The following is a 144,179-nucleotide window of genomic DNA, read 5'->3' as shown; positions in this document are numbered from 1 at the left end:
CGGAGAATTCCCTCCCTCGGTGCAGGGACACTGGCTGTTTGGAGGATCCCCTTCCTCTGTGCAGGGATGAGGCCTGATGCTCGGCGAATCTCCTCCCTCTCAGCAGGGACACTAGCCCTTGGGACAATCCCCTCCCTGTGCACAGGGACGTTGGCCATTGGGACAATTTCCTCCCTCTGCGCAGTGACAATGGCTGTTTGGAGGATCCCCTCCCTCCGTGCAGGGATGAGGCCTGATGATCGTAGGATCTCCTCCCTCTGTGCATTGATGCTGGCGGCTGAGAGAATCCCCTCCCTCTGTGCAGGGACACTGGCTGTTTGTAGGATACCCTTCCTCTGTGACGGGATGAGGCCTGATGATCGGAGGAGCTTCTCCCTCTGTGCATAGATGCTGGCGGCTGAGAGTATCCCCTTCCTCTGCACAGCAACTTCGGCTGGTGTGATGATCTGAAGGTATAATATAGAGCATATTGTCATTCCCTAAAAAATAAACTCAATAGGAAGGTGTTCTTAATGTTTTGTTCACTCAGGGTAGATCAATCCCTAGCATATACTTTCATTTGTATGTGTACTGATACTGCAAATACACAAATTATATTAATGTTATCTACAATATATTATAATACCATAAGCCTCCCTGCTGCAGGGGCATTTCCTACTACAATTTTAAACAGATTTTCTTCACTTTAGCAATATTTTGTATCTTTGTTAATTTTCACATTTATTGTGTTTGGAATGGCACTGTTACTACAGCATTTGATGTAAGTATGTAGGACAATTACCCATAATGCTCACTGACTGAACATTCAAAATTACCATGGCAATTATTGACGCATTCACATGCCATCAGAAGCTTGGAACCTCAGAGTTAAAGTGAATGTAAGTTATTAGCGTAGAGCTTCCTACTGGTTGATTCTGATACTTCACAAGTGGGAAACTTGAAATCATCATTCCATAATGAGTTAGCGAGTCAGAAATGTCAGAATTTCCTAGTTCCAACTCTAAGGGCCTTCTATGATGTAGGACAGGTCAGTACCCAAATTATTTTACTGTGCCCAGTGCCCACACAGACGTTTATGGTCACACAAGTTGACACCGGTGGATTCAAAATGAGTAGCCTAACAATTATTTATGTGGCCCCAGTTACATTTACAACCAAGATAACCATAGACGGGAAGTTGACAATAGCTTATTATTAGTGTAAATAAATTGTATTTCTATGGTTGCAGTCCTCAAAGATTGAATTGCATTGAATTGAATTAATCAGATCCAATTATTTACTGCCCGTAGGGTGGGGTAAAGCTAGTCATCATTATTATAATCACCATCTCAATCATTATCATCATACCATCATAGACTTATTCTTCTATATCTGAGACTCATCTGACACTACCTTAGATATGGCAGTCTGCAACTCAATACACTGCCCCTGCATGGTGTTCAGCGTCCCCTGCATGTGGTTAATCGACTGCTTAACATCGTTCAGCAGGATCTGAATCTCAAGCCTGCAGGAAATCAGGTGGTTCAACATACTGAGATGACGAGAGGCTTCAGACCATGCCCATTGGACCATCTTTAGGATTCTTTCTCACTTAACACCAATCTTATTAGGAATGTAACTTTGTGCAGAAGATGTTACTATAGTGTTATTTAGAAGAAAAAAAGTGTACTTTGTCAGGTGCCAAAAGGATGACGGGATGTCTCCCTGCTCCAGTGAGCTCTGCTGGCAGGTCTTGCTCACTGTTGGGAGGAACGGGAGCCAAATTAGAGAAAAAATATCTATGGTTGTTCAGCAATGAAACATTCATGGCATAATGGGGATTGTCCTTTCCTGTGAAAAGAATAACAATAGCTGGGGTTTACTTTCTCACTTTTAGATAATGTAATACAATCTTTAAACCCATCAGAAGTGTAGTGCTTACCTCCATGAAAATATTCAGCCCTGTTATTTTGGGCTGTATTGTCCCAATGTTGACCACTAGTTCCAACTTGTGATGAGTTCTTGATGAAATTATCAAGTCAACATTTTGTTAGACATTTCAGAGATAGCATTAACAATTGTACATGAGACAGTGCTTCCAGATATTGAGGTATCTTCCTTCTGAGGTATGTAAAAAAAATCTGGTGTGTGAGTACTCACATGAAAGGTATCCATGATTCTTGATTAAGCCAATCGTGTATGTGATTACCATCCTATGGGTCAGGAGCAGGAATTATTGCTACACAGCTTTCAGGCAACTTTATGTCTTGGGCCTAGATGAATCATTGAAATACAAGAAATATTGTGAATTTGTGATGCATAATTGCATTGTAATTTGGAATATTCCATCAAAGTTGTTTGTTTTGACAGTCAAAACAACTAACTAACTCTTACGATAAATCACTTGACGTGAGTAACTTGAATTGCCGGAAATAGCTATTATATATTCTGACCTAGACACTGACTTGTGCAATGCCTAATGCATAATCTATGCATGTTATTGGCTCATCATAGTATATAGCAGAGGGTCTCATAGTCCAAAAACAGCATTGGCCATTGGATTGCTCAGTCAAAACAACAAACTTTTACGATTAATCACTTGACTGGAGTAACTTGAGTTCGGAACTAAAACATTAAAAGTAGGCTATAGCTTTACTCATATCCTTACCTTGGACAAGCGTATCTAAAAGGCCTATCCAGTCGTGCGTGAAGATACCTTTAGGCAGATGAATGCGCGGGACGGTTTGAGACACTATCGGTATTGTGAATCTGTCACACTGATATAAAAGCACGTTTTCATTTATAATTTACACTGTAGAATGACCTACAAGCCAATCAGAATCGAGTTTTGAACAATACGGTGTGTTCCATGTAACGTCACAAACATATTCGGCCACTTGCGTCACAGATTACAGTCACTGAACGTGGGTTTAATAGCTATATTGGCTATATGTACATTATATGCACATCGTATTGTATTGAGATTACATTTACTGCCCCACTGAAACTATTTAGCCGAATCCTATGATGATCATGTGTCAAATGTCAGAATCATGGCACATGAAAACATAATGAAATTGACTGCAGATTATAAAATTCACTGTGACACAATAAACCCACTGGGCATCAATGTTGGTTCAATGGAATTACGTTGAACCAACGTGGAATAAAAATTGAATTGATGTATGTGCCCATTGGGAAGTGATCGATTTGAAATGATTGAATGCATACAGTATTACAAAGAAAGAGGGAAAAAATTGCTTCTAAAAACTTTTGAAAAAGTCTAATTTCCCTGGGCCACCCATACGTAAAATGTATGTACGCATTACTTTAAATCGTTTTGGATGAAAGAGCATGCTTTCAAATCTCTGACTCTCACACATATTTACAATCTCACGATGTTTATTTCTGGCACTTTCACGTTTGCGGGATTTTGTTTAGTAAATGGTGCGCTGGAGAGCTCCATGAAATCAGCGACATTAACGGTTCCAAATCGAGCAAAACGCTTCAAATTAAAAGTCCATCGTTTACTTGAACACATCACAAATTGTAGTACATTTCCCTGTTTCAAGATGGGTTATGTTTCGTTTCTCTGACCTCTGAAAGGTAATTTAGGTTTTCAATGTTCTTTATTAAATAATATCTGGAATAATAGTTTAATTTCCTTTCCACTTGATGGCACTATCCCCTATGGTACTCCCTGTCAGGGGTCTGAGGATTCTGAAACAAAATAGTTTAGGCTCTTGAAACGTATCGGTGCGTTGGTAGATGTGCTGTACATTGTTATAAACACTTATTACACTGCTATAGACATTTATTATCAATGTCATTCACTGTTATAAACACATATTACATTATAAATGATGATCCTGTGAAGAGCATGTAGATCCCAACACCAGGGTTGTGGGTTCGATTCCCGGGACAACCCATACGTAAAATGTATGTGCAAATGACTAAGTTGCTTTGGATGAAAGCATCTGCTAAATGGCATATATTATGATTACATTGTTTAAACAACAGGCCTACAATGTGAAAGTCTATTGCTTTTTCAAATGAATATTTGTGTTGGAACTTGACATCAGTTGGAAAGGCAGCACATGTATCTGTTTATGTTTCCCTTCCAATGAGCTTATCATATAAACTACAACGCGAAAAATACGTAATCATGTCAGCACAGGTAACAGCTGTTTACAGTCTTTCTTTAGTTTTTCATTCTTACTCTTCCCAATTCACATAAACTATATGTCTTTATTTCCCATGGGCTTCACCAGAGTACCCCCTAGTGGCTGGAATACAAGTGTATTAAACCTCTTACAACACCCCCCGTCATTAACTAAGTGTTGTTCCAAACATTTCACTGGCCTCAAAACAAACAGAAGATGTAAGTACTGGTCATGAGAACAACAGAGAAGTCTGGCCTAACAGCCATATAACTATCCAGACTGTCCAGTCTGCCTTTATGGGCAAAGACGAAACCCCCACTAAGCATCATCACACTGTGATTAGTAAAGGTAAACGAGAAAATATATACACATCAGAACATCTCTAGTTGGTATCCTGATAAGAGCTTGGCAGCCCTAAAGTGTTATAGGTTAGAATGTCTCTGGGCCTCCTCTTTTTTTGTTTTTTTATTTCACCTTTATTTAACCAGGTAAGCAAGTTGAGAACAAGTTCTCATTTACAATTGCGACCTGGCCAAGATAAAGCAAAGCAGTTCGACACATACAACGACACAGAGTTACACATGGAGTAAAACAAACATACAGTCAATAATACAGTATAAACAAGTCTATATACGATGTGAGCAAATGAGGTAAGATAAGGGAGGTAAAGGCAAAAAAAGGCCATGGTGGCAAAGTAAATACAATATAGCAAGTGAAACACTGGAATGGTAGATTTGCAGTGGAAGAATGTGCATAGTAGAAATAAAAAATAATGGGGTGCAAAGTAGCAAAATAAATAAAACAAATAGAATAAATACAGTAGGGAAAGAGGTAGTTGTTTGGGCTAAATTATAGGTGGGCTATGTACAGGTGCAGTAATCTGTGAGCTGCTCTGACAGCTGGTGCTTAAAGCTAGTGAGGGAGATAAGTGTTTCCAGTTTCAGAGATTTTTGTAGTTCGTTCCAGTCATTGGCAGCAGAGAACTGGAAGGAGAGGCGGCCAAAGAAAGAATTGGTTCTGGGGGTGACCAGAGAGATATACCTGCTGGAGCGCGTGCTACAGGTGGGTGATGCTATGTTGACCAGCGAGCTGAGATAAGGGGGGACTTTACCTAGCAGGATCTTGTAGATGACATGGAGCCAGTGGGTTTGCCGACGAGTATGAAGCGAGGGCCAGCCAACGAGAGCGTACACGTCGCAATGGTGGGTAGTATATGGGGCTTTGGTGACAAAACGGATGGCACTGTGATAGACTGCATCCAATTTGTTGAATAGGGTATTGGAGGCTATTTTGTAAATTACATCGCCGAAGTCGAGGATTGGTAGGATGGTCAGTTTTACAAGGGTATGTTTGGCAGCATGAGTGAAGGATGCTTTGTTGCGAAATAAGAAGCCAATTCTAGATTTATCTTTGGATTGGAGATGTTTGATGTGGGTCTGGAAGGAGAGTTTACAGTCTAATCAGACACCTAGGTATTTGTAGTTGTCCACTGTTTGACCGCTGACCCATTACAGATGCAGGCAATGAGGCAGTGATCACTGAGATCAGAGCCGTCCAGAGTAGTGATGTTGACAGGCGGGCAGGTGCAGGCAGCGATCGGTTGAAGAGCATGCATTTAGTTTTACTTGTATTTAAGAGCAATTGGAGGCCACGGAAGGAGAGTTGTATGGCATTGAAGCTTGCCTGGAGGGTTGTTAACACAGTGTCCAAAGAAGGGCCAGAAGTATACAGAATGGTGTCGTCTGTGTGGAGGTGGATCAGAGACTCACCAGCAGCAAGAGCAACATCATTGACGTATACAGAGAAGAGAGTCGTTCCAAGAATTGAACCCTGTGGCACCCCCATAGAGACTGCCAGAGGTCCAGACAACAGACCCTCCGATTTGACACACTGAACTCTATCAGAGAAGTAGTTGGTGAACCAGGCGAAGCAATCATTTGAGAAACCAAGGCTGTCGAGTCTGCCGTTGAGGATGTGGTGATTGACAGAGTCGAAAGCCTTGGCCAGATCAATGAATACGGCTGCACAGTAATGTTTCTTTTCAATGGCGGTTAAGATATCGTTTAAGACCTTGAGCGTGGCTGAGGTGCACCCATGACCAGCTCTGAAACCAGATTGCAAAGAAGAGAGGGTATGGTGATATTCGAAATGGTCGGTAATCTGTTTGTTGACTTGGCTTTCGAAGACCTTAGAAAGGCAGGGTAGGATAGATATAGGTCTCTAGCAGTTTGGGTCAAGAGTGTGTCCCCCTTTGAAGAGGGGGATGGCCGCAGCTGCTTTCCATTCTTTGGGAATCTCAGATGACACGAGAGGTTGAACAGGCTAGTAATAGGGGTGGCAACAATTTCGGCAGATAATTTTAGAAAGAAAGGGTCCAGATTGTCTAGCCCGGCTGATTTGTAGGGGTCCAGATTTTGCCGCTCTTTCAGAACATCAGCTGACTGGATTTGGGAGAAGGAGAAATGGGGAAGGCTTGGGCGAGTTGCTGTGGGGGGTGCAGTGCTGTTGTCCGGGGTAGGGGTAGCCAGGTGGAAAGCATGGCCAGCCGTAGAAAAATGCTTATTGAAATTCTCAATTATTGTGGATTTACCAGTGGTGACAGTGTTTCCTATCTTCAGTGCAGTGGGCAGCTGGGAGGAGGTGTTCTTATTCTCCATGGACTTTACAGTGTCCCAGAACTTTTTTGAGTTAGTGTTGCAGGAAGCAAATTTCTGCTTGAAAAAGCTAGCCTTGGTTTTTCTAACTGCCTGTGTATAATGGTTTCTAGCTTCCCTGAAAAGCTGCATATCACGGGGGCTGTTCGATGCTAATAAAGAACGCCATAGGATGTTTTTGTGTTGGTTAAGGGCAGTCAAGTCTGGGGAGAACCAAGGGCTATATCTGTTCATGGTTCTACATTTCTTGAATGGGGCATGCGTATTTAAGATGGTTAGGAAGGCATTAAAAAAAATAACCAGGCATCCTCTACTGACGGGATGAGATTAATATGCTTCCAGGATACACCGGGCAGGTCGATTAGAAAGGCCTGCTCGCTGAAGTGTTTCAGGGAGCGTTTGACAGTGATGAGTGGAAGTCGTTTGACCGCTGACCCATTACGGATGCAGGCAATGAGGCAGTGATCACTGAGATCTTGGTTGAAGACAGCAGAGGTGTATTTAGAGGGCAAGTTGGTTAGGATGATATCTATGAGGGTGCCCGAGTTTAAGGCTTTGGGGAGGTACCTGGTAGGTTCATTGATAATTTGTGTGAGAGTGAGGGCATCAAGCTTAGATTGTAGGATGGCTGGGGTGTTAAGCATGTTCCAGTTTAGGTCACCTAGCAGCACAAGCTCTGAAGATAGATGGGGGGCAATCAGTTCACATATGGTGTCCAGAGCACAGCTGGGGGCAGAGGGTGGTCTATAGCAGGCGGTAACGGTGAGAGACTTGTTTTTAGAGAGGTGGATTATTAAAAGTAGAAGTTCAAATTGTTTGGGTACAGACCTGGATAGTAGGACAGAACTCTGCAGGCTATCTTTGCAGTAGATTGCAACACCGCCCCCTTTGGCAGTTCCATCTTGTCTGAAAATGTTGTTAGGGATGAAAATGTCAGAATTTTTGGTGGTCTTCCTAATCCTGGATTCAGACACAGCTAGAACATCCGGGTTGGCAGAGTGTGCTAAAGCAGTGAATAAAACAAACTTATGGAGGAGGCTTCTAACGTTAACATGCATGAAACCAAGGATGTTACGGTTACAGAAGTCATCAAAAGAGAGCACCTGGGGAATAGGTGTGGAGCTAGGCACTGCAGGGCCTGGATTCACCTCTACATCACCAGAGGAACAGAGGAGGAGTAGGATAAGGGTACGGCTAAAAGTAATGAGAATTGGTCGTCTAGAACGTCTGGAACACAGAGTAAAAGGAGGTTTCTGGGGGCGATAAAATAGCTTCAAGGTATAATGTACAGACAAAGGTATGGTAGGATGTGAATACAGTGGAGGTAAACCTAGGTATTGAGTGATGATGAGAGAGATATTGTCTCTAGAAACATCATTGAAACCAGGAGATGTCATCGCATGTGTGGGTGGTGGAACTGAAAGGTTGGATAAGGTATAGTGAGCAGGACTAGAGGCTCTACAGTGAAATAAGCCAATAAACACTAACCATAACAGCAATGGACAAGGCATATTGACATTAAGGAGAGGCATGCTTAGTCGAGTGATCAAAAGGTTCCAGTGAGTAGTGAGGTTGGTTGGGGCCACGGCGATTCAGACAGCCAGCCGGGCCATCGGCAGCAAGCCAGCACAGGACGGAGGTCTGCTTCTAGCCACCTCGTGCACCTCCGTCGGTAGGATTAGTGGGGCTCCGTGTGGTAGAGGGGATCAATCCAATTCGCAAAAAAAATAGATACAGTTATAGAGGCCCAAGAAAAAATAAAAAATTTGTCCGATAGATCTATTCAGATAGCAGCCGATAAGTCAGCTAACGATTAGCGGACCGAAGATGGGCGTTCAGGTAACGTCGCGACGGAGGAGCCAGCTGGACAACTCCCTCGGGCAGATAACGTCGGTAGTCCAGTTGTGAAGGCCTGGTGGGGCTCCACTTTGGCAGTAAAACGGGTCCTGGTAGGTGATTGTAGCCCAGGAGTGGCTGATGGAGCTCTTCAGCTGGCTTGCTCCGGAATAATTGATGTTTGCTCAGGGATCGACGTAAGCCTCTAGTCACACGGAAAGCAGCTAGCTAGCTGCGAGATCAAGGTATAAATGTCCAGAGCTTGCGGCTAGAATCCGGGGACATGGAAAGAAAAATAGGTCCGGCACGCTCTGGTCCGAGCCGCGCCGTACAAAACTGGCAATAGATTCCAGAGCCAAAGGATAGCTGATGACTACAAACAGTGGCTAGCCAAACACTAACGATTAGCCAGCAAATAAGCTGGTTAGCTTCTGGCTAGCCTCTGGCCAGCTTCTGGTTAGCTTCTGGCTAGCTTCTGGCTAGCTTCTGGTTAGCTTCTGTGGAGGATTACAGATTTGAGGTAAATAATACTTCCTTTTTTTAAATAAATTGGTGAGGTTGCAGGAGAGTGTTTTTAAATTGAGTTTATGGAAAAAATATATATATATAAAAAGACATGCGAAGAAAGTTGAACATATATATATATATACGGGACACGACAAGACGAGGACAAAAGACTGCTATGCCATCTTGGTGACAAAAAAAACACACAAAAAAAGCCGGGCTAAAAGGCGGGGCAAGGTCATGGGTGACCCCAATGAATCCGTGTCCACTTCATCATGAGATGATTGAGACTCTGAGCCCTTAGCTGTTTCCATATTTACCCCAGTCCTCTCCGGGCTCTCTTTGAGGACTGGCTGGCACTCCTTCACAGTGAAGTTTCTATCAGTCTGACCCCGTTCCTCACTATTATCTGATACAAGTTGTGTGCTACTCTGTCTGCTCTCTTCATCCCTACGTGGCCTATTGATGAATACTGGATAAGAATCCTCATCTGAGCTCTCAGACTCAACTCTCTCCCAATTTTGCTGCTTTTGCTGGGGTGGTTCCCTTCTCCACAGACATCTACCCGGGCCCTGCCTGTACCCCTCTCATGTTTGACCTTATAGACAGGGCTGTCATCACATTTCCTGGTTACCACCACATGTATTTGGTCCTCCTAGTGTGATCTTAGCTTTTCCGGCCCCCCACGTTCTGACATGTTCCTCACCGGTACACAATCCCCTGAGACCAGAACCCAACTCATTTTCTTCCGATCGTAGTAGGCTTTTCCCTTTGCTGTTGATTTCTCCATGTTTCTACTGGCGATGTCATAGGCTTCAATCATCTGTTGCTGCCACTTCTTAGCATAATCCTGGTATGATTTCTCCTGTTCCTTTATCTGTAACCCAAAGACAAGGTCAACAGGTAGCAGTGGAGCCCTTCCAAATAGCAGGAAATACGGTGAGAACACAGTAGCATCACTGGTGGTACAATTATATGCATGAATGACCTTGTTCAGATAATCACCCCAGTTGGCCATTTTCTCTTCATCTAGTGTGTGCAACATTGACAACAGTGTACGGTTAAATCTCGGAATTGGCAATTCCCGTACAGTTCTGCAAGGCTCTTTGCTGCAATTTTTCCTGACTTATTTCTGGTGGGGTAGGCTTGTGCAAATTGTGCAAATTTTGTAAAGTTATCTAAAATAACTCAAATGTACTCGTAGCCCCCTCTGCTTTTCTCCAAATGCACATAGTCAATTGGAATCATCTGGAAAGGAGCTGTAGCTCGTACATGTTGCATTGAGGCCCTAGTTATTACACTGGGTTTCTTTTGTTTGATACACTTACACACTTTGGTGATAAAGTGTTCAATGTCATGTTGCATGTGCGGCCAATAAAAGCATCCTCGTCAAATCAAATCAAATGTATTTGTCACATACACATGGTTAGCAGATGTTAATGCAAGTGTAGCGAAATGCTTGTGCTTCTAGTTCTGACCATGCAGTAATATCTAACAAGTAATATAACCTAACAATTTCACAACAACTACCTTATACACACAAGTGTAAAGGAATGAATACGAATATGTACATAAAAATATATAAATGAGTGATGGCCGAACGGCTTAGGCAAGATGCAGTAGATGGTATAGAGTACAGTATATACATATGAGATGAGTAATGTAGGGTGTGAAAACATTATATGAAGTGGCATTGTTTTAAATGGCTAGCGCTAAGTTCAACACTCTTTCTGTTCCTAGATGGGCCATTTTAGTGTGTAAGTACTTGGAAATCAGTGTTCTATACTGACTTGGTACCACACCTTGTGTCCTTTTTGCTGTTTTCCTTTGTAAAAATCCATCTGGTGAAGCATGGAGCCTGTTCCACTCTTGCAGTAACTGTTTGACTTTGTATGACTCTTGTTGACATTCTGTTGGTTTAGGCTTAGTCCTTTGACTTTTCAGTTCCAAGATTCTCGATACAGCCTCATCCTTTAACTGAGCCTGCATGATATCGTGTGGAGACGGTCGGTCTGTAACTGTTCCCCCCCACCATGACAGCTCATCTTGCACTGATGGCCTTAGTGTGACCGTGGATATCCGCGTTACACGGTCATTCTGTTGTATCTGAACATCATTGAGTGTTGCTTTTACCATTTCAAGTGAGTGTTTCTCTATTGTGGAAGGACCACCAGAGGGCAGGCTGGGCTCATGGATAGTAGCCCAACAAGGCATGGGAGACAAAGTAACCAGAGGCAATTAAGCACAGCTGACGGTACTAATGACATACTCTCCTTCCCCTATAAGAGAGAGAATGGAACCAGCAGAGAGGGGGGAAAACTATCTCTGGAAGATGGCCACCGAGAGAGAGGAGCTATCCAGGAAGAACCACTAAGACGGTGACAATCCCGTGACTTTTTGTTGTAGTTTAAAGATAATCCTATTATGTTCTGGTTTCATCTGGAGAAGAAGATGTATGTTTTTCCTTGGAAGATTTTCATTGATTATGTTGGAGTGTTTGTGTTGACCCAATGCCCTCAATAGAGAACTGTGTTCAATCAAGAAAACTTACTCCTGACTCGTTTATTCCACCTTCCCGCTTTAGAGTGACGCCCAATTACTTGGTCCGCTCACACTATGTATTCTTCCATGTAATGTTCAGCATGCAAAGGAGAGTGTGACAGAAAGTCTTTGTAAGTGTTTATCTTTCCAGGACAATACTTCTGTGTGAGATTAAAGTCAGACAGCTCTGCCACCCAGCGATGACCGATGGCATTCAGTCTTGCTGTAGTTAGTACATATGTCAAGGGGTTATTATCACTGTACACTGTCACAGAGGGAGCATAAAATAGGACATCTCGGAATCGCTCAGTCACTGCCCATTTGGGGGCCAAGAATTCCAGTTTCCCTGAGTGAAGGTGATTGTTTCTCTTTGGTTGAGTCAGGGTGCGGGAGCCATATCCAATGACTCTCAGTTTGCCAATTTGTCATTGGAATAACACCCCTCACAATCCCTCTTCGGAGGCATGAACATGCAGGATAAAAGGCTCCTTGAAATCTGGGTAAGCATGCACAGGTGGATTAGTCAACACACTCACCAAGTGTTCTAATGCTCTCTGGTGAGCATCCTCCCATATAACTTTCTGGTGGGGGCAGAGCCTGTACCGACTGCACAGCTACCTTGGTCCTTCGCTTCCCAGAAGCTGGGGTCTCCGACTTCACTGCTAGTAAGTCATAGAGACATTTAGCATGTTGTGAACAGTTCTGTACAAAACCCCTATAGTACCCTAGAAACCCCAGTAGTTTCCTCAACTCTCTCACGTTTGTTGGTGGCCTGTTTACCAGTTCTTGCACTGCTACAATTTCTTTAACATCCATTCTGTAACCCTCAGCAGAAATTATTTTTCCTAAATAACGGACCTCATTCTTGAATAGGTCACACTTATCAGCCCTGATGTAATGGGTGCGTGCTGGTGGCAGGGAAGTCAGGCGCAGGAGAGTGAACTTGGTATAAACGGAGAGATTTAATAAATGCTAAAAAAAACTCAGAACCAAAATATACACAAATAATAATAAAGGGTACAAAACCCGTTGCACACCAGACACATGACTTGCACTAACATACAACAAACAATCACCAACAATGACATGAGGGGAAAACAGAGGGTTAAATACACACCATGTAATTGATGGGATTGAAAGCAGGTGTGATGTAAGACCAGACAAAACCAATGGAAAATGAAAAATGGATCAGCGATGGCTAGAAGGTCGGTGACATCGACCACCGAACACCGCCCGAACAAGGAGAGGGACCAACATCAGCGGAAGTCATGACAGTACCACCCCCAGCTGCGCGTCGACACCGACCTCGGGGACAACCCGGAGGGCGAGGCGCAGGGCGATCCGGATGGAGACGGTGGAACTCTCGCAGCATAGAAGGATCCAACACGTCCTCCACCGGAACCCAGCATCTCTTCTCCGGACCATACCCCTCCCAGTCCACGAGGTACTGAAGGCCCCTCACCCGACGTCTCCAATCCAGTATGGAACGAACAGAGTACGCCGGGGCCCCATCGATGTTCAGAGAGGGTGGAGGAACTTCCCGTACCTCAGACTCCTGGAGCAGGCCAGCCACCACCGGCCTGAGGAGAGACACATGGAACGAGGGGTTAATGCGGTAATCGGGGGGAAGCTGTAACCTGTAACATACCAAGTTCACTCTCCTCAGGACTTTAAATGGCCCTACAAACCGCAGACCCAGCATCCGACAGTGCAGGCGGAGGGGCAGGTTTTGAGTCGAGAGCCAGACCCGGTCCCCCAGTGCGAACACCGGGGCCTCACTGCGGTGACGGTCTGCGACCAACTTTCTGGTGCAGCACGGCCTGCTGAATGTGGACATGAGCGGCGTCCTATGTTTCCTCCGTGCTTCGGAACCAGTCATCCACCTCTGGAGCCTCGGTCTGACTCTGATTCCAAGGAGCCAGAACCGGCTGATAGCCCAATACACACTGGAAGGGAGAGAGGTTAGTGGAGGAGTGGCGGAGCGAGTTCTGGGCCATCTCTGCCCAGGTACGAACGCTGCCCACTCCCCTGGCCGGTCCTGGCAATAAGACCTCAGAAACCACCCACATCCTGGTTAACTCTCTCCACCTGCCCGTTACTCTCGGGGTAAAACCTGAGGTAAGGCTGACCGAGAACCCCAGACATTCCATGAACGCCCTCCAGACCCTCGACGTGAACTGGGGACCCTGGTCAGACACTCTATCGTCAGGCATCCCGTAGTGCCAGAAGACGTGAGTAAACAGGGCCTCCGCAGTCTGTAGGGCCGTAGAGAGACCGGGCAAAGGGAGGAGACGACAGGACTTAGAAAAAAGTACCACAACGACCAGGATCATGGTGTTACCCTGTGAAGGTCGGTTGTGAAATCCACCAACAGGGCAGGTGCCTAGGAGCCTTACACTGGGTGCACACCGAACAGGAGGAAACATAAACCCTCACATCCTTAGCCAAAGTGGGGCACCAGTACTTCCCACTAAGACAGCGCACCGTCCGGCCGATCCCAGGATGAACAAAGGAGGGTGACGTGTGGGCCCAATAGATCAGCCGGTTGCGGACAGCAGGCAGAACGTACAGACGCCCAGTTGGACACTGGAGGGGAGCGGGCTCTGCACGTGACGCCCGCTCAATGTCCGCTTCCAGCTCCCACACTACCGGCGCCACCAAGCAAGAGGCAGGGAGTATGGGAGTGGGATCCATGGGCCGCTCCTCTGTGTCATACAGACGGGACAATGTGTCTGCCTTAACGTTCTGGGAGCCTGGTCTGTAGGACAAGGTAAACACAATACGGGTAAAGAACATGGCCCACCTTGCCTGACGAGGATTCAGTCTCCTAGCTGCCTGGATGTACTCCAGGTTGCGGTGGTCAGTCAAGATGAGGAGAGGGTGTTTAGCCCCCTCAAGCCAATGCCTCCACGCCTTCAAAGCCTTAACCACAGCCAACAGCTCCCGGTCCCCCACATTGTTATTCCGCTCCGCCGGCTGAGCTTCTTCGAGAAGAAAGCACAGGGGCGGAGCTTCGGTGGCATGCCCGAGTGCTGAGAGAGCACGGCTCCGATCCCAGACCTCTTACGCGATCCCAGCCACCTCCACTATGAATACCAAAGAAGGATCCGGATGGGCCAGCACGGGAGCCGAGGTAAACAGAGCTCTCAGCTGCCCAGAAGCCCTGTCTGCCTCAACAGACCACTGCAGACGTACAGGACCACTCTTCAGGAGTGAGGTAATGGGAGCAGCCACCTGGCCAAAACCCCGGATAAATCTCCGGTATTAATTGGCAAACCCTAAAAATCGCTGCACCTCCTTTACAGTGGTGGGAGTCAGCCAATTACGGACAGCTGCTATGCGGTGACTCTCCATCTCCAACCCTGATGTGGAAATGCGATACCCTAGGAAGGACATGGACTGTTGAAAAAACAGGCATTTCTCAGCCTTGACGTACAGGTCATGTTCAAACAGTCGTCCAAGTACCTTGCGCACCAAGGACACATTCTTGGCGCGTGTAGCGGAGTATATCAGAATGTCATCGATATACACCACCACACCCTGCCCGTGCAGGTCCCTGAAAATCTCGTCTACAAAGGATTGGAAGACTGAGGGAGCATTCATCAACCCGTACGGCATGACGAGGTACTCATAATGCTCTGAGGTGGTACTCAACGCAGTCTTCCACTCATCTCCCTCTCGGATACGATCCAGATTGTACGCACTCCTGAGATCCAGTTTAGTGAAGCAGCGCGCCCCGTGAGAAAGAGACTGATTTTCTCATTGTGAACCCACTGCGTCTCCATGGCCAGGGAGATGGTGGCCTCTCTGATTAGCCCGGACCCTAATGGTCGACTTTCCAGAGCGTGAACCGGAAAAGGTCTATCCATGGGAATAATGGGGATTCCTAAACTATGTGCTAACTCTCTGTCAATAAAATTCCCAGCTGTGCCTGAATCGACGAACGCCTTATGCTGGGAATGCGGGGAGAACTCAGGGAAACAAACAGGTACAAACAGGTGAACAACAGAGGACTCTGGATGAGAGTGGTGCATACTCACCTGAGGTGTCGCCAGAGTGCCCTGCCTGCTGCCTCGACTCCCAGAGGAACCAACCCGGCACCGACCGGCAGTGTGCCCTCTGCAGCCACAGATGGTGCACGTGAATGCCTCTCCTCCAGCCTCCCTACTCGCAGCCCCTTCCAACTCCATGGCACCGGAGCGGGAGCGCTGGGAGATGGCACCGGAGCGGGAGCGCTGGGAGATGGAAGCGATAGAGCCCCCTCAGGATGTCCACAGATGACCAGCAGGTTATCCAACCGGATGGACATATCCGCCAGTTGGTCAAAGGTGGTGGTGGCATCCCTGCAAGCCAACTCCCGTCGGACGTCCTCACGAAAGCTGCATCGATAGTGGACGATGAGGGCCCTGTCGTTCCATCCGTCTCTGGCGGCCAAGGTCCGGAACTCCAGCGCAAAATCCTGTGCGCTCCTCATCCCCTGCCTCAGATGGAAAAGTCATTCACCCGCTGCTCTACTTTCGGGCGGATGGTCAAAGACAGCCCGGAAACGGCGGGTAAACTCCTCAAAGTGGTCCAATGCCGCGTCTTCCTCTCCCCACACGGCGTTTGCCCACTCCAGAGCTCTCCCTGAGAGGCAGGAGACGAGGGCGGAGACTCTCTCCCTTCCTGAGGGAGCTGGGTGAACAGTGGCCAGGTAAACTTCCAGTTGCAAAAGGAACCCCTGGCACTGTGCGGCCGTCCCATCATACTCCCTGGGAAGGGAGAGACGAATTCAACTGGAGCTGGATCCGGACGGGACCGGTAGAGATAACCCTGGTTGAGCTGGTCGAGGCGCTAGAGAGACAGGTCCATGGTCTGGACAAAGCGATCCATCATGGCACCGAGATGATGTAGCATAGCCACGTGTTCCTGGACGAGTTCCTGGACTCCTCTGACCAGGGTACCTGCTCCTGCTGACTCGATGGTAGGTGTCGGATACTGTTATGAGTGTGTATCGGAGGCGAAGTCAGGTGCAGGAGAGCAGAGTGTAGTGAACAGGCTCAATTTATTCTGGTTTAGAAAACAGCACAAAACTAACAACAAATGTGCCTAAAAACACGGAACATAGACAAAAATAAATGCCTGTAAAAAAATCCACAATATCCAAATACACGTAACACGAAACTATCCTACACAAAGACATGATGGGGAATAGAGGAATAAATACATATGAATTGATTGGGGAATGAAAACCAGGTGTGCAGGGAAAACGACAAAACAAATGGATACAACAAGGAGACAAGGAGAGGAGCTGACTTCGGCGGAAGTCGTGACAGTGTCCCTCTGCCCTCCAGTTTGACATGCTGCGCTCACTATCCACCACGCAACCCACAGTTAACATGGAGGTCTTGTTCAAGGTCAGGAAGTTCACAGAGGACTTAGAGCAGGAGGGTTGAGAGGTCCTGATTGGCAGGGGCTTTACTACTTATTCAGTCTTTCCTATCAAGACCCAACTCCAGTCAAATAGTAGCTACAGTATTACAACAGTATTACAACACTATGATCCTGCATTGGCAAGAATGATGGAGCATTTTAACCTACACACAGTTGTGCAATGGAATTGTGGGATTTTTGCATATCCCAACTCCCCCTGAGACACCCACAAGTGCCTTGCTCAAGAGCACAGCGACATCATTATGTGTTTTCCTACTTTGTCGGCTCTGGTATTTGAGCCAGCAAACTTTCGGTAACTGACCCAATAACAGGCTCAAACCTTGAGGCTACGTGCCGCTCCTTTGAATGTAGGATGACTCCCATAGTGGGTCCTGAATCCAGGTCAGCAGCACTACATTGCTGTGTGTCTGTATAGTTGAGGGTATATTAGGTTAGTAAAACATCAATTCAGTTCTGGTCCCCGAAGGGATCTCGATGTTGTTACACTTAGCCATGATCACCAAGCTACCCTGACTTAATAAAACCTGAATTCAAAAAGAAAAAGATGTGCTTGTCATTATTTTTATTTTAACTTATTACGTATTATAGTATGCCCACATCTCTGTCCACAACTTTTGTGTAAGGGGCAGACTCTACAGTTCCAGCCAATAGGGGGTACTCTGGTGAAGCCCATGGTAAATAAAGTTAATTGGGAAGCGTAAGAATGAAAGACTAAAAATACTGTAAACGGCTGTTACCTGTGCTGACAGGATTAAAAGTGAAGTAAACCGTACTTTTCGCGTTGTAGTTTATATGATAAGCTCATTGGAAGGGTAACAAATTTGGAGGCACCGCTGAGATTTATTTTCATGTGAGCACCGGCCCATATTCCTGGAACGGACAACGAGTGAGAGACATTGGGAGAGTAGCTAGCTAGCTAACGTTAGCAGACTAACCACCTAACGGAGTGTAGCTATCTTGCCATTGCCTGCATTGTCGTTGTTGATACGTGAACAGGACAATATGAGTCGAGAGAGGGAAACGTTGTTGGATGAAATCTAAAAGAGTTTATGGACTTTAACTGAGGACAATTTACAGCACTTGTGTGTAGTTGTGGAATAGGAGGTGTAGATGACTGAAGTAAAAGGAAAGATTGATGGAAGATTACTGTGAAAAGGAGGATTTAATGGAATCAGAGGATGAGGGAATGTCTTGGCTGCTTCAACTGAAAGACGAAATCAAAGGAATATCGGACTCGACGCCAACGAGGCAAGTGGACAGCAATATGGAACGCCGATTGAGTCTTTGGTGCCAAAAAGATACACGTAAATAACACTATTTGAAGCGTCAAATAACACTCTTTGACACTTCAAATGAGCTTCTTTACCAATCAGGACCTGAATATGTCTTCACGTCACATCATAATTTAACAAGTTCATTAATTTTGTACGTGGTTATTACACATTGATTACACTCTCACTCGTATTTCATGTCACAACGATTCACCGGTACGTATGCTATGAGTGATAGATTTTGTCACTGATGATCACATTTGTTTAAAGGTCGTTTGGACTCCGCCCAAGTCTCATGTACTGATGAAAGAGGTTCACTCAACTTCTGTTCTTCCGATGTAAAATGAGCTAGCTTGTTAACAATAGCAGCCCAATTTCTCGAAAACTGTAAATCTACCATCTCTGATTGCACCAGACTGCTGCTCACGGACAGAAGAGATGGACTTCAACTACCAATAGCCAGGTAACGTTAACTTAATGTTAGCTAACGTGAGCTATCTAACGTAGGTGTTGAGAGTGAGTGGTGTAACGGCTGCAAAAAAAGTAACTACATAATATAACACTGACGTTACCAAACTACCAACGGCGTTAGCTACCTAACGTTGGATCTGCCTACCATTGATATTGAACTGTACTCAAGATAGCTAGCCAAAGTTAATAGTTCATAATCTAACGTTAATTATGGAATCTATAAAACGTTAACTAGTTACTGCTGTACAGTAACGTTAGCTAGCTAGCGATGTTGAAAGAATATACTTTTTTTTAGCTAGTTTGTAGCTAAAGTACGTTCGTTAAAACTGCATCGCCTGTCAATGAACGGTTGTCTTCATGGGTCGGAGGCTCAGAGTTGGCACAGCTCGTGCCCAATCAAGACTGAAATATGGCACAGTTAGTCAAGAGTCAATGCCTGCAGGCCATTGTTACAGGATTAACAAATGATAATGTCATGGCAGAGATGAGAGTGCATCTCCAGAATATTAACACCAGTGATGAACTGTTACTTGAGAAAATGCAAATTGCCCAGGGCAATGAAAGCGAACGCATGCAAAAGGCCAGGATTTCCCGTAAGTTCACACCCACACGAGTGAACGCAGTACAGAGTGAGGATAACGGGGATAGCAGAGAGGAATGTGCACAGGCAGAGCCCTCACAGACCACAGTCTGAAAACAAAATAAGTATAATCCTCTCCTGAGTAAAATTGATGCGAGCCATGAAGCAACCAAAGAACTGACCTGTCAGGTTGCAGCATTAGTACAGTCAGTGCAGGGCCAGGGTGACCGTTCAGTTAGGAATCACTCCAACAGAAAACCAAGTCCAAACAACAGGGAGAAAATAAAATACAAAAGTTGTTATGAGACTGGTCAACAGACTGCCATCATTGCTACAAATGTGGCAGTGATAGCCATTGGGCAGTAGGATGTAGAATCAGGGGCAACGCACATCCATCGGGAAACGCCTGGGGGTCACAACCATGGAACAGGGAGTGACCTCAGATACATCTAGTTCCATCCAGTGTTGCAGTGGCTGCACTTCAAAGGTAGAGAGAATGTCAGAGTTGAAGTTGTGTTCATTGTGTCATAAAGCTGCCTATTGTTCCAAAGTGTGCCAACAGGATCATTGGAAACACCACCAACCTACATGTAAGATTGCCCGCAAGACTAACCACAACTCCCCTTGTCCCATGACACAGAGAGAGTGGGGGCCAACTACCCCAGCTACCACAGGACATTGTAATATAGCATAGCTCATTCGTGAAAAAGTGTTGAGTGTGGTGTTATATGGAGGGTGTAAAGACACATGGGCTCAGGTATCCATCATTACTGAGGAATGGAGAAAACATAATTTATTTGAACCGGACGTGAGAGTGATCTGGGGCCTGGACCTACAAAGTCAGGTTGTGAAAACATCAAAACGGCCATCTTGAAAAGTTAACATTACAGTAGTGAATACTACCAACATGACATCACCTTACAATGACAAACAGTGATAGGGACTTTACAGAGATTAGTAGCGTGTCACCTGGTTCCTGTGCCCAGTGGAGAAAAGGTTACTGTAGCACAGGTTCAGGACAGATCCCCACCGGAACCTGGCCCTGACAACTGCCAAATAGAGTGGTGGGACCCACCGGTAGAGGTTCAGCACTTGAGCCAAGACCAACAAGAATTAGTCAAACGGATGCTCAGAGAGGAATCAGCTGTTTTTGCCAAAGATGACAATGACATAGGGTGTATTGAAAATCTCAGAATGGAGATGTGCCACGCCCCTTGTATGCTGAGGTGAAAAGCCACCTTCAGGGGCTGCTGAACCAAAACTTCATCAGGAAGTCAACTTCCTCATACGTATCACCTTTGGTCTGCGTACAGAGAAATGATGGGATTTTAAGACTTTGTGTTGATTACAGAGGATTGAACAAGACGACTGTTCCGGACAGGCATACCCCGTATACAGGAAATAGTTGATGGTTTGGGAGAAAACTCATGGTTTACAGTTTTAGATCAAGGAAAGGCATACCACCAAGGCTTTGTGGGAGAGGAGTCCAGAAAATACACTGCCTTCAGCACCCCTTGGGCCTTATATGAAATGAATTTAATTCCCTTTGGCTTATCAAACAGTCCCTCTGCCTTCCAACGAAGCATGGAGGAAAGTTTAGAGGTAGAATCTGTGTATCATATTTGGATGACGTTCTTATTTTTAGTCAGTCATTAGAACAACATGGGGAAGATGTCCGTCAGGTACTAAGGCAGCAAAATAAATGGGGCATTAAACTCAGGGCTGATAAGTGTGACCTATTCAAGAATGAGGTCCGTTATTTAGGAAAAATAATTTCTGCTGAGGGTTACAGAATGGATGTTAAAGAAATTGTAGCAGTGCAAGAACTGGTAAACAGGCCACCAACAAACGGGAGAGAGTTGAAGAAACTACTGGGGTTTCTAGGGTACTATCGGGGTTTTGTACAGAACTTTTCACAACATGCTAATTGTCTCTATGACTTACTAGCAGTGAAGTCGGAGACCCCAGCTTCTGGGAAGCGAAGGACCAAGGTAGCTATGCAGTCGGGACAGGCTCTCCCCCATCAGAAAGTTATATGGGAGGATGCTCACCAGAGAGCATTAGAACACTTGGTGAGTGTGTTGACTAATCCACCTGTGCATGCTTACCCAGATTTCAAGAACCCTTTGATCCTGCATGTTGATGCCTCCGAAGAGGGATTGGGAGGGTGTTATACCAACGACAAAGTGGCAAACTGAGAGTCATTGGATATGGCTCCCGCACCCTAACTCAAACAGAGAGAAACTATCACCTTCACTCAGGGAAACGGAATTCTTGGCCCCCAAATGGGCAGTGACTGAGCGGTTCCGAGATGACCTATTTTATGCTCCCTCTATGACAGTGTACAGTGATAATACCCCCTTGACATATGTACTAACTACAGCAAGACTGAATGCCACCGGTCATCGCTGGGTGGCAGAGCTGTCTGACTTTAATCTCACACTGAAGTATCGTCCTGGAAAGATAAACACTGACTCAGACTTTCTGTCAAGCTCTCCTTTGCATGCTGAACATTACATGGAAGAATGCACAGAGAAACACTCACTTGGAATAGTAAAAGCAACACTCAATAATGTTCAGATACAACAGAATGACTGTAACGTGGATATCCACGGTCACACTAAGGCCATCAGTGCAAGATGAGCTGTCATGGTGGGGGCGAACAGTTACACACCGACACGGATACATTGGGGTCACCCATGACCTTGCCCCGCCGTTCAGCCCGGCAGAGGAGGCCCAGAGACATTCTAACCTATAACACTTTAGGGCTGCCAAGCTCTTATCAGGATACCAACTAGAGATGTTCTGATGTGTATATATTTTCTCATTTACCTTTACTAATCACAGAGTGATAATGTTTAGTGGGGGTTTCGTCTTTGCCCATAAAGGCAGACTGGACATGTCTAGATAGTTATATGGCTGTTAGGCCAGTTTTCTCTGTTGTTCTCGTGACCAGTACTTACATCTTCTGTTTGTTTTGAGGCCAGTGAAATGTTTGGAACACTTAGTTAATGCAGGGGGGGGGTGTTGTAAGAGGTTTAATACACTTGTATTCCAGCCACTAGGGGGTACTCTGGTGAAGCCCATGGGAAATAAAGAAATATAGTTTAAGTGAATTGGGAAGAGTAAGAATGAAAAACTAAAGAAAGACTGTAAACGGCTGTTACCTTTGCTGACATGATTAAAAGTGCAGTAAACCGTACTTTTCGCGTTGTAGTTTATATGATAAGCTCATTGGAAGAGTAACGTAAACAGGATGTACATAAATGGGCATAAACACGTGACACAGAAAATAAAAAAAGGACATTGAGGAATTCAAAATGAATCTAAATATATTTTGTTCTGTCTATGGAATACATTACATTTTTATATATATATATATATGTGTATAAAATATACTTGTCTGTACAGTAAGCAAATGTAGGAAATCCAAAATTCACAAAAATGTGTTTTTGTAATGTCTAAAATAAAATATATGTGTATAATATATACTTGTCAGTAAAGTAAAGCATTGCAGAAGCAATAAGCATTGTAAATGATGATAGAACACATGAAAGTAATGTAAACATGAGGACACTAAGGAGAGATTTAATTAAAATATCATATTTTAATAGATTCCAACTCTGGGCAATTGGCCTGTTGGACAAAACAAAAAAATGTTAACATTCTTGCTACTTCAGCCATTTGCTATGTTCAAGTAAAATCTCAGTTAATGATGAATGGATACAATTTGGAAGGATTTTCCAGAGTCATACCTCAGTAGGGTAGAGTGTCAGGTGGCACAACCATTGGTGCCATGAGGTCAAAGTGTGAAGGAGGGAGCAAGCCAGAGAGCTGTCTAGGAAGCAGTCCAGGCCCATGGCTTGGAGGCTTTGAGTTGGTCCCATCATTGTAATGCATTGTAGGGTATCTGCTGCCCCATAGACCTGCTGGTAGTGGGAAAGGTGTTAGCAGATCACCAGGGACATCTATGATTGGCTGACACAGTCTTGGTTAAACCACATGTATTCTAAAGCAATATTCACCTGCTTTCATAGAGTAAGGATTCACTCCTTTGGGGACACTGCCAGTATTCCCCTGATATCCATATGTCCCCATCGGTGGAGGTGGTGGTACACACTTGTTCTGTAAAACACATCAACAATTTTTCCAAATTGTTGGTAATATTATCACAGTTGAAATACAATGGTTGTTCACTGTTTTTAATTTAATTGAATTTAAGTATGTACCTCAGCCTTGGGCTCAGTTTTGTTAACCCATCTGTGCAGAGTTGGATCCCAGACAATCTGAGGAAGAAGATATTAGCAATGTGAAGCAAGCCACAATTATTTTGAAACAAAATCCACTCAATTGTCTCTACACAGAATATAGTGTTAAGAACCAGTTCCTAACAGATCTGTCTTTGTCCTCAGGTAGATGAACCTCCTTCTTATTAGCTCTTCCACTCCCAAAGACCCAGCTGAGCCAGCCTCCACTGTTATTGTGAACAGCAGGGGTCTCGGGCTCAGCCACCGGCCGGGTGCCAGTCTGGAACTGAGGGTTGGCATCGGAGTGTTCCGGCTTGGTGATGGACATCATAGCAGGATGCTCAACATATCTAAGTCGGACATCTGTAATAAGTGGGAGAAGTCAGGCCACTCTGCTCATGTCACCATACAGAACAATTACTGGCTGACAGATAGGAACGTCTTGCTCTGATACTCTGTTACAACCCAATCTTAACCTACACGCAGTCACAGGGATTACTGGGAGGTTACTCCAGGACACTGCCATCGCATTGTTTTGGTTGCAAAATCAACAATTCCTTGCATATTATGTGAGGGCTTACAAATTTGACCAATCGCCAAACTATTTCTGCATAAAATAGTCACAATATTATCATTGCATAGAACTGACCCATTAACCGAGTACAAAAAGAGGGCTCGCAATTTCAACCAATCACCGCACATTTACTGCATAATATGGTTTAATCAAGCCACACGTCAACACAGTTTTTTCCCTTGTCAGCGCATTTTTGCAACAAATGGACAAAACAATTGCACATTGCTATGCAAAATGTCATAATTGTCGCTGCAAAATCTAGCATATTTATCTGCAAATATTTTTAAAATCCATGCGAATCCTGGAGAGATTTAGGGAGTATGAAAATGTATACACTCACTACTGTAAGTCGCTCTGGATAAGAGCATTAGCTAAATGACTCAAATGTAAAAGTAAAATGTAGCTAAACCTGTTTTATGTAGAAAATGCATGAAAGTATTACAGATATACACTCACATGAGCCGTACATTTAACCTATCACAACTTATTCTCACGCTATCACAATGGTCATTTCTTTACTAATTAGGTAAGGTTAAGTGACCTCTTCTCTTGGAATAGAAATCCACAGGTGGAATACACGCTCCACCATCCCATTTCCACAGTGGTGCCACCATGGGGATGATGGGAGGTGGTTGTGGATGATTGTTTTCATTCTTCACAGGGACACTGGCTGTGAGGAGGATCTCCTCCCTCTCTGCAGGGACACTAGCCTTTGGGACGATCCACTCCCTGTGCGCAGGGACGCTGGCCTTTGGGAAGATTCCCTTTCTCTGCGCAGTGACACTGGTCATCAGGAGGATCAACTCCCTTTGTGCAGGGGTGAGTTGTGATGCTCTGAGCATCTTATTCTTCTGCGCAGTGATAGAAGCTGCTGGAAGAATCCCCTCCCTCTTTGTAGGGATGAGGCCTGATGCTCGGAGGATCCCCTCCCTATGTACAGGGATGAGGCCTGATGCTCTGAGGATCTCCTCCCTCTGCGCAGTGACACTGGCTGTTTGGAGGATCCCCTTCCTCCGTGCAGGGACACTGGCTGTTTGGAGGATCCCCTTCCCCTGTGCAGGGATGAGGCCTGATGCTCGGAGGATCTCCTCCCTCTCAGCAGGGACACTAGCCTTTGGGACAATCCCCTCCCTGTGCGCAGGGGCGTTCGCCATTGGGACGATTTCCTCCTTCTGCGCAGTGACACTGGCTGTTTGGAGGATCCCCTCCCTCCGTGCAGGGATGAGGCCTGATGATCGGAGGATCTCCTCCCTCTGTGCATTGATGCTGGCGGCTGAGAGAATCCCCTCCCTCTGTGAAGGGACACTGGCTGTTTGGAGGATACCCTTCCTCTGTGACGGGCTGAGGCTTGATGCTCGGACGATCTCCTCCCTCTGCACAGCAACTTCGGTTGCTGTGATGATCTGAAGGTATAATATAGAGCATATTGTCATTCCCTAAAAAATCAACTCAATAGGAAGGTGTTATTAATGTTTTGTTCACTCAGGGTAGATTAATCCCTAGCATATACTTTCATTTGTATGTGTACTGATACTGCAAATACACAAAGTATATTAATGTTATCTACAATATATTATAATACCATAAGCCTCTCTGCTGCAGGGGCATTTCCTACTACAATTTTAAACTGATTTTCTTCACTTTTACTTTTTTGCATCTTTGTTAATTTTCACATTTATTGTGTTTGGAATGGCACTGTTACTACAGCATTTGATGTAAGTATGTAGGACAATTACCCACAATGCTCAGTGACTGAATATTCAAAATGACCATGGCAATTATTGACGCATTCACATGCCATCGGAAAATTGGAACCTCAGAGTTAAAATGAATGTAAGTTATTAGCGTAGAGCTTCCTACTGGTTGATTCTGAGTTAGCGAGTCAGAAATGTCAGAATTTCCTAGTTCTGACTTGAAGGGCCTTCTATGATGTAGGACAGGTCAGTAACCAAATTATTTTACTGTGCCCAGTGCCCACACAGACTTTTATGGTCACACAAGTTGCCACCGGTGGATTCAAAATGAGTAGACTAACAATTATTTATGTGGCCCCAGTTACATTTACAACCAAGATAACCATAGACGGGAAGTTGACAATAGCTTATTATTAGTGTAAATAAATTGTATTTCTATGGTTGCAGTCCTCAAAGATTGAATTGCATTGAATTGAATTAATCAGATCCAATTATTTACTGCCCGTAGGGTGGGGTAAAGCTAGTCATCATTATTATAATCACCATCTCAATCATTATCACCATACCATCATATACTTATTCTTCTGTATCTGAGACTCATCTGACACTACCTTAGATATGGCAGTCTGCAACTCAATACACTGCCCCTGCATGGTGTTCAGCGTCCCCTGCATGTGGATAATCGACTGCTTAACATCGTTCAGCAGGATCTGAATCTCAAGCCTGCAGGAAATCAGGTGGTTCAACATACTGAGATGACGAGAGGCTTCAGACCATGCCCATTGGACCATCTTTAGGATTCTTTCCCACTTAACACCAATCTTATTAGGAATGTAACTTTGTGCAGAAGATGTTACTATAGTGTTATTTAGAAGGAAAAAAGTGTACTTTGTCAGGCGCCAAAAGGATGACGGGATGTCTCCCTGCTCCAGTGAGCTCTGCTGGCAGGTCTTGCTCACTGTTGGGAGGAACGGGAGCCAAATTAGAGGAAAAATATCTATGGTTGTTCAGCAATGAAACATTCATGGCATAATGGGGATTGTCCTTCCCTGTGAAAAGAATAACAGCAGCTGGGATTTACTTTCTCACTTTTAGATAATGTAATACAATCTTTAAACCCATCAGAAGTGTAGTGCTTACCTCCATGAAAATATTCAGCCCTGTTATTTTGGGCTGTATTGTCCCAATGTTGACCACTAGTTCCAACTTGTGATGAGTTCTTGATGAAATGATCAAGTCAACATTTTGTTAGACATTTCAGAGATAGCATTAACAATTGTACATGAGACAGTGCTTCCAGATATTGAGGTATCTTCCTTCTAAGGTATGTAAAAAAAATCTGGTGTGTGAGTACTCACATGAAAGGTATCCATGATTCTTGATTAAGCCAATCATGTATGTGATTACCATCCTATGGGTCAGGAGCAGGAATTATTGCTACACAGCTTTCAGGCAACTTTATGTCTTGGGCCTAGATTAATCATTGAAATACAAGAAATATTGTGAATTTGTGATGCATAATTGCATTGTAATTTGGAATATTCCATCAAAGTTGTTTGTTTTGACAGTCAAAACAACTAACTAACTCTTACGATTAATCACTTGACGTGAGTAACTTGAATTGCCGGAAATAGCTATTATATATTCTGACCTAGACACTGATTTGTGCAATGCCTAATGCATAATCTATGCATGTTATTGGCTCATCATAGTATATAGCAGAGGGTCTCATAGTCCAAAAACAGCATTGGCCGTTGGACTGCTCAGTCAAAACAACAAACTTTTACGATTAATCACTTGACTGGAGTAACTTGAGTTCGGAACTAAAACATTAAAAGTAGGCTATAGTTTAACTCATATCCTTACCTTGGACAAGCGTATCTAAAAGGCCTATCCAGTCGTGCGTGAAGATACCTTTAGGCAGATGAATACGCGGGACGGTTTGAGACACTATCGGTATTGTGAATCTGTCACACTGATATAAAAGCACGTTTTCATTTATAATTTACACTGTAGAATGACCTGCAAGCCAATCAGAATCGAGTTTTGAACAATACGGTGGGTTCCATGAAACGTCACAAACATATTCGGCCACTTGCGTCACAAATTACATTCACTGAACATGGGTTTAATAGCTATATTGGCTATATGTACATTATATGCACATCGTATTGTATTGAGATTACATTTACTGCCCCACTGAAACTATTTAGCCTAATCCTATGAGGATCATATGTCAAATGTCAGAATCATGGCACATGAAAACATAATGAAATTGACTGCAGATTATAAAATTCACTGTGACACAATAAACCCATTGGGCATCAATGTTGGTTCAATGAAATTACGTTGAACCAACGTGGAATAAAAATTGAATTGATGTATGTGCCCATTGGGAAGTGATCGATTTGAAATGATTGAATGCATACAGTATTACAAAGAAAGAGGGAAAAAAATGCTTCTAAAAACTTTTGAAAAAGTCTAATTTCCCTGGGCCACCCATACATAAAATGTATGTACGCATTACTTTAAATCGTTTTGGATGAAAGAGCATGCTTTCAAATCTCTGACTCTCACACATATTTACAATCTCACGATGTTTATTTCTGGCGCTTTCACGTTTGCGGGATTTTGTTTAGTAAATGGTGCGCTGGAGAGCTCCATGAAATCAGCGACATTAACGGTTCCAAATCGAGCAAAAAGCTTCAAATTAAAAGTCCATCGTTTACTTGAACACATCACAAATTGTAGTACATTTCCCTGTTTCAAGAAGGGTTATGTTTCGTTTCTCTGACCTCTGAAAGGTCATTTAGGTTTTCAATATTCTTTATTAAATAATATCTGGAATAATAGTTTAATTTCCATTCCACTAGAAGGCACTATCCCCTATGGTACTCCCTGTCAGGGGTCTGAGGATTCTGAAACAAAATAGTTTAGGCTCTTGAAACGCATCGGTGCGTTGGTAGATGTGCTGTACATTGTTATAAACACTTATTACACTGCTATAGACATTTATTATCAATGTCATTCACTGTTATAAACACATTACATTATAAATGATGATCTGTGAAGAGCATGCCGATCCCACCACCAGGGTTGTGGGTTCGATTCCCGGGGAAACCCATACGTAAAATGTATGTGCAAATGACTAAGTCGCTTTGAATGAAAGCATCTGCTAAATGGCACATATTATGATTACATAGTTTAAACAACAGGCCTACAATGTGAAAGTCTATTGCTTTTTCAAATGAATATTTGTGTTGGAACTTGACATCAGTTGGAAAGGCAGCACATGTATCTGTTTATGTTTCCCTTCCAATGAGCTTATCATATAAACTACAATGTGAAAAGTACGGTTTACTGCACTTTTAATCATGTCAGCACAGGTAACAGCCGTTTACAGTCTTTCTTTAGTTTTTCATTCTTACTCTTCCCAATTCACATAAACTATATGTCTTTATTTCCCATGGGCTTCACCAGAGTGGCTGGAATACAAGTGTATTAAACCTCTTACAACACCCCCCTGCATTAACTATGTGTTGTTCCAAACATTTCACTGGCCTAAAAACAAACAGAAGATGTAAGTACTGGTCATGAGAACAATAGAGAAAACTGGCCTGACAGCCATATAACTATCCAGACTGTCCAGTCTGCCTTTATGGGCAAAGACGAAACCCCCACTAAACATTATCACACTGTGATTAGTAAAGGTAAACGAGAAAATATATACACATCAGAACATCTCTAGTTGGTATCCTGATAAGAGCTTGGCAGCCCTAAAGTTTTATAGGTTAGAATATCTCTGGGCCTCCTCTATTTTATTTTTATTTTGTTTTTTATTTCACCATTATTTAACCAGGTAGGCAAGTTGAGAACAAGTTCTCATTTACAATTGCGACCTGGCCAAGATAAAGCAAAGCAGTTCGACACATACAACGACACAGAGTTACACATGGAGTAAAACAAACATACAGTCAATAATACAGTACAAACAAGTCTATATACGATGTGAGCAAATGAGGTGAGATAAGGGAGGTAAAGGCAAAAAAAGGCCATGGTGGCAAAGTAAATACAATATAGCAAGTAAAACACTGGAATGGTAGATTTGCAGTGGAAGAATGTGCATAGTAGAAATTAAAATAATGGGGTGCAAAGGAGCAAAATAAATAAATAAATTAAATACAGTAGGGAAAGAGGTAGTTGTTTGGGCTAAATTATAGGTGGGCTATGTACAGGTGCAGTAATCTGTGAGCTGCTCTGACAGCTGGTGCTTAAAACTAGTGAGGGAGATAAGTGTTTCCAGTTTCAGAGATTTTTGTAGTTCGTTCCAGTCATTGGCAGCAGAGAACTGGAAGGAGAGGCGGCCAAAGAAAGAATTGGTTCTGGGGGTGACCAGAGAGATATACCTGCTGGAGCGCGTGCTACAGGTGGGAGATGCTATGTTGACCAGCGAGCTGAGATAAGGGGGGACTTTACCTAGCAGGATCTTGTAGATGACATGGAGCCAGTGGGTTTGCCGACGAGTATGAAGCTAGGGCCAGCCAACGAGAGCGTACACGTCGCAATGGTGGGTTTTGGTGACAAAACGGATGGCACTGTGATAGACTGTATCCAATTTGTTGAATAGGGTATTGGAGGCTATTTTGTAAATTACATCGCCGAAGTCGAGGAATGGTAGGATGGTCAGTTTTACAAGGGTATGTTTGGCAGCATGAGTGAAGGATGCTTTGTTGCGAAATAGGAAGCCAATTCTAGATTTATCTTTGGATTGGAGATGTTTGATGTGGGTCTGGAAGGAGAGTTTACAGTCTAATCAGACACCTAGGTATTTGTAGTTGTCCACTGTTTGACCGCTGACCCATTACGGATGCAGGCAATGAGGCAGTGATCACTGAGATCAGAGCCGTCCAGAGTAGTGATGTTGACAGGCGGGCAGGTGCAGGCAGCGATCGGTTGAAGAGCATGCATTTAGTTTTACTTGTATTTAAGAGCAATTGGAGGCCACGAGAGTTGTATGGCATTGAAGCTTGCCTGGAGGGTTGTTAACACAGTGTCCAAAGAAGGGCCAGAAGTATACAGAATGGTGTCGCCTGGATGTGTATTGTTTTTTTTTTTTTTTTTTTAATTTTTACCCCTTTTTCTCCCCAATTTCGTACTATCCAATTCTGTAGTAGCTACTATCTTGTCTCATCGCTACAACTCCCGTACGGGCTCGGGAGAGACGAAGGTTGAAAGTCATGCGTCCTCCAAACACCGTGCACCTGGCCACCTTGGCTAGCGTACACTGCGCCCAGCCCGCCACAGGAGTCGCTGGTGCGCGATGAGACAAGGACACCCCTACCGACCAAGCCCTCCCTAACCCGGGCGACGCTAGGCCAATTGTGCATCGCCCCACGGACCTCCCGGTCGCAGCCGGTTACGACAGAGCCTGGGCGCGAACCCAGGACTCTGATGGCACAGCTGGCGCTGCAGTACAGCGCCCTTAACCACTGCGCCACCCGGGAGGCCCTAACAGTGTACTTTTTGACCTTTTCTTTAAGAAAAGCTAGGCCTATGGCATACCCTCTCATACGAACTTAACTTCAAGTCTTAACAGACACAGAGGTGGGCTATTTAAAGAGTGCATGGCGGGTGGAGGAATTGACTAGCATACCTATGGATATAGCAGCCTATAGCCTAATTTCATCTGTCTTATTTCTTAAATAGGAAGAAATAGGCTCCAACACATATCCCTAATTAAAATGAAGACGTTTAAAATGAATAATGTTTACTCCAATTTGCATACTTTCAGCACCATGAGCTGTCTATTTCCGATTGATTGTGCTGTGGCTGCTGCTTCAAGTTTCAGCACCACAATGTAAGTTACTCGAATCTGACTTCTTGTGAGGTCAATAACTCTGATAAACCTTTTTTGATATCCTCAGAGGACCGTTATTAGCATGTTTTAACCACTCCTTCATTATTACTGAAACACGATTCAAAGTGGTAAATATAAAGATCCAGTCCATAAAAAAATTGGAGGCCCCTTACACTTCAGTGTTGTGATGCAAAAATGCTAGCAAAATGTATAGCGCATAGAATTAAAAAGGTATTGTCGGACATTATTAATTCTAATCAGACAGGCTTTTTACATGGACAATATATTGGAGATAATTTTTGAGGCCCATGTTGACAAGATATGTTGACAAGATGTTGGGGAATCACTGGAGGGGAATATTGACCAACTGAGCATCTCTGTGTACATCTCAATAAACACAATATGCAAACTCAACAATGAATACATTTAAACTACACTGCTCAAAAAAATAAAGGGAACACTTAAACAACACAATGTAACTCCAAGTCAATCACACTTCTGTGAAATCAAACTGTCCACTTAGGAAGCAACACTGATTGACAATAAATTTCACATGCTGTTGTGCAAATGGAATAGACAACAGTTGGAAATTATAGGCAATTAGCAAGACACCCCCAATAAAGGAGTGGTTCTGCAGGTGGGGACCACAGACCACTTCTCAGTTCCTATGCTTCCTGGCTGATGTTTCGGTCACGTTTGAATGCTGGCGGTGCTTTCACTCTAGTGGTAGCATGAGACAGAGTCTACAACCCACACAAGTGGCTCAGGTAGTGCAGCTCATTCAGGATGGCACATCAATGCGAGCTGTGGCAAGAAGGTTTGATGTGTCTGTCAGCGTAGTGTCCAGAGCATGGAGGTGCTACCAGGAGACAGGCCAGTACATCAGGAGACGTGGAGGTCGTAGGAGGGCAACAACCCAGCAGCAGGACCGCTTCCTCCGCCTTTGTGCAAGGAGGAGCAGGAGGAGCACTGCCAGAGCCCTGCAAAATGACCTCCAGCAGGCCACAAATGTGCATGTGTCTGCTCAAACGGTCAGAAACAGACTCCATGAGGGTGGTGTGAGGGCCCGACATCCACAGGTGGGGGTTGTGCTTACAGCCCAACACCGTGCAGGACGTTTTTCATTGGCCAGAGAACACCAAGATTGGCAAATTCACCACTGGCGCACTGTGCTCTTCACAGATGAAAGCAGGTTCACACTGAGCACATGTGACAGATGTGACAGAGTCTGGAGATGCCGTGGAGAACGTTCTGCTGCCTGCAACATCCTCCAGCATGACCGGTTTGGCGGTGGGTCAGTCATGGTGTGGGGTGGCATTTCTTTGGGGGGCCGCACAGCCCTCCATATGCTCGCCAGAGGTAGCCTGACTGCCATTAGGTACCGAGATGAAATCCTCAGACCCTTTGTGAGACCATATGCTGGTGCGGTTGGCCCTGGGTTCCTCCTAATGCAAGACAATGCTAGACCTCATGTGGCAGGAGTGTGTCAGCAGTTCCTGCAAGAGGAAGGCATTGATGCTATGGACTGGCCCGCCCGTGCCCCAGACCCGAATCCAATTGAGCACATCTGGGACATCTTGTCTCGCTCCACCACAGACTGTCCAGGAGTTGGCGGATGCTTTAGTCCAGTTCTGGGAGGAGATCCCTCAGGAGACCATCCGCCACCTCATCAGGAGCATGCCCAGGCGTTGTAGGGAGTTCATACAGGCACGTGGAGGCCACACACACACTACTGAGCCTCATTTTGACTTGTTTTAAGGACATTACATCAAGGTTGGATCAGCCTGTAGTGTGGTTTTCCACTTTAATTTTGAGTGTGACTCCAAATCCAGACCTCCATGGGTTGATAAATTTGATTTCCATTGATCATTTTTGTGTGATTTTGTTGTCAGCACATTCAACTATGCAAAGAAAAAAGTATTTAATAAGAATATTTCATTCATTCAGATCTAGGATGTGTTATTTTAGTGTTCCCTTTATTTTTTTGAGCAGTGTATATCTGACATGTTACTGTTGTCTTCTTTTCAAGCCACAGACCATCTGTGTGAGATGTAAACAGGATGTACATAAATGGGCATAAACACGTGACACAGATAGTAAAAATATTGACATTTAGAAATTCAAAATGCATCTAAATATATTTAGATCTGTCTATGGAATACATTAAAAACATTTTTTTTAAATATATATGTGTATAAAATATATTTGTCTGTACAGTAAGTAAATGTAGGAAATCCAAAATGCATTTCTAAAATAAAATATATGTGTATAATATACACTTGTCTGTAACGTAAAGCAATGCAGAAGCAATAAGCATTGTAAACGATGATAGAACACATCACATTACATGAGGACACAAAGGAGAGATTTAATTTAAAAAATCATCTTTTAATCATTTTTAATGCTGAAGTTTTTTAACACTGAAAAAAATCTATGTTTGGCAAATCCACTCTGGGCAATTGGACTGTTGGACAAAAATAAAAAATTGTTAACATTCTTGCTACTTCAGCCATTTGCTATGTTCAAGTAGAATCTCAGTTAATGATGAATGGATACAATTTGGAAGGATTTTCCAGAGTCATACCTCAGTAAGGTAGAGTGTCAGGTGGCACAACCATTGGTGCCATGAGGTCAAAGTGTGAAGGAGGGAGCAAGCCAGAGAGCTGTCTAGGAAGCAGTCCAGGCCCATGGCTTGGAGGCTTCGAGTTGGTCCCATCAATGTAATGCATTGTAGGGTATCTGCTGCCCCATAGACCTGCTGGTAGTGGGAAAGGTGTTAGCAGATCACCAGGGACATCTATGATTGGCTGACACAGTCTTGGTTAAACCACATGTATTCTAAAGCAATTTCACCTGCTTTCATAGAGTAAGGATTCACTCCTTTGGGGACACTGCCAGTGTTCCCCTGATATCCATATGTCCCCATCGGTGGAGGTGGTGGTACACACTTGTTCTGTAAAACACGTCAACAATTTTTCCAAATTGTTAGTAATATTATCACAGTTGAAATACAATGGTTGTTCACTGTTTTTAATTTTTTTGAATGTAAGTGTGTACCTCAGCCTTGGGCTCAGTTTTGTTAACCCATCTGTGCAGAGTTGGATCCCAGACAATCTGAGGAAGAAGATATTAGCAATGTGAAGCAAGCCACAATTTTTTATTTTTTAAATCCACTCAATTGTCTCTACATAGAATATAGTGTTAAGAACCAGTTCCTAACAGATCTGTCTTTGTCCTCAGGTAGATGAACCTCCTTCTTATTAGCTTTTCCACTCCCAAAGACCCAGCTGAGCCAGCCTCCACTGTTATTGTGAACAGCAGGGGTCTCGGGCTCAGCCACCGGCCGGGTGCCAGTCTGGAACTGAGGGTTGGCATCGGAGTGTTCCGGCTTGATGATGGACATCATAGCAGGATGCTCAACATATCTAAGTCGGACATCTGTAATAAGTGGGAGAAGTCAGGCCACTCTGCTCATGTCACCATACAGAGCAATTACTGGCTGACAGATAGGAACGTCTTGCTCTGATACTCTGTTACAACCCAATCTTAACCTACACGCAGTCACAGGGATTACTGGGAGGTTACTCCAGGACTCTGCCATCGCATTGTTTTGATAGCAAAATCAACAATTCCCTGCATTTTCTGTGAGGGCTTACAAATTTGACCAATCGCCAAACTATTTCTGCATAAAATTGTCACATCATAACAATATTATCATCGCATAGAACTGACCCATTACCACAGCACAAAAAGAGGGCTCGCAATTTCAACCAATCACCTCACATTCACTGTATAATATGGTTCAATCAAGCCACACGTCAACACAGTCTTTTCCCTTGTCAGCGCATTTTTGTAACAAATTGGACAAAACAATTGCATATTGCTATGCAAAATGTCATAATTGTCGCTGCAAAATCTAGCATATTTATCTGCAAATATCAAAAAAATCCATGCAAAATCCTGGAGAGATTTACGGGAGTATGAAAATGTATACACTCACTACTGTAAGTCGCTCTGGATAAGAGCTTCTGCTAAATGACTAAAATGTAAAAGTAAAATGTAGCTAAACCTGTTTTATGTAGAAAATGCATGAACGTATTACAGATATACACTCACATGAGCCGTACATTTAACCTATCACAACTTATTCTCACGCTATCACAATGGTCATTTCTTTACTAATTAGGTAAGGTTAAGTGACCTCTTCTCTTGGAATAGAAATCCACAGGTGGAATACACGCTCCACCATCCCATTTCCACAGTGGTGCCACCATGGGGATGATGGGAGGTGGTTGTGGATGATTGTTTTCATTCTTCACAGGGACACTGGCTGTGAGGAGGATCTCCTCCCTCTCTGCAGGGACACTAGCCTTTGGGACGATCCACTCCCTGTGCGCAGGGACGCTGGCCTTTGGGAAGATTCCCTTTCTCTGCGCAGTGACACTGGTCATCAGGAGGATCAACTCCCTTTGTGCAGGGGTGAGTTGTGATGCTCTGAGCATCTTATTCTTCTGCGCAGTGATAGAAGCTGCTGGAAGAATCCCCTCCCTCTTTGTAGGGATGAGGACTGGTGCTCGGAGGATCCCCTGCCTATGTACAGGGATGAGGCCTGATGCTCTGAGGATCTCCTCCCTCTGCGCAGTGACACTGGCTGTTTGGAGGATCCCCTTCCTCCGTGCAGGGATGAGGCCTGATGCTCTGAGGATCTCCTCCCTCTGCGCAGTGATGCTAGCTGCTCGGAGAACCCTCTCCCTCTGTGCAGGGACACTGGCTGTTTGTAGGATACCCTTCCTCTGTGCAGGGATGAGGCCTGATGCTCGGAGGATCTCCTCCCTCTCAGCAGGGACACTAGCCCTTGGGACAATCCCCTCCCTGTGCACAGGGACGCTGGCCATTGGGACGATTTCCTCCCTCTGCGCAGTGACACTGGCTGTTTGGAGGATCCCCTCCCTCTGTGCAGGGATGAGGCCTGATGATCGGAGGATCTCCTCCCTCTGTGCATTGATGCTGGCGGCTGAGAGAATCCCCTCCCTCTGTGAAGGGACACTGGCTGTTTGTAGGATACCCTTCCTCTGTGACGGGATGAGGCCTGATGATCGGAGGATCTCCTCCCTCTGTGCATAGATGCTGGCGGCTGAAAGAATCCCCTCCCTCTGCACAGCAACTTCGGCTGGTGTGATGATCTGAAGGTATAATATAGAGCATATTGTCATTCCCTAAAAAATCAACTCAATAGGAAGGTGTTCTTAATGTTTTGTTCACTCAGGGTAGACTAATCCCTAGCATATACTTTCATTTGTATGTGTACTGATACTGCAAATACACAAATTATATTAATGTTATCTACAATATATTATAATACCATAAGCCTCCCTGCTGCAGGGGCATTTCCTACTACAATTTAAAACTGATTTTCTTCACTTTAGCAATATTTTGTATCTTTGTTAATTTTCACATTTATTGTGTTTGGAATGGCACTGTTACTATAGCATTTGATGTAAGTATGTAGGACAATTACCCATAATGCTCACTGACTGAACATTCAAAATTACCATGGCAATTATTGACGCATTCACATGCCATCAGAAGCTTGGAACCTCAGAGTTAAAGTGAATGTAAGTTATTAGCGTAGAGCTTCCTACTGGTTGATTCTGATACTTCACAAGTGGGAAACTTGAAATCATCATTCCATAACGAGTTAGCGAGTCAGAAATGTCAGAATTTCCTAGTTCCAACTTGAAGGGCCTTCTATGATGCAGGACAGATCAGTAACCAAATTATTTTACTGTGCCCAGTGCCCACACAGACGTTTATGGTCACACAAGTTGACACCGGTGGATTCAAAATGAGTAGCCTAACAATTATTTATGTGGCCCCAGTTACATTTACAACCAAGATAACCATAGACGGGAAGTTGACAATAGCTTATTATTAGTGTAAATAAATTGTATTTCTATGGTTGCAGTCCTCAAAGATTGAATTGCGTTGAATTGAATTAATCAGATCCAATGATTTACCGCCCGTAGGGTGGGGTAAAGCTAGTCGTTATTATTATAATCACCATCTCAATCATTATCACCATACCATCATAGACTTATTCTTCTGTATCTGAGACTCATCTGACACTACCTTAGATATGGCAGTCTGCAACTCAATACACTGCCCCTGCATGGTGTTCAGCGTCCCCTGCATGTGGTTAATCGACTGCTTAACGTCGTTCAGCAGGATCTGAATCTCAAGCCTGCAGGAAATCAGGTGGTTCAACATACTGAGATGACGAGAGGCTTCAGACCATGCCCATTGGACCATCTTTAGGATTCTTTCCCACTTAACACCAATCTTATTAGGAATGTAACTTTGTGCAGAAGATGTTACTATAGTGTTATTTAGAAGAAAAAAAGTGTACTTTGTCAGGCGCCAAAAGGATGACGGGATGTCTCCCTGCTCCAGTGAGCTCTGCTGGCAGGTCTTGCTCACTGTTGGGAGGAACGGGAGACAAATTAGAGGAAAAATATCTATGGTTGTTCCGCAATGAAACATTCATGGCATAATGGGATTTGTCCTTCCCTGTGAAAATAATAACAATAGCTGGGGTTTACTTTCTCACTTTTAGATAATGTAATACAATCTTTAAACCCATCAGAAGTGTAGTGCTTACCTCCATGAAAATATTCAGCCCTGTTATTTTGGGCTGCATTGTCCCAATGTTGACCACTAGTTCCAACTTGTGATGAGAAGGTCTTGATGAAACGATCAAGTCAACATTTTGTTAGACATTTCAGAGATAGCATTAACAATTGTACATGAGACAGTGCTTCCAGATATTGAGGTATCTTCCTTCTGAGGTATGTAAAAAAAAATCTAGTGTGTGAGTACTCACATGAAAGGTATCCATGATTCTTGATTAAGCCAATCATGTATGTGATTACCATCCTATGGGTCAGGAGCAGGAATTATTGCTACACAGCTTTCAGGCAACTTTATGTCTTGGGCCTAGATGAATCATTGAAATACAAGAAATATTGTGAATTTGTGATGCATAATTGCATTGTAATTTGGAATATTCCATCAAAGTTGTTTGTTTTGACAGTCAAAACAACTAACTCTTACGATTAATCACTTGAGGTGAGTAACATGAATTGACGGAAATAGCTATTTTATGTTCTGACCTAGACACTGACTTGTGCAATGCCTAATGCATAATCTTTGCATGTTATTGGCTCATCATAGTATATAGCAGAGGGTCTCATAGTCCAAAAACAGCATTGGCCATTGGACTGCTCAGTCAAAACAACAAACTTTTACGGTTAATCACTTGACTGGAGTAACTTGAGTTCGGAACTAAAACATTAAAAGTAGGCTATAGCTTGACTCATATCCTTACCTTGGACAAGCGTATCTAAAAGGCCTATCCAGTCGTGCGTGAAGATACCTTTAGGCAGATAAAAGCGCGGGACGGTTTGAGACACGCTCGGTATTGTGAATCTGTCACACTGATATAAAAGCACGTTTTCATTTATAATTTACACTGTAGAATGACCTGCAAGCCAATCAGAATCGAGTTTTAAACAATACGGTGGGTTCCATGGAACGTCACAAACATATTCGGCCACTTGCGTCACAGATTGCATTCACTGAACATGGGTTTAATAGCTATATTGGCTATATGTACATTATATGCACATCGTATTGTATTGAGATTACATGTACTGCCCCACTGAAACTATCTAGCCTAATCCTATGATGATCATGTGTCAAATGTCAGAATCATGGCACATGAAAACATAATGAAATTGACTGCAGATTATAAAATTCACTGTGACACAATAAACCCACTGGGCATCAATGTTGTTTCCATGTAATTTCAATGAAATTACGTTGAACCAACGTGAAATAAAAATTGAATTGATGTATGTGCCCATTGGGAAGTGATCCATTCGAAATTATTGAATACATACAGTATTATAAAGAAAGACGTAAAAAAATTGCATCGGAAAAACCTTTGAAAAAGTCTCATTTTACATAGGTAAAATGTATGTACGCATTACTGTAAATCGTTTTGGATGAAAACGTCTGCTTTCAAATCTGACTCTCACACATATTTACAATCTCGCGATGTTTATTTCTGTCGCTCTCACGTTTGCGGGATTTTGTTTAGTAAATGATGCGTTGGAGAGCCGATCCCACCACCAGGGTTGTGGGTTCGATTCCCGGGGCAACCCATACGTAAAATGTATGTGCAAATGACTAAGTCGCTTTGAATGAAAGCATCTGCTAAATGGCACATATTATGATTATATTGTTTTAACAACAGACCTACAATGTGAAAGTCTATTTATTTTTCTTTTTTACCTTTATTTAACTAGGCAAGTCAGTTAAGAACAAATTCTTATTTTCAATGACGGCCTAGGAACAGTGGGTTAACTGTCTGTTCAGGGGCAGAACGACAAATCCCCTTGTCAGCTCGGGGATTTGAACTTGCGCTAGTCCAATGCTCTAACCACTAGGCTACCCTGCCGCCCCATGAATATTTCAATATTTGTGTTGGAACTTGACATCAGTTGGAAAGGCAGCACATGTATCTGTTTATGTTTCCCTTCCAATGAGCTTATCATATAAACTACAACGCGAAAAGTACGGTTTACTTCACGTTTAATCATGTCAGCACAGGTAACAGCCGTTTACAGTCTTTCTTTAGTTTTTCATTCTTACTCTTCCCAATTCACTTAAACTACATTTATTTTTTTCCCATGGGCTTCACCAGAGTACCCCCTAGTGGCTGGAACTGTATTAAGCCCCTTACATTTAATTGCTACCTGATTCAAAAGTAGTGGACAGAAATGTGGGCATACTATAATACAAGTTAAAATAAAATAATGACAACAACATCTTGTTCTTTTTGAATTCAGGTTTTATTAAGTCAGGGTAGCTTGGTGATCATGGCCACGTGTAACAGCATTGATGTCCCCTCTGGTACCAGAACTAAATTGAGTATTACTAAACCAATATACCCTCAACTATACAGACACACAGCAATGTAGTGCTGCTGACCTGGGTTCAGGACCCACTAGGGGAGTCACCCTACATTCTAAGGGGCGGCACGTAGCCTCAAGATTAGATCATTGGGCCAGTTACCGAAAGGTTGCTGGCTCAAATACCAGGTCAATTCTATGGCAGGCGGGTCACCTGGGTCACCACGGGGTCAGAAGGTGATCCACCATCAATTGACTGTTGGCACAGGATGGCCCTCGCACCTAGAGTACCATCACAAATAACAAAATATCTTAAGTTCTCCTAAAATGTTGAGAAAGAGATACACCTTTAGTGTGTTGTACCAGAGTGGACTTCAATAGAGTTACCATACAGTATTAGTAGAAACGTTTTAAAACAAATCACAAATGACTGAAATTACAGTATAGACAGAGAGATAGTCCTATGTGTTCATCTTATTATATTTCTACAATGCCAAAAAAGTGTGTATTATTGGCAACGAAACTGAACCTGTTTGCAAATAATTAACTCTGAGACCTCAATAGGGATCTGAGCATGGTACTTTCAAGTTAGGCCTACCTTTCCACCCCAGACCGAGTAGGCCTACTGACGCAGAAAAATGTAAGCTTCAACTGCTGGCTAATCTTCTTCCTTGGCTTAACCCAACGAGAGGTCACAATTGTTTCCCTAAAAGCTGTCTGGGTTTAAATGTATTTTATTGTACAGAATGTGAATAGCTTAATCAATTGATAATGACAGAATTATATTTTTTCCAAATGAAACAACAATATCCCCATATGCATCAGAGTCACGTCTTTCCCAGTTATTCCTATTTTACATCTTGTTTCTAGCATTAAGAATCGCGGACCAAAGCGTTGTTATAGATAACTGTATATAATCACATCTGTTTGATTTTCTACAAAATCTTGAACTAACAGCCTACCTCTTATTTCTTAAATAGGAAGATATAGGCTCCAACACATATCCCTAATTAAAATGAAGACGTTTAAAATGAATAATGTTTACTCCAATTTGCATACTTTCAGCACCATGAGCTGTCCATTTCCGATTGATTGTGCCGTGGCTGCTGCTTCAAGTTTCAGCACCACAATGTAAGTTACTCGAATCTGACTTCTTGTGAGGTCAATAACTCCGATAAACCTTTTTTGATATCCTCAGAGGACCGTTATTAGCATGTTTTAACCACTCCTTCATTATTACTGAAACACGATTCAAAGTAAATATAAAGATCCAGTCCATAAAAAAATTGGAGGCCCCTTACACTTCAGTGTTGTGATGCAAAAATGCTAGCAAAATGTATAGCGCATAGAATTAAAAAGGTATTGTCGGACATTATTAATTCTAATCAGACAGGTTTTTTACATGGACAATATATTGGAGATCATTTTTGAGGCCCATGTTGACAAGATATGTTGACAAGATGTTGGGGAATCACTGGAGGGGAATATTGAACAACTGAGCATCTCCGTGTACATCTCAATAAACACAATAGGTGTCTTCTGTGAAATATTTCAAGTGTCATATTGGGGTGCAAACTCAACAATGAATACATTTAAACTATGTCTGACATGTTACTGTTGTCTTCTTTTTTAAGCCACTGACCATCTGTGTGAGGTGTTAACAGGATGTACATAAATGGGCATAAACACGTGACACAGATAGTAAAAATATTGACATTTAGAAATTCAAAATGCATCTAAATATATTTAGATCTGTCTATGGAATACATTTTAAAAAATGTTTAAAAAATATATATATGTATAAAATATATTTGTCTGTACAGTGAGTAAATGTAGGAAATCCAAAATGCATTTCTGAAATAAAATATATGTGTATAATATACACTTGTCTGTAACGTAAAGCAATGCAGAAGTAATAAGCATTGTAAACGATGATAGAACACATGAAATTACATGAGGACACAAAGGAGAGATTTAATTAAAAAATCATCTTTTAATTTTTTTTAATGGTGAAGTTTTTTAACACTGAAAAAATCTATGTTTGGCAAATCCACTCTGGTTAATTGGCCTGTTGGACAAAACAAAAAATAGTTAACATTCTTGCTACCTCAGCCATTTGCTATGTTCAAGTAAAATCTCAGTTAATGATGAATGGATACAATTTGGAAGGATGTTCCAGAGTCATACCTCAGTAAGGTAGAGTGTCAGGTGGCACAACCATTGGTGCCATGAGGTCAAAGTGTGAAGGAGGGAGCAAGCCAGAGAGCTGTCTAGGAAGCAGTCCAGGCCCATGGCTTGGAGGCTTTGAGTTGGTCCCATCATTGAAATGCATTGTAGGGTATCTGCTGCCCCATAGACCTGCTGGTAGTGGGAAAGGTGTTAGCAGGAGATCACCAGGGACATCTATGATTGGCTGACACAGTTTTGGTTAAACCACATGTATTCTAAAGCAATATTCACCTGCTTTCATAGAGTAGGGATTCACTCCTTTGGGGACACTGCCAGTATTCCCCTGATATCCATATGTCCCCATCGGTGGAGGTGGTGGTACACACTTGTCCTGTAAAACACATCAACAATTTTTCCAAATTGTTAGTAATATTATCACAGTTGAAATACAATGGTTGTTCACTGTTTTTAATTTAATTGAATTTAAGTGTGTACCTCAGCCTTGGGCTCAGTTTTGTTAACCCATCTGTGCAGAGTTGGATCCCAGACAATCTGAGGAAGAAGATATGAGCAATGTGAAGCAAGCCACAATTTTTTATTTATTTAAATCCACTCAATTGTCTCTACATATAATATAGTGTTAAGAACCCGTTCCTAACAGATCTGTCTTTGTGCTCAGGTAGATGAACCTCCTTCTTATTAGCTCTTCCACTCCCAAAGACCCAGCTGAGCCAGCCTCCACTGTTATTGTGAACAGCAGGGGTCTCGGGCTCAGCCACCGGCCGGGTGCCAGTCTGGAACTGAGGGTTGGCATCGGAGTGTTCCGGCTTGGTGATGGACATCATAGCAGGATGCTCAACATATCTAAGTCGGACATCTGTAATAAGTGGGAGAAGTCAGGCCACTCTGCTCATGTCACCATACAGAACAATTATTAGCTGACAGATAGGAACGTCTCGCTCTGATACTCTGTTACAACCCAATCTTAACCTACACGCAGTCGCAGGGATTACTGGGAGGTTACTCCAGGACTCTGCGATCGCATTGTTTGGGTTGCAAAATCAACAATTCCCTGCATATTATGTGAGGGCGTACAAATTTGACCAATCGCCAAACTATTTCTGCATAAAATAGTCACATCATCAGAATGTTATCTCAAAGAACTGACCCATTACCAGAGTACGAAAAGAGGGCTCGCAATTTCAACCAATCACCGCACATTTACTGCATAATATGGTTTAATCAAGCCACACGTCAACACAGTTTTTTCCCTTGGCAGCGCATTTTTGCAACAAATGGACAAGACAATTGCATATTACAATGCAAAATGTCATAATTGTCGCTGCAAAATCGAGCATATTTATCTGCAAATATCAAACAAATCCATGCGAAATCCTGGAGACATTTACGAGAGATTTACGATTTACGATTTATGAAAATGTATACACTCACTACTGTAAGTCGCTCTGGATAAGAGCATCTGCTAAATGACTAAAATGTAAAAGTAAAATGTAGCTAAACCTGTTTTATGTAGAAAATGCATGAAAGTATTACAGATATACACTCACATGAGCCGTACATTTAACCTATCACAACTTATTCTCACGCTATCACAATGGTCATTTCTTTACTAATTAGGTAAGGTTAAGTGACCTCTTCTCTTGGAATAGAAATCCACAGGTGCAGTACACGCTCCAACATCCCATTTCCACAGTGGTGCCACCATGGGGATGATGGGAGGTGGTTGTGGATGATTGTTTTCCTTCTTCACAGGGAAACTGGCTGTGAGGAGGATCTCCTCCCTCTCTGCAGGGACACCAGCCTTTGGGACGATCCACTCCCTGTGCGCAGAGACACTGGCCTTTGGGAAGATTCCCTTTCTCTGCGCAGTGACACTGGTCATCAGGAGGATCAACTCCCTTTGTGCAGGGGTGAGTTGTGATGCTCTGAGCATCTTATTCTTCTGCGCAGTGATAGAAGCTGCTGGAAGAATCCCCTCCCTCTTTGTAGGGATGAGGCCTGATGCTCGGAGGATCCCCTCCCTATGTGCAGGGATGAGGCCTGATGCTCTGAGGATCTCCTCCCTCTGCGCAGTGATGCTAGCTGCTCTGAGAATTCCCTCCCTCGGTGCAGGGACACTGGCTGTTTGGAGGATCCCCTTCCTCTGTGCAGGGATGAGGCCTGATGCTCGGAGGATCTCCTCCCTCTCAGCAGGGACACTAGCCCTTGGGACAATCCCCTCCCTGTGCACAGGGACGCTGGCCATTGGGACGATTTCCTCCCTCTGCGCAGTGACACTGGCTGTTTGGAGGATCCCCTCCCTCTGTGACGAGATGAGGCCTGATGATCGTAGGATCTCCTCCCTCTGTGCATTGATGCTGGCGGCTGAGAGATTCCCCTTCCTCTGTGAAGGGACACTAGCTGTTTGGAGGATCCCCTCCCTCCGTGCAGGGATGACGCCTGATGATCGGAGGTTCTCCTCCCTCTGTGCATTGACGCTGGCGGCTGAGAGAATCCCCTCCCTCTGTGAAGGGACACTGGCTTTTTGGAGGATACCCTTCCTCTGTGATGGGATGAGGCCTGATGCTTGGACGATCTCCTTTCTCTGCACAGCAACTTCGGCTGCTGTGATGATCTGAAGGTATAATATAGAGCATATTGTCATTCCTTAAAAAATCAACTCAATAGGAATAATGTTTTGTTCACTCAGTGTAGATCAATACCTAGCATATACTTTCATTTGTATGTGTACTGATACTGCAAATACACAAATTATATTAATGTTATCTACAATATATTATAATACCATAAGCCTCCCTGCTGCAGGGGCATTTCCTACTACAATTTTAAACTGATTTTCTTCACTTTTATTTTGCATCTTTGTTAATTTTCACATTTATTGTGTTTGGAATGGCACTGTTACTACAGCATTTGATGTAAGTATGTAGGACAATTACCCATAATGCTCACTGACTGAACATTCAAAATGACCATGGCAATTATTGACGCATTCACATGCCATCGGAAAATTGGAACCTCAGAGTTAAAATGAATGTAAGTTATTAGCGTAGAGCTTCCTTCTGGTTGATTCTGATACTTCAGTGGGAAACTTGAAATCATCATTCCATAATGAGTTAGCGAGTCAGAAATGTCAGAATTTCCTAGTTCCGACTTGAAGGGCCTTCTATGATGTTAGACAGGTCAGTAACCAAATTATTTTACTGTGCCCAGTGCCCACACAGACTTTTATGGTCACACAAGTTGCCACCGGTATATTCAAAATGAGTAGCCTAACAATTATTTATGTGGCCCCAGTTACATTTACAACCAAGATAACCATAGATGGGAAGTTGACAATAGGTTATTATTAGGGTAAATAAATTGTATTTCTATGGTTGCAGTCCTCAAAGATTGAATTGCATTGAATTGAATTAATCAGATCCAATGATTTACCGCCCGTAGGGTGGGGTAAAGCTAGTCATCATTATTATAATCACCATCTCAATCGTTATCACCATACCATCATAGACTTATTCTTCTGTATCTGAGACTCATCTGACACTACCTTAGATATGGCAGTCTGCAACTCAATACACTGCCCCTGCATGGTGTTCAGCGTCCCCTGCATGTGGTTAATCGACTGCTTAACATCGTTCAGCAGGATCTGAATCTCAAGCCTGCAGGAAATCAGGTGGTTCAACATACTGAGATGACGAGAGGCTTCAGACCATGCCCATTGGACCATCTTTAGGATTCTTTCCCACTTAACACCAATCTTATTAGGAATGTAACATTGTGCAGAAGATGTTACTATAGTGTTATTTAGAAGAAAAAAAGTGTACTTTGTCAGGCGCCAAAAGGATGACGGGATGTCTCCCTGCTCCAGTGAGCTCTGCTGGCAGGTCTTGCTCACTGTTGGGAGGAACGGGAGACAAATTAGAGGAAAAATATCTATGGTGGTTCAGCAATGAAACATTCATGGCATAATGGGGATTGTCCTTCCCTGTGAAAAGAATAACAGCAGCTGGGGTTTACTTTCTCACTTTTAGATAATGTAATACAATCTTTAAACCCATCAGAAGTGTAGTGCTTACCTCCATGAAAATATTCAGCCCTGTTATTTTGGGCTGCATTGTCCCAATGTTGACCACTAGTTCCAACTTGTGATGAGGTCTTGATGAAACGATCGAGTCAACATTTTGTTAGACATTTCAGAGATAGCATTAACAATTGTACATGAGACAGTGCTTCCAGATATTGAGGTATCTTCCTTCTGAGGTATGTATAAAAAAATCTGGTGTGTGAGTACTCACATGAAAGGTATCCATGATTCTTGATTAAGCCAATCGTGTATGTGATTACCATCCTATGGGTCAGGAGCAGGAATTCTTGCTACAAAGCTTTCAGGCAACTTTATGTCTTGGGCCTAGATGAATAATTGAAATACAAGAAATATTGTGAATTTTTTATGCATTATTGCTACATAGTGTAACAGTACTCGTCTTGCGTTGTGTACAATCAGTCATCGACACGGAACTCCAACATGTAGCACCAGTCATGTAGCTTTATTCTGTTAGGAACGGCACAAAATTGCACGTCATGCAATGCACGTCTCACCATCCAACTCTGCACTCACGCACGCTGGTTTGGCGCTTGTTCACTGGGGTAGTTACCAAAATAATACAATTACAATATAATATCTTTAACAATGTACCTGATAGGAACGACACAAAATTGCACGTCATGCAATGCACGTCTCACCATCCGGAGGTAGCTGTTATATATTCTGACCTAGACACTGATTTGTGCAATGCCTAATGCATAATCTATGCATGTTATTGGCTCATCATAGTATATAGCAGAGGGTCTCATAGTCCAAAAACAGCATTGGTCATTGGACTGCTCAGTCAAAACAACAAACTTTTAGTAATTAATCACTTGACTGGAATAACTTGAGTTCGGAACTAAAACATTAAAAGTAGGCTATAGCTTTACTCATATCCTTACCTTGGACAAGCGTATCTAAAAGGCCTATCCAGTCGTGCGTGAAGATACCTTTAGGCAGATAAAAGCGCGGGACGGTTTGAGACACGCTCGGTATTGTGAATCTGTCACACTGATATAAAAGCACGTTTTAATTTATAATTTACACTGTAGAATGACCTGCAAGCCAATCAGAATCGAGTTTTAAACAATACCGTGGGTTCCATGGAATGTCACAAACATATTCGGCCACTTGCGTCACAGATTACAGTCATTGAACATGGGTTTAATAGCTATATTGGCTATATGTACGTTATATGCACATCGTATTGTATTGAGATTACATTTACTGCCCCACTGAAACTATTTAGCCTAATCCTATGAGGATCATATGTCAAATGTCAGAATCATGGCACATGAAAACATACTGAAATTGACTGCAGATTATAAAATTCACTGTGACACAATAAACCCACTGGGCATCAATGTTGTTTCCATGTAATTTCAATGAAATTACGTTGAACCAACGTGGAATAAAAATTTAATTGATGTATGTGCCCATTGGGAAGTGAACCATTCGAAATTGTTGAATACATACACTATTATAAAGAAAGACGTAAAAAAAAATTGCATCGGAAAAACCTTTGAAAAAGTCTAATTTTACATACGTAAAATGTATGTACGCATGAATGTAAATCGTTTTGGATGAAAACTTCTGCTTTCAAATCTGTCTCTCACGCATATTTACAATCTCGCGATGTTTATTTCTGGCGCTTTCACTTTTGCGGGATTTTGTTTAGTATATGATGCGTTGGAGAGCTCCATGAAATCAGCGACATTACAGGGTCCAAATCGAGCAAAAAGCTTCAATTTAAAGAGTCCATCGTTTACTTGGAACACATCACAAATTGAAGTATATTTCCCTGTTTCAAGATGCGCTCTGTTTCGTTTCTTGGATCTCTAAAAAGTCATTTAGGTTTTCAATTATTCTTTGTTAAATAATATCTGGAATAATAGTTTAATTTCCTTTCCACTAGAAGGCACTATCCCCTATGGTACTCCCTGTCAGGGGTCTGAGGATTCTGAAACAAAATAGTTTAGGCTCTTGAAACGCATCGGTGCGTTGGTAGATGTGCTGTACATTGTTATAAACACTTATTACACTGCTATATACATTTATTATCAATGTCATTCACTGTTATAAACACATTACATTATAAATGATGATCCTGTGAAGAGCATGCCGATCCCACCACCAGGGTTGTGGGTTCGATTCCCGGGGCAACCAATACGTTAAATGTATGTGCAAATGACTGTAAGTCGCTTTGGATGAAAGCATCTGCTAAATGGCATCTATTATGATTACATTGTTTAAACAACAGACCTACAATGTGAAAGTCTATTGCTTTTTCAAATGAATATTTGTGTTGGAAGTTGACATCAGTTGGAAAGGCAGCACATGTATCTGTTTATGTTTCCCTTCCAATGAGCTTATCATATAAACTACAATGTGAAAAGTACGGTTTACTTCACTTTTAATCATGTCAGCACAGGTAACAGCTGTTTACAGTCTTTCTTTAGTTTTTCATTCTTACTCTTCCCAATTCACTTAAACTACATTTATTTTTTTCCCATGGGCTTCACCAGAGTACCCCCTAGTGGCTGGAACTGTATTAAGCCCCTTACATTTAATTGCTACCTGATTCAAAAGTAGTGGACAGAAATGTGGGCATACTATAAATAATAAAATAATGACAACCACATCTTGTTCTTTTTGAATTCAGGTTTTATTAAGTCAGGGTAGCTTGGTGATCATGGCTACGTGTAACAGCATTGATGTCCCCTCTGGTACCAGAACTGAATTGAGTATTACTAAACCAATATACCCTCAACTATACAGACACACAGCAATGTAGTGCTGCTGACCTGGGTTCAGGACCCACTAAGGGAGTCACCCTACATTCTAAGGGGCGGCACGTAGCCTCAAGGTTAGATCATTGGGCCAGTTACCTTGGGCCAGTTACCGAAAGGTTGCTGGCTCAAATACCAGAGCCGACAACGTGGGAAAATAAATAATGATGTCGCTGTGCCCTTGAGCAAGGCACTTGTGGGTGTCTCAGAGGGAGTTGGGATATGCAAAAAAAAAACATTTCCATTGCACAATTGTGTGTAAATTTAAATGCTCCATCATTCTTGCCAATGCAGGTTCGTAGTGTTGTAATACTGTTGTACTACTGTAGCTACTATTTGACTGGAGTTGGGTCTTGATAGGAGAGACTGATTAAGGAGTAGTAAAGCCCCTGCCAACCAGGACCTCTCAACCCTCCTGCTCTAAGTCCTCTGTGAACTTCCTGACCTTGAACAAGACCTCCATGTTGACTGTGGGTTGCGTGGTGGATAGTGAGCACAGCATGTCAGACTGGAGGGCAGAGGGACACACACAGAAGACAAACAAAATCATGAGCATGGTTCAGAAATTACACAAATGTGAGAGTCAGTTTGCGATGCCTGGATGTGTATGTTGAAACAGCATGTTCCAGTATGTTTGTGAGCAGTGAATGTGTGTTTCTCACCATGCAGATGATGGGCTCCAGCAGCTTGTCGCTAGGCACATCCATCCAGGTCAATTCTATGGCAGCCAGGTTACCTGGCGAGCACGATTGACTGGTGGCACAGGATGGCCCACGCACTTAGAGTACCATCACAAACAACAAAATATCTTAAAATCTCCTAAATTTTAGAGAAAGAGATACACCTTTAGTGTGCTGTACAAGAGTGGACTTCAATAGAGTTACCATACAGTATTAGTAGAAACGTTTTATATAAATCACAAATGACTTCACTTAAGAAATATATCTTTGTTAATTTTCACGTGTGTTTGGAACGACTGTCACGTGACTAGGGGGTGATCTAGTATATTTATTTCTATGTTGGTACTAATGTGGTTCCCAATTAGAGGCAGCTGTTTATCGTTGCCTCTGATTTGGGATCATGTTTAGGTAGCTATTTCCCCACCTGTGTTTTGTGGGATATTGATTGTTAGTGTGTTTGGGCACTACGTCCTCACGGTCTTTGTAAGTTTTGTTATTTTGTTTTGTTAGTTTCACTTAAATAAATATGTGGAACTATACTCACTCTGCGCCTTGGTCCGCTCATTTCCAAGATCGTGACAGAATATCCCACCAACAAAGGACCAAGCATCGTGAAAATGAGGTAAGGAAGTTTTGGACTTGGGAGGAAATGAAGGACACGAGACCCTTCCTTGGCGGGAGTCGCCAAGGAGCATGGAAGTACATCGACGACACCGGGGACCGCGGCCACAGAAACCCCAAGGTGGGGTGCACATGGAGCTGGTGGTCGAGCAGCGGGGAGTGCCAAAGCCTGTTTGGGAGTCGGAGGAGGAATTTGATGAAAGATTCCAGAGAGAGGTGGTAGCGATGAGAATGCTGCCATACAGGCGTGCTGAAGAGCGTGACACCAGTCCGGTGCCACCTGCACCGGTTTCACGCATCTGGCCTCGAGTGCGCCTCCCCAGTCCGGTACATCCTGTGCCCGCTCCCCGCACTCTCCCTGAAGTGCGTGTCATCAGTCCAGTATGGTGCCACTTGTGCTGTTTCCACGCATCAGGCCTCCAGTGCGCCTTCCGGCGACGGTTCGCGGTCCGGAGCTTCCGGCGACGGTTCGCGGTCCGGGGCTTCCGGCGACGGTTCGCGGTCCGGGGCTTCCGGCGACGGTTCGCGGTCCGGGGCTTCCGGCGACGGTTCGCGGTCCGGGGCTTCCGGCGACGGTTCGCGGTCCGGGGCTTCCGGCGACGGTCCGGGGCTTCCGGCGACGGTTCGCGGTCCGGGGCTTCCGGCGACGGTTCGCGGTCCGGAACCTCCTGCGACGGTCCGCGGTCCGGAACCTCCTGCGACGGTCCACGGTCCGGAGCTTCCAGGCAAGGTGTCCAGTCCAGCTCCATGGCAGGAGCCTTCCTCTGCGCCGGTTCCCTGTCCAGGCACGGTGTCCAGTCCTGCTCCAAGGCCGGAGCCTTCCTCTGTGCCGGTGCCCAGTCCAGGTACGGCGGTCAACCCAGCTCCATGGCCGGACCCCTCCTTTGCGCTGGTGACCAGTCCAGGCGCGGCGTTCAGTCCCACTCCAAGGCCGAAGCCTTCCTCTGCGCCGGTGCCCAGTCCAGGCACGGCGTCCAACCCAGCTCCATGGCCGGAGCCCTCCTTTGCAACAATGCCCAGTCCAGGTACGGCGTTCAGGGTCCGGGGTCAGGGCGGGGGCTACGACCTGCACCGGAGCCACCACCAACACTAATCACCCCCCCCCCCCCCCCCCCCCCCCCCCCCCCATTTGGTTTCAGGTTTTGCGGCCGGAGTTCGCACCTTTGGGGTGGTGGGGGGGGGGGGGGGGTTAGTACTGTCACAAGTAGGTCAGGGCGTGACTAGGGGGTGATTTGGTATATTTATTTCTATGTTGGTGCTAATGTGGTTCCCAATTAGAGGCAGCTGTTTATCGTTGCCTCTGATTTGGGATCATGTTTAGGTAGCTATTTCCCCACCTGTGTTTTGTGGGATATTGTTTGTTAGTGTGTTTGGGCACTACGTCCTCACGGTCTTTGTAAGTTTTGTTATTTTGTTTTGTTAGTTTCACTTAAATAAATATGTGGAACTATACTCACTCTGCGCCTTGGTCCGCTCATTTCCAAGATCGTGACAGAATATCCCACCAACAAAGGACCAAGCATCGTGAAAATGAGGTAAGGAAGTATTAACTTAAGGGGGCTGAATAATTTTGCATGCCCAATTTTTCAGTTTTTGATTTGTTAAAAAGGTTTGAAATATCCAATAAATGTCGTTCCACTTCATGATTGTGTCCCACTTGTTGTTGATTCTTCACAAAAAAAATACAGTTTTATATCTTTATGTTTGAAGCCTGAAATGTGGCAAAAGGTCGCAAAGTTCAAGGGGGCCGAATACTTTCGCAAGGCACTGTATTAAATACATTTTTCCCACCAGTGGTTAGAGCGTGGGTTCAGTAACCGAAAGGTTGCTGGATCGAATCCCCAACCTGACAATGTAAAAATATCTGTTCTGCCCCTGAACAACCCACTGTTCCCTGGTAGCCTGGTATTGTAAATAATAATTTATTCTTAACTGGCTTGTCTAGTTAAATAAATGTTCAAATAACTTGATTTTTCTGGTTCATAAAGAAACCTAAACTTATGTGTTTTTGGTTTGAGTCAAGTAGACCATGCCCATTTCATGCATATCTTTCTAAAAAAATAAAATGTTATTTCAGAATAAGTCATTGATCTTGCTTTGAAGTAGATCCCTATGGACACTGCTGTCTCAGGCCCATTAGCTTGCATTTACACAGGTAGCCCAGTTCTGATCTTTTTCCCAATTATTGGCAAATGATGATCTGATTGGTTAAAATACCAATTAGTGGAAAAAGATCAGAATTTCGCTGCCTGTGTAACACAGCCATTGTGTGTGTTGCTGCCTATGATGGGCTAATGGCTGTGCTAGATGCCATATTTGGCCAGCAGGTGGAATGGTAGGCTAAATGATGTGTCCAGATTATAGTCTCTTGTTACTTAGCTCTCCAGCCACCCAGGAGCACTACATCCAGCAGTTTATGGCCAGCATGGGGATCTCGTAATAAAAAACAGACAATTAGTATGTAAATTAATATGTCGGTTTGTTCTCATTTATCTAATTATTGTTTTCAAATATTAGTTGCCGTAGGCTAGTAAAACGTGGGGGGGACGCAGGCACCCGAAGGCCCTGTATACATTAGATTTTTTTTTAACTTAACAGCCAAATCTAGATAATCTTAAAAAAAAAAAATTGTGATCACAATTTGATTTCATTTCCATTGACAGAGGAGTACAGAGAAGACAATGAGTCACGCTAACCATCTGTCATCCCCTCCCTTCACCTGCCCACACTCAGTCATGAACTTGAATGCAGAAGAACGACAAGAGAAGAAGTGTAAAGCTCAGTAAATGAGACACAATTGAACTAGCTTCAACGTGTTGAAACAGTTCTGTAGATAGTATCACTCTGTATGCGTTGTGTATATAAAATGCCTCACTGAACCACCAGGTGGTGATACTGTATTTCCATGGCATTTCGGTGTATGCTGTAGACTTGTAGACGATCTGATAACTAAAAGTGTTCTCAGATATACACACTGCTAGTGAATGAACAAGACATAAATACTAATAGTGAATGCGACTAGCTTTAGCTAGATAAACAGAGCGGGGGGGGGGGGGGGGGGGGGGAGAATGTAACGCCAGGTGCTATACATGCATTTTTGTAATATAATTGAGCATGAATTGATGTAAGCCTGAGAGACATGAGCGACCTGCTTCTTTGTTGGCTTTGTAACACATTTCAGAATCGCCATGACCCCAACCAACCTCACTACTCACTGGACCCTTATGATCACTCGACTAAGCATGCCTCTCCTTAATTAATGTCAATATGCCTTGTCCATTGCTGTTCTGGTTAGTGTTTATTGGCTTGTTTCACTGTAGAGCCTCTAGCCCTGCTCACAAAACCTTATCCAACCTTTCAGTTCCACCACCCACACATGCGATGACATAACCTGGTTTCAATGATGTTTCTAGAGACAATATCTCTCTCATCATCACTCAATACCTAGGTTTACCTCCACTTTATTCACATCCTACCATACCTTTGTCTGTACATTATACCTTGAAGCTATTTTATCGCCCCAGAAACCTCCTTTTACTCTCTGCTCCAGATGTTCTAGACGACCAATTATCATAGCTTCTAGCCGTACCCTTATCCTACTCCTCCTCTGTTCCTCTGGTGATGTAGAGGTGGATCCAGGTCCTGCAGTGCCAAGCTCCACTCCTATTCCCCAGGCGCTCTCTTTTGAAGACTTCTGTAACTGTAATAGCCTTGGTTTCATGCATGTTAACATTAGAAGCCTCCTCCCTAAGTTTGTTTTATTCACTGCTTTAGCACACTCTGCCAACCCGGATGTTCTAGCCGTGTCCGAATCCTGGCTTAGGAAGACCACCAAAGAAATCTTCATCCCTAACTAGAACATTTTCAGACAAGATAGAACGGCCAAAGGGGGCGGTGTTGCAATCTACTGCAAAGATAGCCTGCAGAGTTCTGTCCTACTATCCAGGTCTGTACCCAAACAATTTGAACTTCTACTTCTACTTTTTAACTTCTAAAAATCCACCTCTCTAAAAATAAGTCTCTCACCGTTGCCGCCTGCTATAGACCACCCTCTGCCCCCAGCTGTGCTCTGGACACCATATGTGAACTGATTGCCCCCCATCTATCTTCAGAGCTCGTGCTGCTAGGCGACCTAAACTGGAGCATGCTTAACACCCCAGCCATCCTACAATCTAAGCTTGATGCCCTCAATCTCACACAAATGACCAATGAACCTACCAGGTACCACCCCAAAGCTGTAAACACGGCACCCTCATAGATATCATCCTAACCAACTTGCCCTCTAAATACACCTCTGCTGTTTTCAACCAAGATCTCAGCAATCACTGCCTCATTGCCTGCATCCGTAATGGGTCAGCGGTCAAACAACCTCCACACATCACTGTCAAACGCTCCCTGAAACTCTTCAGCGAGCAGGCCGTTCTAATCGACCTGGTATCCTGGAAGGATATCGATCTCATCCCGTCAGTTAGGATGCCTGGTTATTTTTTTAAATGCCTTCCTCACCATCTTAAATAAGCATGCCCCATTCAAGAAATTTAGAACCAGGAACAGATATATTCCCTGGTTCTCTCCAGACTTGACTGCCCTTAATCAACACAAAAATATCCTATGGCGTCCTGCATTAGCATCGAACAGCCCCCGTGATATGAAACTTTTCAGGGAAGCTAGAAACCAATATACACAGGCAGTTAGAAAAGCCAAGGCTAGCTTTTTCAAGCAGAAATTTGCTTCCTGCAACACAAACTCAAAAAAGTTCTGGGACACTGTAAAGTCCATGGAGAATAAGAACACCTCCTCCCAGCTGCCCACTGCACTGAAGATAGGAAACACTGTCACCACCGATAAATCCACTATAATTGAGAATTTCAAGAAGCATTTTTCTACGGCTGGCCATGCTTTCCACCTGGCTAACCCTACCCCGGACAACAGCAGTGTATCCCCACAGCAACTCGCCCAAGCCTTCCCCATTTCTCCTTCTCCCAAATCCAGTCAGCTGATGTTCTGAAAGAGCGGCAAAATCTGGACCCCTACAAATCAGCCGGGTAGACAATCTGGACCCTTTCTTTCTAAAATTATCTGCCGAAATTGTTGCCACCCCTATTACTAGCCTGCTCAACCTCTCTTTTGTGTCGTCTGAGATTCCCAAAGATTGGAAAGCAGCTGCGGTCATCCCCCTCTTCAAAGGGGGGAACACTCTTGACCCAAACTGCTACAGACCTATATCTATCCTACCCTGCCTTTCTAAGGTCTTCGAAAGCCAAGTCAACAAACATAGTACCGACCATTTTGAATCCCACCATAACTTCTCCGCTATTCAATCTGGTAGCAGAGCTGGTCATGGATGCACCTCAGCCGTGCTCAAGGTCCTAAACGATATCTTAACCGCCATCGATAATAAACAATACTGTGCAGCCGTATTCATTGTCTTGCCCAAGGCATTCGACTCTGTCAATCACCACATCCTCATCGGCAGACTCGACAGCCTTGGTTTCTTAAATGATTGCCTCGCCTGGTTCACCAACTACTTCTCTGATAGAGTTGAGTGTGTTAAATCGGAGGGCCTGTTGTCCGGGCCTCTGGCAGTCACTATGGGGGTGCCACAGGGTTCAATTCTTGGACCGACTCTCTTCTCTGTATACATCAATGATGTTGCTCTTGCTGCTGGTGAGTCTCTGATCCACCTCTATGCAGCCGACACCATTCTGTATACTTCTGGCACTTCTTTGGACACTGTGTTAACAACCCTCATGTCGAGCTTCAATGCCACACAACTCTCCTTCCGTGGCCTCCAATTGCTCTTAAATACAAGTAAAACTAAATGCATGCTCTTCAACCGATCGCTGCCTGCACCTGCCCGCCTGTCCAACATCACTACTCTGGATGGTTCTGACTTAGAATATGTGGACAACTACAAATACTTAGGTGTCTGGTTAGACTGTAAACTCTCCTTCCAGACTCACATCAAACATATCCAATCCAAAGTTAAATCTAGAATTGGCTTCCTATTTCGCAACAAAGCATCCTTCACTCATGCTGCCAAACATACCCTTGTAAAACTGACCATCCTACCGATCCTCAACTTCGGCGATGTCATTTACAAAATAGCCTCCAATACCCTACTCAATAAATTGGATGCAGTCTATCACAGTGCCATCCGTTTTGTCAGCAAAGCCCCATATACTACCCACCACTGCGACCTGTATGCTCTCGTTGGCTGGCCCTCGCTTCATTCTCGCCGCCAAACCCACTGGCTCCAGGTCATCTACAAGACCCTGCTAGGTAAAGTCCCCCCTTATCTCAGCTCGCTAGTCACCATAGCACGCGCTCCAGCAGGTATATCTCTCTGGTCACCCCCAAAACCAATTCTTCCTTTGGCCACCTCTCCTTCCAGTTCTCTGCTGCCAATGACTGGAACGAACTACAAAAATCTCTGAAACTGGAAACACTTATCTCCCTCACTATCTTTAAGCACCAGCTGTCAGAGCAGCTCACAGATTACTGCACCTGTACATAGCCCATCTATAATTTAGCCCAAACAACTACCTCTTTCCCTACTGTATTTATTCTATTTATTTATTTTGCTCCTTTGCACCAAATTATTTATATCTCTACCTTGCACATTCTTCCACTGTATATCTACCATTCCAATGTTTTACTTGCTATATTGTATTTACTTCGCCACCATGGCCTTTTTTTTTTTTTTTCTTTTACCTCAATTATCTCACCTCATTTGCTCACATTGTATATATACTTATTTTTCTACTGTATTATTGACTGTATGTTTGTTTTACTCCATGTGTAACTCTGTGTTGTTGTATGTGTCGAACTGCTTTGATTTATCTTGGCCAGGTTTCAATTGTAAATGAGAACTTGATCTCAACTTGCCTACCTGGTTAAATAAAGGTGATTTTTTTTAAATAATTTTTTTAATTATGGAATTCATCAGGCCAACTGCATATAATAGAGCTTGACAGCACCTGTTTGTGTCTATTAATTTGGACCCCATATTGTGAGGTATTTCACACTATCATTATAGGGCCAAAAGCAAATGGGTACAAACACAGAAGCAGATTAACAGACCCTCACTTTGCAGGGAGCAAGCAACCCAGCATGCTGACTGGATCACAGGCACACACACATGCATGCATGCACACAGAGACACTCAGACACACACACACACACACACACACAGTTTCAATACAGAACCTGTCGCTGTTTATAATGTAGTAGTTTCCTCTTGAACCATTTGGCTGTAGTTTTGCTCCTGTTTACAACATAGCCTATATTCAGTGCATTCAGAAAGTATTCAGAGAAACCTGAAAATATCTCTGCAGCAATGCTCCCCATCCAACCTGATAGAGCTTGAGAGAATTTGCAGAGAAGAATGGTAGAAACTCTCCAAATACAGGTGTGCCAAACATGTAGCGTCATACCCAAGAAGACTCAAGGCTGTAATCGCTGCCAGAGGTGCTTCAACAAAGTACTGAGTAAAGGGTCTGAATACTTATACAAATGTAATATTTCAGTTTTTATAAAAATGCATAAAAACCTGTTTTTGCTCTTTCATTATGGTGTGGTATTGCGTATAAATTGATGAGCTGTAATGTAACAAAATCGGTCTGAGTACTTTCCAAATGCACTGGAGGAGTTTCACCACATGCATGGGAAAGTCACTGCAGTGTGTCTGCCAACTACAGCAGGCTAGATGTATGCACAATTAGCTAATTATACAAACACATCGCCAAGGCCATTATCAACTCGTTGATGTGAGTTGCCCATTTCTCAACACATTTGTCTCACTGTGTTTATTGAGCGCTGTAAAGAACAACTCCTATGGACTTTGCCATGTTCATCATGACAATGAGTATAGGAGATGTCAAGACAGAACAAAGATCTGGGATCAGACTAGACTAGCAATAGGACTTCATGTTGAAATTTGCATTATAATGAAGAGGGGTATTCCTGTGTCATATCTGGAGGCTTGTGGGGGTCAATCGGGAGTGGGGGGTGGGCATGTCTTCAAGGAATGATTCCTTTTCTCTTTGTGAACTAGTGAGCTGCAGATGTCATTCGAATTAACATCTTTCTCATTTGATTCAGATGAGTTTTTCTTACAATGAGATATTATGAGGGGGGGGCTATAATAACAACAGGGTTGATTAGGCCTACATAATTGTACTCTATAGAGAGGAAATAAAATAATATTTAGATGCATTTGCTCCTCATGTCGTACTGCTTATCAGTAGGTTATAAAAGCATGTTATTATTTAACATTTTTGATTGGAAATGGCTAACTTTGTCCCTAAAATGACCTCACATAGACATACTATTCCTTTAAGGCTGGATACGCCCCGGGCCAACTGTTTTATGCAAATATCTACGCAATGTAACAATTGAATTCGCTGTGGACCAATCAAAGATGCGCTCTAACCGCGGGAGATCCAAATTTCGCGGGACGAAATTTGGCGCTAAAAAAGCTGTTCTTCCGAACTCCAATTCCCTTGTATCAAGAGCTAAGCTTTTTAGCTGGACAGAGAACCCGACTGTGGCAGTGTCTTCTCTACGGAAAATCTGAAGAATACTCCTAAACTTTGTATTTCTGAAGGATTCTGCTTCTCAAGACGTAAACGTCAAAGTTAGCCCATTCTGGACTTGCAAATATACTTGTTGTTTATTTATTTAGCTATTAAATCATTAGCTAGCTAGGCAAAGTCTACGTTTTCTCTCAACTGGACACATCAAGGATAATATCGGTTGCAATGCAAGTCGTTTAATTTCAGACAATACTCAAGCAAAGGATATCTCTGGTGATTATCTATTTCACTTATGCATTTTGCACATCATTAACTAAATAGTATTTTTATGAAATTCTTCGGACATTTGTCATACTAGCAACGAATTGTGAGACATCGCTTCCACGTCGTATCGGAAACTCCAACTCCTTTCATTCACTGTCGTGAATACAGTTTTCTGGAATATTTGAGTATTGCTAGTAGCTAAACGTATTTTAATTTGAACACAGTCGTTATTTAAATTTACTAAAATGATGCGGCTGCCCAAAGGCGTTTCTCCTGCGTCTGGCCGAGGTGCTGTAGGAGGAGGACTGTCGTGTTCACAGAATAAAGTTTTGTCTGGAGTGAAGACAGAATTCTTCAGCACCGGGTTATGCAGTTCACCGATGAACTCGGTACCGGCAGGATACTTCACCCAAATCTGCAACACGACAGCGGCCGAACAAAGGGTGAACTGCCTCTATGCAACTCCCCATGGACCTGAAGCTAAACCCATCAGATCATCCTCCGGCAGACTCCCGGTAAGACTTTTAAAAAGTTAAGAAACTACCAACAATCGATATTACTGTTTTCTACTTGATAATTAACGTTACTGACTATACAATACGTCAAATTATGGGCAAAATATTCTTAAATTCCACCGGTATGAATATATTTTTTTCGGAGTTGTGCTTAACATTTAAACTGTCAAGCACAGGGTGATTTCTCATTCTAAATGTCAATTTATTTATCCAAAAGTAAGAGAGAAGAATAACAAATAATTAAATGCAGCAGTAAATAACAATAGCGGGGTTACATACAGGAGGTTCCGGTACAGAGTCAATGTGCAGGGGAACTTGTGTCCAGGTAATGATGTACATGTAGGTAGAGTTATTCGATAACAGAGAGTAGCATCAGTGTGGGGGGGGGTCTTATGGCTTGGGGGTAGAAGCTGTTTAGGAGCCTCTTGGACCTAGATCCTTGATGCTCCGGTACCGCTTGCAGTGTGGTAGCAGAGAGAACATTCTATGACTAGGATGGCAGGAGTCTTTGACCATTTTTAGGGCCTTCCTCTGACACCGCCTGGATGGCAGGAAGCTTGGCCCCGGTGATGTACTGGGCCGTACGCCCTACCCTCTGTAGCGCCTTGCGGTCAGATGCAGAGCAGTTGCCATACCAGGCAGTGATGCAACCTGTCAGGATGCTCTCAATGGTGCAGCTGTAAAACCTTTTGAGGATCTGAGGACCCATGCCAAATCTTTTCGGTCTCCTGAGGGGGAATAGGTTTTGTCGGGCCCTCTTCATGACTGTCTTGGTGTACTTGGACCATGTTAGTTAAACCTTACATGAACGAGGAGATGCACCATCTGGACAGGGAACTTGTTTCATAATGCCCAATCAGCCAATGCAAGTCATTTGCTGAAAAATGCGATTTAGCTTAACACATTGTTTAGCCATAGCCCCCAGCTGTCACTAACCAACCAAGCCAGGTCATATACACACCCGGCTCAACCTGTTTGTGTCCATCCACAAAGGTCACAGGTCACAGCTGGACAACCACTCACTTTTCTTGGGAGTTGACATAATTTGTATGTTCAAACATGACACACACACACACACACACACACACACACACACACACACACACACACACACACACACACACACACAGAGAGATAATGACATGTTGCTGATTAACACACACACACCCAGGGTTCAGTGTGTGCATCCAGGCTGATATTGTCTTCAGGACTAAATATTGAGGGGAGCACTACTCCTGTGCTTTGCGCTAATACAATGGCATTAACTTGGCTAGTCACATGTCTGGGCTCCTGTAATTTCCATTGTGTATTACTCGCCATTGTCCTAATGTCTACTTCCTATTCTAGGCCAAGTCTGACCAAGACGCTAGGTCATGCGATCAGGGTATTCATCGCCCCTCTCTATCCTACTTTTAGGATTAGGAACATGAGCTTTTAATGACCAGGAACATTTTGTTATAAAGCTAGTTACTGCTAGATTACAACTAGTTATAGCCTATAACTGGGGCCCAGAGTTTTTCCTCGTCGGGTCAATTAGTGGTCAGAACTAGGGTCACGGGGTTATGGTAAACAATAACTCTATCCTGACACTAGTTATGATTAACAACAGAATGTCAGCCTCAGCAGGCAATCATTTCCTTATATTGTCCGTAAAGCACAGTGGGCAGAGAGGCTATACTTGCCCTGGAAACATGGTAATGATAATTGTGTCAGAAGAAGAAGTGGTAGAGCAGGACATCCTCTTGCCATGCCCTGTTACTCGTAAACACTTTGGGTTACACTGTGAAGGAGCCATTATCCTTCTCCCTGCTGAAGTCCTTCTCATTGGGAAAATGGGAGTAGAATTAATCTCAAATATGGGTCACTCACAGATACTTATATAATATATGTCATTTAGCAGACACTTTTATCTAAAGCAACTCATGCTTGCATACATTTTATGTATGGGTGGCCCCGGGAATTGAACCTACAACCCTGGCAGTACAAGCAGCATGCTCGATCAACTGTGCCATACAGGGCCACTTCACAGATTGTCATGGATACTTACAACTTGGCAGAGACTAACAACTGGTCAAACAGCATACTAGTCATATTCACCTTGATATTGTATTAGGGCACTCCTACACTCAAGTTGATGCAAAATCTAGAGTTAATTAATAGTTCATTATAGATAACCTGAGAGGATATATCCCCACTGTGTCATATTTATAGTGGTTGCTGCTATGATGTTTGAATGATTGGCGAGCTGTGAAATACTGTGTTTTCTGTGAGGATGATGCTACAACTAACTCGTAAATGTTTGACAGAGTTTTACTTCCGAGTTGAAAAACAAGACAGAAGGTCAAGGAGTGCTCTCTGGTTTCAGTTTGACACATACAGTACCAGTCAAAAGTTTGGACACACCTACTCATTCAAGGGTTTTTCTTTATTTTCACTATTTTCTGCATTGTAGAATATAGTGAAGACATCAAAGCTGTGAAATTACATATGGAATCATGTAGTAACCAAAAAAAGTGTTAAACAAATCTTCAAAGTAGCCACCCTTTGCCTTGATGACAGCTTTGCACACTCTTGGCATTCTCTCAACCGGCTTCAGCTGTAATGCTTTTCTAACAGTCTTGAAGGAGTTCCCACATATGCTGAGCACTTGTTGGCTGCTTTTCCGTCACTCTGCGGTCCAACTCATCCCAAACCATCCCAATTGGGTTAAGGTCGGGTGATTGTACTGTACTTTTGTTTGTACTTCTGTTTCTCCCATGTGTAACTCTGTGTTGTTTTTGTAGCACTGCTTTGCTTTATCTTGACCAGGTCGCAGTTGTAAATGAGAACTTGTTCTCAACTGGCCTACCTGGTTAAATAAAGGTGAAATAATTAAAACAAAAACATATATATATTCTTTTGTGGAGGCCAGGTCATCCGATGCAGCACTCTGTCACTCTCCCTCTTGGTCACATAGCCCATACACAGCCTAGAGGGGTGTTGGGTCATTGTCCTGTTGAAAAACAAATTATAGTCGTACTAATCGCAAACCAGATGAGATGGCATATCGTTGCATAATGCTGTGGTAGCCATGCTGGTTAAGTGTCCCTTGAATTCTAAATAAATCACTGACAGTATCACCAGTAAAACAGCATCACACCTCCTCCTCCATGCTTCACGGTGGGAACTACACATGCGGAGATCATCCGTTCATGTACTCTGCGTCTCACAAAGACATGGCGGTTGGAACCAAAAATCGGAAATTTGGACTCATCAGACCAAAGGACAGATTTCCACCAGTCTGTCTATTGCTTGTGTTTCTTGGCCCAAGCGAGTCTCTTCTTCTTATTGGTGTCCTTTAGTAGTGGTTTCTTTGCAGCAATACGACCATGGAGGCATGATTTCATGCAGTCTCTTCTGAACAGTTGACTCTGTAAAGCATTTATTTAGGCTGTAATTTCTGAGGCTGGTAACTCTAATGAACATATCCTCTGCGGCAGAGGTAACTCTGGGTCTTCCTTTCCTTTGGCAGTCCTCATGAGAGCCAGTTTCATCATAGCGCTTGATGATTTTTGTGACTGCACTTGAAGAAACTTTCAAAGTTCTTGAAATTTTCCAGATTGACTGACCTTCATGTCTTAAAGTAATGATGGACTGTTGTTTCTCTTTGCTTATTTGAGCTGGATCTCAGCGCTTACTGCCTTATTGCCTGCATCCGTAAGGGTCCCGCAGTCAAACGACCACCCCTCATCACTGTCAAATGCTCCCTAAAACACTTCAGCGAGCAGGCCTTTCTAATCGACCTGGCCCGTGTATCCTAGAAGGATATTGACCTCATCCCGTCCGTAGAGAATGCCTGGTTGTTCTTTAAAAGTGCTTTCCTCACCATCTTAAATAAGCATGCCCCATTCAAAATATTTTAGAACTAAGAACAGATATAGCCCTTGGTTCACACCAGACTTCACTGCCCTTGACCAGCACAAAAACATCCTATGGCATACAGCATTAGCATTGAATAGCCCACGCAATATGCAACTTTTCAGGGAAGTCAGGAACCAATATACACAGTCAGTTAGGAAAGCAAAGGCTAGCTTTTTCAAACAAATTTGCATCCAGTAGCGCTAATTCCAAAAAGTTTTGAGACACTGTAAAGTCTATGGAGAATAAGAGCACCTCCTCCCAGCTGCCCACTGCACTGAGGCTAGGAAATACTGTCAGCACCGATAAATCTACGATAATCTAGAATTTCAATAAGCATTTTTCTACTGCTGGCCATGCTTTCCACCTGGCTACCCCTACCCCGGCCAACAGCTCTGCACCCCACGCAGCAACTCAGTCAGGATCACCACTTTATTGTAAGAATGTGAAATGTCAGAATAATAGTAGAGTGATTTATTTCAGCTTTTATTTCTTTCATCACATTCCCAATTGGTCAGAAGTTTACATACACACAATTAGTATCTGGTATCATTGCCTTTAAATTGTTTAACTTGGGTCAAACGTTTCGGGTAGCCTTCCACAAGCTTCCCACAGTAAGTTGCGTGAATTTTGTCCCATTCTTCCTGACAGAGCTGGTGTAACGGAGTCATGTTTTTAGGCCTCCTTGCTCGCACCAGCCTTTTCAGTTCTGCCCACACATTTTCTATAGGATTGAGGTCAGGACTTTGTGATGGCCACTCCAATACCTTGACCGTGTTCTCCTTAAGCCATTTTGCCACAACTTTGGAAGATGCTTGGGTGTCATTTTCCATTTAGAAGACCCATTTGCAAACAAGCTTTAACTTCCTGACTGATGTCTTGAGATGTTGCTTCAATATATCCACAATTTCCCTTCTTATGATGCCATCTATTTTGTGAAGAGCACCAGTCCCTCCTGCAACAAAGCACCCCCACAACATGATGCTGCCACCCCTGTGCTTCACGGTTGGGATGGTGTTCTTCGGCTTGCTAGCCTCCCCCTTTTTCCTCCAAACATAACAATGGTCATTATGGCCAAATAGTTCTATTTTTGTTTCATCAGACCAAAGGACATTTCTCCAAAAAGTACGATCTTTGTCCCCATGTGCAGTTTCAAACCGTAGTCAGGCTTTTTTATGGCGGTTTTGGAGCAATGGCTTCTTCCTTGCTGAGCGGCCTTTAAGGTTATGTCAAAAATCACTGAAGCTGGACTGAACTTATCTCCCTCACTAACTTTAAGCATCAGCTGTCAGAACAGCTTACCGATCACTGTACCTGTACACAGCCCATCTGTAAGTAGCACACCCAACTACCTCATCCACATATTGTTATTTTTGTTGCAATTTTGCACCCCAGTATCTCTACTTGCACATCATCTGCACATCCATCACTCCAGTGTTAATGCTAAATTGTAATTATTTCGCCACAACTATTTATTGCCATACCTCCCTAACCTTACTACATTTGCACACACTGTACATAGATTTTTCTATTGTGTTTTTGACTGTACGTTTGTTTATCCCATGTGTAACTCTGTTGTTTTTGTCGCACTGCTTTGCTTTATCTTGGCCAGGTCGCAGTTGTGAATGAGAACTTGTTCTCAACTGGCCTACCTGGTTAAATAAAGGTGAAGAGAAGGGGGAAAAAAAGGAAAGAAATTCCTCAAAGTAACTTTTAACAAGGCACACCTGCTAATTGAAATGCATTCCTGGTGAAGCTGGTTGAGAGAAGTGTGTGCAAAACTGTCGTCGAGGCAAAGGGTGGCTACTTTGTAGATTCACAAATATAAAATCTATTTAGATTTGTTTAGCACTTTTTTTGGTTACTACATGATTCCATATTTGTTATTTCATAGTACTGTAGGTTTCGGTGACGTGCTAGCTACCCCCTGATCTCTCTCACCCCCACACATCACTACCCCATGTCATCATTGCCTATGCCCTCACCTCTCTCTGGGACTCCCATGGTGTGCTTCTATTCAGGCTAGGGCTCAGGGTGCTGGGCTGTGAGATTGCCCACTTTGCCCCTTGTTTACACTCGAGCCAAAAGCTCTCTTTCTCTGTTCTCTTAAGTTCCCTCTTCTCTTTTTGGTCTGCTCCCTTCCCCAGTAGCATGGGGAATGGGACTGTCTTTTTTTTTTTATGTGTGAGGGACATAGGCTAGCTTGGTGTTGAATGGGTCTTTTTGTCACACATATTGAAACTCTTCCTTGTCTTGGACGTTAGGTTCTACTTAACTGAACCGGTGTTTGAAGAGCGAGAAGGTTTACACACACGCGCGCACACACCAGTAGCTAGAAGTGAGTCTGTTGAAAGCATTTGGTTCATGTGACATAGATTTGTGAAATGCCTCTGGGGGGAAAATCCAATCATATCTGTTGAAATGCCGTGAGTTAGAGGGGTGGAAGGACAGCCGAACTTGCATGCACGTTTAGGGTGAGGACGCTTAGTCGCCGTCTTGGAATGAGGCAATAACGGCTGTGGGTTGCGACATTGTGACGCAATGTGTCATGGAGATAAAGAACAGGGTGGTGAAGGAGGGACTCTGTGTATTTCAAATATGTTTATGTCATTTGACAGACACTCTTGTCAATGTAAGTGCATACATTTTCATACCTATTTCTCGTACCGGTCCCCTGTGGGAATCAAACCCGCCACCCGTGCAAACGCCATGCTCTACCAACTGAGCCATTTAAGTCGAGCGCCAGCAATGGCCTGCTAATGTGTTGACAATTGCTGTAGTTAGCTGTTCACTCACTATGTTTGAGCGTGACATTGTTTTAGCTTGATGTATTGCGTGTGTGTGTGTGTGTGTGTGTGTGTGTGTGTGTGTGTGTGTGTGTGTGACTCGTTATGTTCTGTATCTCTCTGTACATAACTTTGTGTTGGAATTTGGTGGTTGAGTGATTTTCTTTTCTCCCCCCTCGCCTGTGGTATGCTAGCTGACATAGGCCTTGTATTTTCACACGCCAAAAGGCGAAGCACTGACTCCCCGGTCAAAACCTCACTACAAACACAAACTCACAGGCCTAAGCCGGGCCCCTGCAAAACTGTGGTAAAATGTTCAAGGGGAGGCCCATTCGAGTTAGATACAATGCAAGGCGGCCATTTTAACCACCACATGGGCTTTATTTGACAGGTTGCATTTAGACTCGTCTCCAGAAGATGACACAGGTCACATTTTAATCCCTGAGGTGGTGGGTGGGGGGAAAAGATTTTAAGAGTGTGATCGGTGCTATCTTTTCCTCAATCGCTCCTCTGGTTTGCCACTGAGGCATTTCCTTCCTCTTTATTGGTCAAAAGGAGAAGTCATGCCTTAATGCAGGTTGAACACGTTAGAGGGGAACATTTCTATTTTTATCACAAATGTATTGTTTTGTATTTACCATGGGTAGTAGGCTTACTGGTAAACTACTAATGGCTGCTTTACCTCCAAGTTGGTGTAACGAAAATCTTAACCGATGCGATTGTGTGTGAAAGACAAGTACAGTAATTAGACTATAATCTAGCCTAGTCCTAGTAATAGCAATATATAGTAGCCCCTGAAATGAACGCGCGACGGGTTAGACAGGTTCTCTTGTTGTCTTTCCCTGCCACCTGCTGTGTGTGGCTGTGCCATATGTCACTGACAGACAGGTGGACATGTGGTGGAGGACAGAGGGACAATGTCATCCTTTAACTCTCTCTCTCTCTCTCTCTCTCTCTCTCTCTCTCTCTCTCTCTCTCTCTCTCATATGGTTCAGTTCAAATCCACATGCTGCTCACTTTCTCAAATCTCCTCTCAGATCTACTGTAGTAAAGTATGGTTTACTAAGGGATAAGAGTTTTTTAAAAATTTTATTTAACCAGGCAAGTCGGTTAAGAACAAACCCTGGCCAAACCCAAAAAAGAGAACTAGTGCAATTAAAACCATAGGTGATAGTTAAAACTACACATTTGTTTAATTCTACCCTGTAGTCTGTGTGTCTAGTTGTACTCTAACGACTTTACTTAGTACATCAGGCCCATTGCAGCGTCAGATCATGACATGCGTCACAGGTTATGCCGTGGTTTGATTTGTAGCTTGTGGACATGTGGCCTTCGTGGCACATGCTGGGTTGTGTCTGTAGCCACACTGAAGCAGAGCAGAGTCTGATTTGACAGGCCCTCTCTCCAACTGTGATCTGGCGTGTGTGTGTGGTTTGTAAAACAAGAGATTATGGGGATATGGAGGTGTGTGTGTGCGTACACACATCTGTGGGGGGGTAACACCACTTCCCTCTCAGTCTTCAACCAGCAGTACATGTGGTACCCCAGGGCAGATGTTCAATGTTCTGCTTGGTTCCCCCCCACTGCCACTGAGCTGATTATAATCTGGTCCTAATTTAGTGTGTTGGAATGGAGTGGGGCATGCCATTGTCTAGTAACATTATTATTTTTTTTAAACCTCCCATTTTTGGACTCAGCGTGTATTATTATAATAATAATAATAATAATAATAATAATAATAATAAACCATCTGAAGTCCTCTTCCAGCAGCACCTTCCGTTCTACCCCGACATCTTTCAGTGCAGGAGATACGCGCTCATTCCACAGCGAAAATAACATGGAACACATTGATCGAATCCATACGTCCTAAGTTGGAAAACGTTTGGAAATTAGAAGTTAGATCTGTTAGACTTCGGGTTGTGGTTTTAATTTCTCTTTTAATAGCCTTTACACTTCTCTTTGGTTCAGTTTCGGTTTGAGTATAAGAAAATAGTCACTGATTTCGGTTTCTATAAAAATTAAAAATAAAGTTACATTAAATGCACTGCGCATTATGTGGGTTGTATGCTGTAACGACACCGAATAAAAACAATTGGGCCTAATAAAAGTCACATGATGGTAGTCACTGCCCATGACCTGATTATCAGTTCATTTAACCATCATTTACTCACATTATTTGACCTTAACTTTTTGTAGAGCTGCGGCCTATACCGTCTGACAAAATCACTATTTTCGTAGTACTTTAAAGTAGAAATGGCATGATGACTGCTATCAACCAACTATCAATCACTTAGATAATGTATTTTCAGGTAGAGATACCTCGAGATGCAACTGCTCTCTATCCATCTCGATCGGCATTCTTCTGTCTCTTTTAGGCAGCGGGCTTTTTTTTTTTTTTTTTTTTACACAGAACGATAGGCGCTCAATGGATTATGGTAATTGTAGTAATTACCACGTTTTCTGCGCTAAACTCTGTAGATTATTGGTCTGTTGGAAACAACTTCCTACTACATCGCACAGTTCAGGCTTGATCTGTCTACAGAAACTGCGCCATGTGTGCATTGAGCTCACAGAAATACTGAACGAAATGGAATTCAAATAATTGAACCAATGTCAGTCAATTAGTTTAAAAACCGAAAAATATCCTACATTTCCGTTAATCGCTCAGCACTAATAATCATTACACGACTTTAAAGGAGGTCATTTGATGCAAACATATACTGTAAGTAGGTTCTACCTTTTTCCATGGTATAAATTACATGATCACAATCGCTTGCTTGCCATACTAGTCTGTACAACAACGGGAGTTAGCCACAACCAAGCTTGAGGGACAATGTTGATTGGCAGGTATCATTTCCACTGAGGTTGCAAGGTTAAAATGGGAGGTGGGATCAGATCCGCACAGCATTGTCTAATAGAGCTCGCCGGCTTGTAGTTCTAAAACCCGGAAATAAGTTACCCCTGGTTCGTCCAGCCATCCCTGAAAATAAGGTCTGAGGTTAACACAGGCTTATACATTTTGTTCTATGAGAAAATAAGGTCTGAGGTTAACACAGGCTTATACATTTTGTTCTATGAGAAAATAAGGTCTGAGGTTAACACAGGCTTATACATTTTGTTCTATGAGAAAACAAGGTCTGAGGTTAACACAGGCGTATACATTTTCTATGAGATAATAGCAGTCAGTTAAAATGACCGTAGCATAGTGGTGAATACGTGTGATGCAAAATCGGAGGTGTGTGTAGGTGGTCTTATTTATTTGTGTGCGTCCATAAGATTGTGTATGATAGCAGTGGTTAATCCTTGTGTGTGTGTGTGTCTTGGTGTTGGTCACCTACTGATTGAGGCCTCGTGCAAGGGGTGTGAGATGTGATGGTTGGGAATGTGGCAGGCTGCCTGTGTGTTCTTTTAAAGAAAAGAGGACAAAAGGACGAGTGAGGGGGGTCATGGGGGGGGGGGGGGGAGGGAGGAGTGAGGGGGGTCATGGGGGAGAAAGGGAGGAGTGAGGGGGGTCATGGGGGAGAAAGGGAGGAGTGAGGGGGGTCATGGGGGAGAAAGGGAGGAGTGAGGGGGTCATGGGGGAGAAAGGGAGGAGTGAGGGGGGTCATGGGGGGGGGAAGGGAGGAGTGAGGGGGGGTCATGGGGGGAAAGGAGGAGTGAGGGTGTCATGGGGGGACAAAGGAGGAGTGAGGGGGACAAAGGAGGAGTGGGGGGGTCATGGGGAAAAGGAGGAGGAGTGGGTGGGGGGGGGTCATGGGGAAAAGGAGGAGGAGTGGGTGGGGGGGGTCATGGGGAAAAGGAGGAGGAGTGGGTGGGGGGGTCATGGGGAAAAGGAGGAGGAGTGGGTGGGGGGGTCATGGGGAAAAGGAGGAGGAGTGGGTGGGGGGGTCATGGGGAAAAGGAGGAGGAGTGGGTGGGGGGGTCATGGGGAAAAGGAGGAGGAGTGGGGGGGGGTCATGGGGAAAAGGAGGAGGAGTGGGGGGGGGTCATGGGGAAAAGGAGGAGGAGTGGGGGGGGGGTCATGGGGAAAAGGAGGAGGAGTGGGGGGGGGGGGTCATGGGGAAAAGGAGGAGGAGTGGGGGGGGGTCATGGGGGAAAAGGAGGAGGAGTGGGGGGGGTCATGGGGAAAAGGAGGAGGAGTGGGGGGGGTCATGGGGAAAAGGAGGAGGAGTGGGGGGGGGTCATGGGGAAAAGGAGGAGGAGTGAAGGGGGGGTCATGGGGAAAAGGAGGAGGAGTGAAGGGGGGGTCATGGGGAAAAGGAGGAGGAGTGAAGGGGGGGTCATGGGGAAAAGGAGGAGGAGTGAAGGGGGGGTCATGGGGAAAAGGAGGAGGAGTGGGGGGGCGGTCATGGGGAAAAGGAGGAGGAGTGGGGGGGGTCATGGGGAAAAGGAGGAGGAGAAGAAACGGGGATGTGGTCAGTGAGTGGCGTTTGGTGGGCAGTGGGGCGGTCCCACACACACACACACACACACACACACTCCCCTCATTAGAAGTGCTTGAGAATGTTATGGCCTTTGTCACAGTTCTTGAGACCACCACCACAATTACAACTTGTCGCTTTTCAACAGCCACAATTAGCATTAGCATACTGGCAGCACAGATCTCACACCACAGTGGACGGGCTGGGCTTTATTCTATGGCCTGCTACCATCCTATCCTCATGATCTACAGCTCTATAGGACATAGTTACATGACAAGTGGACTTGTTACGCATTCAAACTGGGGAATGGTTCCAATAAACTCCCTGCATCCTAACAATCTGTCCTTTCTCACAGAGTGTGCACTTGTTCACTCCCATTTGAAAGGAAATTAAAGGTTGGAGATGTATAGTGCAAGACTCTCTAGCCCATGCCTACGTTGTCAAATCCAGTGATTTGAAATGTGTGGGGAGTAGTGAACGAGTGCAAACTTCAGGAGAAATTAGATATTATTGGGACACGTAGCTTGAGAAGGAGTGTCTTTAACCCCCTTTCCCCCCCCCCCCCCCCCCAGGCCAAGAGGAAGCTGGACCTGGAGGACCCTCTCTACCTCCCAGACTTCAGGACCCCCAAAGGAAAGGGGGTTGTGGCCACAGCCAGAATCCCTAGTCCCAAAAGTGAGTGTCTGCATCAGTGAAAAAAAGACCCCCCCCACCCCACTGTCTCCCATTACCAAATAAGTGACAGGTTGCATAAAGCCAGACAACATAATCATCTATCCTTTATACTTAAAACACACAAGCTACATGTAGATCTTTTCCAATCCATAATATTGAGTTCACATATGTCTATTCCACATATTATTGACTACGTAGACCGTGCACAAATCCACTCTTACCCCATCCCTATGACCCTTGACCCTCAGCGCCCAAGTCCCCCGGTGAGCGGACGCGCTACGACACCTCCCTGGGTCTGCTGACCAAGAAGTTTGTTGGCCTGCTGAGCGAGTCACCTGACGGCGTGCTGGACCTCAACTGGGCCACCGAGGTCCTCGAGGTGCAGAAGAGACGCATCTATGACATCACCAACGTGCTGGAGGGCGTGCAGCTGATCCGCAAGAAGTCCAAGAACAACATCCAGTGGATGTGAGTAGGACACTTAGGACAAGTACATTTAAGGACAAGTCCACACTTAGGACAAGTAACTTCTCATTCTTCGGCCGTAGGAGGTGGGCCCAATTCCATTGTCAACTCCTTAGCCCCTACTCCTTGGTGCAATATTGATAGGTCCACCTTGCTCTGTAATCTAAAGACAATCGTTTAAAAAAAATAAAAAAATGTTTACGTGTTGATAGTTCCAACTTCACCTGACCATGATCTATCTATACCATGATGTACAATGTATGTACTCTGTGGCTCATCTTAAAAAACAAAACCATTTTATTAGGGTGGGTGGCGTGTTCGAGGGCTCGGCCAGCAGCGGGGAGAAGTCTCGCGCCCTGAGGAAGGAGCTGGGAGAGCTGGAGAGGGCCGAGAAGGCCCTGGAAGACCTGATCACGTCCAGCAGCACCCAGCTCAAGGAGTTGACCGAACACGGGGACAACCAGGGACAACTAGGTTACGTCACCTACCAGGACATCAGGTCTATAGCCAGCCTGCAGGACCAGACGGTCATCGCCGTCAAGGCCCCGTCAGAAACCAAGCTGGAAGTGCCGGAGTCCTCGGAGGTGAGTGGTCATCTAGTCGTCATAGAAGGAGAGCTGGGTAGTGTTCATTTGGGCACACCGTACTGGACAAGTTCAGTTAGTACCTGACCGTTTGAAAAAAACAATACAGCTGAAGTACAGCTTAAACAGACATGGAAAAAGGACACAGTGGCCGTTCCAAGGATTGCCTTATGTGTAACCTTTTATTTAACTAGGCAAGTCAGAGGAGATCAAATTCTTACTTACACTGACGGCCTACCGGGGAACAGCGGGTTAACTGCCTTGTTCAGGGGCAGAACAACAGATTTTTTTACCTTGTCAGCTCGGGGATTCGATCCAGCGACCTTTGCGGTTGACGGCCTACCGGGGAACAGTGGCCCGACGCTCTGACCACTAGGCTACCCGCCGCCCCTATTACTTGGAGCAAGTGACATGGGTGTGCAGTCCCTGTACCTCTTCCTTACAAGGATATGCTACCCACTTTCTTACTAAGCCAATCCTCTTGTATAATAAAAGACAAGACTCTTTACCCTTCTGACATTTTGAAACCAAGCCCATTCATTTACCAATCCTGCCCACTATCCCTCACTTCCCCGTAGTGCGTCATTGTTACAGCTCCCTGTTGTCCTGTACCCACAGGGCTCCCAACAGATCTACCTGAAAAGTAAGAACGGGCCCATTGAGGTGTACCTCTGTCCCGAGGAGGGCCTGGAGGATGCCAGCCCCGTCAAGAACACCACCACCCCCAGGAAAGACGACCCTCATCACCCCCTGGGTCACATTGCCACCCCCTCCCTCGCCATGGCACCACCACCGTACACCACTATCAAACAGGAGCCCCAATACACTGACGTCAAGCAGGAGCCCATGGAAGGTAAGCTGAACTGGGGGTGAGGACTGTGTTGTCTTGTCTGATACAGCTGAGGTCTATTCAGGGATGTGAAAAGTTCTGAACGTTGCAGATAGCAACAGAATTGAATAGACCTGATACGATTTCCAATTCTACATGACAGACAGTCGTAGCTGTTCTGCACAATACCTTTCTATCTGAGCGTCCTGTACCGTTGCAGCCTCCTCTAAACAGTCCTGTGTGTTGTAAGGGGTGTCCAGTCACTAACACACCCTCTCTCCCTCTCCGCCCTCCCTACAGCTGAACTCTCCAGACCTGCACCAGTATCCCTCCCCAACACCACCAACCCCACCACCCTCCTGGACGTAGAGGGCCTCCTGGGCCTGCCCCCCAGCTTGCTCCAGATGACCGAGGACCAGCTCCCGGGCCCCGGGTTCACCCCCGATCCCAACGCCCCCTTCGTCAGCTTCTCGCCGCACCTCGACCACGACGACTACCTCTGGGGGCTGGAGGATGGCGAGGGCGTGTCTGACTTCTTCGACACCTACGACCTAGGAGACTTGCTCCAGAGCTGAGGGAGGGAGAGGGCGGATGGGATTATAGCCTAGTTACGACCACGTTGCTTGACCTTAAGCAACTCTGAGCCCTAGTTATAATAGCTAGGGCTCAGAATATATGTAATATAAGGCTATAACTGGTCAAGGGGAAAACTCCTGTCCCTATTCATGAAGGAGTAGTGTCCTCTGTAGAGGTATGGGGTGAAGGGGAAATGTTACACTATGAAGCCAACAACCTTTGCTTTAGCCATGTCTGTTCCGCGTTAATGATTTGTCTAAAACGGGCCCCTTGTGTCTGTTCATTTGTATATACATGTGTATAGTTTTTGAGTTTGGATTTAGGTTAGTGCCTGGATTGATAGTGGTGTGTGTGTTTTGTGTGCGCTGTGTGTGTCCAGCTTATGAAGCTCTCAGCGTTGTGGTTTGTGTGTTTGTATAGTGGACAGTTTGTTGTCCATCTCGTTTCTATTCTGTGTGCTGTGAAAAATGCTATTTTTTTTTTTATGCATATCTGATGACCAGCAAAAAAAATCGACTCGGGCATTTTGGGTTGGGGGTGTTGTTAATAACTCTCAGGATTTCTTTATGACTTCAAAAGTCTAAATGTTTATACTGCGCATCTTTGGCCATTAGGGGGCAGCATTGTATTATGTCAGCTGTAACTTGCCAGCTTTAGAAGGTTGAATCACTCACTGTATGTTTTAAAAACCGAAGTGAAACGGGGAGGTACTACTGAACGTCGCCAATAAAGAACACAGATTTCATTTGTCCGCTGCAAAACCTATTCAAATATTGTGCCCCACTGATCACGACCCAGGTACCAAACATGGAGTCTGTGGCGCTAACTTAACGTGACGTTTCAACGAGGTGTTAGGAAGTATGGTTAGAGTGTAGTTGTTCCGGTATTCCCAAGACATCTGTTTTACATTGGGGGACCAGACCTGGTCACCACATCGAGCCTCAAGCTTTATGGAAGGTCAGGGTGGTGAAGTATTCTGGGGGGGCGTAGTCAAGTGTCTTTTTTTTGGTGACCTGATATTATCGATCGACATAGTGATCCCTAGTCTATATGTGACTGGCTAGAGTATCACGCTTTGCTCTTGTGAATCGGCAGCTAGGTTTCACATCGGGAAGCTTCTCTATTAAGATGCATTTGATAGTGTTTCTGAAGTATCTAGAATTCGTAGTAATAAATGACCTTATATTTCCAAGGAAATAATCTAGTGAGGATGATAATACGCCACAACATCTGGGTGTTTTTGATTTAGGCAGTAATTAAAATGAACTAGAGGGCAATTTTAATTTCCCACTTCTTTTGAAACTAGATGAAGTCTTTGATTTAAATGGTGGTTTGCGTGTTGTTGAAACGCTCGCCATGCACCCATAATAGGAAACAAAGAGCACTTTGTCTTTTCCTGTTTTTATATAGATATTTTTTTTAAATGAAGGCTCGGCCCCACGTGTGTGGTACTTTAAACCTGGGAGAATGAGCCGAAATTACACGCCAAGGTCAAATTTCTCCCTCGTGTCTTTTAGACTGGGCTGTGTTCGCACCGAACTGAACAAAACACATCTCAAGATGTTTTTTGAGCATGAATTCCGTGTGGTGCATTTTCTGCCTCTTCCCCAATGCGGGTTAAGTCAATTGTCCTGTCCTAACAAACTTGAATATTTTGTGTGCGTGTGGTTTGTTTGTGTGTGTGTGTGGAAGGTTGGGAAATGGGTGTTTTTAAAAAAAGTTGTAGATTTGTAGACAATTTAAAAAAAATGTGTTTATGTTTTATTGTGCATCATTTTTTTTGTAACTGTACAGAATTGAATTTGTATTTATAATTCCTGAAATCATTTGTTTTTAATACTGACCATTGTAAAAGAGCAAACGTCTCTGTTTGACATGCGGCACTTAATATTTTGTATTATTGTGGTTGGTTTGAAAAATAGTAAAGTATTAAAGCCATGGTGTAAACTTGCGATTCTGTCCATTTCCTATGACATCATTCATTGATTTTTCATGGCAAGCAGCAGCAACTCCGTTCCAGGGTGTGGTTGGTCAAGTCCGATCGTAAACCAAACTGTTTTCTTAAGAGTGAGTTTATTAGAACCACTTATGAAAAAAAAAAAAAAAAAAATTGGGTTTATGAACAAATAATCATGTTCAGACTTGCTTCAAATTAATCCTCAAAGCAGAGAATTCTGGCTAATATGGTAACAGATTCAAACACAAACCTCGGTATCAACAGACTTGAATACAAATGTACCACAATAATGCTGCAACATATACAGTATAGCTTTCTTAGCTCCACAACATCTAGTTGGGAATCCCTATCCAATCCGACATGTGTTTAGAATCTGGCACAAGGACTGAGGACATGTCGAGGCACATTGATGCAATGAATTGTGACATTCCCATGGCTCGACTGAACAGAGCAACGTGAGCAATGACAATAACACCGAATGCAGCTATAAACTTACACCACCCCCTGACAGGTGGGCAAAAAAAACAACATAAAAAGCCACGGTCCTTCTTTGGACTTCGACGGTTGTCAGGGGTGACCTGCAGACAATAGATAGTGGATGAAGCTAAGGTCAAGGAGTCAGGGGTTAGGGGTCACGATGGAACTGGACACAATGGAATTCTCCAGCCACGGTAGCCAAGTAACCTCAGGCCAATAAACCTTTCTTTCACGGCATAAGAAAGCGCTAAGATGACGTGTGTATTTGATTGGTGTCGTTCTAAGTGCGTTTCTGTGTTGGGCAGAGGACCTAACCGCTATCATTCTCTCTCCGAAGACGATGAAAAGCGTCAAAGGATAGTCAGAAGTTCAACTTAAATGCTTCGTTTCTCTTGGAAGGGAAGCACAATCTAGCCTGAGCCACCTGCCCAATTGAATGGCTGGCAGCTAGTCGGCCAGCTAACGAAACAAGTCCTGGCGTGTTTGTCCCATTGGTGCGCAATGGAGAGGATGAAGGGAGAAGGAAAAGCCACCAGAAATAAACAGTGATTCTGGAAGGAAACTTATTCTGGTGGTCTCATTCACCAGTCGTGTCTTATAGGCCTTTGTGAGTGTGAGAGGATAGTAGGAGAGGCTAGAAAGCTGGCTGGCATCGGAGGCCAGATAACTCGCGGGAAAGTGCCCTTCAAGCGTGTGTAAATAGAATTTTGGATTCAACGGCTCTATTTTGACATGAAGACGGATCAGAATAACTGGAAGAATGGAATATCACACAGTTTACCACAAGTACTGTATGTATCATTATTAATAGTTGAATCCTACCCAGACAAGTATTCGCCCACAGCCTAGGTGTCTATGATTAGGTTATGTGGCTGGTGAATGCTGAGCGTAACTCTACGTGTTTAACAGGTTGTCAGACACCGCAAAACCCACAGCCTCGTCTGACATACAACATGCCTCTGTTCTCCCTATGCCCCTGGTAACCTGCTCTATAAGCCGTTAAAATTAACAGGGTTTCCCGCAGGCCTGTCACAGGTCACACTTTAAAGGCTGAGTCTGTGATTTTTTAGTATTTTTAATTGAACCTTTATTTAACTAGGCAAGTCAGTTAAGAACAAGTTCTTATTTGCAATGACGGCCTACCCCGGCCGAACCCAGACGATGCTGGGCCAATTGTACGCCGCCCTATGGGACTCCCAATCACGGCCAGATACTCACGGCCGTAAATTGAGGAATGTGCCTTTAATTCTGCTACATGCTCGGAAAGACGGGTCCTTAAATATGGACATACTTTTTTGAATTCTGAACCTAAACGAAAGCCTTGAATTTTCATGTGAAAAATGTGTACGTGACCAATGAAATGTGATTTAAAAAAACAAACATATTTTTTTGTCACAAGCCAGACTTTAGCCGCAACCCAAAAGGGACTTTCTTTCAGACTGCTACTAGGGGATATCTAGACGTAATTTAATTTATAAACATCAACATTGTCTGGGTTAAAATGAAATTGGCAGCCACCGGTGAAAGTGTCAGGTGTGTGAGGATCGAGACTCACTCAGGTTGGGTGTTGATTTCCTTGAGACGGTGACTGACGGTGACACGACTTAATCGGATTATTACTACATCCATAAATAAATTGAATTTCTAAGCGCCATTCATAACATGCAGGTGTTGCCATGCTAACATGAGCGAAAGACAAGTCACGTGATGTCATGTCTGTCACAGTATTTGGGACGGTGGGGAGACAACAACAAAAAAGGTTTGAGTGTGACACCACCAACAGGAGAGGAGTGCTGCACACAGTGAGTCATACTCATAGACGCTTTACATGTTAAGACCAAAACAGTGGTAGACACTCACGTCAAACTAAGACCTTATTATTGGTACCGTGCCATATTAGAAGCTATTCTCAGTAAGTGCTTTAAAACAAATACTTGAAATGGACACCAGTTCAGTTCAGTTGATTCTCAGCCGGGTTTTTTTTTTCTCTCAAGAAAAGAGTCCACGTGAACTTTTCCCTGAAGTAACAGTGTCTTAAATCTTAAATATTGCTGCACCCTCTCCTCTCCTCTCTCTAGCTATCTTATATGGTAAACCTGGGAATATGGAGTAACCTTAATAAGGAGGAGAGGGAGAAAGGGAAAGGGTAAAGATAGAGGCAGTTTGGAGAGGCAGTTTGGATATGAACACAAAAGAAGACTATGAACTTCTGAACTTCTGTAAGTGTTTTCTAAATGGTCTCCTTTCTCTCTTCTAGTCTCTAACTCAATCACTCTCACACACACTCACTTACACACACTCACACTATCTCGTACACACAAACTTTTCTCTCTCCTTTCTCACCCTATCCCTCCCCCTCTCTCTGTTCTCTCTCTCTCTCCTATAGTCCTATATGGTTCTGTGTGTGTGTGTGTGTGTGTGTGTGTGTGTGTGTGTGTGTGTGTGTGTGGCTGAACAGACCGGCTTGCTCAGTCCTAGTCTCAAAAAAAGGACCCCAACAAACGTAGCAGCAGGCACACAAAGGCCCTGCTTCATCCAGTAGCCCTGCTTGGTAACTGAAGGAGGGTATTGTTATAGGCAGGCAGGGAGTCTCTGAAATGTCTGCATTACATCAACCCTAACGCACAGAGCCAACACAGGCCACAGAAAACAATTTTGGAAAACAAGAGTGTAGCTAATTGGGTCACCGAACCAATTTGTTATGCTCACCAGTACATGGGGCATGTTCTTTAGGCCAGGGGTTCTTAGATTTCTTGAGGTCGGGCCCCTTTTTTTTACGATAAAATAATTCATCAGGGACCGCCTCAAAATCAGGACACAACTCGAAATAGATAAAACATAGCATACAAGGAGTTTTACTATGCCATCGGGACGAACCAAGTCTGGCACCTTGGGAAGGAACATTTTAAAAGGCCCATCTCTTGGCGTCGGAGAGATCATTTTGCAGTTTTCAAACTAATGTCCTGCAATTCTACACATTTCGTCATGGTGCAGAGAGATTTTTGTTGTTGTTGCAGCAGAGAAAACGTTGCAGTTTTAAAGTTGAAATGACAAGAAGTATGGAGTTGAAACAATTGATTATTGGTAGAGCACTGTGGATAACAATATCCCTGTGAGCCTACCAGGCCCATGTTGTCCAGGTGTAAGAACATACACTAAATGACCAAGAGTATGTGGACACCTGCTCATCGAACTTCTCATTTCAAAATCATGGACGTTAATATGGAGTTGGTCCCCCGTTTGCTGCCATAACAGCCTCCACTGTTCTGGGAAGGCTTTCCTCTAGATGTTGGAACATTGCCGCGGGGAACTTGCTTCCATTCAGTCACAAGAGCATGAGTGAGGTCAGACACTGATGTTGGGCGATTAGGCCTGGCTCGCAGTCGACGTTCCAATTCCTCCCAAAGGTGTTCGATGGGGTTGAGGTCATGGCTCTATGCAGGCCAGTCAAGTTCTTCCACAACAATCTCGACAAACTGATTCTGCATGGACCTCGCTTTGTGCACAGGGGCATTGTCATGCTGAAACAGGAAAGGGCCTTCGCCAAACTGTTGCCACAAAGCTGGAAGCACAGAATAGTCTACAATGTCATTGTATGCTGTAGCGCTAAGATTTCCCTTCACTGGAACTAAGGGGCCTGGCCCGAACCATGAAAAACAGCCCCAGACCATTATTCCTTCTCGACCAAACTTTACAGTTGGCACTGTGCATTCGGGCAGGTAGCGTTCTTCTGGCATCAGCCAAACCCAGATTAGTCCGTCAGACTGCCAGATGGTGAAGTGTGATTCATCACTCCAGAGAACTCCAGTTTCCACTGCTCCATGGTGATCTTAGGCTTGTGTGCGGCTTCTCGGCCATGGAAACCCATTTCACGAAGCTCCAGGCGAACATTTATTGTGCTGACATTGCTTCCAGAGGCAGTTTGGAACTCGGTAGTGAGTGCTGCAACCGAGGACGGACGATTTTTGGCCGCGCCACGTGCTCCAGCACTTGGCGGTCCCCTTCTGTGAGCGGTCCGCGTTGGTTTGTTATGAAAAAGAATGCTATTAAAACATTTGCATTTAAAGTATAACTTTTTAATGCATATAAACAAAATGCATATAAATGTAACAATTCAAAACGAATACAACTCACCATCACATACTTTTAAAGTGGGGCTATGACAGTCCATTTCAAATTAGTCTGACTTCATGTATCTTATCTCACCACCACTAATGAGGTGGGTGTGCTTGGTGCATGTCGCGTCAGAGCTTCTCAAAGTCAGGGGGCGTGGTCGACAATCTCTGCTGTCACATCCAACCTGTATCGGTATTTGTTTTTAATGCAGACAAGAGCACTGAATCCAGCTTCACACAGGTAAAGTTTTATGGTGCTTTCAAGACAACTGGAAATTCGTACAAATCATCTTCAGGTCGGCAAGTTAGAGCTCTAGAAAGAGGCCAGAGTTCCCTAGTTGGAATTCCAAGATGGATGACCGTTCAAAACAAGTTTTCCCGAAGCCAGTTTTTTTCAGAGTTCCCAGTTGTCTTGAACGCAATGAAGTCGGAAGATGGAGATTCCCGAGTTCCCAGTCCTCAGTTGATTTGAATGCGGCATTAATGCTCACAGGGAGACGGCAAGGTACTTATTCCCTTTGAATCAGGAACCAAAACTCCTCCCTATTGAGCTGTTGATGCATTTGGTCACATGACTGCTCGATCAGCTGTTAAATTTTACTCACCGGCATGTCAACTGAGCCAGGATCACAGTCAAACGGATTGGGAAGTAGGCCCCACAGTGCTCTTCCAAGCATTGGAGGTGAGCAGTCATCACTCGTGTGGGATACTTACTGATGCTATTTTTTCTGTTAGATGCTGTTTTCTGTCAGCCTAGGGAAGGGGGCATGGTTTGCTTTTGAAAGACTCCAATAAGAATTCTTTCCTCTGAATCAGTCACTCAGCTGTAGAATGTTTTTGTATTTCCCTTGTATGCTTGAGTTCATTCAGTTTCCCAAATATGTCTGTTACATTTACTTTTAATTACACAGAAAGTCAACCAAGTTTCCTCTCAATGCAAAAAAAACTTTTCAACACTCCCCTCAATAACCACCAAGCCTCGGTGTGAAAAAGAATAGCGAACAAAAGTCAATGCATGGGCATCTTGGCCCTCACAGCTAACATCCATTTGGAGACCATAAACTGGGGAGTTTTTGAGTCATTCAGTCAGTTTCCTCTTGATTGCTAGCAATAGCATACATTCTTTGTTTAAAAGTGTTATCTGACAAAGGTATTGATGTGTCTTTCTGTGCCTCTGCCTCCCCACACATTGTTTTCACCATATCAGTTGCGGCCGGTAATATCAAAGTCTCTGCAATAGTGTGGTGTTTCAGAGCATAGCAGGCCTAGCCGTTCACCATGGGAATGATTCAAGTGCAAGTGTGGCCTTTTCCCATATCCAAGGGCACTCTCTGGTTCCATTTTATCTTTTAGATTAGAATCATTTGTATTTACTATTTTTAAAGGTTAACCACATTACAAGGATTTTGAGATTCAAAGATGACATTATATACAGTGGGGCAAAAAAGTATTTAGTCAGCCACCAATTGTGCAAGTTCTCCCACTTAAAAAGATTAAAGAGGCCTGTAATTGTCAGCATAGGTACACTTCAACTATGACAGGCAAAATGAGAAAAAAAATCCAGAAAATCACATTGTAGGATTATTTTATGAATTTATTTGCAAATTATGGTGGAAAATAAGTGGGACTATCATTTGTTTTTTTTAACAGGACACACATCCAGGCTGTTTAAGGGCTATTTGACCAAGAAGGATAGTGACAGAGTACTGCATCAGATGACCTGGCCTCCACAATCACCTTACCTCAACCCAATTGTGTGGTTCGGGATGAGTTGGACCGCAGAGTGAAGGAAAAGCAGACAAGTGCTCAGCATATGTGGGAACTCCTTCAAGACTGTTGGAAAAACATTCCAAGTGAAGCTGGTTGAGAGAATGACAAGAGTGTGCAAAGCTGTCATCAAGGCAAAGGCTACTTTGAAGAACCCCAAAATAAAATATATTTTGATTTGTTTAACACTTTTTTGGTTAATACATTACTCCATATGTGTTATTTCACAGTTTTGAAGTCTTCACTATTATTTTACAATGCAGAAAATAGTTAAACTTAAATTAGTTAGTGTGTCCAAAATGTTGTTTGACTGGTACTGTGTAAAGTTGAAGCCGGAAGTTTACATACACCTTAGCCAAATACATTTAAACTCAAGTTTCACAATTTCTGACATTTAATCAAAGTAAAAATTCCCTGTTTTGGGTCAGTTAGGATCACATCTTTATTGTAAGAATGTGAAATGTCAGAATAATAGTACAGAGAATGATTTATTTCAGCTTTTATTTCTTTCATCACATTCTCAGTGAGTCAGAAGTTGACATACACTCAATTAGTATTTGGTAGCATTGCCTTTAAATTGTTTAACTTGGGTCAAATGTTTTGGGTAGCCTTCCACAAGCTTCCCACAATAAGTTGGGTGACTTTTGTCCCATTTCTCCTGGCAGAGCTGGTGTAACTGAGTCTAGTTTGTAGGCCTCCTTGCTTGCACACGCTTTCTCAGTTCTGCCCACAAATGTTCTATAGGATTGAGGTCTGAGGATTGAGGTCAGGGCTTTGTGATGGCCACTCCAATACCTTGACTTTGTCATTTTGCCACAACTTTGGAACCAAACTAAGTGTATGGAAACTTCCGTCTTCAACTGTACTTGAAAATCCATGGCAAGACCTGAAAATGGTTGTCTAGCATTTTTTCAACAACGAATTTGACAGAGCTTGAATACATTTTATAAGAATAATTGCCAAATGTTGCACAGTCCAGGTGTGGAAATCTTTTAGAGACTTACCCATAAATTCTAACAGCTGTAATCGCTGCAAAAGTTTCTTCTGCAATGTACTGACTCAGAGGTGTGAATACTTATGTGAATCAGATAATTCTGTATTTAATTGTCAATACATTTGCTAAAATTTCTTAAAACATGTTTTCACTTTGGCATTATGAGGTATTGTGTGTAGATGGGTGTGAAAAAATATATTCAATCAATTTTGAATTCAGGCTGTAACACAACAAAATGTGGAATAAAAGTATGAATGCTTTCTGAAGGCACTGCATATGCCATAACAGATTGGGAAAATATGATATTAATGGGCATGGTTTTGGTTCACCTCTGGTTATTTATACCAAAAGGTGGTTATTTTACGCCACTGGTTGTTAATTTAACTCTTTACTGTGTTAATTTAACTCTTTACGGTGTTAATTTAACTCCTGATTACAGAACTTTGTCTGCAAGATAATTGCCTTCACTTTGAAGACTAAACAGACACAGTTATAAATAATCACAGACTTTCCAACTCCGAGCCTTCCTATTCCATTCTCTCACTTTGCTTAGTGTAGAACTATTGTCCTGACTGAGTTTGCTAAGGACAAACCCTTGGTGAAAGCTAGTGGACCAAAGTGAGAGAACAGGTGACTAGATTTCTGTGAAGAAAGTCAAAGATTATGAATAACACTACAGAAAGTGGAGCGCAGCGACAGCAGACACCAAAGGGCGCCTGAAGGAGAGAGGGAGAGATAGATGCCAACTTCAAAAGAGCCGTTCCACCTCAAAAAGCACAAGAAAGAGGTTTTCAACACCCGCCATCACATATTGTTTCTATGGTCAGAAACAGATAAGATTAGCATTCCTGCAACATTATTTTGTTTAAATATAATTTGATCCCTGAGATATTAAGATAATTGATTGCACCCAAATTGGTCATTTGAAATTGTAGGATTCATCTAATATTCAAATAATTTGGACCAAACTTTTTCCAACAATGAGTAAGACATGAGGAATCCAAAGAAATGGTTAAAAGCCCCCCATGAACCCCCTCCACACCCCAGCACCATCTAGTGGTCAGAACCTGGAAATATCAGGATGTATAATGGGACATAAACCAAACAAACAAAAAACATCACCAAATTCACTGAGAAGAGATTATATAGGGTGAAGAAACAATAGTTTGAGCCGCAGTTCCATATTACTTGTCAGACATAGAGAACTGATACTGTATACTTGTTGTTGGGGTGGGATTGATGTGGGGTGTTGTGGGTGGCTTCTGCCCATTTCTTTGTCTTACTCATAGTTAAATAAAAGTTAGGTCCAAATTGGATGTTAGGCAGGGGTGCAACATTCACTGGGGATGGGGGGGGACATGAACACATGTGATTTTGAGGTCAAACCATACTCAATATGGTTGCAATGGGCTTAGGAAACAGGCAAACCTGGAGTATATTGCACCCAAAGGTTTTCCGTCTGAAACATAGCTTCCTTCTGGAAAAGTGCTTTGATATCATTCCTTTCAAATGTTGGCAGATTGTATGATAGCTGGAATTAGGAGTCGGATATTCCAAAACAAATCAAAATCAAATCAAAATCAAATGTATTTATATAGCCCTTCAGCTGATATCTCAAAGTGCTGTACAGAAACCCAGCCTAAAACCCCAAACAGCAAGCAATGCAGGTGTGGAAGCACGGTAAACACACATGTAAGATGAAATATTCATGTCAAGGGCAGCTATATAGGGGTTTACTACTAGCGTATAATCTGCACTGGGGCCCAACAGAGTTATACTATACCTATACCCGGCAGAGAATTGGAGGGCCAGAGATAAAGGCTTTTCCAGTGAAGAGATAAGGTTTACCATATAATATGACGGCTATAATTAGACTTATTCGGTGAAATACACCAATGAAAGCATTGAAATAGGTGCTTAATAGGTATATAGGCTAAAAGTTAGTTTGACCTTTAAAAGTAAAATGTTGCTTTGCTTTCACACAGGGCCATAGCTACATATGAGGACACCTCTGTAATTTTTTCACATTTAAAAAGCAAAAAACATAAAAAAAATGTGTGGGGAACTCTGAGTTTCAACTTACTGTTGAGTTAGAATAGTAGAATACACAAAGTGCAATTTCGAAACTTGGTTGTGCATCAGCAGTTTTTTTGTTATGTGTCTCTCACTGACAGTCACTCAAATAGTTTTAAAAAATGGATTGGAAAATTATTCTAGTTAGTCTAGCAAGCTATCAAAATTTGTAGTAATCATGAACAAATTACCGACTGGGCACACTCAGGGCATGTGATCAGGGGCCCTGACCTCCAGGGGGCCCCCATTGATTTTGGTAGTCACTCTCAATCAGATATCATATTAAAGGTAAATATATATTTGTTTTACTTCATATTCATCATCTCCAGCACCACAACAACATCAACATATGTAAAAATGGCACATTTCTATGTTTCGTGGGAAAAAAATAGAGGAAGATAAGTGTTTCCAATGAAATCGGTGTGCATCGCGGGATTTTAACCAATTATGTGTAGGCATTACCTACTTATTGCCTATTAATTGTCTACTAATTGGTTGATGACATTGGAAACACTTATCTTCCTCTATTTTATTTACTACAGAACATAGAAACGTGCTATTTTCACATATGTTGATATTGAGGTAGTGCTGGAGATGATGAATATGAAGTTGACATTTTTTTTAAATGTTCCTTTAACATGGCATAATTTGTAGAATTGCAGGAAATTAACTGTAAAACTGCATCAACAAAAAAGTTATGTAAAGGTAAACAAATGTAAAGGTATTTGTTTACCTTTTGTTAATAAAATACTTGTTCTGTTAATAGATCACTCTGTACCTATTAAATTATAGTTTTTGATCTCGGAGCTGAGTTAATTTGAGCTAATGTGTAGCAGCTAATTGTATAGCTAATAGGCTATGTGTTTGTAGATTGATTGAGGTGAATGACGCTACAACAACTGGGTCATTTTTGCTTGTATTTTCTTGCTCTCCAAATAGCATTTTTTAGTTTTTAAATTGTAATGAAATGCAGTAAATGATCACTTTTAGCATACCACCCAGCACGCTTTCATTGGATTTTATTGAGTGACGCCCTATTAATCTGTGTCGTCCACTGTTTTCACTGCACACTAGCGTTTGCATGGAGTTGAGGGGAAATGAGATGGCAGAAGACTGCAGGTCCATTCTTTACGAGTCTCATTCAGAATGCCAGAAAGCACAAACATTCCCACGTGATGATGGAATTACTCCCTCCCTAATAGCACGCACAGAGCCAGCAGTGGATTACCGTTCTCCTGGCAGCAGGATATTATGCTGGCAGCACAAAACGCGGATTTGTTTCTCCTTCAAAACAAGAGTCGCCCTACAAAGACATGCTACATTTTTTCTCACTTCAGTGCAGTACAACTATTTTTCACAGCATTGCAACTACTTAAAAAAATACAAAAATTTAACGTACTGTTATATTTAATATTGTATTACATACACCAGCATTTCTTTTTAAAGTTTACACCAATGTTGAAAGCTAAGGCTATGTAAAGAAATGCACTTTTAATAAAATACAAATATATGTAATTGGAATTACTCAATAGAGTATACAAAAATGTAATTGGTCTATTCTGTTGGGCAATGGGTTTAATACAGAGTGCTGGTGAGTCCTTACTTCACCCACTTAATTCACTGCAATGCATATGAATTACATATTGGTTTATAGAGAGAGAAAAAAACGACTATGTGCCGATGTCAAAGTGGGGTTTGGATTACTCAGTAGGTCTGTAGAATGTATATATGGTGTCATTTCATGGGGCTCTGAATAATACGGAGTGTTACTGGCCTTTTACGACACCCATTCCATAGGCCATGATGCAGATCACTGTATTCTAAACTCCCAACCCCACTTTTACATCGACAGAAATAATATATTTTTCACTATAAGCCAATATGTATTTCATATTAAAAGTGATTTGCGTTGTGGCCTATGGAATGGGTGTAGTAAAAGACTAGCAACACTGCGTATTCTTCAGCGTCCCATGAAATGACACCATGTATAGATTCTACAGACCCTACTGACTGCTCCCAACCCCGCATTTACATCTGCACAAATAAACGTTTTTTCGCTATAAACCCAATATTGTCAATACCAGTCTCGACATTGTATTTTTTTTAATGATGTAATTTTTTTGCATTCACAACAAAATCGACATTGATAAAAATGTAATATCTTTTGAAACAGTTATCCACTTTGCAATCTTTTGAAATGTGGGCTTTTTATTTGGAATGTTTTTCTTAAAGCCATTTGAAAGTGACGTCATCTTTAGTGCTGCTATCATACTGTAGTCAGCAGTGGACCTCACTCGAATTGCACCGCAGTGTGAGGAAAAATCGGACCACCATCAACTTTCACTCATATAGTTGTGAGCGTGGGAATGCTGTCGCGGGTAATTTTACCTTTTCCACAAAGGAGAACCAATGCATTTCCAGCGGAAACATGCGTGTTTGAAACTTTAACGACCTTTTAAATGTCTTCAGTTGGACCTTTTTACTTGGAGAGCAACATGCCGGAGCATATCAGCATTTCGGACTTTGTTGCTCTGACAAACGAGGACTTGGCATCACCGACTACCTCGATTTTTCAGTCCAAAATGAGTGAATGTCGGAACACTGTTTCGGCAGTCGAAGAGGTGAGCTGGGGGGGTTTCAGTGCGCACTATTGTTTACCTGTCTACAGGTAACTTGTTGTTGACAGTTAGTGGTGGGAGGTGAACCGATAGGTAGACGAACCTCCAGTGAGTAAACTAGCCAAGCGAAACAGTTTTGCCAAGTTCACTTTGTCATTTATAAAAGTAGTCTGTATAAATGTATTTTACCCATACGCAACACCGCTGATTTAAATAACCAACTCACTATAACTTTGGTTATTTGAATCGGGGGCAGGACCAACGTTTGGGAACCCTGAACTAAGCTCCCGAGTGGCGCAGCGATCTAAGGCACTGCATCTCAGTGCTAGAGGCGTCGCTACAGACACCCTGGTTCGAATCCAGGCTGTATCGCAACCGGTCGTGATTGGGAGTCCCATAGGGCGGCGCACAATTAGCCCAGCGTCGTCCGGGGTTTGGTCGGTGTAGGTCGTCATTGTAAATAAGATTTTTTTTCTTAACTGACTGATTTGCGTGGTTAAAGGTTAAGTAACATAAATGAATTGCATTGCATTGGCTATAGCCAATATAGCCTTAGCTCAAAGGCCAGCAGATGGCGAAATTGAGTCATTTCCCGTCCAAATGAATTATATGCAGCTGGCAAAACATTTGCATGCCTCGTTAAACGGTTCGTACCTAAAACTTTCTCCATTCAGGCTGCATAGGCTTCGATTTCCTCTACACCGCCAAGATTGGGGCCTCTCTAAAATGTTGCTAGGCTGACACACACGCGCATACAGACATGTAGTACGGATGCACACAGTCACACACCCATAAAGGCACTTAGCGCACACACACACACCAAAGCCGGGAACTGCTATAATGATCGTGACGTGTCCAAGGTTTGCGAAACATACAATAGAATAGAGGAAAGATGGCATTGTTTGTTGAGCATACACCCAGTCCGTGTCAATGCTAACCGTTTTATTTATGGGCGTAACCGTTTTGCTCTTCTCAAGAGTATAGGGAATTGTTGTGAATGTGTGTATTCAATGCTGCAGACAGACCACAGCAGGGGTGAATGACAGGGTCTGATCCTCAGGATCTCAAGTTTTATGCTATACGCACACTAGGGCAGTGTTTCCCAACCCTGGTCCTCGAGTAACCCCAACAGTACACGTTGTAGCACTGGACAAACACCTCATTCAACTCATTGAGAGCTTGAAGATTAATTGACAAGTTGAATCAGGTGTGCTTGTCCAGGGCTACAATGAAAATGTGTACTGTTGGGGGGGGGGGGGGGGGGGGGTACTCTAGGACCAGGGTCGGGAAACACTGCACTGGGGGTTAGGCAGCGTAACAAGCCTTTGATTGAGCCTAAACAGGGTGTGCTGGAACTGCACCGCGGTGGTCTGACCTGTACATGGACACTGTGTACAAGGAGAGGTTTCAATAAGGTTATTCCTTTTGTTAGACGGTGACATGACCTCATATTGGAATGGAGCCATCACCTTAACCCTTTTACACTTAAGTCAACAGATTTGACATCGACGTGTAATAGGTTGACATTACATTTTCACTTTGACCACAGTCTTGCCCTGACTCCAGCTTGGCCCCGCCCACTTGCTCGGAGGTTGACTGTGAAACGGTGGAAAGTACGGGAGGAGTTACTCCATTTTCTAAGCCTCTCCATACATTTCCATACATGTTTACAGTCCCATGCACTTTTTTTCATTAGACAAATAAGACAAGAGAAGGGCTGTTAGGCTATATAAACACTAACCACGACTGGTCCAGTTAGCTGTAATATATCAACTATTTTGGTGCCAAAGGAGTGTCATGTAGCTAGCTAGGTTCTTTAAAATTCACGTCTGTAACTCAAAGCCAGTTCAACTGCTCCCCCCCACTCTTCCCCCTCAGGGACTGATTTAGACCTGGGCCACCAGGTGGGTGTAATGAACGATCAGGTAGAACAGGTCATCAGCAGTACTCCAGGCCTCGTAGGGTAAGATTTGAATACCCCCTGTTCTTAAGCAAACAGAGTAGAGTGAAGCTACATGTTGACGCACGTCAGGGTGGTGAACCTGAAAAACGACAGGTGTGGTTGGTGCCTGAGAGACATCATCAGCCCAATGATGACAAGCGTGGTGGTGCTAGACGGATTAACCACTGATTCACCTGTTAATGCAAAGTTAGTCACGGCGTGGGAACTTCTGGGTCACCATGATCGCTGCTAGACAGTCAAAGAATTGCGGTTTTCCTATAGACGGTCTGACAGGTTACATTTCTTTCACTGTTGCCCTTTGTCAGTTCTACTAGGTGAAATTCTAACTTGAAGTCTGTGGCGTAATGTTGACATTTTTGCTCCGATCTCCCATTGACATCAATGCATCTGTCTGCGCATGTAACTATGTCAAAGCCAGATTTGCATGCGTAGGCAGATCTCAAGTTAGGATTTACCCCATAGGAATGATCTGCCTTTGTCTTCCTAAAACCTTCGGCTACTAATGGACGGGAGTCAATATGACACTATACACTGTGCAAAACATTGACTTGCACCCCCTTTTGCCCTCAGAGCAGCCTCCATTCATCTGGGTATGGAAAGTGTTCCACAGGGATGCTGGCCCATGTTAACTCCAATGCTCCCCACAGTTGTGTCAAGTTGGCTGGATGTCCTTTGAGTTTTGGACTTGAGGTCGACCGATTAATCGGAATGGCCGATTTAATTAGGGCCGATTTCAAGTTTATTTATTTATACCTTATTTAACTAGGAAAGTCAGTTAAGAACACATTCTTATTTTCAATGATGGCCTAGGAACGGTGGGTTAACTGCCTTGTTCAGGGGCAGAACGACAGATTTTCACCTTGTCAGCTCGGGGGAGCCAATCTTGCAACCTTACAGTTAACTAGTCCAACGCTATAACCACCTGCCTCTCGTTGCACTCCACGAGGAGACTGCTTGTTATGCGAATGCAGTAAGCCAAGGTAAGTTGCTAGCTAGCATTAAACTTATATTATAAAAAACAATCAATCAATCATAATCACTAGTTATAATTACCCACTTGTTTGATGATATTACTAGTTTATCTAGCGTGTCCTGCGTTGCATATAATCGATGCAACGCAGGGGGATGATTTAACAAATGTGCTTTTTTCAAAAATGCGCTATCATTGGACGACTGTACCTAACCATAAACACCAATGCCTTTCTTAAAATCAATACACAGAAGTATATATTTTTAAACCTGCATATTTAGCTAAAATAAATCCAGGTTAGCAGGCAATATTAACCAGGTTAAATTGTAAATTCTCTTCCATGCAGAGTCGGGGTATAGTTTAGGCAGCCTGGCTCATTGCAAACTAATTTGCCAGAATTTTACATAATTATGACATAACATTGAAGGTTGTGCAATGTAACAAGAATATTTAGACTTAGGGATGCCACCTGTTAGATAAAATACAGAACGGTTCCGTATTTCACTGAAATAATAAACATTTTGTTTTTACGAAATGATAGTTTCCGGATTCTACCATATTAATGACCAAAGGCTCATATTTCTGTGTGTTATAATTAAGTCTATGATTTGATAGAGCAGTCTGAGTTAGCGATGGTAGGCAGCAGCAGGCTCGTAAGCATTCATTGAAACAGCACTTTCGTGCGTTTTGCCAGCAGCTCTTCGCAGCATAGGGCTGATTATGACTTCAAGCCTATTAGCCTAATGGCTGGTGTAACTGATGTGAAATGCCTAGCTAATTAGCGGGGTGCTCGCTAATAGCGTTTCAAACGTCACTCGCTCTCAGACTTGGAGTAGTTGTTCCCTTTGCTCTGCATGGGTAACACTGCTTCGAGTGTGGCTGTTGTCGATGTGTTCCTGGTTCGAGCCCAGGTAGGAGCGAGGAGAGAGATGGAAGCTATACTGTTACACTGGCAATACTATAGTGCCTATAAGAACATCCAATAGTCAAAGGTATATTAATTACAAATGGTATAGAGAGAAATAGTCCTATAAATACTATATTAACTACAACCTAAAACCTCTTAACTTGGAATATTGAAGTCTCATGTTAAAAGGAACCACCAACTTTCATATGTTCTCATGTTCTGAGCAAGGAACTCAAACGTTAACTTTTTTACATGGCACATATTGTACTTTTACTTCTCCAACACTTTGTTTTTGCATTATTTAAACCAAATTGAACATGTTTCATTATTTATTTGAGGCTAAATAGATTTTTATTGATGTATTATATTAAGTTAAAGTGTTCATTCAGTATTGTTGTAATTGTCATTATTACAAATAAACAAATAAAAATCGGCCGATTTTAATAGTTATAGGCTTTATTTGACCCTCCAATCGGTATCGGCGTTGAAAAATCATAATCGGTCGACCTCTATTGTGGACTATTCTTGATTCACACAGGAAACTGTTGAGTGTGGAAAAACCCAGGAGCGTTGCGGTTCTTGATACAAACCGGTGCACCTACTACCATACCCCGTTCAAATGCACTTAAATATTTAGTCTTGCCCATTCACCCTCTGAATGGCAATACATACACAATCCATGTCTCAATTGTCTAGAGGATTTAAAAATCCTTCTTTAACCTGTCATCTACGCTGATTTGAAGTGGATTTAGCAAGTGACATTAAAGGATCATATCTTTCACCTGGTCAGTCTGTCATGGAAAGAGCAGGTGTTCTTAATGTTTTTCACACTCGGTGGATGTTTCGTTAACTCTTCTTCTCTCTCTGTGTTGCAGTCAATGGATATGGACCAGAACACCTTACAGAGGATGAAGAAGATGGTCAAGGCTATTCACAGCTCTGGAATCAGTAAGTGGCTCCTCGCCACACACACACACTGTATTACAAACACCCAATGCATATTAAAAAATAACTGCAGGCTTTAATAAGAGACTTGGGTGTGGGATGAGGTCTTATTATGGTTCACGTGTTTGTTGATGAAACCCGACGCTGACATTGTATGGGACGTGTTAGCTGAGCCACTCCTGTCTGTCTGAGACACAGGAGGTTGGTGGCACCTTAATTGGGGCGAACGGGCTTATGCTTATAACTGGAGCGGAATTTATGGAATGGTAACGATTATGTCCAACACATGGTTTCCATGGTTTCCAAGTGTTTGATGCCATTCCAGCCATTATTATCAGCAGCCTCCTGTGGTCTGAGACTAATGACCGTGTGTGTTTGACAATGGGCTCAATGTTAGCTGTTTGACTGACACTGTTTAGTTCAGACACCAGACTCCAGAGGTCAAGTAGGGCGCCCCCGTGTGTGTGTGTGCACACCAGTGTGTGTGCCCCACTGTCCACCTACCACACACTTTGGCTTATAATATAGTTGCTTTGTTGGCAGGATGGTTAGAATGATCAAGTCACCCACCAGTTTGGCATGCTGATATTGTCTAAGTCCAACTATGAAGAATACTGTAGAAGCTTCTATGTCTGATTCTGGCACCTTTTTGAAGAAACTTTGCTTCATACTTTGATGTGACCAAACAATTACTCACCAGTTTCGCAATGCTAACATGAAGTTGAACAGCAGCATCAGTAAACTTGGATGGAGTTTCGATTTCAAAATGAGTCTTGGATGCCAATCTAAAAAGTTACTTGTTTTTCAACTTTTCCAAACTCTGAAATATTCTGGTTTCCATTTTGGGGGTTTAACTGTCAGATGTGAGTCAGTGAGCCAAAGTTGGGAGATGGGAGTTCAGCAGTTGAGACCCCAACTCCACTATTCTCCCCCACCCCATCTCAACACCCACTTTCTCTCCCCCTCTTAATGTGGCACTCCAGTCTCATTTTCACCTAATTTACTTAAATCAAAGGCACATCTCAATAGGTGGTCTAGGTATGTCATGACATGGCACAAGTGGGGGGGGTGGGACTTTCCTCTTTTTCTCTGGCTCCTCTATTGTTCCTCAAGCAAAGGTGGAGGCTGACGACATCACAACTTCCAATCAGACCAACTCTGATAAGGTATTACTCTTTGAATGTGTGAAATTGTGCTCAACCTCGCACGCCTGGTCAAGTCATGACTTGATCTTCAGGTCTGAATGTCGGAGCGCTAGAAAGATGCCAGAGTTTCCGACTTGGAATGCCACTGCTTCAGTGTGTGTACTTTACTATATTTATACTTGGGATATCTCTTTTCAACAGTAAAAGTTCAAACATCGCTGGAGGACTTCATTAACTGGATACTTATGGGGCTGTTCCATTCCACTAAGGCTAAGGGGGGGCCCCCCCTCTTCCTTTTCGTTGTTAGTGGCTGGCTGATTCAGAACCGCTCAATCAGCCATGATGTTCACGTGTGATGTGTTGATTAACTCAGCAAAAAAAGAAACGTCCTCTCGCTGTCAACTGTGTTTATTTTCCGCAAACTTAACATTTGTAAATATTTGTATGAACATAACAAGATTCATCAACTGAGACATAAACTGAACAAGTTCCACAGACATGTGACTAACAAATGGAATAATGTGTCCCTGAACAAAGGGGGGGATCAAAATCAAAAGTAACAGTCAGTATCTGGTGTGGCCACCAGCTGCATTAAGTAATGCTGTGCATCTCCTCCTCATGGACTGCACCAGATTTGCCAGTTCTTACTGTGAGATGTTACCCCACTCTTCCACCAAGCATCTGCAAGTTCCCAGACATTTCTGGGGGGGAATGACCCTAGCCCTCACCCTCTGATCCAACAGGTCCCAGACGTGCTCAATAGGAATGAGGTCCGGGCTCTTCGGTGGCCATGGCAGAACACTGACATTCCTGTCTTGCAGGAAATCACGTACAGAACGAGCAGTATGTCTGGTGGTCATGCTGGAGGGTCATGTCAGGATGAGCCTGCAGGAAAGGTACCACATGAGGGAGGAGGATGTCTTCCCTGTAAGGCACAGCGTTGAGATTGAGCTTGTTGTCATTGCAGGCAGTCTGATGATGCTGTGACACACCGCCCCAGACCATAGCGGACCCTCCAAATTGATCTCGCTCCAGAGTACAGGCCTCGGTGTAACGCTCATTCCTTCAACGATAAAGGTGAATCCGACCATCACACCTGGTGAGACAAAACCGCGACTCGTCAGCGAAGAACACTTTTTGCCAGTCCTGTCTGGTCCAGCGACGGTGGGTTTGTGCCCGTAGGTGACGTTGTTGCTGGTGATGTCTGGTGAGGACCTGCCTTACAACAGGCCTACAAGCCCTCAGTCCAGCCTCTCTCCGATTATTGCGGACAGTATGAGCACTGATGGAGGGATTGTGCGTTCCTGGTGCAACTCGGGCAGCTGTTGTTGCCATCCTGTTTACATACCCTACATTATTAATCTCATATGTATATACTGTACTCTATCATCTACTGCATCTTTATGTAATACATGTATCACTAGCCACTTTAACTATGCCACTTTGTTTACATACTCATCTCATATGTATATACTGCACTCAATACCATCTACTGTATCTTGCCTATGCCGCTCTGTACCATCACTCATTCATATATCTTTATGTACATATTCTTTATCCCCTTACACTTGTGTCTATAAGGTAGTAGTTTTGGAATTGTTAGCTAGATTACTTGTTGGTTATTACTGCATTGTCGGAACTAGAAGCACAAGCATTTCGCTACACTCGCATTAACATCTGCTAACCATGTGTATGTGACAAATAAAATTTTATTTGATGTTCGGATGTGCCAATCCTGTGCAGGTGTTATACGTGGTCTGCCACTACGAGGACGATCACCTGTCCGTCCTGTCTCCCTGTAGCGCTGTCTTAGGCGCCTCACAGTACGGACATTGCAATTTATTGCCCTGGCCACATCTGCAGTCCTCATGCTTCCTTGCAGCATGCCTAAGGCACATTCACGCAGATGAGCAGGGACCCTGGGCATCTTTCTTTTGGTGTTTTTTTTCAGTCAGTCGAAGGCCTCTCTTCGTGTCCTAAGTTTTCAACAACTGTGACTTTAATTGCCTACCGTCTGTAAGCTGTTAGCGTCTCACCTACGCTAGAGGTTAAGGCACTAACGTCCCACCAGCACAAACATCCGGTGAAACTGCAGAGCGCTAACATTCTAAATACACCATCTGTTATAGTAAACATTCTTGTAAATACATATATATAACATCATTTAAAAGATGAACATCTTATTAATCCAGCCGCTGTGATTTCAAAAAGGCTTTACTGCGAAAGCAAACTATGCAATTTGAGGACAGCTCCCCGCACACAAGTATTGCTAGCATTTTCCAACCAAGCATTAGTGTCACGAAAGTCAGAAATAACAATAAAATAAATAGCTTACCTTTGAAGATCTTCCTCTGGTGGCAATGCCAACTGTCCTAACTACGAAGTGAATGTTCGTTTTGTTTGATGACATCTATTTTTATAGCCTAACACGAAACATTTGTAAACTGCTTGTGTCGTGATTTCCGTCTCATTTAACTTTGACAACGCATTCGTGGTAATTACACACACTAAACAAATGAAAACAACCATGACTGGATAAACATTACAATCCTCTGGTTGTTACTAACACATGATGGTTCTTTTCCCGGGACGTATTGACCGAAACAAACCGATTTGAAGACACCAAGCAATGACCTCATTGCGCACCAATGCTTGGACCGGTCTATCATTGATTGACTGTATTTTGGCCCAATGACCACGGATCATCTTGAAATCTAGCTTGGAAGATAGCCAATGAGCTGAGGTAAACGGCATATGTAATGGTGATACGTTCGAAGACCAGCCTTTGTCGTGAACTCTGGCGTAAGAGAGGTTCATTCGCCATTGCAAATCCTACTTGACGGAGCCATGTTACGCATAGCAGTACATAGTCAATAGCATTTTCAGTTAGTTTATATATTTTAAATTATGGCGACTAAATCAGGAAAAGCTAAAAACAGTCTAGGTATACAGATTTAACCCAAATTATAGAGGAAATTGATAGAGAAAGCGAGACCGAGTAAATAGTAACCTTTGTTTTTAATTTTTTTTTTTTTTTTTGGTGTGTGTTAGAATAGCATTTATGTATTTTGTATATAGTTTTTTCCTTCAAAATGTATCACTGTACCAATTCGTCCACGGGTACATTTGGTTACATTTGTGTGGGACACCTGGGTGACTTCATGCTCAATGTCATGTAGCTTGCTCATTTTTGAAGTTATCTGTCTAAAACCTTGCTCAGCTATTGTTGCCATCTTATGTTCTTCATTCAAATCATCCACAGCATCCTATCTGTATGTTTGGCTGTTCTTGGCCATTTGAAAGATGATGCAGCAACAATACAAAACAGAAAATGTATGTTTATTTCCTTGTATTTTCTTCTACCAGATCTATTGTTATATTCTCCTACATTCAATTCACATTTCCACAAAATTCAGAGTGTTTCCTTTCAAATGATACCAAGAATATGCATATCCTTGCTTCTGGGCCTGAGCTACAGGCAGTTAGATTAGGGTATGTCTTTAGGCGGAAATTGAGAAGGGGGGGTACCCCAAAGAAGTTAACAACCGTTCCACAGGTGCATGTTCATTAATTGTTTATGGTTCGTTGAACAAGCATGGGAAATGGTGTTTAAACCCTTGACAATGAGTATCTGTGAACTTACTTGGATTTTTACGAATTCTTTGAGAGACAGGGTTCTGAAAAAGGGACGTTTCTTTTTTTGCTGAGTTTGTGGTTGGTTAGGCGGACTCTCCATCCTCTTTCCATTCCTTTTTTTTCTCTCCGATCTATTTTTCCTCTCTCACCCCCCCCCCCCCCCCCCCCCCCTTTACCCCATCCACCAAGAATGGCCTATTCCTCTCAGCTCTTGCCAGGATGCAGTGGTTTGTGTATGTTGGGAAGAGATGGGTTTGCTGGAGTTTTAAAGCTCATTAATTATCTTCCCCAGGGACATTAGTCAGCATTCTGTTGCTTGTTAGATGTTTGTTATTGGCTCACACACACAGGGACACAAACTCCCATGCACACGTTTTCTATTACCGATTTCAGACAATTGTGCTGTCAAACTACACTATGCTGGCTTTGATCAATACTGTTCCAGCAGCTAGTATAGCTGTGCTTGGCTCCGTAGTATGAAAGGGCATATGGGGTCACTTTCCTTTGGGTCATGACCTAATAACATCTCTTTATGAGCCCTGGCACCACTGGGTTAGGTTAGACCCTACACTGGACGAAGTGACCCTGAAGACTAAACAGACGCAGTTATAAATAATCAGACTTTCCAACGCCAAGCTTTTCCACTCCGTTCTCTCACTTTGGTTATTTTGCTTAGTGTAGAATTAGTGTTCTGACTAGGGCTGTTACCTTACCGCCACACCGGCAGTAATGAGTATTGATCGCAGTCACATTCCACGTGACCATTGAGTCACGGTAACTAGGCTCCTCCAAAACTGTGCTCTGATGCTGTTGATGGTTAGTAGCCTACCAAACTTGCTAACGGCTAATCGATAATGGCCTGGTACTCAGTGCTCTAATAACATTTTATTGGTCACATACGCATGTTCAGCAGATGTTATTGCGGGTGTGGCAAAATGCTTGTCTTTCTAGCTCCGACAGTGCAGTAATATCTAACAATTTCACAACATGTACCCAATACACACAAATCTAAGTACAGGAATTTAATTACGAATATATAAATGTATGGACGAGCAATGTCAGGCATAGACTAAGACATAGAATACGGTATAAACATATGAGATGAGGAATGCCGTGACGTGGATAGGGGGTTGGTCCCTCTGCTGTTTTCTGAAGTCCACGATCACCTTTGTTTGTTGAGTGAGAGGTTATTTTCCTGGCACCACACTCCCAGAGCCATCCCCTCCTCCCTGATGGCTGTCTCGTCATTGCTGGTAATCAAGCCCACTACTGTTGTCGTCTGCAAACTTGATGATTGAGTTGGAGGTGTGCTCGGCCATGGGTGAACAGGGAGTACAGGAGGGGGCTGAGCACGCACCCTTGTGGGGTTCCAGTGTTAAGGATCTGCAAAGTGGAGGTGATGTTTCCTACCTTCACCATTTGGGGAGGCCTGTCTGGAAGTCCACGACCCAGTTGCGAAGGGCGGTGTTCAGACCCAGGGCCTCGAGCTTAATAATGAACTTGCTGAGCTGTTGTCAATTAACATAATTCTTACATAGGAATTCCTCTTGTCCAGGTGGGATAGGGAAGTGTGATGGTGAGTGCATCATCTGTAGATCCATTGGGACGGTAAGCAAATTTATGTAGGTCTAGGGTGACCGGTAAGGTGACGTAATCCTTGACTAGTCTCTCCAAGCACTTCATGACAGAAGTGAGTGTTACGGGGCGATAGTAATTTAGTTCAGGTACATTTGCTTTCTTGGGTACAGAAACAGTGGGGGCCATCTTGAAGCATGTGGGGACAGCGGACTGGGATAGGGAGAGATTGAATATGTCCGTAAACACACCAGCTAGCTGGTCTGTGCATTTTACTTTTTAAAATTTTATTTAACCTTTATTTAACTAGGCAATGTTCTGAAGATGTGTCTAGGGATTCTGTCAGAGCTGGCAGCCTTGCGAGGGTTAACACGTTTAAATGGCTTACTCACGCAAGCCACGGCGAAGGAGAGCCCGCATTCCCTTGGTCGTGGGCTGTGTCGGTGGCACTTTGTTATCCTCAAAGCGGGTTAAGAAGGTGTTTAGTTTATCCGGAAGCAAGATGTTGGTGTCCACGATCAGGCTGGTTTTCTTTTTGTAGTCTGTGGTTGTCTGTAGACCCTGCTACAAACGCCACATGTCTGAGCCAGTGAATTGCGACTCCACTTTGTCTCTACTAACATTTTGCCTGTTTGATTGCCTTGCAGAGGGAATGACTACATTGTTTGTATTCTGCAAAATTCCCAGTCACCTTGCCATGGTTAAATGCGATGGTTCGCACTTTCAGTTTTGTGCGAATGCTGTTATCTATCCACGGTTTCTGGTTAAGTTAGGTTTTAATTGTCACAGTGGGTACAACTTCAAATTCTAGGTCAGGTGAACAAAAGGACTTGAATTCCTGTATGTTGTTACAATTACACCATGAGTCCTTAATCATGAAACACACACCCCCACCCTTCCCGGAGAGAGATTTATTCCTGTCTGCGCGATGAACTGAGAACGTTATTGGCTGGACCGACTCAGACAGTATATCACGAGAGAGCCATTTTCTCCAGTTTTAGTTTGACTAGTAGAGAAATGTTAATATATCAGAGTGAGAGCTTCTAATCAATCAATGGGGGCACCTCATGCCTGGTTGGAATTCGGGCCTTGATAGCTGACTAGACTAACTTAACCATAAAAAATAAAAATAAATTGTATTGTAAAACATACGACTGGATTGCAATGGTTCATAATTGTATTTTATTAGGATTGTTACATTTTAGTCACTGGCCCATTTCTCCATCAAAGTTTTGGGCTTGTAGAAACATCTTTAAATGAAAATTACACCATACGGATAGCCCTCTCAAAGAACTGCTGGACTTTGTTGGACTATTTTAAGGTGATTTGGGTTGAAGCATTAGGTTGCTAAGAGAAGGATATTGCTTTTATGGAACTGGCTTGAGCACAATTTACTTTCTTCATGAGCAAAAGCAATTGGTTTTCTACCCAAAGTTGCAAAGAAAATATTGTGATCCATTTTAACCTGTTGCGTCGAGCAATCCCGTATCCGGGAGCGTAATTATAGCCTCAAGCTCATTACCATAACGCAACGTTAACTATTCATGAAAATCACAAATGAAATGAAATAAATATATTGACTCACAAGCTTAGCCTTTTGTTAACAACCCTGTAATCTCAGATTTTCAAAATATGCTTTTCAACCATAGCTACACAAGCATTTGTGTAAGAGTATTGATAGCTAGCATAGCATTAAGCCTAGCATTCAGCAGGCAACATTTTCACAAAAACAAGAAAAGCATTCAAATAAAATCATTTACCTTTGAAGAACTTCTGATGTTTTCAATGAGGAGACTCTGTTAGATAGCAAATGTTCAGTTTTTCCAAAAATATTATTTGTGTAGGAGAAATCGATCCATTTTGTTCATCACGTTTGGCTAAGAAAAAACCCCGAAAATTCATTCATTACAACGCCAAACCTTTTTCCAAATTAACTCCATAATATCGACTGAAACATGGCAAATGTTGTTTAGAATCAATCCTCAAGGTGTTTTTCACATATCTATTCGATGATAAGTCATTCGTGGCAGTTTGGTTTCTCCTCTGAAGCAAATGGTAAAATACACGCAGCTGGAGATTACGCAATAATTGCAACGGAGGACACCAAGCGGAGCACCTGGTAAATGTAGTCTCTTATGGTCAATCTTCCAATGATATGCCTACAAATACGTCACAATGCTGCAGACACCTTGGGGAAATGACAAAGTGTAGGCTCATTCCTTGCGCATTCACAGCCATATAAGGAGACATTGGAACAAAGCGCATTCAAAATCTGGGGCATTTCCTGTTTGAAATTTCATCTTGGTTTCGCCTGTAGCATCAGTTCTGTGGCACTCACAGATAATATCTTTGCAGATTTGGAAACGTCAGAGTTTTCTTTCCAAAGCTGTCAATTATATGCATAGTCGAGCATCTTTTCGTGACAAAATATCTTGTTTAAAACGGGAAAGTTTTTTTTTTATCCAAAAATTAAAAGAGCGCCCCCTATATCGAAGAAGTTAATAAACAGAGACCAGCAAAATGGATAAAATGTATTTATGGTAAATAATGCAATGTCTAATTTCTCTGAACGGGGGGAAGAAACATCCAGATTCACAGTTAATGCATTAGGGTTGAAGAAGCAATACTCCAAGCTGCAGCTCCATACAACTTGTCAAAAATAGAGAACCGATACTGCATACTGGTTGTTGGGGTGGGATTGCTGTAGAGTGTTGACAATTTTACTGGAATCCTCATGTCTTACTCAATCGTAGGAAGAAATTTAGTCCAATTTTGGATTCTGGGTAATTAACAGGGTCAATTTGGGTGCAATCAATTAGCTTAATTTCTCAGCTCTAATTATATTTCAACAAAATAAAGTTTCAGGGCCTCCCGAGTGGTGCAGCGGTCTGTAAGGCTCTGCATCGCAGTGATAGCTCCGTTACCAAAGATCCTGGTGCGATACCGGGCTGTGTCGCATGTACGCTGACACGGCCGGCAGGTTCACGGTGTTTCCTCTGACACATTGGTAAAATGACATGACTCAAAAGGCAGCATAGGATGGAAACAACAATTAAGTGTGTGTCTGTGGTTCTAGGTCACGCAGAGAACAAGGAGCAGTACATCGACGTGCTGGAGAACCTGGGGAACAGTCACCTGACCCAGGACAACAACGAGGTGTCCACTGGGTTCCTGAACCTGGCTGTCTTCACCAGGGAGGTCACCGCACTCTTCAAGAACCTGGTGAGAGTAGGGGGGAGACTTTGGGAGGGATAGGGTGCACGTTTGGAAGGGAAACATTTTTAGGGGATGGGGCTTAGAGTCTGGGAAAGGTAAGGCACTTTGGAAATGGATGAGAGACACTTTGGGAATGGGTAGGTAATGAGTGGGGTGTGTAGGGTAGGGAGAGGTGTGGGAATAACCTTTTTGTATCTGGGGGAGGGGCAATGGCTGCAGAGTTTGGAGTGATGGGTGTTAATGGTGTTGAGAGGGGGAAGAGGAGTGTATAATTAAGAGGAAACGATGCTTTTGAGAAGAGACAGATTTGATTTGTTTTTTTTATTGGATGTGGGTGTTGACAGAACAGATGTGGTAAAGTTGGGCTGTATTCATTAGTTGGCCACTGTTGCAAAACTATTATTCCAAACGGAAAACATGTTACAACGAAATTCAGGTATGTACATCACCGTTTCTACGGTTTGGTTCCTAGTGAGTACACCCCTGGGTGACGTTCTAGAGGTGACAATAGGCTGTTGCTAACACCATTGCAGTATTCAGTCAGATCATAAACATTTGAAGTTGAGCGCCAATGACCTAAGGTAGATGTACAAATATTCACTGATTATACAAAACATTAGGAACACCTAATATTGAGTTGTACCCCCTTTTGCCCTCAACAGCCTCAATTCGCCAGGGCATGGGGCGCTCTACAAGGAGTCAAATCACAATTTTATTGGTCACATACACATATTTAGCAGATGTTATTGCGGGTGTAGTGAAATGCTTGTGTTCCTAGCTCCAACAGTGCAGTAGGTTCTAACAATGTACTCATCTGAAAGTAAAAGAATGTAATTAGGAAATATTAGGACGAACAATGTTGGAGTGGTATTGACTAAAATAAAGTATAGTAGAATACAGTATATAGATATGAGATCAGTAAAGCAGTATGTAAACATGAATAATCGAACACTTGTCACTTTAATAAAGTGGCCAGTGATTCCGTAAACGTTTGGAGTTGAGCGCCATCAATGATCTAAGGCAGCTGTACAAATATGCACTGAGTGTACAAAAGCGTTCCACACGGATGCTGGCCCATGTTGACTCCTTTGTGTGTGTGGACTGTTCTTGATACACACAAACTGTTGAGCGTGAAAAGCCCATCAGCGTTGTAGTTCTTGACACAGCCAAACTGGTGCGTCTGGCACCCGCTACCATACCCTGTTCAAAGGCACTTAAACATTTTGTCTTGCCCATTCACCCTCTGAATGGCAATTCATACACAATCAATGTCTCACGGCTTAAAACTCCTTCTTTTAATCTGTCTCCTCCCCTTCATCTACACTGATTTTGAAGTGGATTTAACAGGTGACATCAATAAGGGATCTTAGCTCTCACCTGGATTCACCTGGTCAGTCTGTCATGGAAAAAACAGGTGTTTTGTACACTCTTGTGTAGAATAATCCTAATCTGTCATTGTCTGGTTATGTGAACTAAATCTATTTCTGATGTAAATGTTCTCCATCACACAACATATAGGACTTCATGTCTGCAGCTCTACACATGAATAGTGCTGAGTGATCCTACCGCCATCACTAAACTGTGACTTAACCAAGCCATGAGCTCATTAATCGTGTGCCCGCGCTCGTGCGTGGTCCGAGGGGTTATTTATGAATGAGTTGCAGTGTGGTTACAGCTGGAGGGTCAAAGGGCCCCTGTTGAGGGAGAGGGATGAGGAAAGACCCCGTTCTTGTCGCAGCAGTATGCTTGAAGGAGTGAGTTGTGTGTGCATGCATTGTGTTGGGTGGGATACAACAGCTGCAGGAGAGCACCTCTTCACCCCCCCCCCCCCCCCCCCCCGAGAACTGGAACCCCCCCCTACTGATAGTCGTGTTAATTCATCCCAGACCTTCGTGTGTTGGGAGTGGACAAGGCAACTCCTCCTTTCTCCCCCCAGCTGTCAAAGTCCCCCTCAGGACCTTGAGGAAGTGCTAGAGGAAACTGAGGAAACTAATCCAAAACACTACCACTGCTTGATTTTGGGGCTTTAACAGTGAACTGTGTGTGTGTGTGGGGGGGGGGGGGGCTGTGTGTCTGAGTGCGCGCTCTGAAGAGGGTTGTTTCACTGTTACACAGAACACAGGGCCTTCTTTCCATTTCTTCAATTCTCAGAAGGAAATCAAAACAAAGACAAGTTCAAGTTTGCATCAATTTCTCAAGGTGAACCCAAGTGTGAACTCAGAAGGGGGAAATGGTTGTCTTTTTTATTTACCTACAGAGCTGCTTCAGTACAGGAGATGTTTTTGCACTGAACTAGGGTTGCAAAATTCTAGGAACCTTTACAAAAGTCCCATGTTTTGCTAAAAGTCTGGTTGGAGGTTTCCAGATTTCCTCCTTCCAACTGGGATTTCTAGAAAACCTGAGCATGTTGGGAAGGTTCCTGGAATTTTGCCACCCTACACTGAGCAGTCAGTTAATCAGTACGATCTACAAAATGGGTCAGATGTTTTGATTTTCCATTTGCATGTCATCAGCATGTATTACACTGAACAAGAATATAACCGCAACGAGTTACGGTCATATTTTGATTTTATTTGTCCCGTGTTTTACCAGGTACAGTGCCTTGCGAAAGTATTCGGCCCCCTTGAATTTTGCGACCTTTTGCCACATTTCAGGCTTCAAACATAAAGATATAAAACTGTATTTTTTTGTGAAGAATCAACAACAAGTGGGACACAATCATGAAGTGGAACGACATTTATTGGATATTTCAAACCTTTTTAACAAATCAAAAACTGAAAAATTGGGCGTGCAAAATTATTCCGCCCCTTTACTTTCAGTGCAGCAAACTCTCTCCAGAAGTTCAGTGAGGATCTCTGAATGATCCAATGTTGACCTAAATGACTAATGATGATAAATACAATCCACCTGTGTGTAATCAAGTCTCCGTATAAATGCACCTGCACTGTGATAGTCTCAGAGGTCCGTTAAAAGCGCAGAGAGCATCATGAAGAACAAGGAACACACCAGGCAGGTCCGAGATACTGTTGTGAAGAAGTTTAAAGCCGGATTTGGATACAAAAATATTTCCCAAGCTTTAAACATCCCAAGGAGCACTGTGCAAGCGATAATATTGAAATGGAAGGAGTATCAGACCACTGCAAATCTACCAAGACCTGGCCGTCCCTCTAAACTTTCAGCTCATACAAGGAGAAGACTGATCAGAGATGCAGCCAAGAGGCCCATGATCACTCTGGATGAACTGCAGAGATCTACAGCTGAGGTGGGAGACTCTGTCCATAGGACAACGATCAGTCGTATATTGCACAAATCTGGCCTTTATGGAAGAGTGGCAAGAAAGCCATTTCTTAAAGATATCCATAAAAAGTGTCGTTTAAAGTTTGCCACAAGCCACCTGGGAGACACACCAAACATGTGGAAGAAGATGCTCTGGTCAGATGAAACCAAAATTGAACTTTTTGGCAACAATGCAAAACGTTATGTTTGGCGTAAAAGCAACACAGCTCATCACCCTGAGCACACCATCCCCACTGTCAAACATGGTGGTGGCAGCATCATGGTTTGGGCCTGCTTTTCTTCAGCAGGGACAGGGAAGATGGTTAAAATTGATGGGAAGATGGATGGAGCCAAATACAGGACCATTCTGGAAGAACCTGATGGAGTCTGCAAAAGACCTGAGACTGGGACGGAGATTTGTCTTCCAACAAGACAATGATCCAAAACATAAAGCAAAATCTACAATGGAATGGTTCAAAAATAAACATATCCAGGTGTTAGAATGGCCAAGTCAAAGTCCAGACCTGAATCCAATCGAGAATCTGTGGAAAGAACTGAAAACTGCTGTTCACAAATGTTCTCCATCCAACCTCACTGAGCTCGAGCTGTTTTGCAAGGAGGAATGGGAAAAAATGTCAGTCTCTCGATGTGCAAAACTGATAGAGACATACCCCAAGCGACTTACAGCTGTAATCGCAGCAAAAGGTGGCGCTACAAAGTATTAACTTAAGGGTCCTGAATAATTTTGCACGCCCAATTTTTCAGTTTTTGATTTGTTAAAAAAGTTTGAAATATCCAATAAATGTCGTTCCACTTCATGATTGTGTCCCACTTGTTGTTGATTCTTCACAAAAAAATACAGTTTTATGTTTGAAGCCTGAAATGTGGCAAAAGGTTGCAAAGTTCAAGGGGGCCAAATACTTTCGCAAGGCACTGTATGTTGACTGAGAACCTTCTCATTTACAGCAACAACCTTGGGAATAGTTACAGGGGACGGGGGGGGGGGGGTGAATGAGCCAATTGGAAGCTGGGGATGATATGAAGGCCAGAATGGGAATTTAGCCCGGACATCGGGGTTAACACTCCTACGATTACGATGCCATGGGATCTTTAGGGACCACAGACTTAGGACACCCGTTTAACGTCCCATCCGAAAGGCCGCACCCTACACAGGGCAATGTCCCCAATCACTGCCGTGGGGTATTGGGATATTTTATTTTTTTAGACCAGAGGAAAGAGTGCCTCCTACTGGCCCTCCAGCACCACTTTCAGCAGAATCTGGTCTCCCATCCAGGGACCAACCAGGACCAACCCTGCTTAGCTTCATTAGCAAGCCAGCAGTGGGATGCAGGGTGGTATGCTGCTGGAAATTAGTAAATTGAAATAAGTTCATTTGGCCCTAATCTATGGATTTCACATGACTGGGAATTCCAATATGCATATGTTCACCACAGATCTCAGTTTTTCAGTTTTTGATTTGTTAAAAAAGTTTGAAATATCCAATAAATGTCGTTCCACTTCATGATTGTGTCCCACTTGTTGTTGATTCTTCACAAAAAAATACAGTTTTATATCTTTATGTTTGAAGCCTGAAATGTGGCAAAAGGTCGCAAAGTTCAAGGGGGCCGAATACTTTCGCAAGGCACTGTATGTTTCAACCCCTTAAAGAGCAGAGCTTTCGTGTGTATGGTGTACATTTTAGGACACGTCCTTGTTCCTGGGTTAGGGTTCAGGTATCGTTCTGTAAAGAGCAGAGGTGGAGGAGGACCGGACTGACGGACTTTACGACAACTTTGATCTGTACGGTGTATGTTTTCGGACATTCATCTGTTGTGGATGTCCTAACATGTGCACCGTTAATCTGTAGTCCAATTCGATGCACGACGGGAAGGATCTTGGCATAAGTAACCAGAACACAGTATGCAATACATTTATTCCGTCTGAGTCTCATTTGATTTGGTTGTTGTGGTGCACCCGGAGCCATCCCATCCCTTGAAAATGTGACTCAATTAAAAAAAAACTGGAACAACATATGACCCAAAGGAACCAATACAGGTTTTTTGTTATTTCATCATTGTAAATCAAAAATGGGTGTCTGTGTAACTATGTGACTCATTTGTTTCTGTCTTCCAGGTCCAGAACCTGAACAACATAATCTCCTTCCCCCTGGAGAACATCCTGAAGAGTGAGCTCAGAGACAGCAGACTGGTGAGTAACTAGGGTTGTAAGATTCCAGTAACTTTCACAATATTGCCTTGGTTTTCCAGAAAGCCCGGTTGGTAGGGTCCCCGAATTTCCTGCATATCCCCTCCTTATTCCAGGAATCTTCCAATTGGGAATTTTGGGAAAGTTTTGGGAATTTTGCCACCCTGCGATTTAGCTCTACTGTCGTGCACAAACTGTAAGACTTCTGTGTAACCTATTGTGCACTAACTCTCCTGCCTCCCCACAGTCTGTGTCTGTAAAGTCAGCGAGAGATGCACCTCCCCTAAGAGTAAACCACAACCCTGCAAAACATCCGCTCTGTGTACTTACTACTGCCTCGTGCCATTTTATGACCAACACCCATATTGTGTTGGGTGTCACAAATTAGTGACAGCTTTTTAAAACTGTTGCATCCCATCGGATGAGCAATTCTTCATTCAATATGTCAGTCTTATCTGTACCATAAATGTTTGTTTTTTTAAAACACATGCATAAATATGGTTGGGAGTTTTTCCTGACCATGTGACTCCACCGGGAGAAACTTGGCCACTGTTTTATATAGGCTTAGACTATTACTAATAGGACCTGGAGATTTACCTGGTCAGGAAAACCCCTGGCCCTACATAATGAATCCTTCACCGGCAGTAGATATTATTGTAAATCCCCTTTGTTGAAGAGTTGTAAAGGGAGTGACTGAGGCCTCCTGTGCAGTGTCCTGTGAATGTCCACAGTTTAGATGATATACAGTAGACTAGAGGCCATGTTTATTTGATATGTCTGGAGCGGATGGCAAGCTGGTCATAACCATCTTTTTCGTCTTCTTTAGGAGCTGAAGAAACAGTTGGAGAAGAGCTGGAAGGACTATGACATCAAAGTGTAAGTTGATGGTGATTATAAGGACTTTAGCCTATTATTTTTATGGTCCATCTCTCAGAAGGTTACATGCAGTACCAGTCAGAGGTTTGGACACACCTACTCATTCAAGGGGTTTCCTTTATTTGTGTTATTGTAGAATAATAGTGAAGACATCAAAACTGAAATAAAACATGGAATCATGTAGTAACCAAAAAGTGTTAAACAAATCAACATATTTTAGATTCTTCAGTAGCCACCCATTGCTAGATGCCAGCTTTGCACAATCTTGGCATTCTCTCAATCAAGCTTCATGAGGAATGCTTTCCCAACAGTCTTGAAGGATATGCTGAGCATATGTTTTTTTAAACCCTTTTTTCTCCCCAATTTTGTGGTATCCAATTGGTAGTAGTTCCAGTCTTGTCTCATCGCTGCAACTCCCACTCAGGAGAGTCCTCCGAAACACAACACAACGGCTTCTTGACACAATGCACATCCAACCCGGAAGCCAGTCGCACCAATGTGTCAGAGGAAACACTGTACACCTGCCGACCTGGTCAGTGTGTACTGTGCCCGGCCCGACACAGGAGTCGCTAGTACGCGATGAGACAAGGATATCCCTGCCGGCCAAACACTCCCTAACCCGGACGACGCTGGGCCAATTGTGCGCAGCCCCATGGGCATCCCGGTCGTGGCCGGCTGCGACAAAGCCTGGGCTCAAACCCAGAATCTCTGGTGGCACGATGCAGTGCCTTAGACCACTGCGCCACCCGGGAGGCGCTGCACACTTGTTGACTGCTTTTCCTTCACTCTGCGGTCCAACTCATCCCAAACCATCTCAATTGGGTTGAGGTTGGATGCACTCCATCACACTCCTTCTTGGTCAGATAGCCCTAACACAGCCTGAAGGTGTGTTTTGGGTCCTTGTCCTGTTGAAAAACAAATGATAGTCCCACTAAGCAAAAACCAGATGGGATGGTGTATCGCTGCGGAATGCTGTGGTAGCCATGCTGGTTAAGTGTGCCTTGAATTCTAAATAAATCAGGGTCGCCAACAAAGCACCCCCACACAGTAACACCACTTCTATTTTTCACAGTGGGAACCACACATGCGGAGACCATCCGTTCACCTACTCTGCGTCTCACAAAGACATGGCGGTTGGAAACAAAAATCTCAAATTTGCACTCATCAGACCAAAGGACAGATTTCCACCAGTCTAATGTCCATTGCTCGTGTTTCTTGGCCCAAGCAAGTCTCTTCGTCTTATCGGTGTCCTTTTAGTAGTGGTTCCTTTGCAGCAATTTGGCCATGAAGGCCTGATTCACATTTTCTCCTCTGAACAGTTGATGTTGAGATGTCTGTTACTTGACCTCTGTGAAGCATTCATTTGGGCTGCAATTTCTGAGCCTGGTAACTCTAATGAACTTATCCTCTGCAGCAGAGGTAACTCTGGGTCTTCCTTTCCTGTGGCGGTCCTCATGAGAGCCAGTTTCATCATAGCACTTGATGGTTTTTGCGACTTCACTTGAAGAAACTTTTTAAAAGTTCTTTAAATTTTCCATATTGACTGACCGTCATGTCCTAAAGTAATGATGGACTGTTTCTCTTTGCTCATTGGAGCTGTTCTTGACATAATTCGGACTTGGTCTTTTACCAAATAATCTTCTGTCTACCACTCCTACCTTGTCACAACACAACTGATTGGCTCAAACACATTAAGAAAGAAAGAAAAATTCCACAAAGTAACTTTTAACAAGGCACACCAAGAGTGTGCAAAGCTAAGGCAAAGGGTGGCTACTTTGAAGAATATAAAATATATTTGGATTTGTTTAAGTTTTTTGGTTTCTACATGATTCCATGTGTTATTTCATAGTTGATGTCTTCACTATTATTCTACAATGTGGAAAATAGTAAAAATAAAGAAACCCTGGAATGAGTAGGTGTGTCTAAACTTGTGTGAGTGGTATTTATACACATCCAATAATGTAAGACATTACAGCATTGGTCTAAAATTGCATGTTGGCTAAAAATATGTGAAGGGGGCTTCACCTCCACAAAAAAAGGGAGTGTGTTACAGAAATAGGATGTGTAAAAGGGCAAAGATTAGGACCATAAATACCTGCTGACCGTATCATGTAAATCCACCCCATATTTCTTTCATTCTCTCACAAACACGCACACACTTTCTCATGCGCTGTCTCTGGTCTCCTCAGCAGCTGTTTTGTCTGCCCTGCTGCATTTTCTAACGCTATTTTGTTTTCATTAAGGGTATCCATACATGTCTCTCAAACTCTCTCTCTCTCTCTCTCTCTCAGTGGGAAACTGGAGAAGGAGAGGAGGGAGAAGAGTCGGCAGCTGGGCCTGACCAAGACTGAGGGACACAACGTGACGGAGGACATGGAGCGAGAGAGGAGGACCTTCCAGCTGCAGATGTGTGAGGTGGGGGCTTGGAGCTGAGACTAGACAGGAAACACACACACACACACACACACACACACTAGGGATGGGCACGGCTAATCAGATAGCCGAACGGACCTTAGTACTCGATTACTTGTGTGTTTGTGTGTGCATTTTTTTTTGTAGGCCTATTTTGACCATTTAAAAAAAGCTTTTCTATACATTTTATCCTTGTGACGGTGTTACCTACAAGGATAAACCATGGCTTTTGAAATAATTTAATAAAATGCTATTTTGTCCACTTCAAATAGCAATTACAGGCGCGCACCTAACAGACTTTCACAATACCTGACACAGACCAATGCAAAACACTCACCAGAACTTTTTTGCATTTGTATCAGAATCAGTTTTATCATGGTGAAAATGACTTATTTTTAGTTGATTAGGGCCCTAGATCTGTGCATAAAGACAAATTCTCCCCCGAACAGCACAGCTTGGATCAAGGTGGGGGTGGCAAACCATGTAAAATAGGGAGCACAGATTGGAATCAGTACCATTGGAATCGGACTCCAAAGCTAAGCTCAGTTAAGGTTGTAGCTCACAGTTACACTTTACGAGCGTAGGGAAATTTGTTGCACACTCTTGTCAGGTCAGCTGCTGGGATGGATGGAGGAGGAGAAGAAGAAGAGGGGAATTATTCCCTTTCCTCCAAGGCTCTCGCCTGGGTCCTATTCATCAGGGCACGCAACAGAAAAATATTTCTTATAGGATAAATCGAGGTTGTACGTCGCTGTTTGTCTTTTTTTCTTCGTTTGTTGCCTAATGAACATGATCCAGCACAGCCGCAGACAGATGGCTTTAAACAAGTCTTTATGGAGCAGAGACGAAGCAGACTGATGTCATTCCTTCCACAAGCAGCAGCGAGTTCCTACAGCTGGCTCCAAAGGCTTTTTCCGACCTTTTTTTTTTATTTTTTTATTTTTTAAAGCAACAGACTTCAAACAGTTAAAATGGATCAGGGAATAAAACACGCCCTGAAATGGTTCTGTTATTTCATGTTCGGGCTAAGTCCTGAAAACCATACCGTCTTCGACAAAATACTTATTTATATTAAGGTCCAGCATTTTTGCTGACCATGATGTGACAATGAAGGCCTGGACCTTTTCCTAGTCAGGTCACAACGGGTCAGGAAAAACTCCAGGCCCTATTCAAATATACACTAAACCAGGATTTAAGAATGACTGATTTGAATCTGTGAAATGACGCACAACTTAATTGTGGTCTATAACCACTGACGGTTTCTGAACCGAAACCTAAGCTCTGTAACCATGGTTACCAACGCTACATCCTCTGGTTTGTCCAGTACTTGCTAAAGATCCAGGAACTGAAGGTGCGCCAGGGTCCAGACCTGCTCCAGAGTCTCATCAAGTACTTCCAGGCCCAGCTCAAGTAAGTTCTCCTTCTATGCTGCATTCATGCCCTTTTCACACTTTTGAGCCAAACCAAGTTGAGCTGGACTGCATTTTGCCCCGGTTATAGTCTATTATATAGCTAGTGGAACTGTGCTTGAGAGGATAAAATGTGTAAACGAAAATATCAGAGCCAGTTTGGCATGGAATGCATCCTACTGTTGAGTTTCCCAGCTTCTACACAGAGTAGCACCACCGCAAAGGGTTTTACGTCAGGAATGTTACTGTGGCTTCTGGTGTAAAATGTTGTGGCTGTTCAGTTTTTGTCTTCTTTTTACGAGCTGTGGCCACGGTACCTAACTATTTGTTGCAAATGTAGTGTTTGTTCGACTCGGGTATGCTAGGGAGCGCTTTATAACCTGCGTGCGTGTTTGGGATCATGTACCTGAGTGTTAAGGCGTTGTCTCAGTTTCTTCCAGGACGGCTTGAAAGCTGCTGAGAACCTTAGTCCTTTTGTGGAGAAGCTGGCGTCGTCTGTCCACACGGTAATTTGTGTTTTGTCTACTTGTCTGTCGATCTGTTTGTCAGTCAGTTCCTGTATGAGAGGATTTAAGTGGAATGTTACTACCTTTTTTGTCTACTTCAGTCAGTCTCTCCATCCACAAGAGAGGATTTAACTGGAATGTCCACAAGCCTGTCGAGGGCCAGTCATTGAAAAAAATAACTACTGACACATTTCCCAGGATGTTGACTAGTAATTCTGTTTCTATGCGTTTCCCCTCACCTTTTGTTTTGAATGTGCCATCTTATCTAGAATGTAAGTCAGTCACCACAGATTTACTGTCTGGGTCAAAGGTCAGATTCTATTCTAACTGCTGACCTGCTTTCTGAAGCTAAGTTTAGTAAATAGTGTTCTGGAACTATGATACGAGAACCATGTCTTCTCTACCATGTGACTACCTTAGAAATATAATCTAGATTACATTTCTATGGTGACTACCATTATACTACTGCTTGTACAGGTGGTTGTTTTGGCAGTTAAGCTGTCGGAAGTTTGAAATATTTCAAACTTAGTCATAGCCATGGAACTGCATCTAACCACTGATTTAGTGGAAGGTAGGTTTTAGTGATAATCTCAGTGTGTGTCTAGCAGGCTGTCTGACGCTCACGCAAGCACATTCACAAACAACCCCCCACAGACTTCCAACTGCCTATGGAAGCCCAGACACAATAACAGAACACATCACTAGCAGACAACTGTAAATCTCATGGACAGACAACAGTTGAGTAAGCTACAGTCAAATTCCTCTTTAACAACCAACCCTCGATCTCCTCTCTCCTCCCAGACTTTCCCAACCTACAGGCTGCTAGTTACCGGAATCCTCAATTATTTTAATAATTAACAGTAAATCTATGGCAATCTATCGTAACTTTGGTAATTTATACTTTAATAACTTAAAAAAAATAAAATAAAATGTGTTCATATAGTAATAACGTTTTAAAAAGGTATTCATATAGTATTCATTTATCTGTGTTCTTATTTCCATGTCTAGTAGATAGACCATATGGTTCAAGAGAAAATGGCCTAATTAATGAAAAAGCACCTATTTAACAATTACATTATTTTCAATTAAATATGCACTATGCAGAAATCGCACCGCCATTTCCTGGTTGCTAAAATGATTAATAGTTTGCCTAATTTCAGTTTGACAAAACAAGCAAATATATTGTAGAGAATCATTGTACCATCAAACCGCTGTGAAATTCATTTTCCATAACCAGAAATATAGTATTTTCAGCTGGTGTTCAAAACCGACAAACTTAAGAACGGGAATCATAGAAATGGCGCACGTAGAACAGATCTGCCGCTTCTTAGACTTGCTTTCAATGATAATGACAGATCTATAACACACATTTTCTAAGTGAATTTGGTCAGGGCGCCCAAAAAGTTACATATTGCAACTCTTCCAACTTTTGGCTTTTTTCACAACTGCCACCATTGACCATTGATGCCAAAACATTGACAACTAATACATATTGACATAGTAAAATAAATTGTTATGTAAATATTAAGGATATTTCTTGCTGAAACACTCATATTAAACACATTGTATTCACTAAGTTACCTTATTGTATTCACTAAAATCTCTTATTTTATTGTCATATATTTTACACGCGATAAACTCACACAGAGGGCCAGATTACAGACACCTGTGATAATCTGGAGTACTCAAAAGGGCCACTAGATGTTTTTGTGATTACATAAAATCCCGCTCTGGCATCAGGCACAGTATTGGTAACGGACACTTGACTTTAATGAGTGTCGGCGATTTATTCTTGTTCTGCTTGGTCTGAAAGGGGCCAAGCTCAGGCTCTCATGTTCCAGGAAGTATTAGGGAAATATACTGGTTTGGCCTTTTTCATGATTCATTAATGCGGCAGGCAGATAGGGGTGGTACTAGGCTAGTCTGGTGGTTTGTGCGGTCTAGAAGTTGGGGAAGACGGCACAAATACATCTGGGATCAGACTAAGATGGGGCACCAGAAACCAAAGAGTGTTCTAGCTCCGTTACACTTTATTTAGCAACGTTATGCAAAACTTGGGTTTATAGCTGTCCATACCCATTGCTTGAGGCCATATCAACAAAGCATCCCATCCCACAGCCACTATTTTCTGGGAAAAAAGTTGGTTTTGTGTCCAAAGCTGCAATCAACGGCAGAATCTTCCTCTAAACCCAAATCAATGTGTTTGTATTCGATACAGTAGATTGTATTTAGCTAACACTCTGCTCTGTCCTCTGTGTGCTGTAGGTGCGACAGGACCAGGATGAGGAAGTGAGACAGCTCTCTCAGCTACGAGATTCCCTCAGGCTGCTGCTACAGGTGGAGGGAAAAGAAGTATGGTTTTACACCCCTACAGAACTCAAACACCTCGACACATTCTGTGCTGGGCCATGTTCATTAGGCACCAAACGGAAGAAAATGGAATGAAACGGAGAGGGACTACCTCTGCTTGTTCAATAGGAATGTGCTACCTATTTGTTGTTCCAGTGTCATTCAATAAACAGTAGTCTAGCTTTCTTTTAATGTTGTTCTAAAACTATTTTCTCGGACTAAGTCGCTCTGTTTTGTGACAGGAATACCTGAACAGAAAGAACTCGGGTAACGGATACAGCATACACCAACCTCAAGGCAACAAGAAGTACGGCACAGAGAAGTCAGGCTTCCTACAGAAGAGGAGTGACGGGTGAGTCTGGTCAAGTTACGGATAAATACATTGACAACACGAGGCTCCAAGTCCACATACCATGGTCTTAAAGAAATGGACTGTCCTTTCTCTTTGCTTATTTTTGCTTATTTTTGCTCTCTTACTTGGTCTTTTACCAAAAAGGGCTATCTTCTGATTGGCATTAAGAAGGAAAGAAATTCCACAAATTAACTTTTAGGCACACTTGTTAATTGAGATGCATTCCAGGTGACTACCTGATGAAGCTGGTTGAGAGGATGCCAAGAGTGTGCAAAGCTGTCATTAATAAGGGGTATGTAGCTTGGTGGAGCGACATTGAGATGGAGAGGCTGGGAACCACCGTGCCATGTCAGCCTCAGCTGGTTTCCATTATTCTGGGGTTTGGATCTAGGCTGAGAGGCCTGGCTGGATGAGTGGATCCAGCTCCTCTAGCTAAGCCATGTCATGCAGAGAGAGAAAAGGGGGGGGGGGGGGGGGGGTAGAGGAGGGAGAGAGCAAGGAAGTCTGGAAGTCCAAAAGCCGACCTATGTCTCTATTTTAGCCCCTCTCTCCCCTGTTCTCAGAGCATTAGATTAGTGTGATAACATGGAGGGGGGTGAATCAGTTGGGGAAACAAACTTGTATTCCAACAAATGACTAGTGAGCTTGATGGCAGATATACAGTAAGTTATGCCTGACTAAGACTGTGGTCTGTGTCTCTCGCTCTCTCCCTCCTCCTCGCTCCTTCTCTGCGTCTCCTCCAGGATTAGGAAGGTGTGGCAGAAGAGGAAGTGCGGAGTCAAGTACGGCTGTCTGACCATCTCCCACAGCACGGTGAGACTTGACAATGGCTACGTCTCAAATGGCATCATATTCCCTATATGATGCACTACTTTTTGACCAGGGCCCCATATAGGGTACCATTTGGGGACGCGACCAACATCTCTCACCGTCTCATTTCCTGTGCCCCATAAACCAAACAGTAAAGCTCACTGCCAAAATGAATTCTCCAACTAGTGTATACCGGAATACCTGTAACTTTCTAAATCCGTCAACAGATTTCTAATGCCCTCGAAATGTACCCCTCAATAGATTTTCAGTCTGATATCAAGTAGGACTCTTCTCTGGACTTTTTCACATCCCCTTTCTTGTGGATTTCTCTCAGGAATTCTATCTCGATGGCATTTTTAAGTGGAGGGCCAAGCTGAGTTAAGCCAAGCTGTATGTGGGCTGCCCTGCATGTACCGTATGTGGGCTGCCCTGCATGTACCGTATGTGTTGGAACCATGCTGGAAAAGATCACGTGAAAAATGCCATATCTGAGCTGGTGCGGTTCTGTTTGACCCCAGAGTGAGAAATTGACCCCAGTGTCGTTGGTTCCACAGATAAACCGACCACCGGCTAAGCTCAACCTTCTGACCTGTCTGGTGCGTCCCAACCCCGAGGAGAGGAGGACCTTTGACCTGGTCACACGTAGGTTCACCCTTCCCTGACCTTTCACCCCTGACCCCTCACCTCTGTCCACATACCTATGGGCTGAGCTGTACACGTGTAAAAAAAAAATTTGCTTTAGTTGCTCTTTTTTATTTGTATTTTTTCAAATTCCATGCAACTGGATGGACATTAAACCAATTTTTTGTTTTTGTTAAATGTTTATCACCAGTTATGTTTTATACCTTGGAACGAATTGCAGTAATGCCTAATGGGGTTAATCTGTAATGTTGCAGTTTGTGCGTGTGCATATATGCCTGTGGGTGTGTTTGCATATAGATGTCCATATGCATGCGTTTCTTTGTCTTAACCTGTGTGTATGTAATGGAAAGCAGGTGCAGAGAGGCGGGTCTCCCTCGACGGTTTCTCTCGCGCTGTGTGTGTGTGTGTGTGTGTGTGGATCAGGTTTTCCCACTGTAATATATCCCTTGGTATGTAGCCTCCTGCGCTCTCTCTCTCTCTCTCTAGCTCTCCTTTCCTTCTCCTTTCATCTCTCCTCTCCTTCTACATTCACACCCATCTTTCTTCTGCCTCTCCTCTCCAGACAATCGGACCTACCATTTCCAAGCCGAGGACGAGCAGGAATGCATGATGTAAGCACAGCACTGGAGTCCCTCATATTGTAGATGGGCATTGTTCCAAATACACTGAGGTGCCAGTCAGGACTTGTTCCATGATTGAGCCATTCAACAAACAAAAAAGAGTGAGAGATAAATATATATATATTTATCATCTCTCGATATCTATCATTTATTTCAGAGAGAGACGGATACAACGTAGAGGGGATACAGTTACATTAAAGGGACATTGAGATAAACGGATACAATGTTTCTTTCAGAAAGTTGAAAGAGTTAAATTGAGAGGGGGAAAGAAACGCAATAGTGAAGTTACAGAAGGCGGATGACCGAAACCTTCAGAAAGAGCGAGTGTAATTTGAGACACAGAGACTCCAAGTGAGAGGGAGGGGCAATGCGTTGAGAGAATAGGGCTGTCGGAGAGCGATTAAAAAGAGAAGGATGAAGAAAGAGGGAGCCCAGCTGGTTTGGGGTGGGGACCTCTCTCTGGAGCCTGCAGAGCCGAGTAGGGGGGTTTCTCTCCACTCCTCTGTGTGGGCTTCAGATTCTGCCTTTCATCTGGAGGGAGGGAGGGTTGGCTAAAACGAAAGCAACAAAAAGTAGGGGTGGGGGGGGGGTGAGAAAGAAGAGCCCCGAATGAGGTTTACTGCGGTGTAAACGTGCCAAGCTTATAGCGGTGGCACAGTATAATTCTATACTTGTGTTTAGACCCACAGCTGATGTGGGCAGGTGGGTGCTTTTGAAGTGCATTTGGTTAAGTTAAAGTACTTCCATAAAATAAACATTTCAAATGTAGATGTAGTTCCATTAAAAAGGAAAAATAACAACTTGTACGACAATACATATTGTGTAAACCTACATTGCATTGTTTAAGCCATTCCGTCTGTCTCCCTCTGTCTGTGCGTGTCTCTGTGCATCCGTGTGTGTGTCGGTCTTCCCCTCCCTCCCTACAGTTGGGTGTCAGTGCTGCAGAACAGTAAGGAGGAAGCCCTGAACACGGCGTTGGGCGGCGACCAGCTGCAGTTCCCGGACTCCGGGCTGCAAGAGCTGGCCAGGGCCGTCATCACCGAACTCAGACGCATGCCCGGCAACGAGGCCTGCGCCGACTGTGGAGCCCACGGTGAGACTGGAGGGGAAGAAAGGCCAGGATAGAGGCCATGGCCAGAGAGAGACTTCAAAAAAGAGGGTGTAGTGCCAGAGGTTTTGGGTCCAATTAGAGACTATACCAAGGGCCAAGAGTTATTTTCTAGTCAGGTCTCATGATCAGGAAAACCTCCTGGCCCTAAATAGTATACAGTCCACTGTATATTATCTTCTCCTACTTTTAACACAGAGACAAATTTGTGCACGCTAATGCCTTTGCCGTCCCTGACAAAAATATGAAGCTTTACTAAATTTGGGGGCCATTTGAAACACAGTTTTGCTCGTAGCATCACAGTTTCTGTGTGCATTGAGTAACAACATGACAATCCCAGTATTTTAATGCACGGACTCCATTCCTCGTTAACAGATCCTACCTGGCTCTCCACTAACCTGGGCATCCTGACGTGCATAGAGTGTTCTGGGATCCACAGGGAGTTGGGAGTCCATTACTCCAGGATCCAGTCCCTCACACTGGACATGCTAAGCACCTCAGAACTACTGGTAACACACACACACACACACACACGAGTTCTAGACTTCTACGAGCGCTTCTGTCGTGGAGGTAGTTGTCTGTGACCTCTAGAGATATCATCTAAGCTCAGCCGGCTAACACAGTCTTAAGTTGTGACGACAACCCAGGTTCGTTAGCTGGTCCGTTGACCCTCTGAACCTGTCATGTATATAAATGACACGTATGCATACCTCTAACTCCTCCCTTCTCGGGTCTGTCTGCTTCTGTCTCTGTCCACAGCTGGCGGTCAGTATAGGCAACACACGGTTCAATGACATCATGGAGGCCAGTCTTCCCAATGATTCCATCAAACCTCTACCCCAGAGTGACATGTGAGTTCATTATAAGGCCTTGTGCTGCAGTCATGTTCTCATTGGCGAGTTTGCCAGTTTCTCAATACCTATGGTTGTGTGTGTGTGTCGTGGTGAAACTAGGAATGCCAGGAAGGAGTACATTGTGGCTAAGTATGCCGAGCGGCGCTACGTGTTGCGCAGGGACAGGGAGGAGGGTGAGCCGTGGCGTGTGTATGATGCCGTGAGGAGCCGGGACCTCACCGCCCTGCTGCAGTTATACGCCATGGGAGAGGACCTGGCCAAACCGCTAGCACAGCCTGAAGGACAGGTACTGTTATAGGAGACGCAGACAGGTAGGAGGATAGGAAGTTGGACAGACGGGTAGACACGCAGGCTATAAACATAAACACTGCATGTAACATGTAGGATCAAGTACGAAGTTCTGAAGATGACTTCCCAGTGGATGCTTTGAAGTGTGTGCCCTGCGGGGCATCGTTCGGATGCTGTTTCTAATGTAAAGAGCTGTGAAATAATTCAAAAGGCAGCTGGTCTCTCTCTCTCTCCCCCCCCCCACCCCCCATATGATTTAACCTTTCTGATCTCCCCATCCCGGATCCGGGATCGTGAATACAGACTCAAGCTCATTACCATAACGCAACGTTAACTATTCATGAAAATCGCAAATGAAATGAAATAAATATGCTAGCTCTCAAGCTTAGCCTTTTGTTAACAACACTGTCATCTCAGATTTTCAAAATATGCTTCTCAACCATTGCAAAACAAGCATTTGTGTAACAGTATTGATGGCTAACGTAGCATTTAGCATTAGCATTCAGCTGGCAACATTTACACAAAAAAACAGAAAAGCATTCAAAATAAAATCATTTAACTTTGAAGAACTTCAGATGTTTTCAATGAGGAGACTCTCAGATAGCAAATGTTCAGTTTTTCCTGAAAGATTATTTGTTTAGGACAAATCGCTCCGTTTTCTGCGTCACGTTTAGCTATGAAAAAACCCCTGTATCCAGGATTGTGTAAATCTATCAGCAAGCTCATTAGCATAACACAACGTTAACTATTTATGAAAATCGCAAATGAAATGAAATAAATATGCCATCTCTCAAGCTTAGCCTTTTGTAAACAACACTGTCATCTCAGATTTTAAAAATATGCTTCTCAACCATAGGAAAACAATCATTTGTGTAAAAGCTTGCTTGCGTTAGCATTTAGCGTTAGCATTTAGCGTTAGCATTAGCGTTAGCATCCAGCACGCAACATTTCAACAAAAACATAAAAGCCTTCAAATAAAATCATTTACCTTTGAAGAACTTCTGATGTTTTCAATGAGGATACTCTCAGTTAGATAGCAGATGCTCAGTTTTTCCAAAAAGATTCCTTGTGTATTAGAAATAGCTCCGTTTTATACATCACATTTGGCTACCAAAAAAAATCCGAAAATTCAGTCCTCAAAACGCGAACTTTTTTCCAAATTAACTCCATAATATCGACTGAAAACATGGCAAACGTTGTTTAGAATCAATCATCAAGGTGTTTTTCACATATCTCTTCATTGATACATCGTTCTTGGACACATGCTTTCTCCCCTGAATCAAATTGTAAAGTAGAAGCAGCTGGCAATTGCGCACCGAATTCGACGCAGGACACCAGGCGGACACTTGGAAAATGTAGTCTCTTATGGTCAATCTTCCAATGATATGCCTACAAATGCGTCACAATGCTGCTAAGACCTTGGGCGAACGACAGAAAGTGTAGGCTCATTCCTTGCGCAATCACAGCCATATAAGGAGACAATGGAAAACAGAGCTTCAGAAATTCTGCTAATTCCTGGTTGATGCATCATCTTGGTTTCGCCTGTAGAATGAGTTCTGGGGCACTTACAGACAAAATCTTTGCAGATTCTGAAACTTCAGAGTGTTTTCTTTCCAAAACTGTCAAGAATATGCATAGTCGAGCATCTTTTCGTGACAAAATATCGCGCTTAAAACGGGAACGTTTTTTATCCAAAAATGAAATAGCGCCCCTAGAGCTCTAACAGGTTAAACAACTAGCTTATGCTGGAAGGCTCCATTTAACAACATTCCTCTATGGGCTTGATTCATCCAGTTGACTCTTCCGGTATTCTATGGCTGGCTGGTTTTCTCAGAAGACTGCTGTGGATGCAATGTCCCAAAATAGACTCCCAATTATTCTACACGTAATGACATTAATGTCCCTATGTTTTTGTCGTAAATATCTCTGTTTTTGTATGAAGCATCTTGAGTGGATAGTTGGTCTCCCGCTCCCTTCTCTCTCTCTCTCTGCAATCAATCTATCGCTCTCAGATTCCTTTTCACCCCTTCATCCTGTCATCTCCTCTCTTCTCTTGTTAAAATGTTACGTTCCCTCTCCTTTCTTTAATCAAATTTGCCCGTCTGCTGTTTTCCACTCAGGAAAAGGTGTGCAAGTAGCACTGACATCCACACATTGTGTGTGTGTGTTGGCAGGGTCTAATTTATTATTTCTGCTTTTTTTGTGGTTCAGTGCTGAGCGGAGCACAACAGTGGGTGTACGTTGCCTAATGAGTTTGTCTCTTCTAGGACCTGAGAGAGACCGCTCTTCACTTGGCTGTCAGGCTGGAGGACAGGAGTTCTCTAGCCCTGGTGGACTTCCTCATTCAGAACAGGTGAGCTCCCAGGGCTCTCAATATATAGGGAACTGTCGTCAGTGTGCTAAGCGTAGCAGTCTCCGTTTCCTCCCCCTCAAGGGAACCTGTCCGTACCACAGCTCCAACCCGGGGGGGGGGGGGGGCTAATAACTTGCTCAGAAACAACCCAGGGTTGTGTTCAGTACGGTGAAATGTTTAGAACGTTGCAGATAGAAATTCAGATATAGAGCAGATCTGGTCACATTTCTACCTGAATATTCTGTAACATTGCACCCTCCTGAACAGAACCTGGTTGGCGGATTCTGGATTTCCTGCTTATTCCCGCCTGACTACTGAGATTTTTACAACCAGGATTTCTAGAAAACCTGGGAATGTCTTGAAAATGTTACAAACCCCTAGTCACCAGCACTGACCATTAGTAGTGTCTTACCTACACCAGCCACCAAAGCCATAGGCCTACATGCATGTCATTGACTCCAACTATCCCCGCACAACAGTGTCTGTCTAGAGAAGAGGACTCGAGAGGGGAACACTGCTCTACATTACAGCGCCCAGCACCACAAAACAGAGTGCCTCAAACTACTCCTCAAAGGAAAGGCTGTCCTCCACACAGGTACCTGGTACACACGCACGCGCACACGCACACACACACACACACACTGTCGGTTCCTTCAAAGTATTCATACCCCTTGACCTATTCCACATTTTGTTGTGTTATAGCCTAAATTCAAAATTGATTCAATATAATTTTTTTCTCACTCAACTACACACAATACCCCCATAATGACAGTGAAAACATGTTTAAATACATTTTTGCACATTTTCTCTCATTTACATAAGTATTCACATCCCTGAGTCAATACTTTGTAGGCACCTTTGGCAGTGATTACAGCTGTGCGTCTTTCTGGGTAAGCCTCGATGAGCTTTCAACACCTGTATTGTGCAACATTTGCCCATTTTTGTTTTTTTGTTGTTCATTTCAAAATTCTTCAAATTGGTTGTTGATCATTGCCAGACAACAATTTTCAGGTCTTTCCATAGATTTTCAAGCAGATTTCAGTCAAAACTGTAACTGCCTCTCAGGAAGATTCAATGTCTTCTCGCTACGCAACTCCAGTGTAAATTTGGCCTTGTGTTTTAGGTTATTGTCCTGCTGAAAGGTGAATTAATCTCCCGATGTCTGGTGGAAAGCAGACTGAACCAGGTTTTCCTCAAGGATTTTTGCCATACTGTAGATATTTTTTATCCTGAAGAACTCCCCAGTCCTTAATGATTACAAGCAGACCCATAACATGATGTAGCCACCAAATGCTTGAAAACATGGAGAGTGGTATTCAGTAATGTGTGTTTGGGGCAAATCCAATACACCACTCTGTATTCAGGTCAAAAAGTGAATTGCTTTGCCATATTTTTTACAGTATTACTTTAGTGGCTTGTTGCAAACAGGATCCATGTTTTATAATATTTTTATTCTGTACATGCTTCCTTTTCACCCTGTCAATTAGATTAGTATTGTGGAGTAACTACAATGTTGTTGAGCCATCCTCAGTTTTCTGCTTTCACAGCCATTAAACTCTAACTGTTTTAAAGTCACCATTGGCCTCATGGTGAAATCCCTGAGCGGTTTCCTTCCTCTCCGGCAACTGAGTTAGGAAGGACGCCTGCATCTTTGTAGTGACTGGGTGTATTGATACATCCAAAGTGTTGTTAATAACTTCACCATGCTCAAAAGGATATTCAATGTCTGCTTTTAGAATTTTTACCCATCTACCAATAGGTGCCCTTCTTTGTCAGGCATTGGAAAACCTCCCTGGTCTTTGTTGAATCTGTGTTTGAAGTTCACTGCTCGACTGAGGGACCTTACTATTATCTGTATGTGTGGGGTACAGAATAGGTAGTTAATAAAAAATCAAGTCTATGCAACTTGCAAATATTACACACACACACACAGTTGAAGTCAGAAGTCATTAAAACCTGTTTTTCAACCACTCCACAAATTTCTTGTTAACAAACTCTAGTTCTGGCAAGTCGGTTAGGACATCTACTTTGTGCATGACACAAGTAATCTTTCCAACAATTGTTTAGACAGATTATTTCACGTATCACAATTCCAGTGGGTCAGAACTTTACGTACACTACGTTGACTGTGCCTTTAAACAGCTTGGAAAATTCCAGAATATGATTTCATGGCTTTAGAAGCTTCTGATAGGCTAATTGATGACATTTGAGTCAATTGGAGGTGTACCTTCAAACTCAGTGCCTCTTTGCTTGACATCGTGGGAAAATCAAAAGAAATCAGCCAAAACCTGAGAAAAATAACTTGTAGACCTCCACAAGTCTGGTTCATCCTTGGGAGCAATTTCCAAACGCCTGAAGGTACCATGTTCATCTGTACAAACAATAGTACGCAAGTATAAACACCATGGGACCACGCAGCCTTCATACCGCTCAGGAAGGAGATTCTTTCGGTCTCCTAGAGATGAACGTACTTTGGTGCAAATCAATCCCAGAACAACAGCAAAGGACCTTGGGAAATGGGTACAAAAGTATCTATATCCACAGTAAAACGAGTCCAATATCGACATAACCTGAAACGCCGCTCAGCAAGGAAGAAGCCACTGCTCCAAAACCGGCATAAAAAAGCCTGACTATGGTTTCAACTGCACATGGGGACAAATATAATGTTTTTTGGAGAAATGTCCTGTGGTCTGATGAAACAAAAATAGAATTGTTTGGCCATAATGACCATTGTTATTTTTGGATGAAAAAGGGGGAGGCTTGCAAGTCGAAGAACACCATCCCAACTGTGAAACACTGGGGTGGCAGTATCATGTTGTGGGGGTGCTTTACTGCAGGAGGGACTGGTGCACTTCACAAAATAGATGGCATCATGAGGGTGGAAAATTATGTGCATATATTGAAGCAACATCTCAAGACATCAGTCAGGAAGTTAAAGCTTGGTCGCAATGGGTCTTCCAGATGAACAATGACCCCAAGCATACTTCCAAAGTTGTGGCAAAATGGCTTAAGGACAACAATGTGAAGGTATTGGAGTGGCCATCACAAAGTCCTGACCTCAATCCTATAGAAAGTTTTGTGGGCAGAACTGAAAAGCGTGTGCGAGCAAAGAGGCCTACAAACCTGACTCAGTTACACCAGCTCTGTCAGGAGGAATGGGCCAAAATTCACCCAACTTATTGTGGGAAGCTTGTGGAAGGGTACCTGAAATGTTTGACCCAAGTTAAACAATTTAAAGGCAATGCTACCAAATACTAATTGAGTGTAAGTAAACTTCTGACCCACTGGGATTGTGATGAAAGAAATAAAAGCTTAAATAAATCATTCTCTCTGCTATTATTCTGACATTTCACATTCTTAAAATAAAGTGGTGATCCTAACTGACCTAAAACGGGGAATTTTTACTAGGATTAAATGTCAGGAGGTGTATGTAAACTTGTGACTTCAACTGTATGTATTTGTCACTGGCCTACACAAAATACCCCATTGTCAAAGTGGATGTTTTTTTGTTGTTTACAAATGAATTATAAACAAAAAGCTGAAATGTCAAGTATGCAAACCTAAATAAGTTCAGGAGTAAGAATTTGCTTAACAAGTCACATAACACTGTGTGAAATTGTTGCATGTTGCGTTTATTTTAGCTCATAAAAACAGTGTATTCAGAAAGTATTCAGACCCCTTGACTTTTTCCACATTTTATGTTACAGCCTTATTCTAAAATCACGTCAATCTACACACACTACCCCATAATGATGAAGCAGAAACTGTTTTCTAGAAATGTTTGTTTGCAAATGTTTTACATTTTTTTTAAAAACCATGTACCTTATTGACATAAGTATTCAGCAGACCATTTGCTATGAGACTCAAAATTGAGCTCCTGCATCCTGTTTCCATTTATCATCCTTGATTGGAGTTCATCTGTGGTATATTCAATTGATTTGGACATCATTTGGAAAGGCACACACCTGTGTGTGTGTGTGTGTGTGTGTGTGTGTGTGTGTATATATAAAGTCCCTCACTTGACAGCGCAGGGATTTTTCTTTTTTTTTACTACTTTCTACATTGTAGAATCATAGGGAAGACAACAAAACTATGAAATAACACATGGAATCATGCAGTAACCTTTGCCTTGATGACAGCTTTGCACACTCCTGACATTCTCTCAACCAGCTTCACCTGGAACATTTTTACAACAGTCTTGAAGGAGTTCGCACATGTTGAGTACTTGTTGGCTGCTTTTCCTTCACTCTGCGGTCTAACTCATCCCAAACCACTCAATTGGGTTGAGGTTGGGTGATATGTGGAGGCCAGGTCATCTGATGCAGCACTCCATCACTCTCCTTCTTGGTCAAATAGCCCTTAAACAGCCTGGAGGTGTGTTGGGTCATTGTCCTGTTGAAAAACAAATGATAGTCCCACTAAGCGCAAACCAGATGGGATGGCGTATCGCTGCAGAATGCTTTGGTAGCCATGCTGTGTCTTTTTAAGTGTTCCTTGAATTCTAAATGAATCACGGACAGTGTCACCAGCAAAGCACCATCGCACCTTCTCTATGCTTCACGGTGGGAACCACATGCAGAGATCATCCGTTCACCTACTCTGCATCTCACAAAGACAGGGCGGTTGGAATCGAAAATCTCACATTGAGACTCATCAGACCAAAGGACAGATTCCCACCAGTCTAATGACTATTGCTCGTGTTTCTTGGCCCAAGCAAGTCTCTTATTGGTTTCTTTGCAGTAATTTGACCATGAAGGCCTGATTCACGCAGTCTCCTCTGAACAATTGATGTGCCTGCTCCTCAGAGTTCAAGTAACAGCCCGAGGGGCAGTTAATTGATGATTTCTGAGGCTGGTAACTCGAATGAACTTAATGATTGATCCTCTGCAGCAGAGGTAAGTCTGGGGTCTTCCTTTCCTGTGGCGGTCCTCATGAGAGCCAATTTCATCATAGTGCTTGATGTTTTTTGTTGTTGAAGATTTTACTGACTTACAGTTCATATCAGTCAATTGAAATAAATAAATGAATCCTCTTGAGTGATGCAGCGGTCTAAGGCATTGCAATCCAATGCTAGCTCCGTCACTACAGATCCTGGTTCGATACCGGGCTGTGTCGCAGTCGGCCGCGACTGGGAGACCCATGAGGCGGTGCACAATTGGCCCAGCGTCATACGGGTTAGGGGAGGGTTTGGCCGGCCCGGGGATGTCCTTGTCCCATCGCGCTCTAGCGACTCCTGTGGCTCATGCACGCTGACATGGTCGCCAGATGTACTGCGTTTCCTCTGACACATTGGTACGGCTGGCTTCTGGGTTAAGCAATCATAGTGTCAAGAAGCAGTGCGGCTTGGCGGGGTCGTGTTTCGGAGGACACAAGCTCTCGACCTTCACTTCTCCCGAGTCTCATTGTTGCAACTCCCGGACAAGACTGTTACTACCATTTTTGGACAAAAAATATCATCATAATTTCACATGATTTATGAATCAGAAAATCAGTCTGTTTCTGGTGTGACCATTTGCCTCATGCAGCGTGACACATCTCCTTCACAGAGTTGATCAGGCTGTTGATTGTGGCCTGTGGAATGTTGTCCCACTCCTCCCCAATGGCTGTGCAAAGTTCCTGGATATTTGCGGGAACTGCAACATTTTCAGCTTCCGGGAATTGTGTACAGATCCTTGCGACATGGGGCTGTGCATTGTCATGCTGAAACGTGGTGATGCCGGCGGATGATTGACATGACAATGGGCCTGTCCGTAGCGTATGCCTGCCCATACCATAACCATACCCCGCCTCCATGGGGCATGCATTGACATCAGCAAACCACTTGCCCACACAACGCCATACATGCCGGTACAGTTGAAACAGATGCCAGTGGCCATCGAAAGGTGAGCAGACCCTGGTGAGGACACCGAGCACGCAGATTAACTTCCCTGAGACGGTGTCTTACAGTTTGTACTGAAATTCTTCAGTTGTGCAATCCCACAGTTTCATCAGCTGTCCAGGTAGCTGGTCTCAGACAATCCCGCTTGTGAATAAGCCGGATGTGGAGGTCCTGGGGCTGGCGTGGTTACACATGGTCTGCGGGTGTGAGTTAGAGAATTTGCCAGTATGTCCAAAACGACGGAGGCAGCATATGGTAGATAAATAAACATTCCATTCTCTGGCAACCGCTCTGGTGGACATTCCTGCGGTCAGCATGCCAATTACACGATCCCTCAACTTGAGACGTCTGTGGCATTGTGCTGTGACAAAACTGCACATTTTAATGGCCTTTTGTCCCCAGCACAAGGTGCACCTCTGTAATTATCATGCTGTTTAATCAGCTTCTTGGAATGCCACACCTGTCCGGTGGATGGATTATCTTGGCAAAGGAGAAATACTCACTAACAGGGATGTAGACAAATTTGAGAGAAATAAGCTGTGTGCGTGCGTCTGGAACGTTTTTGGGATCTTTTGTTTCAGCTTGCTGTTTATATTTGTGTGTGTGTGTGTGTGTGTGTGTCTGAGATACCACAGCTTGTTTAGTCTATCTGCTCTCTCTCTCTCTCGTTATCCAGTGAACTCATCAGGAGAGACGGCCCTGGACATCGCCAGGAGACTGCAGCACTCCCAGTGTGTAGAACTGGTAAGACGTGACTGAAATGGCACCCTATTCCACATAGGACACAGGTCAAAAGTCTTGTACCATGGGCCCTGGTCAAAATTAGTGCACGACATGGGGAAATGGGTGTAATTTGGGACGCATACACTCACCCTTAGTTTACAGTCAACTCCCAGTGCTAATACAGGCTTTATTTTCCTACTAGCTCCCATCTCGCCCTGCTAAACCTGCTCAGACCCTGTTCAATTTCCTGTCTTCCTATCATTATGGAACAATAAATAACATGCTCAGTCATGCTCAGATTATTTGTTCGTTGCTTAATCCTCGTAGTAAAGTCCATAATGAACGAAATGGACAGTGTGTGTTGTCCGTTTTCAGTTCCTGTCCTCTTATCCTTGGGTGTGTAACTGGACAACTGTATCCAATATTTTCCTGTTTGAAAAAGGAATAAGCCAAGTTACCTGATACTGAAGTTGCTGTTTCAGTCAAGGTTGGGGTCAAAAAAAAATTCAGTCAATTCAGCCAAGTTACAATTCCAAATACACATTTTCCAAAGTGAAAAGAGTTAGAATTTATTGAACTTGACCCTCTTTTGTGAAAGATTAAAGTAGGTGGCCAGCACACGTGAGATTGGTTCTGGGTTCTGAGACTACAGTTTCAGTGGTTTTAACAGTTGCCCCAAAGCTTGAATATGTTAATTCAATTTCTGGATGATATTCAAGTATTTAATGCAATTAATCACTACTGATAGGAGCATACAATGACTTGTATGTTTGTACTCTGGGTGAAATATGGATTTGTAGCTGCATGATTGACGTGTGTCTGTGCGTGTGTATTTTAGCTGGAGCTGGCCCAGAGTGGGAAGTTCAACAGTCAGATCCATGTGGAGTACATGTGGGAGACGCAGAGCCAGGACCTGTACGACAGCGAAGATGAACTGGATGAGAGGGTACATACACACACACGTGAACACACACCCAGCAAAGGCGACCTGGACGAGTGGGTACACACACTGTACCACTAACCACTACAACCAATACACTGGGGTAGGAAACCCTGGTCCTGGATTACCGACCTGGATGACCAGGTGTGTTGTATTTTAGGCCATTACTGAACTGATTTATGAGCTCAGTTGGTCTGGTGTGGTGCCTAGTGTTGCCTACCCCCCCGCACTAGGATTTAGCATTTCCCTCTGAGTCACTCTGCTCGTATGGCTCACTATTACGCTGGACTTAGTCATGGGGAGATGCAAGAGCAGGTGAGTAAGAGCCTTACTTTAGAAATGCATCCTTCCTTCATAGTTTCCCTGAAGTAATTATTCATCTAAAGTGGTTGGATTGGTGGTCACTGGTGCTTTCACCTATCCAATCACGTATAGATCTGTTCTTACCTCAAGGAAACACTAACGGAAGGTTGTGTCTTTGAAGTATTCGAACAGGGCCAGATACTTTGCCATAAAGGAAGCCTCAGGTAGGCTAGTTGGAATTTTCACCATATTGCTTACACCTTTCAGATCCAAGTGTCTAGGGGTAAGGGCGGGCACTAGGCTTCTATGGTCATTAAACAATGAATGTCTCCCCCTCTTCCCCAAGCTGAGCCTCGTACCCAGGAACCTGCGCTCGTCTCTGCCCTATAACGGGGGCGTGGGCGCCTCGCCCTCCCGCTGGAGCTTCGCCAACGCCCCTGTGGCGTGTAAGACCTACGAAAATGTGGACTTCTTGTACCGTAACCCCCCCGCCAACAGTGCCCCATCTGGCGTCCTCAAGCCCCCACCGCCGCTGCCTGCTAAAGCCATCATGAGAGGTGAGCCTCAAACACACACACACACACACACACCTAATCTGTTTCCATTTCCAAACACTGAAATGAGGGCTCGATTGCAATTTCTACTTTCCATGATTCCTCACATCTACTTCTCAACTGTATTTGAGGAGCTTCCTTCGTATCTTCCTCACCTTTTCAAAAGGAGGCAAGGATGCGAGGAATCAAGGAAGAACTAATTGAGAAAGAAACTGCCATACAAAACAAAGTCGGTTCCTGTGCCTCTCTTGCTCAACTGCTATCGTCTCCCCCTCTCCCCACCTCCAGGCCGCTCGGACCCCCAGATATCCGTGTCCACCCAGGAGGGGGGCCGCAAATCCCCCCGGCGCTGCTGCTCTAACCCTGCCCCCCAGTCCAGCCCCCCCTCCCCCATGTTGGAGGGTCAGACCCAGGGGGGGCGGCCACCCAGATCACCCCACGGCCAGGGGGGTCAGGTGAGGGGACAGAGACCGACCGCAGCATGGGAGGGTCAGGCTAATAGTGGCTCATGGTCTGGGGCCTTAGACAGCAGCACCAAGTCCAGCTCCCCTCAGAACCACATAGGACCCGTCAGGTAAGAAATAGCCAGACTTCTTTTTTTTTTTACTTCAAAAGCCGTTTTCCTGATAGAAGCATCGAGCATTTGTTTTGTCACCACACCCATTTAAGAAAGTTAATTCTCATCCTAAGAATTGTTTTGGGGAACACAGTTTATGTTTTGCTGTGTGCTTTTGGACAGCACGCCACAGGGCACAGTTACTTTTATCTTACAGCGCCCTCTATTGGCACCTAGGGAATTTCCTCGAGGTAGTCAGTAAACGATTCAAATTCAGCCTACTCTCTAACAGTAATGTCCCCAATGAACCCCTGCTTTCCCAATGTCAAATGCTAAGGAATGTGGTTGATGACAAAAAAATAACATAGCATTTTGTGTAACATGCATACCTGTACAGTACACTTGACATTTCATGTATACCGTATGTCCTATCCCAGTGAGCACAAGACGTTGAAAAGCAGTCAACCAAAAATACTTATTTTCAACCGACGTATTTTTGCTCATAGGGATGAATCTGTGAGTGGGTGAAGTCCTTGTGAGTGTTTTGCCAACGCATCCTCTCTTCCACACCTAGCTCAGAGAAGACGACGTCGTACAGGAGGACCAATAGCGGAGGACAAGGGAAGGGTTCTACAGCCGTGACCTCTCCCAGCTGTGTGGCACTTGGCAGTCAGGAGGAGCTGTACTGCAGCTTCGTGACTAACGACTCCGCCCCCGGCGCCACACCTTCAGCCACACCCACCACCTCGCCCATCACTGTACCCGCCCCGCGCCCTCGCAGAAATGCCATGGTACATATAATATGCTTTTTTTTTGTCCACGAGTTCACCTGGATATGTAGAAAAACTGCTTAACTTCCAGAATCTCACACTATCCCTTTGACATTACTGTCTAATCTGTGTGTATCTAATACGGTTCGTATAAGTGTTCTAACATCGTAGAACTACTGTGCAGTATTTTTGTATAAGAAAATGGTAATCAATCAAATTGATTGATTTTGTAAAGCTTTTTACATCCGCAGATGCCATAAAGTGCTTATACAGTGACGCGCGGGTTGACTCATAACCCGCAGTCCCCGCCGTTATATCTGCGGGGCGGGCTGGTTTATTATGGTCCCTAAATATTGTGTGGATGAAGGGCGGGTGGGTGGTGAGCGGGTTGGATAAAGAGAACCCCCCCCCCCCCCCCCCCCAAAATCCATAAATGTATCATTCTGGTCAAGTTCAGATCTATAGGTTACATAAAGGTATTTCTTAGGCCATCGGGGCCTAAATGCACGCACTTCAAATAAATGCGCTTCAAGAAAACGTCATTCAGTAAATCTTCAAGAGATTAAAGGGGAATTGTACAGTGCATTTTCTACATTTGCTGTCTAAGGTTGGGTGCTGGCCTCAGATTTCTATCACATATTATCAGGCTGTTGAGGACGGCTTATTAGCAATTGCGAGTGGGTGTGAGTAAACAAACCGCTGACCCGCGCATCACTATAAAACAATGTGAAAATATGAGCAGTAGAATATAACTGAAAAAGACTGGCATGGATATTATTGGCTGCTTATACTCCACATTCAGCAAGTATGCATTTTTTTTGGTACATACTGTATGCCTGTATAAGATTGTGTCTGTAAAGTGCATCTGTGTGTGTGTGTGTGTGTGTGTGTGTGTGTGTGTGTGTGTGTGTGTGTGTGAGGTATCTAAGAGCCGGCCGACACAGAAGAAGGTAAAGGCGCTGGTGGACTGCAGAGCTGTCAGCTCGGACCAGCTGGCCTTCTTCAAGGATGAGGTCATCGTAGTCACAGCCACCGAGGACCCCCACTGGTGGGTGAGTAGAAATAAACCTCTTATTCACCGTTATGTATTTTTTTTTTCTATTTTTAATTCATTTTTAATAAGAGGTTTAACACAAAGTTCAGCTGGTTAATTGTCTTCCAACCGAGCTCTTTTTTTTCTTTTTTTTAAAACTTAGTCTCATTGAGATATAGCAAAATATTTATCTTCTTTTGTATCACGTTCTGCATAAAGACAAAAAAAAAAAAATACACAGGCATAGAGAAAGCCCTGACATTAATGTCCCTGTATCTTAAATATGTCCCTCTGTGTTCTCCGTCTATCTGGTTATTGATCTCGATTGTTTCTATGCCTACAGGTCGGCCACATCGAGGGCTATCCATCCAGAAGTGGGACTTTCCCTGTGAACTATGTCCATAAACTAGGGGACTGACTAGTCATAGCCATGGCCTACAACCTAAGCCCTTACGCCCTACCCTAACGCTTACCACGCCACTTACCTGGGAAACCCAAAAGGCTATAACGATATTCTGAACTTTGTGTTGTGATCCAAGGGCTATATAATCTGCATACACTCGACTGTATATACAGACCGTGCACTGAAGGAAGTCACTATAGAATGAAATAGTGTAATCTAGGCTTTAACTGATCAAAACACGTGGAGGAATGCCACCCTAAAAGAAAAGCAGGATGAGAAAAGACTCCCTCACCTTCGACCGCTCCAGTTGTAAAACATACTAGAGTTAAATGGTATTTACCACAACTCGCTGCTCGGGAAACATGACTACAGTCCCAGCCACAAAACTGTTGGAAAAGTTGGAGGAGCGAGTATTTCTGCATGTGTTCGTGCGTCAGCCTATGCGTGTTCGCGCAACTGTTGGATTACCTGTCAATGGCATACATATACTGTACTATACTGGAGTCTGGAGGAGAGAGAACATGTGCTCTGTAAGAGAGGATGAATAGCCTACGTTGTCCACTGCCTTCCTGGAAACTAAAGAGACTAGGAGATTCATGCCATGTCATTCACAGTTGTCGGGACTCGGAGCCAGATGCAATGAATACCTGCTCAGTGACCGGTGGCGTTGACGTCTAGGGCTGGAACGACCTGGAACTGAAAGCCAGACAAAAGTGCCTTTGTGGCTTCCAGCCTGTCTCCCTGGGCCTCCGGGGCTCTCAGGCTGCCGCTCTGAAATGGAACCCCGGCCCCTAAGCTGGTTTTGGGCCAGACTCCAGCACCAGCTGGAGGTCTGGCTGGAGCCTGTGTGCTTCAGTTTCCTCCAGTCTCCAGATGCAGTGGAGTCTCTACACACTATGTATGGTTTGGCAGGGGACAGGAAGAGACTGTCGCTGCAGTGAAATACACAAAGCTGGATATTCAGTAGGTACCAAATGGATAGAAACAGGAGAAGACTAAATGAACTGATCGAATAAGAAATGTTCGTCTGCGTTGCAAAATGTTGTCTGTTACTTACTCTTAATGCACCAGGAATCCGGGCAGAATACCGTCTCGATACAATTTCATAAGCGCTTTTAAGGCCACTAATAGGGAGCAAACTGTTAAGTGTCTTGTACAACTGGTTTATCTGTCCACAAGTGAAACTATGCCTGCTATGGGCATGATGGGCTCTCGTAGGACAGACCACAATACAACCTTTTTTAGAGACAAGGATCTGTAGCTTTTTGGCTGTGCAGGTGTTTCTACTACACCTGTCTGCATTCCTGTCGTTCGACAGGTGGTTATTGAAGGTTTGTTTGGCGTTCTATAGCTCGAGTCACCGCCAATAAATATACAAGCAGAGAACTGCATGATCGCTTCAATGTGCATGGATCCAGGGACGGACTGTAAAATGAGGGCAAACCATTGAGTGCATGTTGCACTCTGTTGTACAAATGTTTTTTTTTAATATTTTTTTTAACCACATCTGTTGCATGTTGTTGGAAACATTTTATATACAACATTTATATCACCCAGTGTTGTAAAATTGCCGAGCATCAGGTTCGATGCACTCTCTTTACATACTGTACCAAACTTTCTCAACTTCCGCTACTCACGCGCTCTCATGTGAATGATACTTGTTAGTTGTGAACATCAATTCGATTCTATAAACTCTTATCTGTGCCAGTGGAGCAACGAGGCATGGGGTTTGGACTAGATGGTGGCCCTAAGGGCCCAGTCAGTCCACAGTACACTCTATTGACTCAACCCGACTGAGACTGAGGAATGAGAGGTGTGCTGGGCCCCCCCCCCCCCCCCCGGGGCCCTACATACACTTCACTTTAATTTGGACCGTGAGCTTGAGTAGGGCTGCGTCTCAATACTCTTCTATCATTTTTCTTTTTATAGGTACTATCGGATCAAGGGTTGTGAGGGAGAGGAAGCACGGGAAGAAAGCTCTTTGAGCTAAGTGAAGGCACTTGTTCTTCCACGTCTTCGTATCGTTGACCATATACAGATCCTGAATCGATCTCGACGGTTGAGACATTATCACGTGGTTTCTGTGAAGTTCTCTCACATTAACAATATACTGGAATATTTCTGTCATTTCATTGATTAGCAACTATTTGTAATATAGTATGTTTTGCACTCTTAGTCCTTTCCACATGTGATTTTTACGCTCCACTAGCGATCATTAAAGAAGACTGTTAACATCTGATATTTTTATGCTGTATTCCATATTTGTATTATGGAGAGTTTGGTCACTTTCAGAATGGATTTACATTATATACATGAAACTTTTGTCATAAATAACAAGAATTATGTAATTATGTAAAATATTCATGGCCGTCATTTGTGAAATGGGAGCTTATTACAAATGGAATTTAAACGGAACACTCAATTAAATTTGTATAACATCCCTCATCCTACCCCTAACAAAAACAAATGTCCTCCACCCCTACTTTACCTTCCAACCACTCTGTCATCCACCTCAACCATCAGCCAAAGCCCCTAGGATTAATAGAGTACATCTCCGGTCACCTAGTACAGGGATTACCATTATACACAGCCTGTGTGAGGGATACAACCTTTTATTGAGTGCTCTAACTGCATGTGCATGGGTTCGTATGTGCGCGCACACACACACACACACACACACACACACACACACACACACACACACACACACAGGCATAATGGGACCAAAGAGCAGGCATATGGGATGGACTGGTCCTCAGAGTGGGCAGTAGCAGAACTGTTTGGATCATTATCCCGGGTGGGCGTCAGTGAGGCAGCTGGTTGCTAGATGGCACCGACAGATGGTCGCCTGGCTTCAGGTCCTTAAACTATGCAGTTAATTTTTTAATGTATTGTTTCTTACATTGTTAGCCTATAAAATCTAAATTGTTATTACATACAGCCGGGAAGAACTATTGGATATAAAAGCGTAAACTTACCATCATTACGACCAGAAAGACATCTTTCCCGAAGTGGATCCTTTGTTCGGACCTCCACCCTGGACATGCGATCTTATCCCAAAGGCCGTCCCAAAACAATGCGGTCGCCGCAGGAGAGGCAAACGGAGCGGCCTACTGGTCAGACTCAGAAGGCGAGCACACCATCCACCGCTTCCGAGCATATTACTCCAATCCCTAGATAACAAGGTGGATGAAATTAGGGCACGAGTTGCCTTCCAGAGAGACATCAGAGATGGTAACATTCTCTGTTTCACGGAGACATGGCTCACTCCGGATGTGTTGTCAGTCGGTACATCCACCCGGTTTCTTCATGCATCGTGCCGGCAGAAACGAGCATCTCTCTGGTAAGAAGAAGGGCGGGGCTGTATGCCTTGTGATTACACCATGAGTCGTTAATCATAACAACATACAGGAACTCAAGTATTTTTGTTCACGCGACCTAGAATTCCTTACAATCGAATGCCCACCGCATTATCTTCCAAGAGAATTCACTTCGATTATAGTCACAGCCAAGCAGATCCCTCGTCGGCCCTGATAGAACTTCACTGAACTCCATGTAAATTGGAAACCATACATCCTGAGGCTGCATTTATTGTAGCTGGGGATTTTAACAAAGCTAACCTAAGAACCATACTTCCTAAATTCTATCAGCATATCGAATGTGCGACAAGCTGGTAGCTTTATGGATCGTGGCTACTCGAACTTCCACGACACATACAAAGCCCTCCCCCGCCCTGCCTTTGGAAAATCTGACCATGACTCCATTTGTTTGCTCCCAGCCTATAGACAGAAACTTAAACAGGAAACGCCCGTGCTCAGGTCAATACAATGCTGGTCTGACAAATCGGATTCCACGCTTCAAGATTGCTTCGATCACGTGGACTGGGATATGTTCCGGATAGCTCCAGACAACAACATTGATGTATACGCTGACTCTGTGAGCGAGTTTTTATTAGCAAGTGCATCGGCGATGTCGTACCCTCTGTCACCATTCAAACCTTCCCTAACCAGAAACCGTGGATTTGATGGAAGCATTCACGTGAAACTGAAAGCGTGAACCACCGCTTTTAATCATGGCAATGCGACCGGAAACACAACCGAATAAAAAGAGTGCAGCTACTCCCTCCGCAAGGCAAACGAACAAGCTAAGCGTCGGTATAGAGACAAAGTAGTCGCAATTCAACGGCTCCGACACGAGACGTATGTGGCAGGGTCTATCACGGATTACAAAACGACAACGAGCCCCGTCGCAGACACCGTCTTGCTCCCAGACAAATTAAACAACTTCTTTGCTCAGTGGCACAGTACAGTGCCACTGACACGGCCCACTACCAAAGCCTGTGGGCTCTCCTTCTCCGTGGCCAAGGTGCGTTAAACATGTTAACCATCGCAATGCTGCCAGCCCAGGCGGCATCCCTAGCCGCGTCCTCAGCGCATGCGCAGACCAGCTGGCTGGTGTGTTTACGGACATTTTCAACCCATCTCTATCCCAGTCTGTTGTCCCCACATCCTTCAAGATGGCCACCATTGTTTCTGTTCCCAAGAAATCTAAGGTAACTGACCTAAAAAAAACTATCGCCCCGAAGCACTCACTTCTGTCATCATGAAGTGCTTTGAGACTAGGACCATATCACCTCTACCCTACCTGACGCCCTAGACCCACTCCAATTTGTTTACCCTCCCCCATAGGTCCACTGACAATGCAATCGCTGTCACGCTGCACACTTCCCTATCCCATCTGGACAAGAGGAAAACCTAATGTAAGAATCCTCTTCATTGACTGCAGCTCAGCATTTAACACCATAGTATCCTCCCAACTCGTCATTAAACTCGAGACCCCGGGTCTCTACCCCGCCCTGTGCAACTGGGTCCTGGACTTTCTGATGGGCTGCCTGACGGGCAGCAACCCGGGAGGCGAAACATCTCCACTCTACTGATCCACCCAGCTAGATCAAATCCCTGAGCTGACGAGGTAAACATCTGTCGTTCTGCCCATGAACAAGGCATTTAACCCACTGTTCTTAGGCCGTCATTGTAAATACAAATTGGTTATTTTAACTAACTAACTTGCCTTGTTAAATAAAATCAAAATCCTCAACACTGAGGCCCCCACAAGGGTGCATTCTCAGCCCTCTCCTGTACTCCCTGTTCACCCATGACTGCGTGGCCATGCACACCTCCAATTCAATCATCAAGTTTGCAGATGACACTACAGTGGTAGGCTTGGTTACAAACAACGACGAGACGGCACACAGGGAGGAGGTGAGGGCCCTCGGAGTGTGGTGTCATGAAAATAACCTCTCACTCAACGTCAACAAAACAAAGGAGATGATCGTGGACTTCAGGAAACAGCAGAGGGAGCAGCCTCCTATCCACATCGATGGGACAGTAGTGGAGAAGGTGGAAAGTGTTACATTCCTCGGCATACACATCATGGACAAACAATTGGTCCACCCACACAGACAGCGTCGTGAAGAAGGCGCAACAGCACCTCTTGAACCTCAGGGGTTTGAAGAAATTTGGCTTGTCATCTAAAACACTCGCAACCTTTTTTACAGCTGCACAATCGAGAGCATCTTGTTGTTGTATCCCCGCCTGGTACGGCGATTGCACCGCCCTCAACCGCAAAGCTCTCCAGAGAGTAGTGCGGTCTGCACAACTCATCACCGGTGGCAAACTACCTGCCCTCCAGGACACCTACAGCACCTGATGTCACAGGAAGGCAAAAAAGATCATCAAGGACAACAACCACCGAGCCACTGCCTGTTCACCCTGCTATCATCCAGAAGGCGAGGTCAGTACAGGTGCACCAAAGCTGGGAGCCCGAGAGGCTGAAAGAAGCTGTTTATCTCAAGGCTGTCATACTATTAAACAGCCATCCCTAATATAGAGTGGCTGCTGCCAACAGACTCAAATCTCTGGCCACTTAAATAAACAGACTTAATAAAGGTATCACTAGTCACTTTATGTTTACATATCCTACATGACTCATCTCATGTGTATATACTGTATTCTACACCATCTACTGCATCTTGCCTATGCCGCACTCAATCGCTCATCCATATATTTATATGTACATATTCTTATTCATCCCTTTACATTTGCTGGTGTTAGATTTGTATCATATAGATTTGTTAGATTGAACTGCATAGTCAGAACTAGCATTCCGCTACACTCGCATTAACATCTGCTAACCATGTGTATGTGACCAATACAATTTGATTAAGGGCTCTATTCACATCAGATCCGCTTCAGCCGACATCCACATAGCGGATGTTTTTGTGGCGGCGAAGCTGGGACTGTGTAAGAGCTTTAAAATCCACAAGTGGCTTTATTGTAGCTGGGGATTTTAACAAAGCTAACCTAAGAACCATACTTCCTAAATTCTATCAGCATATCGAATGTGCGACAAGCTGGTAGCTTTATGGATCGTGGCTACTCGAACTTCCACGACGCATACAAAGCCCTCCCCCGCCCCAGTGGCAGCAGGTAGCCCAGTGATTAAAGCTTTGGGCCAGTAACCGAAAGGTTGCAAGATCAAATCCCTGCGCCGAAAATGTAAAAATCTGTCGTTCAGCCCCTGAATAAGGCAGTGAACTCACTGTTCCTAGGCTGTCATTGTACATAAGAATTTGTCTTGCCTAGTTAAATAAAGGTAAAATAAAATTCTCAATGATTTCCCTTGCAGTGGTAGCTGCTGTGTATAATGTTGAGTCATCAGTGTACATTGGCCTCCCGAGTGGCATAGCGGTCTAAGGCGCTGTGCCACTATAGAGTTTGTGGGTTTGAGTCCAGGCCCATGGGGCAGCTCACAATTGGTCCAGCGTCGTCCGGGTTTGGCTGGCAGGGATGTCCTTGTCCCATCGCACACAAGTGACTCCTGTGACAGGCAGGGCGCAGTGCACGTTGACACCGTTATGGCTCTCGACCTTCGCCTCTCCCGAGTCCGTACGGGAGTTGCAGCGATGAGATTTTTTTTATTTGTCTAAGGGCTCTATTCAATCAGATCCACTTAGCAGTTATTTTGGCGGAATCGAAGCTGGAACTGTGCAAGAACTTTCAAATCCACAAGCGGCTCCAGGAAAGTAGACCTAAAGGTCTGAATCTAGGCCCAAGTGACCGGTATTAGATCACTACTGGCTCAGGGGACAGACAGGAAAAAAGGGTCAGGGTTGTGTTGAGTCAGGAATTAGGCCAGCGCCCATTATGGTGCTGATCTAGGATCAGGTCCCTCCCTGTCCATGTACTCTTATTAATTATGCTCTAGAAGGCTAAACTGATCCTGGACCAGTAATAAGTGTGTGCGTTTAACTGGGTGAACCACACACAGGACCCACGACAGCAAGACATTAGCCACATGGCTTAGCCTTGGATGTGCTGTACAGTGTTATTAGATACAGTATATCAGGTTAGCGGCTTAACTGTCATGCTGTATGTAATACTGTACATTCATAAATGGTATCCTGTATCATAGGACATTAAACATGATGTAATATATACAGTACCAGCTCATAATAAAATCCAGCACAGGCTCTGTATTACTCAGATCAGTATTAGAATAGGTAAGTCTAGTTTTTCATTAAAAATAAATAAATATACATATACTGTGTATAACCCTGGTGTCATGGCTAAATTCCCAAACTGGCCCAACTCCATCATGCCCACCAAATCATCAACCTCATTCCTAATTGGCATGTACCTCTCGAGCTGGTGGGTGTTCTGGCACAAAATGGCTCCCGTGCATCAGCCAGGTGGGTGGTGGACGAGTTGAGTCCCCCCCCTACTGTGTACAGGCTTTGAGTACCTTTTAGTTGGATTCCATCCTACACGCTTCTCAGTATTTGGTATTCAGATTTAACTTCTTCAGTAGCCAACATGCTCTGCAGGTCTGGCTACCTTGCGCGCTCTGAATACATTTCATTAAACTGCTGAAAACCCTCCCACTTGCTGGCCAATATTTTCCCTTGGAGTATTCATTCAATTAACTAACGTTCAGCAAGCTGAAAGGGCACTCAACATTGACACAAATTAACGATAAGTGGCAGAAATAAATGGAAGATTGTGGAAGCCGTTTTGTTAGACTTCAATGCAGCTTTAGACATTATCGATCATAATCTGCAGCTTAAAAAACGTATTATTGCTTTACATCCTCTGCCGTATCGTGGATCGAGAGTTACACAGAGGGTGTTCTTTTAGTAAAGTAAACCAGGTAGAGTTAGGCATACGTCAAAGTATTTATCTATTTTTATTTATCTATTTTTATCTTCCACTAGCCTTGAGTTTTTTTTACCCCATTTTCATGGTATACAATTGGCAGTTTTGTTTCATCGGTGCAACTCCCGTACAGACTCGGGGGAGGCGAAGGTCGAGAGCCATAACGGTGTCAGCGTGCACTGCGCCCTGCCTGGCTTCAAGGTCCAGAGTTGAGTGTGAGGGATGTATTGTTTTATTTATGACGTAGGCTGTTGTTTTGTTGTGATGCAATTGTTTTATTCCTCTTTGAACCCAAGAAAGTATTGGCAATAGCCAACGGGAATCCTAATAAATACTAAATCACTATAATTCTACACCATTTATTAGTGTCTGACCGTCATTGGTGGGCAATGAGGGCCCAACACAGTGATGACATTTGTTTATTAAGTTTATTGTACAGTACATCATAGGCTCTCTGTACATTCAGACCAGTTAGAGAAGGTACGGATCACTCATTCAGCTCATAACCAATACAAACATTCTTCAGCGTGAACAGTACAGGCAAAGTGAGGCGTACCAAAGAACTAGAAACCTACCCTTTCAGGACAGATTTAAGAACCAGGACACAAGATTTCAGACATTCCAAGGAATCAATAGGAGCCTATTGAATACACAAGTGAAGATCTTACATCCAATTGGTCAATGTGGTCACTCAACTCCCATAATACCAGTCACGTTCATCACCACTACACCTACTCAAGTTCAATATGGCGCACATGTTATATCACGTCACGTTTGCTTATTACACCTCACATTCTGCTGACGGTCCCAGCGGGTGTTCTGGCGTCTGTGGTGTCTCATGTTATCAGTTACCCTTCCTCTCTGCTAGTTGCAGTGTCTCATTACATCAAGGCCCATTACAATTACGCTGAGCAGGCTTCACTGCGCTGCGGCGCCAATGTGACTCGCATGACTACCCACTCTCTTTCCCAGTCATGACAGGACAACTGCGTCACTTCTCCAGAGAGAATGAGCGAGAGAAATGTGCCCTGGCGTTCGACACATTCCCAACAGATGTAAAAGCTGACAAACTTTATAGTTTAGTCTTTTTAAAAAAATGTATCAACCGTTACTGTGGCTATTCCCAGCAGAAGAGAACGTGTAATGTGTGCATGGGTAAGCAATAAGCATTCTCCCACTTTCTCCAGGAAAATGTACCATATTCTACCACATTTCAGACTCAAGAAACCAGCGGTTTGCAAGTCCCATTCTCTCCGTCAGTAGAGTACATGCAAAACATCCTGAACAATGTCAAAACGTTAGCTCTGCACTAGGGAAATTATGTCAAATTTGATGTGAATGCAAGCAATTCTACACATGAGCAAAATTCATTAATCCCGTTATGTAATGCAAAACCCTTATACAAAGCGATGAGCAGTTTGCATTATTTCAAATCAATGCAAGAACACTTTATCAGTAGAGCTTCAAATATCTAAACTTATTTTCAAGGTCAACATGGCAATTTAATAGTAAAGGATATCGATCTATATCATTGTAAATAAACATTAAACCCTGTTTGAAAAAAAAAACATTTTGCTTATTTTACACGAACAAAACACTAACATCACAAATGAATTATTAAACACAATAGAGAAGTACATTCATGTAGTAAAGTAGCTAACATTGTTGGAAGCTTGTTTTGGACCTGTGGTTGATTCAG

General features: G+C 43.6%; 6 protein-coding genes and 3 long non-coding RNA genes across 19 annotated transcripts in view; 4 read left to right on the top strand and 5 right to left on the bottom strand.

Annotated features, from left to right (window-relative positions):
• Positions 1 to 25,686, bottom strand: part of LOC110504178 (uncharacterized) — a 27,918-nt gene extending 2,232 nt beyond the window's left edge. Inside the window, exons 1-3 of the mRNA XM_090220490.1 lie at positions 24,913 to 25,686; positions 23,662 to 23,667; positions 1 to 416 (exon numbers count right to left, since the gene is read on the bottom strand). The exon at positions 1 to 416 is cut by the window's left edge and continues 536 nt beyond it. Coding sequence (XP_090076616.1) covers positions 1 to 416; positions 23,662 to 23,667; positions 24,913 to 25,686 — 1,196 coding nt within the window. The remainder of the gene's footprint in view (positions 417 to 23,661; positions 23,668 to 24,912) is intronic.
• Positions 17,738 to 25,899, top strand: LOC149972040 (uncharacterized). Of its 2 annotated transcripts, XR_016491877.1 has the most exons (3): positions 18,030 to 18,844; positions 21,380 to 21,504; positions 23,845 to 25,899. It is a non-coding gene; the product is annotated as an uncharacterized LOC149972040 (long non-coding RNA). The 2 variants fall into 2 exon arrangements; XR_016491878.1 differs by lacking the exon at positions 21,380 to 21,504 and having other exon boundaries at positions 17,738 to 18,844.
• Positions 25,900 to 34,389: 8,490 nt separating this feature from the next.
• LOC110511456 (uncharacterized) lies at positions 34,390 to 38,071 on the bottom strand. The gene is made up of 6 exons (XM_090219295.1): positions 37,889 to 38,071; positions 36,006 to 36,987; positions 35,025 to 35,242; positions 34,862 to 34,918; positions 34,658 to 34,757; positions 34,390 to 34,562 (listed from the first exon to the last, which is right to left on the bottom strand). Exons 1-6 carry the CDS (start codon positions 38,069 to 38,071, stop codon positions 34,390 to 34,392), a joined length of 1,713 nt encoding a protein of 570 aa, XP_090075421.1.
• Positions 38,072 to 42,749: 4,678 nt separating this feature from the next.
• Positions 42,750 to 47,371, bottom strand: LOC110511457 (uncharacterized). 5 transcript variants are annotated; one of them, XM_036962905.2, is made up of 6 exons: positions 44,599 to 45,699; positions 43,605 to 43,822; positions 43,441 to 43,497; positions 43,237 to 43,336; positions 42,964 to 43,137; positions 42,750 to 42,844 (listed from the first exon to the last, which is right to left on the bottom strand). In XM_036962905.2, exons 1-5 carry the CDS (start codon positions 45,608 to 45,610, stop codon positions 42,965 to 42,967), a joined length of 1,560 nt encoding a protein of 519 aa, XP_036818800.2. In that variant the 5' UTR covers positions 45,611 to 45,699; the 3' UTR covers positions 42,750 to 42,844; position 42,964. The 5 variants fall into 5 exon arrangements, with proteins under 5 accessions (XP_036818800.2, XP_090076613.1, XP_090076612.1 ...); XM_090220487.1 differs by lacking the exons at positions 42,750 to 42,844; positions 42,964 to 43,137; positions 43,237 to 43,336 and adding exons at positions 46,511 to 46,622; positions 46,788 to 46,857; positions 47,040 to 47,118; positions 47,259 to 47,371 and having other exon boundaries at positions 43,446 to 43,822; positions 44,599 to 45,580; XM_090220486.1 differs by lacking the exons at positions 42,750 to 42,844; positions 42,964 to 43,137; positions 43,237 to 43,336 and adding exons at positions 46,511 to 46,857; positions 47,040 to 47,118; positions 47,259 to 47,371 and having other exon boundaries at positions 43,446 to 43,822; positions 44,599 to 45,580.
• A 12,206-nt stretch (positions 47,372 to 59,577) lies between these two features.
• Positions 59,578 to 76,636, top strand: e2f2 (E2F transcription factor 2). Its single transcript, XM_021584399.3, has 6 exons — positions 59,578 to 60,456; positions 72,133 to 72,235; positions 72,484 to 72,703; positions 73,005 to 73,284; positions 73,903 to 74,137; positions 74,414 to 76,636. The coding sequence occupies exons 1-6, from the start codon at positions 60,187 to 60,189 to the stop codon at positions 74,686 to 74,688; spliced, it is 1,383 nt and encodes a 460-aa protein (XP_021440074.3). The 5' UTR covers positions 59,578 to 60,186; the 3' UTR covers positions 74,689 to 76,636.
• Positions 76,637 to 78,883: 2,247 nt separating this feature from the next.
• LOC149972039 (uncharacterized) lies at positions 78,884 to 84,284 on the top strand. The gene is made up of 2 exons (XR_016491875.1): positions 78,884 to 79,342; positions 82,889 to 84,284. It is a non-coding gene; the product is annotated as an uncharacterized LOC149972039 (long non-coding RNA).
• Positions 84,285 to 88,307: 4,023 nt separating this feature from the next.
• asap3 (ArfGAP with SH3 domain, ankyrin repeat and PH domain 3) lies at positions 88,308 to 136,505 on the top strand. 6 transcript variants are annotated; one of them, XR_016491872.1, is made up of 27 exons: positions 88,308 to 88,693; positions 93,406 to 93,478; positions 102,908 to 103,053; positions 108,457 to 108,531; positions 109,355 to 109,404; positions 111,696 to 111,819; positions 113,141 to 113,226; positions 113,656 to 113,731; positions 115,997 to 116,083; positions 116,323 to 116,432; positions 117,176 to 117,245; positions 117,797 to 117,884; positions 118,447 to 118,495; positions 119,431 to 119,597; positions 119,988 to 120,121; positions 120,372 to 120,463; positions 120,566 to 120,752; positions 123,022 to 123,107; positions 123,587 to 123,702; positions 129,662 to 129,729; positions 130,547 to 130,654; positions 131,298 to 131,508; positions 131,794 to 132,079; positions 132,636 to 132,852; positions 133,752 to 133,883; positions 134,208 to 135,230; positions 136,197 to 136,505. XR_016491872.1 is itself a non-coding variant. In XM_090220484.1 (26 exons), the coding sequence occupies exons 1-26, from the start codon at positions 88,532 to 88,534 to the stop codon at positions 134,254 to 134,256; spliced, it is 3,030 nt and encodes a 1,009-aa protein (XP_090076610.1). In that variant the 5' UTR covers positions 88,308 to 88,531; the 3' UTR covers positions 134,257 to 136,505. The 6 variants fall into 6 exon arrangements, 4 of the variants coding, with proteins under 4 accessions (XP_090076610.1, XP_021440071.2, XP_021440072.2 ...); XR_016491873.1 differs by lacking the exon at positions 136,197 to 136,505 and having other exon boundaries at positions 130,547 to 130,792; positions 134,208 to 134,534; XM_090220484.1 differs by having other exon boundaries at positions 115,997 to 116,068; positions 133,752 to 133,879; positions 134,208 to 136,505.
• Positions 121,313 to 121,876, bottom strand: LOC149972038 (uncharacterized). Its single transcript, XR_016491874.1, has 2 exons — positions 121,743 to 121,876; positions 121,313 to 121,375 (listed from the first exon to the last, which is right to left on the bottom strand). It is a non-coding gene; the product is annotated as an uncharacterized LOC149972038 (long non-coding RNA).
• Positions 136,506 to 142,893: 6,388 nt separating the features above from the next.
• LOC149972037 (TMF-regulated nuclear protein 1-like) overlaps positions 142,894 to 144,179 on the bottom strand; it is a 7,403-nt gene continuing 6,117 nt past the window's right edge. Inside the window, exon 1 of the mRNA XM_090220485.1 lies at positions 142,894 to 144,179. This exon is cut by the window's right edge and continues 6,117 nt beyond it. The gene's annotated coding sequence lies outside the window, so the exon portion shown is untranslated.

The sequence above is a fragment of the Oncorhynchus mykiss genome, chromosome 25 (genome assembly GCF_057628025.1).
Source record: "Oncorhynchus mykiss isolate SJ-2025 chromosome 25, ASM5762802v1, whole genome shotgun sequence".
Lineage (NCBI taxonomy): Eukaryota > Metazoa > Chordata > Actinopteri > Salmoniformes > Salmonidae > Oncorhynchus > Oncorhynchus mykiss.
This window is presented reverse-complemented; position numbering and strand designations above follow the sequence as displayed.

What these genes read in the sequence shown, in the direction of transcription:
- LOC110511456 (XM_090219295.1), bottom strand. Translation starts at nt 38,071, where the DNA reads ATGTTGAACCACCTGATTTCCTGCAGGCTTGAGATTCAGATCCTGCTG. An exon ending in AGAAGAATAAGTCTATGATG is followed by an intron (nt 36,988 to 37,888) that starts GTATGGTGATAA and finishes TTATACCTTCAG; the next exon opens with ATCATCACACCAGCCGAAGT. An exon ending in TCCTTACTCTATGAAAGCAG is followed by an intron (nt 34,563 to 34,657) that starts GTGAAATTGCTT and finishes TCCCACTACCAG; the next exon opens with CAGGTCTATGGGGCAGCAGA.
- LOC110511457 (XM_090220486.1), bottom strand. An exon ending in GGCTGAATATTTTCATGGAG is followed by an intron (nt 46,858 to 47,039) that starts GTAAGCACTACA and finishes TCCTCCCAACAG; the next exon opens with TGAGCAAGACCTGCCAGCAG. An exon ending in TTTCTATTCCAAGAGAAGAG is followed by an intron (nt 43,823 to 44,598) that starts GTCACTTAACCT and finishes CACTTATTACAG; the next exon opens with ATGTCCGACTTAGATATGTT.
- e2f2 (XM_021584399.3), top strand. Translation starts at nt 60,187, where the DNA reads ATGATGCGGCTGCCCAAAGGCGTTTCTCCTGCGTCTGGCCGAGGTGCT. An exon ending in CATCCTCCGGCAGACTCCCG is followed by an intron (nt 60,457 to 72,132) that starts GTAAGACTTTTA and finishes CCCCCCCCCCAG; the next exon opens with GCCAAGAGGAAGCTGGACCT. An exon ending in CAAGCAGGAGCCCATGGAAG is followed by an intron (nt 74,138 to 74,413) that starts GTAAGCTGAACT and finishes CCCTCCCTACAG; the next exon opens with CTGAACTCTCCAGACCTGCA.
- asap3 (XM_021584395.3), top strand. Translation starts at nt 88,532, where the DNA reads ATGTCTTCAGTTGGACCTTTTTACTTGGAGAGCAACATGCCGGAGCAT. An exon ending in CTACAGAAGAGGAGTGACGG is followed by an intron (nt 116,433 to 117,175) that starts GTGAGTCTGGTC and finishes CGTCTCCTCCAG; the next exon opens with GATTAGGAAGGTGTGGCAGA. An exon ending in GACTTCCTCATTCAGAACAG is followed by an intron (nt 123,108 to 123,586) that starts GTGAGCTCCCAG and finishes CCCGCACAACAG; the next exon opens with TGTCTGTCTAGAGAAGAGGA.